The sequence below is a fragment of the Phaseolus vulgaris genome, chromosome 10 (genome assembly GCF_000499845.2).
Source record: "Phaseolus vulgaris cultivar G19833 chromosome 10, P. vulgaris v2.0, whole genome shotgun sequence".
NCBI classification, from domain to species: domain Eukaryota; kingdom Viridiplantae; phylum Streptophyta; class Magnoliopsida; order Fabales; family Fabaceae; genus Phaseolus; species Phaseolus vulgaris.
In genome coordinates this window covers 32362475-32500174 of record NC_023750.2, presented here as the reverse complement: position 1 = coordinate 32500174, position 137700 = coordinate 32362475, and the positions used below count along the sequence as shown (strand labels likewise).

At 41.9% G+C, this 137700-nt stretch overlaps 2 protein-coding genes, 1 long non-coding RNA gene and 1 pseudogene across 3 annotated transcripts; 3 read left to right on the top strand and 1 right to left on the bottom strand.

Annotated features, from left to right (window-relative positions):
• Window positions 1-7429: 7429 nt before the first annotated feature.
• Window positions 7430-8398, top strand: LOC137817928 (uncharacterized). Its single transcript, XM_068621152.1, has one exon. The coding sequence runs from the start codon at window positions 7430-7432 to the stop codon at window positions 8396-8398; it is 969 nt and encodes a 322-aa protein (XP_068477253.1).
• An 8122-nt stretch (window positions 8399-16520) lies between these two features.
• Window positions 16521-16859, top strand: LOC137817926 (uncharacterized). The gene has a single exon (XM_068621151.1). It carries the CDS (start codon window positions 16521-16523, stop codon window positions 16857-16859), a length of 339 nt encoding a protein of 112 aa, XP_068477252.1.
• Window positions 16860-41423: 24564 nt separating this feature from the next.
• Window positions 41424-76059, bottom strand: LOC137817925 (aldehyde dehydrogenase family 3 member F1-like; annotated as a pseudogene).
• Window positions 76060-131138: 55079 nt separating this feature from the next.
• LOC137818839 (uncharacterized) lies at window positions 131139-133523 on the top strand. The gene is made up of 5 exons (XR_011082150.1): window positions 131139-131264; window positions 131341-131429; window positions 131535-131614; window positions 132700-132778; window positions 132874-133523. It is a non-coding gene; the product is annotated as an uncharacterized lncRNA (long non-coding RNA).
• The last annotated feature ends 4177 nt before the right edge of the window (window positions 133524-137700 follow it).

The window sequence follows — 137700 nt, the reverse complement described above, 5'->3', positions numbered from 1 at the left end:
TCCTCGCACTCCTGCGTCCAGAGAAATCTGCTGTTGCGCTTGAGACACTGGAAGTATGGGTGACCTTTCTCCCCACCAGCAGACATAAACCGGGACAGTGCTGCCAAGCGACCGGTGAGCTGCTGCACCTCCTTCACCGTCGTTGGGCTCCTCATCGCCACGATCGCCGCACACTTCTCCGGGTTAGCTTCGATTCCTCACTCTGTCAAGAGGAAACCCAAGAACTTCCCAGCCTCTACACCGAATATGCATTTCTCAGGGTTGAGCTTCAGCCTATACTTGGCGATGGTGGCGAATAGCTCTTCCAGATCAGCTGCATGATGCTTCTTCTCTTGGGACGTAACCACCATGTCATCTACATAGGCGTGTACGTTTCTCCCCAGCATGGGCGAGAGCACCCTATCCATGAGCCGCTGGTAGGTAGCCCCCGCATTCTTCAACCCAAATGGCATGACCTTGTAGCAATAGCAAGACCGTTCCGTCATAAACGCGGTCTTGCATTCGTCCATTGGTGCATCCTGATCTGGTTGTATCCCGAGAAAGCGTCCAAGAAGCTGAGCAACTTTCCCCCCGATGCGCTATCGACTAGGGCATCTATACTGGGTAAGGGGTAAGAATCCTTGGGGCACGCCTTGTTGAGGTCAGTGAAGTCCACGCACATTCTCCACTTGCCGCTTGCCTTCTGCACCAGTACCACATTCGCTAGCCACTCGGGGTACTGGATTTCTCTGATATGCCCTGCGTCAAGGAGCTTCTGCGCTTCGTCGTGGATCACCTTCCTCTTCTCCTCGTTAAATTTCCTTCTTCTCTGCCGTACGGGTCGAACCATGGGGTCCATTGATAGACGATGGCAGAGGAAATCGGGGTCGATTCCTGGCATGTCGGATGATGACCATGCAAAGGCATTCATGTGCTTCTCAATCACACGCATGATCAGCCTTCGTTCTTCTTCAATGAGGGATCCCCCCAACTTGAATTTTCTTCCCCCGATGTCCACCTCGACCCATCCTTCAGCTGGGTGGGGCCTCCTCTTACTGGCAATGATCGCTCTCGCGATCCCTGACTCGCGAGGAGTGATCGTGCCTTCCTCTTCTTCCTCGACTTGGGCCACCTGGGAGCCCCCCACCGCAGCGTTCTCCATCCTCTGAGCGCCTTGTGTCTCCCTGACCGCCAATCGCTCTTCATGCACGCCTGGTGGTAGTTTTGTGGTGACATGGCACACACTTCTTTTTTGCTTCAAGCTGTTCTCATAACAGCGTCTTGCCTCAGCCTGATCCGACTTGATGGTTATCACGGCCCCTTCCATCGACGATAGCTTCAACTTCATATGCCTTGTCGATGGTATTGCGCCCAGTCTATTGAGCGTTGGCCTCCCCAACAGGACATTGTACGCAGAAGGGGCGTTCACCACCAGGTACTTTATCTTTTCCGTGCGGGCTGTCGTTCCGTCAGTGAACGTTGTCCTCAGCTCGATGTATCCCCGCACTTCTACCTGATCCCCTGCAAAACCGTAGAGACAACCAGCATACGGTCTCAACTGATCAGGGGACAACTGTAGCTTGTTGAATGTTGGCCAGAACATGACATCCGCCGAGCTTCCTTGATCTACGAGTACTCTATGCACTCGTCTTCCTGCTGTGACGAGAGAAATGACCACAGGGTCGTTGTCGTGTGGGACAACGTCTCGTAGGTCAGCCTTCCTAAAGACAATGTCCACCTCAGGGTAATGACTCTCATTCACTGCATCTACCGCCATCACAGATCGAGTGTATCTCCTTCTTTGTGAAGCTGTGCATCCCCCACCAGAGAAGCCTCCAGCGATCGTCTGCACTTCCCCATGCACAGGGACTTCATGCTGTTGCTCTCCAGTTTGGGATCCTGACGCGCGATCACCCTGTGGCTCACGCAGGTAATCTGCTAGAAAACCAGACTTCACCAACTCTGCCAGTTGTATGTCCAAAGGCCTGATGAAACTCACACCATTCATTCTTCTTCCTTCCGAGTACCTTGTCTGTCTTCTCTGGTACTCGTAGTCTTGCTGCTACGGCAGGAAGGGCGATGAGATCCGCCAACCCCACCATGAAGTTGTATCTTGGGGGCGCGTTATTCTCCCTTGCACGCCCCTTACTCTGGTCTTTGCCTGGTGCATAGGGACGAGGTTTTTCCCGCACCTTCTTCCCTTCTTTGGTCTCATGCACCCTCGCTTGCTGTGGTTTTCCTTGCCCTCCACGCGGTCTGGGTGGTGCAGCACTTCCCCTCTTCTCAGAAACTTCTGTTTCTGCCACTATGTGCGCCACCGCACGCCGTCGGATCTCTGCAAAAGTGCTGGGATGGCTCCTGATGAGAGACTCACTGAAAGGGCCAGGCAGCACTCCCTTCTTAAATGCGTGCACAAGCATATCTTCATCTTTGCTGGGTAGTCTAACCACTTGTGCTCCAAAACGGTTGAGGTAGTCTTTCAGCGACTCCCCCTAGTATTGGCGCACGTCGAACAGGTCGTAGGACACCACCGCAGGTGCCTTGTTGACGATGTATTGCTCGATGAAGAGCTTCGAGAACTGAGAGAACGACGTGATATGCCCTTCTGGTAAACTCACGAACCACTCCATGGCGATTCCGCTCAGGGTGCTCATGAACATCTTGCAGTATACAGCGTCTGAGCCCCCAGACAACATCATCTGGGTGTGGAATGCCGTCAGATGCGCCTCCGGGTCTTCTACCCCTTTGAACGACGCTTTTACCCCATGGTTCCCATAATCTCGGGGGAGAATGGCATGGGAAATGCCCTTGGAGGTGAAGGCTGCCTGGACACCCTTTCGTCAACGACGTGCTCCCTCTGCGCCTGCAGCGTTCTTCTCAACTCTTCGTTGACACGATTTAGTTCGTCGTTCCTGCTTTGCGACGCAGCCAACTCCATCTGCATCCTTTCTTGTTCGACTTTCGACGCTGCAGCGTTATCCTGCAGCGTGCGCACCATTTCCAGGACCTGCGCCATTGTCACAGCTCCTTCGTCAGCGGATGGCGCAGGTGATGGTTGTCTGTTTCTAGGCATCTTCTCTATCAGAGAAACTGATAAAACTCTGGTGAGCTTAAAAACTGTGGTATATGTGGGACAACGATTCACTCGGGCCCCACGGTGGGCGCCAAATGATCCTGCCGGCAACTTGAACGTGGGTGAATCGCTTCGTAACACTTTCTGCCCTGTCTTCGCGACTGCGTCTCCTGAAGAATCACCTTCTGAACTCTCTCTCTCTCAGATGTCTTCAAAGTGTGACCTGCAAAATGCACAGACGGCGCCTCTAGCGGCCGTTTGCACTCCGACGATCAAGTTAGTTCAACAGAACCACCAGAAACTGGAAACTTAGTAAAAAATGTGTGTGTGAGAAAAAACTTGCACTCTGTTTTTTCTATCTCTTTCTTCTTTTTTCCTCTCTCACTCTGATTCTGCCTTTTATCTCTCTTTCCCTGCTTCTGGGCATAACAGAATTCTGTTATGCTTTTCTGGCATGTGTCAGAACCCTGTCGTGCTTTTCAGAGAAAGCGTACCTTCAGAATCAACAATGGGGAGCGTGAGAGTCTGCGCATGTCTGCGCTTGGCTGCGCCTGTCTGTACCTTTAGCGGTACGGAGTGCTCTTTTGTCTGGACCGCACCCCTCTCAGATGGTGACACGTGGAGGCCTGCAACTCACGTCTAACCACACACGTGTCACTTACTGGAAGGGCTCTAGCGCCTCTCTTTGTCTGCCTAAGCTACACCCTTGCGGAGTAACTCAGGATGCTTCTCTTATCCGGGCAAATTGCATACTCTTAGGAGAACGTCGGGTGTGGCTGGTCTAGGCGCACTCTCCAAACGTTACTCTCTGTGTAGGCGACTTACCCTTCAGGATGACACGCACGTAATGGGTTGAGGGAATCACCAATCACCGACTGGCTTACTAGTTCCCTCAGGCCACTCTCGTGCATGATTCCTTGAGGTGTGCCCATGCGAGGTCCATGCGTAACGCTCTCGCTGGGAACCTTAGTCCCAGTCTAACTGCGTGTAACACGAGACCCCGATGACAATACACCCGATGACTGATCAGTGTTTATTCGCTACTCGCGCTCTGCCTCCAGGCGTGAGTCTGGGAACTGGTCTGCTGGTGGTCACTTGGCTACTGACCACCGATCACCATTCTGGGTGATCTGTCCCCCGACCTCTCTGTCGCCTGATCTGTCGGTGGTAACTTGGTTACTGACCACCGATCACCTCTCTTGGCGATCGTCCCCCTACCTCTCTGCCACCTGGTCCACGTGTCACCCTGCGAGTGGTCCACGTGGTTCTCTGATGCTGATGTCATCGACTACCGATGACCGATCGGATCAATACCTAAAGAAAAGCACTAGAGTAGATGAAGAAAACAAAAACAGAACTACTGGAAAATATTTTTTTTTTTATGCAAACTGTGCTTGATGTTCACTGATTTAACTGGAATGATATAAAGCGAACTGGATTATGAAATTTTAACCGCAGAAATTTCAAGATATTAGCTCAACAATGGCACTGGAATTACTCAAAAACTGTAAGCCAATTAATTGAGATAATTTTTCTAAAATCGCTGCCAGATTACCGTATTTTTTTCGGCAGAATTGCACACTTTTTGTATTTTATTTATAATTTTTTTTGTACTTTGAATTTTTGAGTACTTCTTTTTTCTACTCTTTTATAACACTTTAAAGAACACAAATCCAGAATTTCAGAAATTTCCAGTAAGTAAATCAATTGCAATAAATCAAAACAGTAAGCACGTTTTCAGAAAAACAGAGGAATTCTAACAGGAATGAAAAACAGAATTAAGAACTAGCAAAAACATAATGGAAATGAAGTATAAGAACTTGTATAGATCTAAAATACAAGTATGAACTCAATACTAAAACAGAAAATGCATAAAGGATCAAGAATTAAACTCAGAAACTGTATTACACCAAAGCAAGAAACAAAAAATACAAGAAAAGTAGTACAAGAAGTGATGACATTCTTGGAAAAACATGACTACGACAAAACTTGTATGGATTCAAAAAGGAAAAGACATAAACACATGATAGGCACAATTAAGAAAACAGCAATAAAACTCAAAATAAGCCTAAAAACAGAAAGAAAAACAACAAGAATTATAGAGCTCTTGAATTAAAGTGCAACACAACTCAAAATTAAACAAGAACAAATCTAAACTCTAGATACCACATGATATGATTCCACTAGCCAAATAGAGATGATTCTTTGACATTCTATGGAATCAACTTGAGTTGGAGATAGCTTAGGTACTTTTAATAGAATTGGATCAATGTTCTATGTTTCAAGAACTCACCAAAACTTGCACCAAACACCAAACTCACATGGAAGTTCCATCTATTGCCAATTGAACAGATTAAAATGTATATAAAAACAAAAGCACCGTTTAAAAAGCTCAAGAACAGAATTGAACCGAACAAAACAACTAGAAATGAAGAAGAAACAAATGGATACAGCTAAGGAGAAGATGAACCGAAGCAAATTCAGAAACAAACTAAAATACCGAATGAAAAATGCTAGAAAAGTAAACTAAGACATGTTTTAGCTTCAAATGAACTAGGAGATGAAAGAAAGAAGAACTTATAGAGATGAAGGATTTGGTTTGATGATCACGCCACTTGGATGGTGAAGGCTCCAAGATAAGTGAGCTAGTACTGCCACTTGAGAGAACCAAATGCACTCAAGATAAGACAAGGTGAAGGAGAAGACAAGTTCTCACAATTCTCTCTCAAATTGAGTAGAGTTTCTCTTTTACCAATTTCAATTCTGATTTTTACAAAGGCAAGCACCTTTATTTATAGCCTAAGAGGTGCTGAAATGAAAAGCTAATTAAACTCAAATTATCCCCTAAGTGACATAAAAGTGGCGCCAACTTAGAGCACGAGGAAGGTGTGACTTCCTTTCTTAGTTTGGCACCTCCCTATTACGCCTACACCCCTTTACTAAGCTCACACCCCCCAAGCTTCCTATAATTTTCCTAAACTAAAAACCTAAAGATGCTTTTACAAAAGAGGTGTCTTATGTTTCCCTCTAAGCACCTTCTAACACAAAGATATTACAAAAAGAGAAAACAACCTTCCATTATTTCCTAATGCCTTGAATTGACTTCTTGTAAGCCTTTGAGGGGGGCTACCAACTCCTTGAGCATCTAACACTTGAGCCTCTTCCTCTTCTTGTCCTTGAGTATTGGCCTCCATTTGGTCTTGATCTTGATCTCCATCAGCTTTCCTAAAAGTTCGCCAAGGTACGTGTTAATTCAGTTAAGTTTCGAACGTTTCAAGGGATATTTTTATACGCTTTCAATGCGCTTTAACGCGATTTAAATGCGGGAGGTGTATAAAAAGGGTCCTTGGGACGTTTGAAAGGGGATCCGAGTTTTGACCTAATTCTCGCAGTTTTACACACACGTAAACCCTAGTTGTTTCGCTGCGCACCTACTGTACGCACAGACAATTAGGGCAACACAATATTAGCCACTCAGTACTATTGGACCACCTTCAAGAGCACCCAGTCACGGTGTTCCGATACGGAGGTGTGTCACCTTTGATGTTTCTCGCTAGCTGACTTGATCGTCGGAGTGCAAACGGCCGCGAGGGCGCCCCTTTGTTCACTTATTTTCAGGTACCCACAGACGGAGCAAAACGAAGGTGCCCTAGCTCGCGAGGACAAGCCACACACAAAGACGACCCTGGTCAACCGGCCGGAACATTTGGCGCCCACCGTGGGGCCCGATATAAAACATCAGTCCCATCACACAGTTCTTCAGTTCCAGTTGTAGTTTCCAACCCAGTCCCAGTTCTCAAATCGCACGATAGTTGGGGAGGCCTCCAAAAACCACGAAAATGAGACCCGCACGCGCTAGGAGTGAAGAGATGACCATGCAGCAACTCATGGGTATGATGCAGGGATTGCAAGAAGCAATGGCAGCATCCAAAGCGGAGCAAGAGCGCATGCAGGCGGATCTCACAGCATCTCAGGCGATAAATGATGAGCTCCACCGCGCCAACGAACACTACGCCGCGGGTGGCGCGACGTAGACGAGCCTGAGACTGCCATCCCACCAAGAGAATTCTCAACGCCATTCTCACAGGCGATCCTAGAGACAGCGATCCCCAACACATTCACGGGGCCCAAAGTAACCTTCACAGGGATAAAGGACCCTGAGGCGCACCTCACTTTCCACACGTAGATGATGCTGGTAGGCGGCTCTGATGCCGTAAGGTGCAAGCTCTTCATGAGCACCTTGACTGGGATGGCCATGGACTGGTTCGTCAGCCTCCCAGAGGGTCATATCACGTTCTTCACACAGCTGTCACAGTTATTCAGAGAGCAGTATCTAGCCAACAAGGCTCCACCCCAGTTTCATACGACCTCTTCGACATGAAGCAGTATCAAGGCGAGACTTTGAAGGAGTACATAAGCTGCTTTGGGGCGCATGTGGTGAAGGTTGGCACCAAGGAGGAGCCCATGATTGTTTACGCGTTCAGAAAGGGCGTGAGTCCTGGGCCTTTCTGCGAGTCAATCATTCGCAACCGCCCCAAGACTTTTGCTGAGATAAGGCGTCGCGCAGTAGAGCACATTGCCTCAGAGGGGGATGTGTACGAGAAACGCACAACTGTCGCACCCGCACGCCCGAGAGCGCATATGCGCACACAACCCGCTAGGGTCCACGAAGCCGCCACAGAGAGAAAGAACCAAGACAGGAAGCGCACCTACGAGGCAAGGAGGACCCAGCCTAGGGGTCGAGCAGAAGGAAGGAGAGAGGGAAATAGACCCCTGAGGCAGAATTTCGTGGATGAGCTTAAAGACCTCATCGTTGTGCCCAACATAGCTGACAGGTTGAGGCCACCAGTGAAGTCTGACAAGGTGCTGGGACCCCACAAAGAGTCGTGGTGCGAATTTCACGAGGCATTCGGGCACCATATTAACAACTGCTTAGCACTGGGCTATCAGTTGGATGAGCTTGTGAAGAGTCGCTTACTAAAAGATTATCTCGCTGGGTCTACTACGACAATAGCCATGGCGATACCCGAGGAGGATCAAGCACATGAAATACTGACTCACGGAGAAGTACACACCATTTCTGGAGGCTTTTCCGGAGAGGGACCCACTGCCTCACAGCGTAAGAAATATGTGAGGTCAGTGAGTTCAGTTGCTGAGGATTTTCCAGATGACCCGTGGGAGTCAGATCTCGTTTTCACAAGGGCTGACCTGCGGGATGTCGTCCCACACGATAATGACCCCGTGGTCATCTTAGTAGTCACAACGGGAAGAAAAGTACACAGGGTTCTCGTCGACCAGGGCAGTTTTGCAGACGTCATGTTTTGGTCGACCTTCAACAAGCTATAGTTATCCCCTGACCTGCTGAGACCCTATACTGGATGCTTGTATGGATTTGCAGATAACCCGGTGGAGGTACGTGGCTATCTGGAGCTGAGGACGACGTTCACTGATGGAGCGGCGTCCCGTACCGAGAGCATTCGGTACTTCGGCCTACAACATCTTGTTAGGCAGACCAGCGCTGAATAGGTTAAGGGCAGTATCCTCCACGCGCCACATGAAGATGAAGCTACCAGATCTTAGTGGCAAAGTAATCGTAATCAAGTCAGATCAGGAAGAGGCTCGAAAGTGCTATGAAAATAGCCTGAAGACAAAGAGAGGCGTGGCCATGGTGCTTGAACGACCGCCCGTTTCAGATTCGCAAATGGAGCTAGAACCATTGGAAGAGGCGACGCCCGCGGAGTCCACGCCTATCGAGGCCACACCTGCAGGGCCGACGCCTATAGAAGACGCCTTGCCAATGAGGGAAGTATACGGAGAGGCCTCGCCCATGGAAGAAGGGTCAGAGGAGGCGATGCCCGATGCATCTTATAGGGCGACGCCTATAGAAGAGGACCACACGAATGAGTCTCGTGCAGAGAATGTGCAACGTAGTGGAAAGGCAGATAGGGGGTAAGATGTTCAAATTAGGACGCTTGTTGAGCTAGGGAGAACAAGAAGAAGTAGCCGCAGTGATCTCACGCCACCTAGACGCATTCGCGTGGACCGCGGCGGACATGCCAGGCATCGACCTAGATTTTTTGTGCCACCATCTCACTATGGACGCCAAGGTTCGCCCTGTGCGACAGAGAAGGAGGAAATTCAACAAAGGAGGATGCCTCGTCGTGAAGGAAGAGACGTAGAAGCTGCTAAGTCCCGGGCACATCAGGGAGATACAATACCCTAAGTGGCAGGCCAACGTAGTTCTAGTGAAGAAGGCGAATGGGAAGTGGAGGATGTGCGTCGACTTCACAGATTTGAACAAGGCATGCCCAAAGGATTCCTATCCGCTGCCCAACATCGACGCATTAGTGGATAGCGCCTCGGGCTGCAAAATGCTGAGTTTCTTAGATGCATTCTCAGATTACAATCAGATCAAGATGCATCCAAGGGATGAGAGTAAAACGGTGTTCATGACGGAGACATGCAGTTACTGTTATCAGGTGATGCCATTTGGGTTGAAGAACGCATGCACCACCTACCAAAGGCTAATGGACAAGGTTTTCGCACCTATGTTGGGAAGAAACGTCCAGGCCTACGTAGATGACATGGTGGTGACTTCACAGGAAAGAGGGCAGCACGCAGCAGATCTGGAAGAGCTGTTCGCTACCATATCAAAGTACCGCCTCAAATTAAACCCAGAAAAGTGTATTTTTGGCGTGGAGGCAGGGAAGTTCTTGGGGTTTATGCTCTCCGAAAGGGGGATAGAGGCGAACCACGATAAGTGTGCAACTATCATCGCCATGAGAAGCCCAACATCAGTTGAAGAAGTTCAGCAATTGACTGGGAGGATGGCAGCTTTGTCAAGGTTTGTGTCTGCTGGAGGGGAGAAGGGCCACCCCTACTTTCAATGTCTCAAGAGGAATAGCCGTTTTGCATGGACAAATGAGTGTGAAGCAGGGTTCCTCAAGTTGAAGGAGTACTTGGCAACGCCACCTGTGCTTTGCAAGCAACAAGTAGGCGTCCCCCTCCGATTATACTTTGCGGTAACAGAGTGGGCCATTAGCTCTGTGCTGTTCCAAGAGCAAGACCAAGTGCAGAAGCTCATTTACTTCGTAAGCAAGGCCTTGCAAGGCCCATAATTGAGGTACCAGTCACTGGAAAAGGCGGCACTAGCAGTGGTGTTCTCAGCTAGAAGGCTCCGCCACTATTTCCACAGTTTCACAGTGGTGGTGATGACGAACCTCCCCATCCAGAAAATACTTCGGAAGCTAGACGTAGCGAGGAGGATGGTTCGCTGGGCGGTGGAGCTGTCGGAGTTTGATATCCAGTATGAACCCAGGGGATCCATCAAGGGGCAAGTCTATGCAGATTTCGTGGCAGAGCTCTCACCCGGAGAAGACCCTCAAGAGGTAGAGTTGGGGTCACAGTGGATGCTCTCAGTGGATGGGTCCTCCAACCAGCAGGGGAGTGGCGCTGAAATAATCTTGGAGGGGCCAAACGGAGTATTGATCGAGCAAGCTTTACGCTTCGCCTTCAAAGCAAGCAATAACCAAGCGGAGTACGAGGCGCTGATCGATGGGATGCTTTTGGCTAAAGAAATGGGCGCTCAAAGCCTTTTGGCAAAGAGTGACTCACAATTTGTCACAGGAAAAGTAACAGGGGAGTATCAGGCAAAGGATCCACAGATGGCCGCGTACTTGAGGTACGTCGAGGTGTTGAAGGGAGCCTTCGCCGCGTTTGAGCTGGTGCATGTCCCTAGGGAGCAAAATGCCAGAGCTTACCTGCTTGCCAAGCTGGCCAGCTCAGGCAAGGGGGAAGGCAGAGGACTGTCATCCAAGAGACCCTCAAAACGCCGCGAAAGTTTGTGGCAGACAACAGGGTGGATGTCCTTCACATTAGTACAGCAAGAGGAGAGCCAAGGAGTCATCGCTCTCTGAGTCAAGATACGGCAAGGGCACCCTGCATCAGTACTTACGCGACCTCACCGGAAGAAGAGAAGGGCGTATAGGTATGCGCCTTGGAGGAAGGAGACACCTCGATGACCCCTTACAGGCGATACCTCGCGGATGGGATCCTCCCAACGGATCCAGAAGAAGGCAAGAAGGTCAAGAGGAACGCCACAAGGTACACCTTAGTGGATGGGATATTATTCAGACATGGGTTTACGCACCCTATCTTCATGTGCGTAAGTGGCGACGAGTGCACCAGGATAATGGTTGAACTCCACGAAGGTATTTGTGGGAGCCACGTGGGAGGAAGATCCTTGGAATCCAAGGTAGTACGTGCAAGTTTTTACTGGCCAATGGTAAGAGAAGACTGCGTTCGGTACGCCCAGCGCTGCAAGCAGTGTCAGATGCACGCTGATTGGCACAGGGCGCTGCCAGAGGAACTGAGATCCATATACAACCCATGACCTTTCCATACTTGGGGGATTGATATCTTAGGCCCATTCCCACTGGCAATAAGGCAGATGAAGTACTTAATCGTTGTCATCGAGTACTTCACCAAGTGGATAGAGGCAGAACCAGTGGCACAAATCACTGTGCACAAGGTACAACACTTTGTTTGGAAGAACATTGTGTGTCGTTTTGGGGTGCCGAGGCGTTTCATTTTAGATAATGACACCCAATTCGTGAGCCAACAGTTGGGGAAGCTGTGTACAGAAGTAGGAATCAAGCAGGTGTTTACATTAGTCGAACACCCCCAGACGAATGAGTAGGTCGAGTCAGCAAATAGAGTTTTGTTGAGGGTTTTGAAACACAGATTATGTTGAACCAAGTGGTGTTCAAGTTTTGAAGAATCCAAATCCTGTGAAGGATGTTGAAGCCTATGCTTTGCTTGATGTTACTGTGCTGGTTTAAGCTTTGTTCTGGGGTAGTTTATATGTTGTAATCCACCCTGTGATTAAATCTAAAGCATTAGCATTCTCAATCTTTGTGAAAGTAAAATATTTTTCAAACTAAGTTAAAACAACCGATTGTTTTGTCAAAACAACCGATTGTTTATACTTAGGTGTTTTGAGAAAAAGATTGAAAACTGTTTTGAATGGTTGAACTGTTAAAGTACCAAAACAACCGATTGATTCGAGGAAACAACCGATTGTTTCTTTTGGGACCATAACAGAAAAACTGTTTTCTCTTTGACTGAGCTTTAAATGTTTTAACTGCTTACGCTCCAGTCATTAAATGCTTTGACCAATCTTTTAATGCAATTTAAGAGTTTGTTAAGATTTGATAACAAACTACATCTTTGAATAAATTCAAAAAAACAGATTTGACAATTAAGAATCTTTTGACAAATTTTTTCCACAGAGTTTTTCAAAGTGCTGAGATTGCTAAGAGTTTGTGATTGATCAAAGTGTTGGAATAAGATTATGCTTGTATTGATTTCAGATTATCTTCTGTAACAAGTGTAATCCTTGTACTCTGTTGAACAATTCGTTTCTGTGTTTGCTGAGATTGGCTGTGTGTTCTTGAGGTGTTCAAGATCAGCAATCTTAGTGTTGGCCAAGGAGAGTGTGTTTCTTGAGGTGTTCAAGGTCATTCTCTTGGTTGTGGTGTAAGTGATCAAGTGGTGATTGCTTAGTGGATTTCCTCAGGGTTCTGAGAAGACTGGATGTAGCTCTGGATTTGGAGTGAACCAGTATAAACAACTGTGTACAATTTCTCTATCCCTATCTCTTTAAATTAAGTTTTGTCAATTAATAACTGGTATAAACAACCGATTGTTTCGGTAAAACAACCGATTGTTTTTCCAGTATTGTGCTTTTGCTTTATGTTTTGAAAAACTGAATTCTTAATCAAGGTTTTCTTGAAGTATTTTTCATTCTAAGCTTAAAAGTTTTCTAAAATATTTTCCCTTTGACTTTCATCAAAAGGTTGTGAAACTTGTCCAAGAAGTCTTCTCACACCTAACAAGTCCCCTTCAAGTGGACATTCACTCTCTTCCTCACTAGATGCATGAGAATGCAATGAATGCTTAGGAGAATCCGAATCATGCTCACTAACTACAATGCCCTCATGCATGTACATACTTCGTTTGGAAGGACAATTTGCAGCAATATGACCATAACCCATACATTTAAAGCATTTAGTATTAGATGTTCTAGTGGGAGACTTTGGTCTAGAAGTTGATGGCTTAGATTCCTTGGGTTTGAAAGAAGAATCTTTGGAAGGATGTTTAGAAAAAGAAGTTTTGTTTCTCCAAGACTTGGAGCAGTATCCATCATTGGAAGCATTTTTAAAAGAGTTTTTCTTTGCAAGTTGGGCTTCCACCTTCATTGCAAGATGAACTAAAGAGCCCAATGATGAATACTCTTGTAACTCAACAATGTCTTGAATATCCTTCCTAAGACCACTCACAAACCTAGCAACCATGGCTTCTTCACTTTCTTCTAATTCAATTTTAAGCACAAGCGTCTCAAGCTCCTTATAATATTCATCCACATTTAGTGTGCCTTGTTGAAACCGTTGGAGTCTCAACATGAGGTCTTTCCTAAAATGTGGGGGCACAAACCTAGCGCGCATGTGATCCTTTAAAGAGTTCCAAGAGTCCACGGGAGGACCCTTGTGATAGATAATGTCCTTTACAATTCCATGCCACCATTTCATGGCATAATCACTAAACTCTAGGGTGGCTAGCTCGAGCTTATGCTCATCTTGGATCTCATGGATCTCAAAAATTTGTTCACACTTAGCCTCCCAATCTAAATATACATTTGGATCACTAGAACCATTAAAACAAGGTAACTTGACCGAAGGAAGCTTGGACTTTGCATCATGATAGAAGCCATTGCCGTAGTGAATTCTTTCCCCTTGGTGATGATGTCTTTGTCCATGGACTTGGGGTGGAGGTCTCCTTCTCCTATGCTCATCTTCATGGCCAACATCATTTGAAGAAGCTCTTGAAGATGGTCTATGAGAATGATGTCCATCATGGATAGAAGGAGATGGTCTAGCTTGTTGGACCTCCATCTTTTGCATTTTCTCCTCCAACCGTCTAATTGTTCTTTGAGCTTCATGTAATTCACCAAGAATTGAAGCTTTGGAAGGAGAATTCTGCTTGTAGGATGCATCACTTGAAAATCCAGCCATTTGTAATTAAAAACAGCAAACACACAAAACAGCAAACAAGTTAAAAAATTAGCAAAAACAGTGAGCTTGGCAATGAAACTGCCTAAGTGAAATGAGGCTGAAAAAAGAGATCACTCTCAAAGAAATAATGTTCTTGCACCAATCTGATCTTGAGGCCTTGGAATCCTCAAATGAAATATGTCAAAGCAAGCACACCAATCTCAAGAGCAACCACCACAAAACCAATGAAACAATAAAGACAAACAAGAAAAGGTATAAGCAAGGAAAGGTAATTGCAAAAGAAATACTATATGTAAGACAAACTCAAAGAGTAAGAATGAAAGACAATCAAGAAAATAAGGAACTCAATGAGAAAAGTAAGCACACAAAAGAATACTTAAGGAAAAGCACTAGAGTAGATGAAGAAAACAAAAATTTAGCTACTGGAATTTTTTTTTAATGCAAACTGTGCTTGATATTCACTGATTTAACTGGAATGATGTAGAGCGAACTGGATTATGAAATTTAAAACACAGAAACTTCAAGATGTTAACTCAATAATGGCACTGGAATCAATTAAAAACAGTAAGCCAATTGAGAGAAATAAATTTTTCAAAATCGCTGCCAGATTACCGTATTTTTTTCGGCAGAAATGTACACTTTTTTTATTTTATTTATCATTTTTTGTGTACTTCGTATTTTTGAATGATTCTTTTTTCTATTCTTTTCTAACACTTTGAATATCTCAAATCCAGAATTTCAGAATTTTCCAGTAAGTAAATCAATTGCAATAAGGAAAAACAGTAAGCACTTTTTCAGAAACAGAGGAATCCTAATAGGAATAAAAAACAGGATGATGAACTAGCAAAGACATAATAGAAAATGATGTATTGGAACTTGTATAGGTCTAGAATACAAGTATGAACTCAATTCTAAAAAGAAAATGCACAAAGGATCAACATCAATTCAGAAAATTATATGACACTAAAGCAAGAAACAATCAAAAACAATAAAAGTACTACTAGAAGTAATGACAATTATGGAATAACATGACTAAGACAAAACTTGACATGATTACAAAATTAAAAGACACAACACAAATTTTAACAACAAGTGAAAGGAAGCTTAAGGTAAACTCTAGGAAGGATAATGCCATTCCAAAAGAGCAACCATACTCATAAGAAGAATGAGTGCCATAAACCTTTTCACAAGCACTTGGTGTAAAAGAAAAAAAACAGCAAGAATACTCAAGTAAAATTCTAAAACAGAAACTTAAATTGCAAGAAAATTAAAGAGCTCTTGAAACTAAAGTGCACACAACTCAACAATTAAACAAGAAGAACCTAAGACTCATGATACCACATGATGTGATTCCACTAGCCATATAGAGAAAGGTTCTTGACCTTCTTAGGAATCACCTTGAGTTGGACATTATAGAGGCACTTTTCTTAGAGTTGGATCATTGTTCTAAGACAAGAACTCACCAAAAACTAGTACCAAATCCCAAACTCATTTGGATGAACCAATTGTAGTCAAATTGAACCGAACAAATGAGCAAGAAAAGCAAAGGAACAAGATGAATGGACAGAATTATAAAACTGCCAAACCAAAAACTCATAAAAACAGCAAGAACATCTAACCAAAACTCAAGAACACAAGCTAACACAAACAATAGAAAGAGGAGAAAGGAAGGAGAGAAGAAATGCTCATGAAGATGGAAGGAGGATGGATGATCTCGCCACTAGAAGTGTGGAATGCTCCTAGATGAGAGTGATGCCGCCACTTGAGGACTCCATTGATCCATCAAGATAAGACTAGAGAAGAAGGCTCAAAGCTCTCCAAAGTTCACTCAAAATTTGAGTTGAGTTTTCTTAGATTAATTCCAATCTGAATTTTACAAAGGAAGCACCTCTATTTATAGCCTAAGGTGCTGAAAAAATAGGTGGGAAATTTCAAATAGACTCATTTGAAATTCCCACCAAAAACAAGTCACATGGGAGGTGTGACCTTTTTCTACTATGACACCTCCCAAAAACTACACCTACACCTATCTACTAATACACCCCCCTCCTAAAGCTCCTAACTAAAGCCTAAAAGATGCTAAAACAAAAGAGGTTTCTAATGTTTCCCTCTAAGCACCTTCAACTAAAGAAATTACAAAAAGAGAAAATAAATGTCCTCTAGCTCCCAAAGCTTTGAACATGCTTCTTGTAATCCTTTGAGGTGGACTTTGACCTCCATGGGCGTCCTCCATTTGTGCCTCCACCTCTTCTTGATCTTGTTGATTGGCCTCCATGTCCTCTTGAGCTTGATCTCCATCACATATATTCTAACAGATTAGAGAAGGCTAAAGGGGCGTGGGCAGAAGAAGTACCAAGGATCGATGGGCTTACCACACCACGCCTCAATCTTCCACCATGGAGACGTCTTTCAGCCTAGTGTATGGGTCGAACGCCATGATCCCAGTGGAGATCCACGAGAGCTCGCCTCGTTTCCTAGGTTTTGTGGCAGAAGAATCCAACGAAGAAAGGAAAGTGAACCTGGATCTGATAGACGAAGCTATAGAAGAGGCGAGAATTAAGGCTGAGGCTATGAAGAGAAGAGTGGAGCGCCAGTACAGCTCTAAGGTGAAGCTGCGACAATTCCAAGTTGGTGATTTGGTCATGAGGAAGGCTCACCCTTACGAGTTGGAAAACAAGTTGTCTCCCAAGTGGACTGGACCGTTCAGAGTAATCAAAGCCAAAGGGAATGGTTGATATAAGTTAGAGACTCTAGAAGGAGGCCCTATCCCACGTGGTTGGAATGCGGCGAATTTAAAGTTTTATTTCAGTTGAAATTTTGTAAAGGGGACACTCTTTTTCCCTCCCGGGTTTTTTTTAATGAGGTCACCCGAATAAAGAAAAGAGAAGTTTAAGATATTTCTGCCTTAGTTTTTCCCTCTCATGTAAGATCAAAGATTAAAGAAACAAAGACAAAGATTCAAGGCGTTGCCCAGATGAGGCATCGCCAAGATGAGGCGTCGCCAAAATAAGGCGTCGCCAAGATAAAGCGTCACCAAGATAAGGCGTCGCCGGTTCAAGGCGTCGCCGAGATGAGGCATCGCCAAGATGAGGCGTCGCCAAAATGAGGCGTCGCCAAGATGAAGCATCGCCAAGATAAGGCGTCGCCGGTACAAGGCGTCACCAGAAGTAGGCATCGCCAGATAAAGGAGCGGAGGTCAGATGCAAAGCAAGATAACAGGTATGTTCAGTATAAGTTAAAAATCCGGATGCCTAGTCCTTGAGCAGCGGTTAAGGGATTCCTTCGGGACGCCCCCTCCTTAGGTATGAATAGCTAGCCCCGATATCAAGTGTTAGATATAAGTTAAAAATCCGGGCGCCTAGTCCTTGAGCAGGGGTTAAGGGATTCGTTCGGGGCGCCCCCTCCTCAGGTATGAATACCTAGCCCCGGTATCAGACGTTAGATGAAGGCTAAAATCTGGGTGCCTAGTCCCTGAGCAGGGGTTAAGGGATTCCTTCGGGACGCCCCCTCCTCAGGTAGGAACAGCTAGCCCCAGCGTCTGATGTTTAGAACACTTCGACTTGGTGTTTTCAGACACCCTGAGGACGATACGGCGCTGCTGTAATGGGCACTCCTCAGGCGTGGGCACCAAGCGCGAAGAGATAAAGGCTAAGTCGCACTGGTGTTTAGACACCCCGTGGGCGATACGACGCTGTTGTAATAGGCCTCTCCACGGGCGTGGGCACCAAAGCGCAATTTTTGTCCCAAGTATTTAGACAACGCTGAGGATACCCAGAGCAGGTCTCTCCTCGAGCGTAGACACCCAGTACAGGTAGGATAAGCCCTCCACGCCTTCGAGCGATGTCGAGGCCACAAAAGAACAAATAAGTCCTCCTCGCCCTTGAGCGATGTCGAGGCCACAAAAGAAGAGACTCCCCTTTTCATCCTAAAGCGACGAGGAAGTCAATACTGCCTTCAGCTACGAGTGCCTCGGGCCCAAGAAAGGTGAGTAAGAAGCAGGTTGAAGATTTTACAAGTTCAGAGGGAAAAAGAAATTCGAAGATTAAGAATAAAAAGCGTAAAAGCGTGAGTCATTAGAGACAAGAGAAATACGCGAAGGTAAAATCCTCCTTTGCCTTTGGGCAATGACCAGGCGGGCGACGCCTTCATGAGGAAGATTCCTCACGGATACGAAGGCCAAACAAGGTTCTGAGCGAAAGGGCCAAGAGAAAGGTGTGCCTCACAACTTAAGAAGAAAGAATAAGAGGGGGAGACGCGTGCTACCTAAAGAGTTAAAGGCGAAGCAACCAAGAAATACATTGAAGGCAAGTACTAGTTGTGCCTTTGATATAGAAAAGAAAGCAGAAACAGATAAAGGTGCAAGAGGAGTTAGAAGCAGACAAGAATGTGAAGATAAAGTTTGAGTAGGCATTAAAGCAAATCAAAGGTTATAATTACAGATAAGGTTCATAACAATTACAAGTTAAACAAAAGGTAACTATATACACATCAAATGTTTTTTTTTGAAGCACAAGGTAAAGACTATTCCTCAGAGGCCTCCAAATGCACAAGCTTGCCATCGACCACTTCGTTCAAGGGACTACACCCAGAGACGTCGATGGCAGGGTTCGCACAGGCAGGTTGAACAAGAGTCTCTGCAAACCCATCGGCGAAACCAGTGGCAGCCTCCCCTATCAGCTTTTCCTCAGCAACCTTGAAGTTGGCGGCTTGAGTGGTCATTTCTTGGTCTTTGGAGGCCAAAGCAGCCGTCAATTCTTGGACCTTGGCTTGGAGGGTGGCGTCCTCACTGGCTAATCGGGAGCATTCATCAGTCTTGTCCGCGAGTGCGACCTCAGTTTTTCCCAGTGTTTGCTCCCGATCCACGCACTGCTCCTCGAGTTCGCCTCTGCTTCCAGATCAGCGATCTTCACTCGAAGGGGCACCACCTGATTGAGGAGCTCAGCATTGGCTTTAGACACCTCATGCAACCGTTTGTTGGTCTCCTCTTTGTTAGAAAAGATGGCTTTAAACTAGAGGGGGGTGAATTGTTTAAAGGGGTTTTCGCAAACTTTTCAAAACTTAGAATGAATTTATTTCAGAAACCAATTGATTCAGCAATTCAGTTAGCCAAAACAGCAAGCAAAAGCTGTAGTACCAGAAAAACAATTGGTTGTTTATACCAGCAAACAACAAATAAATTGAATTTAAAGAGCTAGAGATAGAGAGATTGTACACAGTTGTTTATACTGGTTCACTCCAAGCTAGAGCTACATCCAGTCTTCTCAGAAACCCTGAGGATATCCACTAAGCAACCACCACTTGATCACTTACACAACAACCAAGAGAATGACCTTGAACACCTCAAGAAACACACTCTCCTTGGCCAACACTAAGATTGCTGATCTTGAATACCTCAAGAACACACAGCCAATCTCAGTAAACACAGAAACGAATTGTTCAACAGATTACAAAGATTACACTTGTTACAGATGAATATCTGAAATCAATACAAGTAGAATCTTATTCCAACACCTTGATCAATCACAAAACTATTAAGCAATCTCAGCACTTTGAAAAACTCTTAGAAAAACTTTGTCAAAAGATTCTTAATTCTTAAAACTAATTTTCTTAATATATTCAAAGATATAGTTTGTTATCAAATCTTAACAAACTCTTAAATTGCATTAAAAGATTGGTCAAAGCATTTAATGACTGGAGCGTATACAGTTAAAGCATTTAAAGCTCAGTCAAAGAAAACAGTTTTTCTGTTATGGTCCCAAAACAAACAATCGGTTGTTTCCTCGAATCAATCGGTTGTTTTGGTACTTAACAGTTTCAACCATTCAAAAACAGTTTTCAATCTTTCTCAAAACTCCTAAGTATAAACAATCGGTTGTTTCGACAAAACAATCGGTTGTTTCAACTTAGTTTGGAAAACATTTTACTTTGATAAGAATGGAGATGCTAATTGCTTGAGATTTAATACAAGGGTGGATTACAACATATAAACTACCCAGAACAAAGCTTAAAGCAGCACAACAACATCAAGCAAAGTAGAGGCTTCAACATCCTTCAAAGGATTTGGATTCTTCAAAACATTGAACACCACTTGGTTCAACACTCTTTTGCTTTCTGCGCCACCCTCAGAGAGGTTTTGTACGCATCCTCTTGGCGCCCCCAGTGGGTGGCTAGCCTCTCCTTCTCCTCCTTCAGAGAGGCAACTTCCTTCTCCAACGCTTGGAAGGCAGAAGCTTTGACAGCCTTAGCCCTGGCCTGCGCATGCCAGGAGTGGGTGCAGGACATGAAGGCGCCCATATAGTAATAAAGACTCTCCTTTTGGGGCCCTTCAGCCTGGCCACGTGGAGAGAGCCTACCCAAGAAGCCCCTCAGTGAATCTTGCATGGGAAGAGGGAGTTCTGGGGTAGGTGGAGGAACGGTTGTGGGCTCAGCCTTGACCCCTTTCTCCAAATCCACTGGTTGAGGGGGGGAAGTTGCACTTGGGTGGTCCTCCCTCAAAGATTCGGCCCCATGCGAGGAGGAGGTGGCAGAAGTAACTTGCTGAGGGGCGTGCTGTGTTCTTTTTCGTTTGAAGACTTGCCCCTCAGCGGAGTCTTCGTCGTCAGAAACCACCTCCACTACCCTTTTTCCCTTGTCAAGGGGGGCTGAGGGGGCAGCAGATTCGGCCAGCGCGAGAGGCATGGCCGCAATAGGAGGTGGAGAGTGTTGAGGCTGATTGGGAGAAGGTTGGACTGATGGAGTTGATGGCGTCGTGGAAGGTTGAGGGCGAGAATTGGGAGAAGATGGAGAGGCGTTGGAGGTTGGAAGGGGGGACGCCGAAGCCCCGTCTTTGGACTTCAAGACTTGGGCCAGTCTCAGCCTTCTTTGTCTATCCATTTTTGAATCTGCATCAAGAAGATAAATACAGTAGAGGTTAAGCACAAGTCAAACACTATACAAAGGAAGCAGATAAGTCATACACTAAGAAAAAGCAAGAAAGTGCAGGGAAGGAAGAGTTGTGAATGTAACTACAAGAACACATGATTCTTGACATTCTTAGGAACAACTTGAGCTGGATTTAAAAGGCACTCTACTTTAGAATTGGATCAATGTTCTAAATTCAAGAACTCACCAAAACTAAGCACCAACCAAGACTCATATTGAAGTCCATGTATTGTCAAATTGAATCAAAACAAAAGGAAAGAAGAACAAGAATTAAAACTGGACAGAATTTAAATGATAGCTACTGAACCAAAACAGAATTAAGAACACAATGCTGGAAACACAAAATAAACGGTAGAAAAAGAAGTAAACTCTAGGAATCAAAACTACCGAATGGAAAATTGAAGAAAAGGGAAGAAGAACACTTATAGAATAAGATGCTTGCTGGATTTTGAGAATTGGAAGAAGCCATTCACGCCACTTGGAACCTTGAACCAAGATAAGTGATGGAGTGCCACCACTTGAAGCTCACCATAGCTCACAAGATAAGGCAAAGAAGAGGAAGACTCAAAACTCACAAATTCTCTCCAAAATTGAGTATAGTCTCTCTACTATAAAATTCCAATCTCCATTGTACAAGCTAAGCACCTTTATTTATAGCCTAGAGGTGCTGAAAATGCAAGCTAAATGGCACACAAATGCAATGAAATTCGGTTTGGCACCCCCTAGGCTCCTATCTACACTCCCCACTAGACTCCCTTACTACTTACACCTTTTTATTACATTCACACCCCTATTCTATAAAAGAAATAAGAAGAGTCATTTTATTATACTCTTGTCCCAAAGCTCTTGCCATGCTCCTAGTAATTCGTTGGGCTTGGGCCCCTTGTTGGGCTTGGACCCCTTGATGGGCTTGGGCCCCTTGATGGGCTTGGGCCCCTTGTTGGGCTTGGTCTTCATGGCCTAGAGCATCCTCTACTTGGTTTCCATCATGCTCCCCGGGTTGGAGAGAATTCGTCCACGAATTTGGGAAACCTGCAGCAAAAGGAGTGAGATCAGTAACATTGAAAGAATTACTACCAAGATAAGTAGAGGGCATATCTAACTCATAGGCATTATCATTAATCCTCTTGATGACTTGGAAAGGGCCATCACCACGAGGCATAAGTTTGGACTTCCTTAGAGAAGGAAATCTATCCTTTCTCAAATGAAGCCAAACCCAATCACCGAGCTCAAAGATTAATGCCTTTCTCCTTTGGTTGGCAGTGTCAGCATACTTACCAACTTTCTTCTCAATTTGTAACTTGATGCGGTTATGCAAATCTTTAACAAAAGATGCCTTTTCAAAACCGTCTTTGCATAGAACCTCATCAAGGACAGGAATGGGAAGAAGATCTAGAGGTGTGAGGGGATTAAACCCATAAACAACCTCAAAAGGAGAATGGTTAGTGGTGGAATTCACTACTCTATTATAGGAAAATTCAACATGAGGTAGTAAATCCTCCCAAGCCCTTGGATTCCCGGAAATAAAGCATCTTAATAATTGACCCAAAGTTCTATTAACCACTTCGGTTTGACCATCAGTTTGGGGGTGGCAGGTAGTAGAAAACAGAAGTTTGGTGCCAAGTTTCCCCCATAAGGTCCGCCAAAAGTGACTTAAGAACTTAGAATCCCTATCAGATACTATACTTCTAGGAAGTCCATGCAAACGAACAACTTCCTTGAAGAAAAGATTTGCAATATGGCATGCATCATCCACTTTGTGGCATGGAATAAAATGAGCCATTTTAGAAAAACGGTCCACTACCACAAAGATGGAATCCTTACCCTTCGATGTCTTGGGTAGTCCTAAGATAAAATCCATAGAAATATCAACCCAAGGCATTGTAGGGATAGGAAGAGGGGTATATAAACCATGGGGTTGGACCTTAGATTTAGCCTTCCTACATGCTATACATCTATCACAGAAGGTATGTACGGATTTGCGCATGTGAGGCCAAAAGAAATGTTCATGCAATGTTTCTAAGGTCTTAGCTACCCCAAAATGTCCCATAAGCCCACCCTCATGAGCCTCTCTAACAAGAGATTGTCTAATAGATCCTTGGGGAACACAAAGTCTTTTTCCTTTGAAAAGAAAACCATTATGTAAGAAAAAGTCTTCATGACCTCCCTTGGAACACTCTTGATAGATTAGAGAGAAATCTAAGTCATCATGATAAAGTTCCTTTATGTGATCAAAACCTAAATATTGAACATTTAAAACATTTAACAAGGTATATCTTCGTGAAAGAGCATCGGCCACTACATTAATTTTACCTTGTTTATGTTTGATCACATAAGGAAATTGCTCAATAAACTCCACCCACTTAGCATGTCTCTTATTAAGCTTGCTTTGGCTTTTCAAATATTTAAGGGACTCATGATCACTATGAATCACAAATTCCTTTGGAAAAAGATAATGTTGCCAATTTTGCAAAGCTCTAACAAGAGCATAAAGTTCTTTATCATAAGTGGAGTAATTGAGATGACTCCCTTTGAGTTTCTCACTAAAATAAGCGATGGGGTGTCCTTCTTGAAGGAGGACGGCCCCAATGCCTATATTAGAGGCATCACACTCTATTTCAAATGTCTTAGCAAAGTTAGGAAGGGCTAGAATGGGGGCTTTAGTTAATTTATCCTTCAAAGTTTGAAAAGCGTTTTCTTGCTCTTGTCCCCACTTAAAAACCACATCCTTCTTTACTATGGCATTTAAAGGTGCGGCAATTGTACTAAAGTCTTTCACAAACCGCCTATAAAAACTAGCAAGGCCATGAAAGCTTCGTACTTCGTTGACATTGGTGGGTGTAGGCCAATGTTGAATTGCTGCAACTTTTGTTTGATCTACATGCACCCCTTTATGACTAACCACAAACCCTAGGAAGTCTATATGATCTAATGCAAAGAAACATTTAGCATGGTTAGCATACAACTTCTCCTTCCTAAGGGTTTCTAGAACTTGTCTAACATGTGACTCATGATCTTCTAAGGACAAGCTATATATAAGAATATCATCAAAGTAAACCACAACAAACTTGCCAATGAATGCTCTTAAAACATGATGCATGAGTCGCATGAAGGTACTAGGAGCATTAGTCAAGCCAAAAGGCATGACCAACCACTCATATAAACCAAATTTGGTCTTAAAAGCGGTTTTCCATTCATCACCATGTTTAATTCGAATTTGATTGTAACCACTCTTAAGATCAATTTTGGAAAATATTTTAGACCCATGTAATTCATCCAACAAGTCATCTAACCTAGGAATGGGATGCCTATATTTGATGGTGATGTTATTTATAGCGCGACAATCCGTACACATCCTCCATGTCCCATCCTTTTTAGGGACAAGTATGACAGGCATAGCACATGGGCTCATGCTATCTTGTACCCACCCCTTAGCTAATAAATCCTCAACTTGTCTTTGAATTTCTTTGGTCTCTTGGGGATTGGTCCTATATGCAGGGCGATTTGGTAAAGAAACCCCGGGCATGAAGTCTATTTGGTGTTCAATCCCTCTTAGAGGTGGTAAGCCTTTAGGAGGATCTTGAAACACATCTTCATATTCCTTTACCAAATGGTCCAAACATGTGGGACTATCCTTAGCCGACTCATATTCAATAGGTCTAGGAATAGCTAAACAAATAGGCTTGTGAGTAACTATTACCTTTTGAACTTGTTGGGAAGATATGAGAAGGCTTCTCTTGGAATTTTTAATTTCTTTTTCTTTCTCTCTCTTTTCTCTCATTTTGACTTGGTCCTCATGTACCTCCTTTGGAGAGAGAGACTTGAGAATGACTTTGTGTCCATGGAAGTTAAAAGAAATTTTGTTGGTAAAGCCATCATGAAAATTTTTTCTATCAAATTGCCATGGCCTACCTAAAAGGATATGAGTAGCTTCCATTGGAACAACATCACACAAGACCTCATCTTTATATTTGCCAATGGAAAATGTAATGAGGACTTGTTTGTTCACCACTATCTCACCCACCTCACTCAACCATTGTAACTTGTAGGGCTTGGCATGAGAGATGGTAGGCAATCCAAGTTTGTCTACCACTCTTGTGCTTGCCACATTTGCACAACTCCCCCCATCCACAATCAAAGAGCAAACGCTATCATTAATAAGACACCTTGAATGAAAAATATTTTCTCTTTGAGTTTCATCAAAAGGTTTTAACACTTGTCCAAGCATGCGCCTTATTACTAATAGGTCACCCTCATGTGGGCTTTCACTTTCACTCTCACTTGGGGATCTAGAAGGTGAGGAATGTCTAGAAGATTCGGACCCATGCTCACTACTATCTACCCCATCATGCATATACATAGTTCGTTTAGTAGGGCAATTAGAAGCAATATGTCCATAGCTTAAACATTTAAAACACTTCTTACTAGACGATTTTTGTGGTGATTTAGGCCTAGCATTGGAAGTGGAAGGCTTAGACTCTCTAGGTTTGAAAGTAGAGTCCTTAGAAGGGATGTTTGAAAAAGAGTTTTTATTTTTCCAAGAAGAGTGGTAGTAGTTATCTTTAGAAGAATTTTTGAAAGCATTTTTCCTTGCAAGTTGATTTTCAATTTTGCTAGCAAGGTGCACCACATTTTCCAAAGAAGAATATTCTTGTAACTCTACCACGTCTTGAATATCCCTTCGAAGTCCACTCACAAACCTAGCTATCTTAGCCTCCTCACTCTCATCCATATTAACTCGAATTAAAAGCGTGTCTAGTTGTTTAAAGTAATCATCCACACTTAGCGCGCCTTGATGAAACCGTTGGAGTTTCAACATAAGGTCTTTCCTAAAGTGTGGGGGTACGAATCTAGCGCGTAAACATGCTTTCAAATCGTTCCAAGAGACCACGGGCGGCCTCTTGTGTAGGTCAATGTCCATGAGGTATTGATGCCACCATTGCATGGCATAGTCCAAAAATTCTAAAGAAGCTAACTTAACCCTATGCTCATCCCTAACCCCATTTACATCAAAAATTTGGTCCACCTTAGCCTCCCATCCTAAGTATACATTGGGATCACTATCACCACTAAAACTAGGAAGTTTTACATTTGGAGAACAAGGGCCAGCCACATGTTGGCGCCTCTCTTCATGGTGATGATGTCTTGGCCTTGGATTGTCTTCATAATAACCATGGGAGTGCCTTGAAGAATGCCGACTAGGAGGAGGAGTTCTTTTCTCACGGTTTTGATGCATTTCCTCTCGGTTTAACTCCAAACTTTGGAGCCGTGCTTCCATCTTCCTTATCACCTCAAGATAGTGAGCATTGGATTGCTTGGCATTCTTTAAGTCCTCATAAAGGGCTGCCTTTTGTGGTGAGCACGGTTTGGAGGACTCTCCACTAGAGAAATGAGCCATGAGCAGAAAATACACAAAAACAGAAAACAAAACAGTGAAAGAAACTTGTTAAACAATTAAAAACAGTGAGATATAGGTTGCTGGAAAAATGCCCAAGAAAGCACTCAAACCACTCCAAGAAAAAATTTTGTCCTCAACCAAGCCTTGCTTGTGAAATGGAGTAGCTTCAAGTGAAATATGTTACAGCAAACCAACTTACTTAAGAACAAGTCTCCACACAACTTTTAAGAAGAACAAAAAGACAAGCAAGAAAAAGGTGTAAACAATAAAAGCTAAACCAAAAACAGAGAGTAATGTATGACAAACTAGAAAGAATATGAATGAAAGACAATCAAGAAAAATAAGGAACTCAATGAATAAAGAAGGCACACAAAAAGAGTCCTAAAGAAAAGTGCTAGAGTAGATTAAAGAAAACAGAAAACAGCTACTGGAAATGTATTGTTTTTTTTTTTTAAAGCAAACTGTGCTATGTTTACAGATTTAACTGTACCGATTGAAAGCGAACTGGACTGTGAAAAATTAACCACAGAAACTTCAATGTCTTAACTCAAAAATGGCACTGGAATGAGGTAAAAACAGTAAGCCAATTGAGAGAAATAATTTTTTCAAAATTGCTGCCCAATTACCGTATTCTTTTCGGCAGTATTGTACACTTTTCGTATTTTATTTATCATTTTTTGTGTACTTGGAATTTTTGAGTGATTCTTTTTTCTATGCTTTTGTAACACTTTGAAGTATGTAAATCCAAATTTTCACAAATTTTCAGTGAGCCAATTAATTGCAGTAAATTGAAAACAGTAGCACGTTTGTAAGAAAACAGAGTATCCTATTCAGGAAAGAAAAACAGTAAGATGAACTAGCAAAGACATAATGGAATTTGTGTAAAAGAACTTGTATAGAATGAAGATACAAGCATGAACTCAAATCTAAAAATGAAAATGCACAAAGGATCAAGCAATAAACTAAAAAACAGAAAGTAATACCAAAGCAAGAAACAATCAAAGCAATAAAAGTACTACAAGAAGTAATGACAATTATGGAATAACATGACTAAGACAAAACTTGACATGATTACAAAATTAAAAGACATATAACAAGGTATAACCACAAGTGAAAGGAAGCTTAAGGTCAGCTCTAGGAAGGAGAATGCCATTCCAAAAGAGCAGCCATACTCATATGAACAATGAGTGCTAGAGTCCTTTTCACAAACACATGGTGTAACAAAAGAAAACAGCAAGAAAACTCAAAATAAATCCTAAAACAGAATGGTAAACAACTTGAATTAAAGAGCTCTTGAAAGTAAAGTGCAATACAACTCAAGAATTAAGCAAAAACAAGCCTAGACTCTGATACCACATGATGTGAATGTAACTACAAGAACACATGATTCTTGACATTCTTAGGAACAACTTGAGCTGGATTTAAAAGGCACTCTACTTTAGAATTGGATCAATGTTCTAAATTCAAGAACTCACCAAAACTAAGCACCAACCAAGACTCATATTGAAGTCCATGTATTGTCAAATTGAATCAAAACAAAAGGAAAGAAGAACAAGAATTAAAACTGGACAGAATTTAAATGATAGCTACTGAACCAAAACAGAATTAAGAACACAATGCTGGAAACACAAAATAAACGGTAGAAAAAGAAGTAAACTCTAGGAATCAAAACTACCGAATGGAAAATTGAAGAAAAGGGAAGAAGAACACTTATAGAATAAGATGCTTGCTGGATTTTGAGAATTGGAAGAAGCCATTCACGCCACTTGGAACCTTGAACCAAGATAAGTGATGGAGTGCCACCACTTGAAGCTCACCATAGCTCACAAGATAAGGCAAAGAAGAGGAAGACTCAAAACTCACAAATTCTCTCCAAAATTGAGTATAGTCTCTCTACTATAAAATTCCAATCTCCATTGTACAAGCTAAGCACCTTTATTTATAGCCTAGAGGTGCTGAAAATGCAAGCTAAATGGCACACAAATGCAATGAAATTCGGTTTGGCACCCCCTAGGCTCCTATCTACACTCCCCACTAGACTCCCTTACTACTTACACCTTTTTATTACATTCACACCCCTATTCTATAAAAGAAATAAGAAGAGCCATTTTATTATACTCTTGTCCCAAAGCTCTTGCCATGCTCCTAGTAATTCGTTGGGCTTGGGCCCCTTGTTGGGCTTGGACCCCTTGATGGGCTTGGGCCCCTTGTTGGGCTTGGTCTTCATGGCCTAGAGCATCCTCTACTTGGTTTCCATCAGTGTTGTACTATAGGCTTATCAAGGTGGCGGTGTCGAAGCCCCCCGCGCTAGTCAGAATTTGACAAGCCTCTTGATGGTTCGAGGGCAACTCGTCTAGGGATTTGGGCTTCACGGTCTTCACCTCCTTCACCCAGTACAGGGGGAAGCCGTCAAGGGCGGAGGGGTCAAAGTCGGAACAACAAACCTTGAAGAATTTGCCCTTCCACCCCTTGAAAGATTGTTGGAATAGAGTCAGGAGGACCCTTCCAGGGATGTTGCTGAGGTTCACCTAGAGGCTCTTCCCCTGCTTCTTCACCTCGAAGAAATGAAGGAAGATGTCGACGGAGGGAGCGCGCCCGAAGAACCCGCACAATATGTCAATGGCCTTGACAAAGGCCCAGCCGTTGGGGTGCAGCTGGGCTGGGGCAATATTGATCTTTGTCAACAGTTCCCTCTCAATCCTGGAGAAGGGCAAGCGCATCCCTATACGCTTGAAAACCACCTGGTAGAAATAGAAGAAGGGGACCCCGTTGTTGGCCCGCTCGTCCCCACATACAGGCTCCCCTAAGGTACAAGGGAGCACTGCAATGTCGTCATCATGCCTTTTCGCGAAGGCACGATGGTCGTAGGCGCTTGACTCTCCTACGTGATCCCTCCAAGCTTTTGTGGAGACCAAGCTGGAGTACTCGTCGAGCAGTTCGTCTGGAGCCCATGGGTAAAGGGCCCTATGGTTGACTTTGGGGGGTGGAGGGTTGGCCATTGTTTTAGTACGTGCCATTGATGAAGAAACTGAAGAATGAAGAAGAGAAAAGGTTTAGCAAATAAGGTCAGGAAGAAAAGGGGGAAGAAACCCTACGAAAACCCCTACCCACGCGAGAAGTTCAGAAGGGAGAAACAGAGGAATGAGGAAGAGAATACAAAAATACAAGAGAGATAAACAGTCCCAGGCAGTTATATCAGGCACGATAAAGCAGAAAGAGGGTCATCGAAGGCGAAAGTTCATACCTTTAAGTGTTATGGGTTGGTGAAGATCGAAAATGCGAAGAGAGAACAGAGAGCGCAGAAGGAGCTTTGAGAAGATGAGTAGTGAGGAATGTGAAGAGAGCAAATGGAACAGTGCCTTGAGCGCGCGATTTTGAAAGGTTATAACTTTAACTTGGAAGCGCCAACGACACTCATCCTCAGCCGTTGGATCGCGCCACGTGTCGAAAGATTAAAGCGCAACTTAAGCCGTCACATCTCTGGCGCAGAGAATGTCGCGTCAGACACTCAGAGAGTGTCACGTCAACTGATCAAAGGAATGTCACGTCAGCAGGAATGCCACGTGGATACTAGGGTGAGGCCTTAGTCTTTTTCCTGAAACAAGTGTCAGCTCAAGACTGGGGGGCTTGTGTACCGTCCCGTCCCCAGGCGTTGACCAAAGTCAAAATCAAAGTCAAAGGTCAACGTATGGGGGGGGCCCTCGAGGGACCCAAGGAAGAAAGTCAACGAATCGACTGCTTGAGGCGTCGCCAGGGTGGGGCATCGGCAAGGTAAGGGGTCGCCAAGATGATGCATCGCCTAGTGTAGGCGTCGCATGGGGCAGGCGTCGCCAAGGTTAAGGCATCGACGGTGCCGCCTCCCGATGCCCATGGGTAGGAAAAGACCATGGAAGGGGCGACACCGCGAAAGGCCTCAGCACTTCAGAGCAGTGATAAAGAGAAGAGGAAGGTGGCTTCAAAGCCATAGTTCTAATACAAGAAGGAGGTAACCTGACTCGTGAATTACCCATGCCACCGCTGGGAGACCCTGGGGCCGATACGACCCATGAGAGGGCCACGCCCAGGGGAGAACCACGTGCATGATACGAGAGAAGGGTAGATACACTCCCAGGGCGAATGACTAGAGGCTGGGGCGCATGAGTTGGCACCCTGAAAGTCATCCCACGCGCTAGATGCACTTCAAGGAAAGAAGACTCGCACAAGGGAATAACCCTAAGTTGGGTTACGGCGCTGTGAGGCCCTCTGCGTAGAGCAGCGATCAAGTCAGAAGAACACGTGGGAATAAGCACTGAAAACATCAAGGCTTTCCTAAAAGTTCGCTAAGGTATGCATTAATTCAGTTAAGTTTCGAACGTTTCAAGGGATATTTTTATACGCTTTCAATGCGCTTTCACGCGCTTTAAATGCGGGAGGTGATGTGATTCCACTAGCACAATTAGAATGATTCTTGACATTCTTAGGAATCATCTTGAGTTGGTTAAGAGCTAGGCACTTTATCATAGAAATGGATCAAGGTTCTATGAACAAGAACTCACCAAAACTAGTGCCAAAACACAAACTCATATAGAAGATCCAATTATTGTCAAATTGAACCGAACAAAAAGGCACAAAAGCTAAGCAAACTGAATTTGAAAGCTGGAAATTAAATTGAACCGAACAAAAGCTGGAAAAAGAAGAGAATAAGATGAAGAACAGCAAGGAACATAAAAGAACCGAAACTACACAAATTAAATCTGAAAATGCCGAACCAAAAACAACAAGGAACAAGCTAAGACATGGAATTAACAAAGAAGAAAGGAAGGAGAAGAGAATTGCTCATGAAGATGGATGTATGATGAATGATCACGCCACTAGAAGTGTGGTTGCTCCTAGATGAGTGTGCTGCCGCCACTTGAGGACACCATGGATCCTTCAAGATAAGACTAGAGAAGAAGGCTCAAAAGCTCTCCAATGCTCACTCCAATTTTGAGTATAGTTTCTTTAGATAAATTCCAATCTGAATTTTACAAAGGGAGAACCTCTATTTATAGCCTAAGGTGCTGAAAAAAAAAGCTAAGAGAATTCAAAATTCCCTCCTAAACCTATTTAGAACCGGCGCCTAAAACCATGCATGAGGAAGGTGTGACCTCTTCCTTCACTTTGGCACCTCCTTTTCTACTTCTACACCTATCTACTAACACACCCTCCCTCCTAAAGCTCCTAACTAAAACCTAAAAGATGCTATAACAAAAGAGGTTTCTAATGTTTCCCTCTAAGCACCTTCAACTAAAGAAATTACAAAAAGAGAAAATAAATGTCCCCTAGCTCCTAAAGCTTTGAACATGCTTCTTGTAAGCCTTTGAGGTGGGCTTTGACCTCCATGGGCATCCTCCATTTGTGCCTCTACCTCTTCTTGATCTTGTTGATTGGCCTCCATGTCCTCTTGAGCTTGATCTCCATCATACTCCCCGAGTTGGAGAGAATTTGACCACGAATTATGGAGACCTACAGAAAAAGGAGTTAGATCGCTGACATTAAAAGTATGACTACCTAAGAATGTATCAGGCATATCTAACTCATAAGCATTGTTATTAATCCTCTTGAGGATTTGGAAAGCTCCATCCCCTCGAGGCATTAGTTTGGACTTCCTTTGAGTAGGAAAGCGATCCTTCCTCAAGTGAAGCCAAACCCAATCGCCCTCATCAAACAACAATGCTTTTCTCCTCTTATTGGCAAGTTCAGCATACTTGCCAACCTTCTTCTCAATTCTCTTCTTGATGTCTTTATGCAAAGTTTTCAAAAGAAGCCTTTTCATCCCCATCTTTGCACAAGACATCTCCAAGAAGGGGAATAGGAAGAAGATCAAGAGGTGTTAGGGGATTAAACCCATAGACCACCTCAAAAGAAGAATGTGAGGTGGTAGAATTTACTACACGATTATATGCAAACTCAACATGGGGTAGTAAATTCTCCCACACTCTAGGATTCCCCGAAATAAAGCATCTCAATAGTTGTCCCAAAGTTCTATTTACCACCTCGGTTTGACCATCAGTTTGTGGGTGGCAAGTGGTAGAAAATAAAAGCTTAGTCCCAAGCTTGCCCCACAAGGTCTTCCAAAAGTGACTCAAGAATTTAAGATCTCTATCGGACACTATAGACCTAGGAATCCCATGTAAGCGAACCACTTCTTGGAAGAAAAGGTTTGCAATGTGGCATGCATCATCCACTTTGTGGCAAGGAATAAAGTGAGCCATTTTTGAAAAACGATCCACTACCACAAAAATGGAGTCCTTTCCCTTTGATGTCTTGGGTAAGCCTAAGATGAAATCCATAGATATATCTACCCAAGGCATTGAAGGGATAGGAAGAGGAGTATATAGACCATGGGGATACATTTTAGACTTAGCTTTGCGGCAAGCTATGCATTTATCACACAAGCTAATGAGGCCAAAAGAAATGTTCATGCAACACATCCAAAGTTTTAGCAACCCCAAAATGTCCCATTAAACCCCCCTCATGAGCTTCTCTAACAAGAGATAATCTAATAGAGCATTGAGGAACACAAAGACGTTTTCCTTTAAAAAGAAAGCCATCTTGAATAAAAAAGTCTTTGTGTCCTCCCTTAAGACACTCTTGATAGATGAGAGAAAAATCAAGGTCATCGTGATAAAGTTCCTTAATGTGATCAAAACCAAGATATTGAGAGGTTAAAAGATTTAGCAAAGTGTATCTTCTAGAAAGAGCATCTGCCACAATATTTACTTTTCCTTGCTTGTGTTTGATCACATAAGGAAATTGCTCAATGAATTCCACCCACTTAGCATGCTTCTTGTTAAGTTTGTTTTGGCTTTTCAAATATTTAAGAGATTCATGATCACTATGTATCACAAACTCTTTGGGAAAAAGATAGTGTTGCCAAGTAAACAAAGCCCTAACAAGTGCATATAATTCCTTATCATAGGTGGAATAATTGAGATGACTTCCCTTCAATTTCTCACTAAAATAGGCTATGGGGTGGCCCTCTTGAAGGAGAACAACCCCAATACCTATGCTTGAAGCATCACACTCAATCTCAAATGTCTTAGTGAAATTAGGAAGGGCCAAGATGGGAGCATTAGTCAATTTTTCTTTCAAAGTGTCAAAAGCATTTTGTTGTGCTTCTCCCCAATGAAAGACCACATCTTTTTTCACTATGTCATTGAGTGGTGCGGCAATGGTACCAAAGTTTGGGACAAATCTTCTATAGAAAGAAGCAAGTCCATGAAAACTTCGGACCTCATTTAAAGATTTCGGTGTAGGCCAATTTTGAATGGCCACCACCTTTGTTTTGTCCACATGGACCCCTTTACAACTCACAACAAACCCTAGGAATTCTATATGATCAAGAGCAAACATACATTTAGCAAGGTTAGCATACAAATGTTCCTTCCTAAGGGTTTCTAAAACTTGCCTAACATGCAATCTATGGTCATTCAAAGATAAGCTATAAATGAGAATGTCATCAAAGTAAACAACAACAAACTTACCAATGAAAGGTCTAAGAACATGATGCATGAGGCGCATGAAAGTACTTGGTGCATTAGTTAGACCAAAAGGCATGACTAACCACTTATATAAACCAAAGTTGGTCTTAAAAGCCGTCTTCCATTCATCACCCGGTTTGATACGGATTTGATTGTAGCCGCTTTTAAGATCAATCTTTGAAAAGATTTTTGAACCATGTAATTCATCCAACAAATCATCTAGTCTAGGTATGGGATGCCTATACTTAATTGTTATGTTATTGATGGCCTTACAATCCGAACACATTCACCATGTAACATCCTTTTTTGGCACTAAGATGATAGGCATAGCACAAGGACTCATGCTATCTTGCACCCACCCTTTCTCAATCAAAGCCTCAACTTGTTGGCGAATTTCCTTGGTTTCACTTGGATTGGTCCTATATGCTGGACAGTTTGGTAAAGAAGAGCCCGGTATCAAATCAATTTGGTGCTCAATCCCTCTCAAAGGTGGAAGTCCATTTGGAGGATCTTGAAACACATCTTGGAACTCTTCTACCAAATTTTCCAAACAATGAGGACTATCAACAAGTGATTCTACTCTAAGAGTTCTAGGGATGGTTAAGAAAAGAGGATGATGAGCCACTATTTCCCTTTCAATGTCACGCCTAGACACAAAGAGTGTAGGCTTAGAACTCTTATCTTTTTTATCTTTTTTATCTTTTTCACTCTCCCTCTTTTTCTTCATGTGATTCCACTAGCACAATTAGAATGATTCTTGACATTCTTAGGAATCATCTTGAATTGGTTAAGAGTTAGGCACTTTATCATAGAAATGGATCAAGGTTCTATGAACAAGAACTCACCAAAACTAGTGCCAAAACACAAACTCATATAGAAGATCCAATTATTGTCAAATTGAACCGAACAAAAAGGCACAAAAGCTAAGAAAACTGAATTTGAAAGCTGGAAATTAAATTGAACCGAACAAAAGCTGGAAAAAGAAGAGAATAAGATGAAGAACAGCAAGGAACATAAAAGAACCGAAACTACACAAATTAAATCTGAAAATGCCGAACCAAAAACAACAAGGAACAAGCTAAGACATGGAATTAACAAAGAAGAAAGGAAGGAGAAGAGAATTGCTCATGAAAATGGATGTATGATGAATGATCACGCCACTAGAAGTGTGGTTGCTCCTAGATGAGTGTGCTGCCGCCACTTGAGGACACCATGGATCCTTCAAGATAAGACTAGAGAAGAAGGCTCAAAAGCTCTCCAATGCTCACTCCAATTTTGAGTATAGTTTCTTTAGATAAATTCCAATCTGAATTTTACAAAGGGAGAACCTCTATTTATAGCCTAAGGTGCTGAAAAACAAAGCTAAGAGAATTCAAAATTCCCTCCTAAACCTATTTAGAACCGGCGCCTAAAACCATGCATGAGGAAGGTGTGACCTCTTCCTTCACTTTGGCACCTCCTTTTCTACTTCTACACCTATCTACTAACACACACCCCCTCCTAAAGCTCCTAACTAAAACCTAAAAGATGCTATAACAAAAGAGGTTTCTAATGTTTCCCTCTAAGCACCTTCAACTAAAGAAATTACAAAAAGAGAAAATAAATTTCCCCTAGCTCCTAAAGCTTTGAACATGCTTCTTGTAAGCCTTTGAGGTGGGATTTGACCTCCATGGGCGTCCTCCATTTGTGCCTCTACCTCTTCTTGATCTTGTTGATTGGCCTCCATGTCCTCTTGAGCTTGATCTCCATCAGGAGGTGTATAAAAAGGGGCCTTGCGACGTTTGAAAGGGGATCCGAGTTTTGACCTAATTCTCGCAGTTTTACACACACGTAAACCCTAGTTGTTTCACTGTGCACCCACTGTATGCACAAACAATTAGGGCAACACAGTATTAGCCACTCTGTACTATCGGACCACCTTCAAGAGCACCCAATCACGGTGTTCCGATACGGAGGTGTGCCACCTTTGATGTTTCTCGTTAGCTAACTTGATCGTCGAAGTGCAAACGGCCGCGAGGGCGCCCCTTTGTTCACTTCTTTTCAGGTACCCACAGACGGAGCAAAACAAAGGTGTACTAGCTCGCGAGGACAAGCCACGCACAAAAATGACCCTGGTCAACCGGCCGGAACAACAACTAGTTCAAAAAAAAAATCAAAATCTCCTCATTAATGCTCTTCTCTGTTATTAAAATTTATGACCTTTTTTTCAAGAAAAAAATATGCTCATAAAAATTTATATTTTTGGATACAAATATTTCTCTAGTTCTGATATTTAAAACAATATATCCTTCTGTACTTGTTTTGTAACCAAGAAAAACACACTTTCTTTCCCTGAAATCCAATTTACTTATATTTTTCTCTAAACCAAAATAAAAAAAAAAGAAAAAAAACTCTCAAATCATGCGGGTCAAGTAAATGTTTATAAACCGTTTCATATGGTGTCTTTCTTCCTATAACATGTGAAGGTATTCTATTTATTAAGTGAGTGACATGTATCAGACCATAAGACCAGTAGGTTTTAAGAATATTGGACTGAAAAATCAAGATGCTTTCTACATTAAGTATGTGTTGGTGCTTTCTCTCTACAATAAAATTTTGTTGAGAGTATCCACACAACTAGTCTGATGAATAATATCAAGCCTATCATATAATTATTTATGAAAAAACTCATTTCCAGGATAAGATCTTATAACTTTTATTATGATTTCAAACTGATCATGCACGAGGTTAACAAAACTGGATAAAACTTCTCTAGTTTTAGACTTATTTTTCATAAGTTAAATCCAAGTGTAATGGCGATAGTCCTCTACAAAAATCAAATACCTATGTCCATGTTGTTGGAGATCCCACATCGACTAGAGATCAAAGCCTTTCATTGTATATAAGTGGGTGCAAACCTCAACCCTATGAGCCGGTTTTATGGGGTTGAGTTAGGCTTAAAGTCCACTTCGTAATATGGTATCAGAGCCATTTCGAGCCTATCCTAGCGAGTGTTTGTTGGGCTTATTAGGCCACCTGCTATTGGGCCGCTATCGGACCACCCATAATATATAGTCCCACGCTCGAGCTTCTATCTATCACTCTCGGCGTGAGGGGCGTGTGATGGAGATCCCACATCGATTAGAGATTAAAGCCTTTCATTGTATATAAGTGGGTGCAAACCTCAACCCTATGAGCCGGTTTTATGGGGTTGAGTTAGGCTTAAAGTCCACTTCGTAATACATGTATAGATGGAATTCCAAAGGGACCCAAACATTAATATGAATTAAATTAAAGGAGTTTATGTTGCTTAGCATAATGACAAATATCACAAACAAGATTTTTGCTAAAACAAACAAGGAAATTCAGTATTTATGTAATTCAAGATTTTATAAGAGGATGTCCAAGCCTACAATGCCAAATTTTCTCATTTCGATTCTCTATCTATGATGCTTAAGCATTTGTGTTAGTGAAATTTATAGAAGCCTCTCATTTCGATTCTCTATCTATGATGCTTAAGCATTTGTGTTAGTGAAATTTATAGAAGCCTCTTATTCTGTAACATTCAAGATGTATCAGCCATCATGTAAACTAGCCATTCTAATCGTCATTAATGTAGCATCATCTTGAATTATTTAATTAAAAAATTCTAGGAGGAAAAGAATTAGTTTGCATTCAAGAGATTCCATGACACACTAAACAAAATATCAAATTAAAAGCAAATTTAGGTATGTATAATATTGTATATGGTCAAAGAATTTGTCAGCTTTCTTGATCCAGCTTATTCAACTATTACTTGAGAGTTATTTGGAAGTTTAACATAGACATGCTCTATTTTATAAAAGCTAGTAAAATGATGCATTAAATGTGTAATATAATAAGTGGCACCTGCGTCAAGAATCCAATGATTTTTAGTTTTCATACTTTTTTCTTTGTTTCTTGATGAGGATTCATTAGTAAAACTATTCACTTTAGGTATAAAATATCTTACAATCTTGAATCATTTTCAATATTTGTTGCACTCGGTCTTTTGTAAATTGATTTCTTTTTTGATTAAATTTATGACTTTTTTTTATCAATTTCACTTAACTTGATGCTAATAGTATTGCTTCTAGTATCACCTATAGCAACATTAGAAACATGTTCCCTTTTCTGCTTTTACCATGGTGGAAAGCTATGTTTTGAAAAGCATTCATCTACGGTGTGATTCATCTCATGCTAGTGGGAATATTGTTTCCCATAGTTTGGATTTCTACTTCTTCCTCTGCCTTGAGGTTTTCAGTGTGTCTTTTATTGTTTTCAGTTAGTTTGATTGCCAAAAATATTGATAAACGACTTGCTATAAAAAATAGCATTCCCATTCAATTGTCTTTCTTGTTCCAATAGAATAGAAGAGAAAAAAAATTTATTGATGGGAGGAAATAGTTCTATCAACAAGATTTTTATTTTGATAGTTGCATGAGCATCATTAAGACATTTTCAAAAACTAATCACATATTATGAATCTTATATTTAATAATGTCTTTCAATAAATCATAGGTGCATTTTATTTCACAAACATATTTGGGAATCAATCTCAATGATTAAAGTTCTTCCCATAGATTTTTAGATTAATAAAATAATCAGAAACAATTCTTTCTCCTTGCTTTAAAGAATGGACTTCTTGAAGGATATCAGAGATTCTAAAAAGATCTCATTTGGAGAATCTTTCTCTTAGGTCTTTCCATACATCAATGGCATTGTCAGTATACAATGTACTATGCACAGTTTGAGAAATGACAACACGTGTAATCCATGAGATTATCATCACGTTACATCTCTCCTATGCTTCATAAAGAGACTCACTTTGTTTAGGAATCTTTATGCTACCATAAAAAAACTTGAATTTATTTTTTTGAAAGTAAGACACGTTTCGTTGCTCTAGTCCATGAATGATAATTCAAACCATTAAGATGTGGACTAACTAAAACCATTCCAAATTTTTCACCTGGATGAAGATAATAGTTTGATATAAACATTCAAGTAATGTTGTTCATTATAATAGAAAGAATGAAAAGGGTAACAAGAAAGAAAATATTGTAACAAGAAAGAGAGGAAGAATAAGAGAAGAAAAAAGAAACAGCAGAAGCAAATGGGGATTTAACTCGCTCTAATACCATATTGACATTTTTCTGTCACGATTGATTTTTGTTTAGTTTCAGTGAGAGGAAAACATACCGTTGCAATAGAAAATAAAAACCTCTACAAAATTTCTTCTTTTATGTAATAGTAATGACAATCAAGTCAACTAAGAAAGACACACCAGAGAAAAGGGAGAAAAAGACAAGCACCAAAAATTAACATTTTATTTACTCAAAGACAAAGAAGAAAAAACCTAAATATAGAAACAGACAGGAAAACACAAAAACGAAATACAAAACAAACAACGTAAAAAAAGAAAAACGACTACAATAACTCTGATTTTATAAACCAAAATGTTGAGTTATCTCAATATTTTTCTTTTAAAAAAAAATATTCTTCACTTCCTATATCTTGTAGCATTTTCGTTACAAAGAGGATAACTCATCATACTAACTAACTTCCTTTAGATCTCCTCAATCTGCCTCCTTAAGTAGAAATTTCAAAATCGTTAATTTGAGTGAGCCCTAGCTAATCCAACAATTGATCTATTTTTGGTTTAGGTTCATATTTTTTATCCTGGGCCCAAAGAGTTATTTGTCCATCAGTGCCCATCATTGAAAATACGACCTCTGCCTCAAGCATGGAGGCAAAAAAAAATGACCTTTTATCCATTCTCCCAGATAGCATCTTCCATAGGCTTATGGTTGGATTACTTTTCTGAAATGTGAAAAGTATATTTAAAATATTAATATGTAGTGGTATGACAGAATGGTGGAGTGCAAATAGTAAGATGCCTACTATTTTGGCCCACAACTCATTGTGCGAGACTTGGGTTAGATATACTTTAATTTTTTTTTTGTATTAACAGTTAAAAGTCATACACGTGAAGTAACCAGTAAAATAACAATATATAATTATCTATGTAAAAAAATAAAGAAAAACTTATTGAAATTATTGGAGCTTGTTTTTAATTTGAATTCCCAAAATTCCTCGTTGTTTTGCTTGAAAGTAGAAAATTTTAAAAATTGTGAAACCACTTGCTATAACATAAAAGGAATTATAGGAATAGAAATATGATAGAATATCGGTTTATCCTTTCAATGTTTTGTTACTTTGTGCATTCTCGTAACAAAATTATAACTTTCAATGTAATCTTCTCTTAATGATGATATTGATGGTGTTGAACATGAGAGCTTAGGTGTTTAGAATGTTCGTTAAGATCAGTCCTTAAGCCTATGCAAAGCTTGATCAAAACTGTTTTAAGAAACTAAGTGTTTTTCCAAGCAAAGGGAAAACAACCAGTTGATTTGTCGAAATAATCGGTTGTTTGTCACTTAGCTGGTTGGATATTTTGAAACTGCTTTTTGAATTAGTTGTGCAACTGCTTGATTCATTCAATCGGTTAAATCGTGGTTTCAACCAGTTAAATGTGTGTTTTCATAACAGATTTTTGAAAACTTGTTTTAATTGATTTGGCTGTTCAAAACTACCTACAACGATTGCTTTTCAAAGGCTATAAATAAAGCTTTCGTTGAAATCAATTTACATACAACAAATACAACAAGTATTGATTCAGATTTGAGAAAGAGATTTGGTTTTTGAAAGAGTTTTCAAAAAGAGCAAGATTGCTTTTCAAGCTTTACTGTGGTGACAAGAGCTGATCATATGATCTCTAGTTTTGTAATTCCAGGTGTTTTCTATCCTTGCTTAGTGTCTTGTAATTGTACTTTGCTTACATACTGTTTGTTGTTGAAATCCTGTAAAGACAGAGGTTGTTCTGTCTTGAGGTGTTAAGTGTTGCAAAGAGGGTGAGTAGGCTTTGTGGGATTCAAAGTCACCTCTTTGTGGTGTGTTGTAGTAATCTGAATTTGATTGCTAGTGGAACACTCAAAGGTTTTTCTGAGGACTTAATGTAGCTTAGGGTTGAGTGAACCAGTATAATCTGATTGTGTGAATATCTCTATCTCTCTCTCTCTATTATAATCTGTTTGATATTTGATTTGCTGTCATAATCGACCGGTTATTTCGTATTTTCAATCAGTTGATATTCCTGCTTAATAAACTGCTTATACTTGCTTTTATCTCTGTGATATAAACAACCGGGGATATCGTAATACCAATCAATTGTTTTACTGATAATAGTTTTAATAGCTTATTTCTTTTGACTTCTTTGATTCTCCTTTCTGTAAATCATTAAAGAACTTCATTCTTTGTTATCATTTGTGAAAAACTTTCATAAACAATTCACCCCCCTCTTGTTTAGCCTTATAATTCTTACAGATGGTGTTACAGCGTCTAATATAATCCTAATAATGATGTGACTAACTAAAAGTTCGAAATTCACACTTGTAGAAATAACCATCTTTAGAGGACCTTTTTTACTTCTTTAAGCCAAGCAGAATTAGAAGTAATCCACAATAATCTAAATTGTAAGACACCTCAAGTAGTTGGAGCTTGTTAATGTTGATCAAGGATGATCTTGAAGCTTTGATGTCTCCAAATCCACGGTGTTTGGTGGAAGGTTGAAGTTGCTGCTTGTGTGGGTGGGATTTGGGTAGATATCCACTCTTAGTTTGAATCTAAAACTGTTTGGAATCAAATCCTTTTTTGAAAAAGATTTCTTTATAAAGAAGTGGAAAAACAACATGTTGTTTTATCGATTCAATCGGTTGTTTGACACATAGTGGTTTTGAAAAGGGTTTGAAGATGTTTGACTTGGTTGACTTTGCTGTCAAACCAATTCAATCGGTTGTTTCGATAATTCAACCGATTGTTTTTCGGAAACCCATAACAAAATTTCTATTAAGTTTGCAAATCAACTTTAAATGTTTTCTAACTGAATAGACTCATGCTTTAAATGTTTCTAACAAACTTTTGGAGTATTTAAAAAGGTTGTTATGCGTTCCTCAAAAGAAATAATAGTGTTTAGACATTTGTGAAAGTGTAAAAACAAATTTGAGTTTTCAAGATTTACATTCAAGCTTTTGGGTTTTCTCAAAGAAATGGAATATGATTGTTGTAATATTTTGAATCGGTTGAATCGCAAAAAACAATTGGTTGAATCGCAAAAACAACTGGTTGATTTTCTGATAATCAACTTAAGCAATTTGTTTGATTGCTTTCTGGATTTCTGTATCTTTGATTCTGCATTGAACTTCATTATACCTTCAAAATTTGCAAAATTTTTCATAAACAATTCACCCCCTCTTATTTAAGGCCATATATTCTAACAATTGGCATCAAGAACTTGGTTCTTGAAAAATATTCAAGTTTGATCCTAAAAATCTTTTTCTTATGGCTGAAAAATTACCCTTTGTGGAGGGTGCTTCAATAAACAGACCACCTTTGTTTTGTGGTTTGAGTTACCAATTTTGGAAGGTACGTATGAAGATCTTTGTTGAATCTCTTGATAGAGGAATATGGGATGCAATTGAAAATGACCCTTTTATTCCTAAGCTTGAAAAATATGGTGTTTTTAATTGAAAAACCTTAGTCCCAATGGACTGATGCAGAAAACAAAAGAGCAAAGTTTGATTGCATTGCAAAAAATATTATCACCTCTGCCTTAAATTCTGATGAGTTTTTTCAGGGTCTCTCAATATGGATCTGCTAAGGAGATGTGAGATACTCTAGAAGTAACTCATGAAGGAACTAACGATGTAAAGAGGGCAAGGAAACATACTCTAATCCAAGAGTATGAGATGTTCAAAATGCTTAAAGGAGAATCGATTGTGGATGTGCAAAAGCGGTTCACTGATATTGTCAATCACCTCATGAGTCTGGGAAAGGTCTTTGATAAAGAAGAGTTGAATATCAAGATTCTCAAATGTCTTGATAGATGTTGGCAACTTAAAGTCACAGCTATCTCAAAATCAAAGGACTTGACATCTTTGACTACAACCTCCTTGTTTGGAAAGCTTAGGGAGCATGAGTTGGAGATGAATAAACTTAACATTCAAGAGAGTGAAGATAAGCATGTGAGAAACATTGCTTTAAAAGCTGCCAAGCACAAGAATAATCAAGTTTCAAGTGATGAGAGTGAGGGAGAAACTCTTAGTTTGTTGTCCAAAAAGTTCAGCAAATTCTTGAAAAGGAACCGCAACAAAGACTCCAACCAAGAGAGGTATGGCAACAAAAAATCTAGTGAGTTTAATGCTAACAAATATACTTGTTATGGATGTGGAGAACAGGGGCACATAAACGCAAAATGGCCAAATAAAGAGAACAAAGAGAAGAAGTCAAGCAAGAAGGAAAATAAGGCAAAATAAAAAATAGCCTACATTGCTTGGGAGGAAAATGATGTCTCTTCATCAAGCTCCTCATCAAGTGAAGATGAAAAAGCTAATATGGGTTTAATGGCCAAGGAAGAGGATGATGCAAGTAGTGTAAGTTCTTGTACTTCTTTAAATGTTGAAAATTATAGTCAACTTCTTCAAGCTTTTAAAAAAACACATGAGGAAGCTAATCGTTTGGCTCTCTTGAACAACCGATTGAAAGGATTGAATAACTGGCTTGAAAATAGAGTCAAGGCACTGGAAGAAGAGTTGGATTCAAAAATTGATTTTAAAAATCTAGAAATGCTTTACAAGAACTCTTCTTGCAAGTGTGACTTGGTTATGAAATTTGTGAATCTCTTGAAAAGAAGGTTCACTACCTTGTGAAAACTGTGGATAGGCTTTCAAAGGGTAAATCCAACTTTGAGACTGTATTGACATCTCAAAATTGTGTTTTTGGAAAAGCAGGTTTAGGTTTTAATACACATAGCAAGAAAAATGAGTTTTCAATGCCTTTTTCAAAACTTCCAGTAAAACAACCGATTGAAAAATTGAAACAATCGGTTGTTACATGTTTTTATTGCATGAAGAGAGGCCACTCAGTTAGATTCTGCAATGTTAGGAAGTTTCTTGTTCCTAAAGGAGTAATGAGATGGATTCCCAAGAATTCTGAGGTTCCTCATGATAAAGTTAATGCCAAACGACCCACATTTGTAAGGGGACCAAATCTTGTTGCTTGATTTCATGGTTTTGCAGGATTACTAAGAGATCAAGGAGTCTTGAGTCACAAGATCAAGCTTATGAAGAAACTTTTTGGACTTCCAATTACTGTTTTGTATAAGCTTATTCTTCTTGAAGGCCAAGAGAAGTTACTTGATTATGGACAATGACTCATTGAAAGAACTACATTGTCAAAAGGATAAGACTTTCCTTGTTTTAACTTTCTTATCTTGAATAGTCTTTAATTCAGGTGTATGAAAAATTAATTGATATCAGTACTTTTCATCTATGTGAAGGAGCATGTAAAACTTTCTTTCTGATTCATCTCCGATTGTCTATTTTGAATCTGTGAAATGCTTTAATCTCTGTCACAGAAAAACAATTATTTTTACGAAACAACCGATTGTTTCCCTCTAACAGCATTGCATTAAATTGAGTTAATTTCTCTATGCTTTGTTTTTGTTACAAATTCTCTTCTCAAGCAGTTACAAGTAAAATTTGCTTTTACTATTGGTCAGATTTTGTGCAGAAGGAGTGTTATTTTGGTCATAAATGGAATATATTCCATATCTTGGAAATTCAAGAGCTTTTATGACTAGTCAAATCCACATGTGCTGACCATGTGCTTTCTGGTTTTTGTTGACGTTTTTTTGGGCAATCTTGGACCAGATTTTTCTTTTTGAAAACTGAAACCCACTTAATGCCAAGAATTGAAGCTGCTACCCGTGCATTTATAAAACCCTATGCAGTTGTTTTTCTTCACAAAATCAACCCATTGCCACATCCTTTGTTGCTTCTCAAATCTGCCATATTTCTCTTTCGGGGTTATGGTTTTTCTCTCTGCCTCCATGGATTCTACACCTCCCTTATAAAAAAAATCAAAATCAGAGCTGTAAGAAGATGAGGACGTCTTGAAGGCTGGTTTTCAGGAGAGGATGAGTTAGTTGAGAAATATTGTCTTAAGACAAGTAGAAAACTCATAAACAATCCAAAGGTTATCTCCTTCAACTGGTTGAAAGAACAAAAGCTGGATGAAGTAAGAAATCTTCTCAAGGAACAATTGCTAAAGCGATTTTTGGAAATGTCAGGAAACATTTATCCTAATCTTATTAGAGTTTTCTACACAAACCTCAAGTTTGTTGATAACACTCTTGTCTCTAATGTTAAAGGAGTGGATATGGTGATAAATCATGAAGTTTGGGCTGCTATTACTGGTTTGAAGTATGTTGGATTGCGAATTAACAAAGGAAATATTGGTGTGGTGGAAGATTTTAACAAAATTCAGTTTTATAGGAGCTGCTTGAGGAATCCTCAAGCAAAAGTAAGGAACTTTTCAGTGGGTGGATTGAAGCTGAATGAAAGGCTAATGGCTCTCATTGTGACTTGGATTCTCACATCTAGAAGAAGCAATCACTTTGCGGTACTGAAGAAGACCTAGTCTACATATACTGGATCATGAACAAGGTCAAGGTCAACTGGATCCACATCATCAAGGAATACATGCAAAAATCAATGAGGTTAAGTGGCTACCACTATCCATATGCTAACTTGATTTCAAAATTCTTGAATTATTTTGAAGCGGACCTTGAAGAAGAACAATCTGAAGTGATAAAGTCATCTCACGAAGTGAACAATGGTTCACTAAGTAAGATGGGTTTCACCAAGATTGGTGGAAGGTGGGTAAGCAAAGATGGAGACCAAGGTGGTTCTTCAAGTGGTGTGCAAGTTGAACATGAAGAGGAAGAACAAGTCGTTGAAGGTGCTGAAGTTTGTGCTCAAGAGGATGAAGTTGCTGCTGATATAGGTGCTCGAACAAGTACTAGAAATCAAGGAGATAAGATTCTCTCAATGTCTCATTTTGAGAGGTTTATGGTAAATAGGATGGACATCTTTGCTGAGAACCAAAGGAATCTTCATGAATTCTGTGCTACAAATTTTCAGAACTTTGGTGACAGATTCCAGAGCATGGATGCACGTTTCCAGAATTTGGATGAACAGATTGAAGCTATTCAAAACCAACTATTTGAGCTACAGTATGGAAAGGAAGATTGAAGCCAAGTTTAGTTGTTGTTTATGCTTCTTCTGCTTTATTTTTTTGGACAATCTCTTTGTTAATTCTGTTTTTATCCCTTTCTTCATTCTATTTGTGAAGACAAATAGGGGGAGAAGGTGTTGGTTTTTGTGTTGCGTATATTGCTACTTCAAACTCTGATTTAATGTTTAAATTCTTCTTAAAACTATTTTTGCTATTGCACTCACTAGTTTGGCATTGTTTCTGGATGGTTTTTCTGCTCTTTTGGTAATGCAGGAAAACTGGTTTGTGTGCCTTGGTAACCTGTTGTTATATATGCTATGTGTTTGCATAGTGTTTGTTTTGCAGGTACTGGTTCAGATTCAAACAGATAAACACAAGCAATCAAAGATTTGTCTTCATCAAATAGGCGGAGATTGTTGATCAAGGATGATCTTGAAGCTTTGATGTCTCCAAATCCATGGTGTTTCATGGAAGGCTGAAGTTGTTGCTTGTGTGGGTGGGATCTGGGTAGATTAATGTGTAATCCACTCTTTGTTTGAATCTAAAACTGTTTGGAATTAAATCCTTTTTTGAAAGAGATTGCTTTATAAAGAAGTGGAAAAACAACTTGTTGTTTTATCGATTCAATCGGTTGTTTGACACTTAGTAGTTTTGAAAAGGGTTTGAAGTTGTTTGACTTGGTTGACTTTGCTGTCAAACCAATTCAATCGGTTGTTTCGACAATTGAACCAATTGTTTTTGGAAAACCCATAACAAAATTTCTGTTAAATTTGCAAATCAGCTTTAAATGTTTTCTAACTGAATAGGCTCATGCTTTAAATGTTTTAAAAAAACTTTTGGAGTATTTAAAAAGGTTTTTATACACTCCTCAAAATAAATAACAGTTTTTATACATTTATGAAAGTGTGATAACAGATTTGAGTTTTCAAGATTTGCATTCAAGTTATTGGGTTTTCTCAAAGAAGTGGAATACGATTGCTGTAATCTTTTGATTTGGTGTAATCCTTTTTGTATCTCTTGTATTTCTGAATAATGTAGTGTAAGTGCATAATCAAAGGGTGTTCTTATTTCTGTGGTGATTGTGTGCCAAAGAAAGTGTGACTTGAGGTGTTCAAGGTCACTTCTTTGATGGTGTGTTTGTAATTTGGATTTTGATTGCGTAGTAGATACTAAGTGGTTTTTGGGGACTGGATGTAGGTCTTGGGATATGAGTGAACCAGTATAAATTGCTTGTGTGCTTTTCTCTTGCCCTGAACTCATTTAAATTTTGCTTTTAAGTTGTTTCTAGCCCTGCTGATAAAAACAACCGGTTGAATCACAAAAACAACCGGTTGATTTTCTGATAATCAACTTAAACAGTTTTGTTTGATTGCTTTCTGGATTTTTGTATCTGTGATTCTGCATTGAACTTCATTATACCTTCAAAGTTTGCGAAAATCTTTCATAAACAATTCACTCCCCTCTTGTTTAAGGCCATATATTGTAACAATTAAGAGTCCATGGAGAAAACTTGTACCAAAAATCACTCAAGTAACTTCTTCTGGCTACAACCTTGTAGTGACTGAATGTGTCAAAGGAGAACTTCCCATAGTACTTGCAAAATTCACATTCACCAATTCCTCCAAATGGCAGGGTATCCACTATGTTCTGCACAAAAATACATTTTTCAATTACAATCAGCCAATACACAGGTTTATGATTATCAAGCTTGGAATATAGGATAATGTAACTGATGACTTTTTACGGCAAGTGCACCGCGTTTATTAAAAGTAATAATTGTCCCTAAAAAAGGATATTGATCCCACAAGAAACAGTGAATTATCGAGTACAATATTCGCTAAATATAACAACATAACAATAAAAAGAGTTTTGAATTGGTTATGTTGACACTAATTAATAAGAAAACAAACAAAGAATTAGTTGCTTGAATTGGAAAAATAGGGATTAGGTTTCATATTTCTCACTCTCATGTATTTTGATTAGCATGTTAATATTAAGTTCTTTGATTGAATTTGATACCCGTAGAAAATTCATTTATATCGATCTCTCACATATAAAATTCTTAAGAATGTTTCCTAAATATCGATCTCTTGCATACTTGTAAAAACAACTTAGAATCACACTCAGACGTTAATGGCAATTAACATTTCAAGTCTATCTCTAGCACTCAGATATGCTAAGTATTGTTGTTTAGGTCTGAACCCTAAAATTACCTCTCAGACAGATTTAAGGTTCTCAATTTGTCACAGAAATTTAAAAGTGAAACAACAATACCAATAATTAATCAAGAACTTAATATTAATATATAAGATATCACCTCAGTAAATAAGAGTTTGAGCATATTACTCTCAATCCCAAAGGGTAGAAAAACGCAATCTTTCTTTGCATTTTTTTCCATTCTGGGACCTTTCAGCTTACTCTTTTTGGCTCAAATTATTTTCCTTTACTCCAAATCTTCAATCCTCCCTAAAAATCTGCAATTAACACCAAATTTGGGAATAAAATGCTCTTATTCAAATAAAGCTCATAAAAAATATAAAAAGGTATAAATTCATAAATTAAAGATTATTTTATATGTAAATTAACAATAAATCCTCATAAATGTCTATATTTTAATATGAAATATTACTCAAAAAACACTTATCAGTAACCTGACATGATTTATCTTATAAAAAAAACAAGTTTAATTCATTCTAGTTCCTAACAAGCATGTGTCTATTTAGTACAACAAAGAATACCTATAATAAACTTTCATATTTTTATAGAATTTGGCCTAACCAAAAAGCAACTCCACTTTGATTATACATTTTATTTTGACTTATTATATTTTTAGCCATAATATTGGTATATGTATTTTTTATTGTTAAAAATAGTATCTAGTACCATCTGTGATGGAAGAGGGCCAAGCACAACCTTTCATGAAAGGCAAGAACCAAGTCAAGAACGTCTAAGACCAAGCTAGGAGCGTCTAGGCCAAGAAGACCAAGCTAGGAAGCGTCTAGGACAAGAAGACCAAGCTAGGAGCGTCTAGGACAAGAAGACTTGGATCAAGCTTTGAATGGGAGAGTGGCTTTCTAGCACAAATTCCGTGAAGGCCCAACAAGTGTAGTTTAGCTTTAATTGGGGTGTAAATAGCATAGCCATGTGGACAAATGTTTATTTTTCTGCACATTAGAATTAAGGAGGAGTTAACCTTGATTAGCAAAGGTTTCTAGAAGCCTTCACTAATCAAGGGACGGTTTTGGTAGCCATGTGAACCCATGTGCACCCATGTGCTCCATGTGCCCATGTGCCTCACATTTACATTTCATTTTGCTCACATTTCATGTGGAATTAGCTTAGGATTTACGGCCTCCTTAGCCTATAAAAGAAGATGCCTAGCTCTTGTATTTTCAAGATTAATGAGAGTAAAGTTATGCTGCCAACATTGTGCCATACTTTGCTTCTACCTATTTTCTAGGATCTAATCTTCACCTTCATCACCTACCATAGGGCTGGCCGAACCTCCCTACTTCCATACACATCATGCACCTTCAAGATCACCATAGCTCCTAGGAGGATCTTGCACATTTACATCCATGGCTTCCACACCATTTTACACATGATTCCGAGAAGAGCTCCATGAATTTGCCATCATTTGGTATCATGAGCATAGGTTCTTCAAAGATGAGTAGTTCTTGGTCTTTTCATTTTGAGTTCTTCTTTATTTCATGTTGTTCATCTTGTTTCCATAATTGTCTTGCTGTTTTTTAATTTTTACTTTGATTTGGTGTGCTATTTGGAAGATCCAACCGGTGCACTTTGTTCAATTGATCTTGAACAATCCTTGTGCAATTTGTGATAGGATTCCTTACACCTTGAGTTGCTGTTTTTTTTTTATTTTAGGTATTTGAGTCTTTATTGCACTTTTATTTGGTTCATTTTGTGCTCTTTGAGTCTTTTAATTTCTGAATCCATATATGTTTTGTCAAGTCATGTTCATCCACAATGTCATCAACTCATAGTAGTCCTTTGTTTGGCTTGATTGTTTCTTGATTTTGGGTAATTTTTGCTTGATTTCAAACTGCTGTGATATTGATCTTTTGGTGCCTTTTATTTTTAGTTTGAGTTCATATTTGTGTTTAGATCTACACAAATTCCTTTACATTAATTCCATTGTGTTTATCTTTTGGTCTCTTGCTGTTTTTTTTTCCAGGTTTTACAGAATCCCCTGTTTTACATTCTCTGTGCTGGCTGTTTTGTTTCAGAAAATTATTTTCCCTCATAGGAAATTTTTGATTCTCTGGATTATGCAAGATTGAGGTGTTACAGAAAAGACAAAAAAAGAATCAGCTCAAAAGAGTCAATAGAAAAAAAATGATAAATATTTTAAAAACAGTGTGCAAATATGGACGCTACAGTTGGCGTAACTAAACACTGAATTTGAAAAATTTATTAAAACAAAATGGTTCATGCGTTTGGAGTGATTCCAACGCCAGATTTTAGTTAAGATCTTGAATATTTTGCATATAAAATTTCAGAATCAAATATTAAAGGTGCAGCTCAGCATAAATTGGGGAAAATCACGTTCTCTGGCCCACAACAATTTTCCAGTGGTGCTGTTTTTTATTTTGAAATCTAATTCTAGTGCTATTCTTAGGATTCATTTTGTGTGCCTACCTTTACTTGAGTACCTTTATTTGCTTGTCTAATATTTCTTGAACTCTTTATAGTTGTCACAATCTAACTCCATTTGTGTGGTACTATTTTTTCCAATTAAATTGTTTCTTGCTTTTATTCTTTGACCTCTTGTACCGATCAGGTAGTCGGAAGTGATGACGTGGCAGCAAGCCATAATGTAGACGTGTTGAGCGGAACACCTGGCTGACGGAAGGGAAGCACATCGGGAAGTTTGTGTAGTCGCCAATTGTGAGCTTGGCGCTCTCCGATCTCCGGTATGTATAACCGGCAGTCACCAGGCTCGCGTCATAGTCGCCGTATGTGAGTTTTAGGCGACCAAGTGGTTAGAGACCGCTGAAAGGGGCACATCGTCGAAAGATCAAGAAGGCTTGCTTAAAGCTTTCATGAAGTACGAGCACGAAGGATGAGGTTATCAGATGATTATTCCCTAGCCAGAGGTCGAGGCAAGGGAACAGTTTCCCAGAACATGCATGATGCGCAAGTGAAGCAGATCGTGATAGCGGCAGGCGAGACCACAGAGAAGGTGTGTATGGTGACACCCCGTACTCGCCACTTAGAAGAGATCGCGCTCCAAGGAAGCTATGCACCGAGTAACTCCTGCATGGGTAACTTAGTCGAATAGCTTGAAGAGTAGAGGTGACGTTCAAGTAGAAGGTGGCTCCAGATGGTGACACGTGTACAGCTGGATGCGAGCCACGTGTCCAGAGGTGTAACCGTTAGGAGAGAGAAAGTGCTCAGGTATATAAGGAACTCTAACGAACTTCTGAGGTACGCGCGTTCAGAACACTTCTTTACGCTTTTGAGAACACTTGAGTACGCGGAGAGAACATTTGCACGGTTCCTTGAGTTTTAGTTTTTCTCTCTTAGTATTTGGTGATTCCGTCACTGACTTGAGCGTCGGAGCGCGATCGGCCGCAGCGGCGCCACTCTGTTTCTTTCAGGTTCTTGCAGGAATTGAGGCTTGAAGGACAAAAGCTAACGTGGTGCGAAGCTGATCGAGAGAAGATACCTTTGACGTGGCAAGACTCTTGCACTCGAGTCAACCGGCAGGATCATCAGGCGCCCACCGTGGGGCCGTGTAAAACGTGTTTCCCATCCACAGAGGGAGTTCTTGAAGTTTCCACGGTTCTTGTATGGTTGTGTGCTGGTGCAACCATTTTCGGCGTTTTCCACCGTTCGTTTGAGTTTTCATTCGGTGTATCGGCGTTTTTCACCGTTCGTTCGAAGTTTTGATCAGTAGTTTGAAGTTTTCTCCGTTTGTTTGAGTTCTTGTTCGGTGAATTGAAGTTTTTTGGCGTCTGTGCGAGTTTCAATCGGTGAATCGAAGTCTTTACCGTCCGTTCGTGTTTCTGACCGGTGAATCGGGAGTTCTGGTGGAGGAGTGTTAGTTTCGTGTCAAGGTTGCAAGTTTCTGTGGAGGTTTTTGCTGTTGTGATTGCGTTCTTGGAAGTTCTTTTGAGTTTACGAAGTTTTGACCAATTGATTGCTGGATCGATCGTTTCGCTGGTGAAGGTTTTGTTCACTGAAGTTTGATTTGCTGATTTTTCATGAGAAAGATGAGAAGTACGCGTTCCAGTCCCGTTGTGCCAGCTGCTGCAGAAGGCGCCATGACCATGGCGCAAATGATGGAGATGATGCGCGTGTTGCAAGAAAATGTGGAGGCATCGCGCATAGAGCAGGCGAAGATGCATGAAGACCTGGTCGCCTCTCAGGCCAGGAATGAGGAGCTCAGCAAGGTCACAGAGGAATTGCGTCAAACTCTTCAGGAGTAGATAGGACGCACAGTTGTTGAAGAAGTTGCGCCGTCATCGCCACCGCGCGTTTTCCCAATGCCGTTTGCTCAGGCGATCACGGACACGCCGATCCCTATGAGCGTAGTACCTGTGAAAGCTTCTTTCACTGGCGTGGAGGATCCTGAAGCACATCTCACCACGTTCCACACGCAGATGATGCTGTCAGGAGGCTCAGATGCTGTCTATTGCAAGATGTTTGTGAGCACGCTCCAGGGAACAACACTGCAATGGTTTGTTAGCCTGCCTACAGGTCACATAACCAATTTCCAGCAGTTTTCGAAGCTTTTCGTCGATCAGTACATTGTGAACAAGGCGCCACCAAGGGTGTCTTACGACTTGTTTGACGTGAGGCAGTATCAGGGAGAGTCCCTCAAGGACTATCTGAACCGTTTTGGAGCACAGATGGTTTGCTCGCCTGCCAAAGACGAGGAGATGCTGGTATACGCCTTCAAAAAGGGCGTGCTGCCCGGGCCTTTCTGCGAGGCGCTAATTAGGGCCCACCCCGCCACGTTTGCTGAAGTTAGGCGACTTGCTGTGGCCCACATCGCCGACGAGAGTGAGGTCGCCGAGAAGAGAGGGAGCGTGGCCCCTGCTAGGCCATGAACCCAGACTAGAATCCAGCCACAGAGGGTGCTGGAGACGATGGCGGCCAAGAAGGATCAGAGGACTCGCCATCCTTATGATCCAAAGAAAAACAAGGGAAGGGGCCTAGGGCGCCCCAGGGAGTTCAATCGCCCACCAAGGTACAAGTTTGTCATGGGATTGGCAGACCTGATCGCCATTCCCAACATAGCAGCCAGGCTTAAAGCGCCTGAGAAAGTTAGCAACAAGGTGTTAGGACCAAAGCCAAACGCCTGGTGTGAGTTCCACCAGAGTTTTGGTCACACCCTTGATTCGTGTTTGGCCTTGGGTTACCAGCTCGACGACCTGGTCAAGAGCGGCTTCTTGAATGATTACCTGCTGGACAAGAGGACGGGGGGTGCGTCGAGCTCCCAGCCGGCGAGCGGTGAAAGCCAGCAGCATGAAGTGCCCACCCATGGCGAGATCCACACCATTGCCGAAGGCTTCTCGGGTGGTGGATGCACTGCATCACAGCGAAAGAAGTATGCAAGGTCTGTGATGGCAGTGGATGTTTTCGAAGATCACTCGCCATATGTGGACATTACGTTCACAAAGGAGGATCTCAGGGACGTTGTACCTCATGACAACGATCCCATAGTCGTCTCGCTGATCACGGCGGGAAGGAAGGTCCATCGGGTGCTGGTGGACCAAGGAAGCTTAGCAGATGTGATGTTCTGGCCGACTTTCACCAAGTTGCAACTACCCCTTGACCAGCTAAGACCCTATGAGGGATGCTTATATGGGTTCGCTGGCGATCAGGTGGAGGTCAGGGGGTACATTGAGCTGAGAACAACGTTCACGGATGAGGTGGCCTCGTGGACGGAGAAGATCAAGTACCTCGTTGTGAACGCCCCCTCAGCGTATAACATTCTGTTGGGAAGGCCAACCCTCAACAGAATAGGAGTTGTGCCCTCAACCAGGCACATGAAGGTTAAGTTACCATCGATGGAGGGGGTGGTGATCACCATCAGATCTGACCAGAAGGAGGCGAAGAAGTGCTATGAAAATAGCCTCAAGAATAAAAGGTCAGTAAGTTACATCACCACGACGCCGTCTCCCGGTGTGAAGCCCAAGCCAACAGAATGGCGAGTTGTTGATGCAGCGATGGAAGTGGCCGCCGAAGGCGATGTCACCATGATAGACGTCGAGGTTGAGGGAGAGAGCGCCCGACGGGGAGAAGAAGCGAGAAACCGCCCAGAGGAAGCGAGGGAGTCAGGAATCGCCAGGGCGGTGATCGCCAGGGAAACCAAACCCAAACCCGTTGAGGAGTGGCTCGAGAGGGAGATCGGGGGCAAGGTCTTCAAGTTGGGAAGATCTTTGGAAGGTGAGCTCCAAGACCAGATCGCCAAGGTGATAGAACGACATCTGGATGCTTTTGCATGGTCTGCTTCAGACATGCCGGGAATTGACCCCGACTTCTTGTGTCACCATTTGGCAATGGACACACAGGTCAGACCAGTGCGACAGAGAAGAAGGAAGTTTAATGAGGAGAGGAGACAGGCGATTAGGGATGAAACGCAGAAGCTCCTCGCCGCAGGCCATATCAGGGAGGTCCAGTACCCTGAATGGTTAGCTAATGTCGTACTGGTGAAGAAGAGCAACGGGAAGTGACGGATGTGCGTCGACTTCACAGACCTGAACAAAGCTTGTCCAAAGGATTCATACCCTTTGCCAAGCATAGATGCCCTGGTCGACAGCGCAGCAGGGTGCAAGTTGCTGAGTTTTCTGGATGCCTTCTCGGGGTACAACCAGATAAAGATGCATCCCATGGATGAAGAGAAAACTGCCTTCATGACTGAGAGATCGTGCTACTGTTACAAGGTGATGCCATTCGGGCTGAAGAACGCGGGGGCCACGTACCAAAGGCTGATGGATAAGGTACTTGCACCGATGCTGGGAAGGAATGTGCAAGCGTACGTAGATGATATGGTCGTGACCTCGTTAGAGAAAAGCAAGCACGTCTCAGATCTGGAGGAGCTGTTTACCACGATTGCCAAGTTCAGATTAAAGCTAAACCCCGAGAAGTGCATTTTTGGCGTGGATGCGGGGAAGTTCTTGGGTTTCCTTTTAACTGAAAGAGGAATAGAGGCAAATCCTGATAAGTGTGCTGCCATCTTGGCGATGAGGAGCCCGACTACTGTGAAGGAGGTGCAACAGCTTACAGGTCGGATGGCCGCCCTGTCTCGTTTCGTGTAAGCTAGTGGAGAGAAGGGCCATCCGTACTTCCAATGCTTAAGGCGAAACAACAAGTTTATCTGGTCGAAGGAGTGTGAAGAAGCCTTCGTGAAGCTTAAAGAATACCTGGCGAGCCCGCCGGTTTTGTGCAAACCTTTGGTGGGAACCCCTCTCAGTTTGTACTTTGTTGTAACTGAGAGGGCGGTGAGTGCGGTGCTCGCCCAAGATCAAGATCAAATATGAGTTGTAGGAGTTCGACATCAAATATGAGCCCCGAGGACAGATCAAGGGGCAGATTTTCGCTGATTTCATGGTCGAGCTCTCGTCGGAAGCAGCACGAGTTGAGGGGGACGATTTTCGTTGGGTGCTTTCGGTGGACGGATCGTCTAACCAGCAGGGTAGCGGTGCTGGAGTCATTCTCGAAGGGCCCAACGGCGTACTGATAGAACAGTCCTTGAGGTTTGCCTTCAAAGCTAGCAACAATCAAGCAGAATATGAGGCGTTGATCGCCAGAATTTTGTTGGCTAAGGAGATGGGGGCTAGGGTGTTGATGACCAAGAGTGACTCATTGTTAGTCACGGGACAAGTAACGGGCGAGTTCCAGGCCAAGGATCCACAAATGGCGGCTTACTTGGAGTATGTGCAGGAGTTGAAGAGTTCCTTTGTCTCATTTGAAGTAGTGCATGTGCCCAGAGAGCAAAATGCCCGAGATGACTTGCTAGCCAAGCTCGCCAGTTCGGGCAAGGGGGGTAGGCAGAGGACAGTTATCCAAGAAACTCTGAAGACGCCTAGAGCGTTTGTGGCAGGCCACCTGGTTCTTCAGATAAGCAAGTCGACGGAGAAAGCGGCGAGGAGTCACAGGTCCTTGACCCAGGAGACCTTGAGGTCGCCGAGAATAAGAGCATGTCGGGGGGAGAGGGTGAACATGACGCAGGTCTGCGCTACGCATAAGCCAGACAAATGGATAACGCAATACCAGCGCTGCCTGGCCGATGGCCTTATCCCGCTGGATCCGACGGAGGCTAGGAAGATAAAGAAGAACTCCAGCAAGTTCACCATGATCGATGGCGAGCTGTACAGGTTTGGGTTCACACACCCACTCCTAGAATGCGTGCACGGAGAAAATGCACTAGAATTGTACCGTCCCGTATCCGGGCGTTGACAAAGTCAAGGTCAAAGTCAACATCTGGACTCAAAGTCAACATAAGGCGTCGCCTAGGTGAAGAAACGCCAAGTGCCAGCGTCGCCACGAGGAAGCGTCGCCAAGGCAGGGCGTCGCCTAGGTGAAGGCGTCGCCCAACCAGGGCATCGCCACGATTAAATATCATTAAGACAAGGCGATCACAGTGTGGTTCCCCGATACCCATGGGTAGGAAAGACCATGGAGGGAGCGACGCCGTGAGAAGGCCTCAAGTCCCGATAAATCCGGAGTAGTGATAAAGAGAAGATAAAGGTGGCTTCAAGGCCATAGTGGTAGCACCAGTGTAGGGCAGCCTGACTCGTGAAGTACCCCTGTCGCCCCAGAGACGCCTTTGGGACAGATACGACTCAAGAGGAGGGTCACGCCCAGGGTAGCCAGGCGCAGGGTACGAGAGGAAGGCAGATACGCTCTCGAAGTGAGTGACTAGATGATTGGGGGCATGAGTTGGCACCAAGAAAGTCACCCCTTGCGCAGTAGCACTCCCAAGCAGGAGGACTCACACGAAGAAACGTCCCCAGATGGGGTCATGGCGTTGTGAGGCCCTCCACGTGTACGGCAGCCAGGTCAGAATAGAAATACCATTTAGTTAGGTACCAGGTAATTAAAGTCATTTAATACAGTTTCCGTTTCGAGCGTTTAAGGTACTATAAAGGCTCCCAAGCGTTTCAACGTCTTAAATGCGCTACATTTTCTAATTAAACGCGCTAATTAAATGCGCTACGTTTTATGATTAAAAGCGCTTTAAGGCGCTTTAAATGCTAAGGTAGCTTAAATAGCGCTGGGAATGTTGGAAACGGGGTTCGAACTTTTGGCAAATTTTCCAGAAACTCTCTAGTTGCTTGTTCGAGCCTTGAGGTTACGTATAAGGGACTGGGGAAAGATCTTTGCCAGGAGGAGAAAATATACACTAGACACAGTTTCCTTTTTACCACCTTTAGAGTGCTATACGCGGTGCTTCGATACGGAGGTGCATAGTTTTTGGTGTTTCTTGCTGGCTGACTTGAGCGTCGGAGTGCAAACGGCAGCTAGGGCGCCCTTTTTCCCTTCTTTGCAGGAATCCACAGGTAACCAGTGGGAAGGAGTCCCTAGCTGACGGTTGAGGTCGCGCACGAAGGCGTCCCAGGTCAACCGGACGAAACAAGACTTATGGCCGAGCTCCATGAAGGTATATGTGGGAGTCACGTCGGGGGACGAGCTCTGGCTGCAAGAACTCTCCGTGCAGGTTATTACTGGCCAACGATGAGGGAAGACTGCAAGAAGTATGCACAGTGTTGCAAGCAATATCAGCAGCACGCCGATTGGCACAAGGCACCTCCAGAAGAGTTAAAGTCAATTTACAGCCCATGGCCGTTTCATACTTGGGGAATTGACATTCTGGGACCTTTCTCATTGGCGGTCAGACAAATGAAGTACTTGGTGGTGGCGATTGAATACTTCACCAAGTGGATCGAAGCGGAGCCAGTAGCCCAGATCACTGCACACAAGATCGAAATATTTGTATGGAAGAACATCGTGTGCCGGTTTGGTGTGCCTAAGCGCCTGGTGTCGGACAATGGGACTCAGTTTGCAAGTCACCTATTGAAGAAGTTGTGCGAAGAGGTGGGAATACAGCAGGTGTTTGCATCCGTCGAGCACCCACAAACAAATGGCCAAGTGGAGTCTGCCAATCGGGTGTTGCTGAGAGGTTTAAAGAGAAGGCTAGAGAAAGTTAAGGGATCGTGGGCTGAAGAGGTACCCCGCATAGTTTGGGCGTACCATACCACTGAACAGTCAAGAACTCACGAGACCCCGTTTAGTTTGGTTTATGGATGTGATGCAATGATTCCAGTTGAAATTCAGGAGAGCTCGCCAAGATTCCAGAACTTTGTGGCAAGACTCTTGCACTCGAGTCAACCGGCAGGATCACCTCTAAATTTGGTGCTGGAATTTATTCTCATTTGGTGCTTATTTGAGTGGAAATTTGACTTGTGTAAGGTCTAGTCTTCTTGATAGGTGCTGGAATTGGAGAATTAAGTCCTTAATTCTAAGGGGAACAGAGGCAAAGGCAGAATCAAACACTTCTCAAAACACCACAAACACTTGGAGGGCCCAACAAGGAAAGACAACCAAGGAAGTGCCAATAGCAAAAACAAAAAAAGATCAACAAAGGGAGTTTTCTTAATTTTCTTTGCAACTTAACTTGTGTTAATTACTTCCTTAATTACGTGATTAGACGGTGAGTGTGTCTTCAAGGGCTCCAAGTGTCCAAGAAGCCTCACCTAGGGCCGACTAGTGTAGAGTTTTCTAATTAGCAATTGTTAATTGTTTTTAATTGCTTTTCCTTGCCTAATTAGCTACGCTTTGCATGTGTGATTGCCTTGTTTAAGCTTTGTTAATTCGTTTTGCTTGGTTAATTAATTAGCTTACATTGTTTTCTTGCATTAAAATCTGATTTCTCAACTTAATTGTGTTCTTAGTGGGTTACTAAGAAAAAGCTTTGTGATGTGATTCCAATAGCCACATAGAACAAGATTCTTGACACTTTGAGGAATCACCTTGAGCTGGAAAATGTAGAGGCACTTTCTTAGAAGTTGGATCATGGTTCTAAGATCAAGAACTCACCAATAACAAGTACCAAATCCCAAACTCATTTGGATGAACCAAATATTGTCAAATTGAATCAACAAAAGAGAATGAAAAGAAGAGACCGAACAAAATTGAAATAAAAACAAAAGTACCGAACAGAATTAAGAAGCAAATAGAATATAGGTGCTGGAAAATTAAAGGAACCGAAACAAAAACAACTCAAAACTCAAAGCTACATGAACACATTGAAGAAGAAGAAAGGAAGGAGAAGAGAATGCTCATGAAGATGGAGGAATGGTTGGATGATCACGCCACTAGAAGAATGGATGCTCCTAGATGAGTGTGGAAGCCGCCACTTGAGGAAACCATGGTCCTTCAAGATAAGACTAGAGAAGAAGCTCAAAGCTCTCCAAATGCTCACTCCAATTTTGAGTATAGTTTCTTTAGATAAAATTCAAATCTGAAATTTACAAGGAAGGCACCTCTATTTATAGCCTAAGGTGCTGAAAAATGAAAGCTAAACAATTCAAAATTCCCTCCAAAAGCCATCTAGAACCGGCGCTAATTGCCAAGCAAGGAAGGTGTGATCCCTTCCTTCACTTTGGCACCCCCTATTCTACTCCTACACCTATCTACTAATACACCCCCCTAAAGCTCCTATTTAAAAACCTAAAAGATGCTATAACAAAAAGAGGTTTCTAAGGTTTCCCTCTAAGCACCTTCAACTAAAGACACTATAAAAAGAGAAAATAAATGTCCTCTAGCTCCCAAGGCTTTGAACATGCTTCTTGTAATCCTTTGAGGTGGACTTTGACCTCCATGGGCGTCCTCCATTTGTGCCTCCACCTCTTCTTGAGCTTGATGAGTGGCCTCCATGTTCTCTTGGGCTTGATCTCCATCACTTTGTGTGAAGACATTGAGGGATAGTTTTTGGCTAAGGCAAAGGCTTGGTACTTAAGTAGTCCTCTGTGACTCACCTCCCTTACCTGGAAAACTACCTTCTTTGACTTTCCTAAATTTTCTCAAGGTAAAATACTTGTATACACAAAGCTCTAGTCATGTCTTCTTCTTCTCATTCTGCAAAGTCTATTGAAAGTGAAGTAAAATCTATAAAAACTCTTTTGAAAGAAGTTTCACAAGCTGTGCAATTGATTTCATTTAGACAAATGGAGAATGAGAATAAAATTAATGAATTGACTAAAGCACGAGAAGAGAAATCACAAAAATCAAAAAAATCTCAAAAATCTCATACTCATGCATCTAGAAGTAATGAGTCTCTAGGGGAGGGGAGCCTTAGAATCCATGATTACTACCAACCACCCCTTAGAAGAAATAGGCAAAGAGAGGAAGAGAGCCCAAGGGAAGTAAGGGTAGACCTACCCCATTTCTATGGTAAGGAAGATGTAGAGGTTTACCTAGATTGGGAGATGAAAGTAGAGGAACTCTTTGCTTGCCATAGGGTGAGTGAAGAAAGGAAGGTACCCTTAGCAACCCTTAGTTTCCAAAGCAATGCCATGTATTGGTGGACCTCTCTAGAGAGAGACCGACGTCTTCATAGGGAACCTCCCATAGAATATTGGAATGACCTTAGGGGAGCCCTAAGACGTCGCCACATACCTTCCTATTACCGTAGGGAGTTAATGGACAAGCTCCAAAGACTCCAACAAAAGAACATGAGTGTGGAAGAGTATAGGCAGAAAATGGAGCTCTACATGATGAGAGCATCCATTAGAGAGGAAGAAACCACCACCATATCTAGGTTTCTAAGTGGGCTCAACCTTGAGATAAGGGATAGAGTAGAATTTCTACCCTACCAAGACTTGAATGACTTGGTTCAACTTTGCATTAAAGTTGAACAACAAAATTTGCGCAAAACTTCAAGTCAAAGGGTGGGTTCTTACTCCAACTTTTATCCCAAGAGAGACTTTAAAAGGGAGGGTAGCACATCTAGATACGAAATCAAAGAAACTACCAAACCTTTAGTGAAAGATGCCTCCACCCCATCCATCCGTGCTAGGGACACCAAGTGTTTTAAATGTTTTGGAAGAGGGCATGTGCAAGCGCAATGTCCAAACCAAAGGGTTTTGTTCTTAAAAGGAAAAGATGAGTACACGAGTGGTGAGGATGAACCTAGTACACAATAAAAGGGGGAAGGAGAGAGGATAAATCCTTTGGAGAGGGACTTACTGATGATTCAAAGAATCCTCCACAATCAACCTAGTGCATCCATCGAGACACAACGAGAGAACATTTTTCATACTAGATGCAATATTTTAGAAAACATGCTCTCTTATTGTGGATGGTGGATCATGCTGCAACTGCTGTAGCACTAGATTGATTGAGAAACTAAATCTACAAGTAGTTCCTCATCCAAAACCTTACAATTTACAATGGATCAATGAGGATGGAGAACTACGTGTAGACAAACAAGTGGAAATCAAGTTTTCTATAGGTAACTACCAGGACAAAGTTTTATGTGACGTAGTACCTATGGAAGCTTGCCACATCTTATTAGGTAGACCATGACAATTTGATAAGAAAATCTTACATGATGGTCTAACTAACGAGATTTCTTTCATCCACAAGCACAGAAAGTTTGTACTTAGCCCTATACCACATTCCCAAGAGATGAAGAGAAAATAGAAAAAGAGATGAAGAGAAAATAGAAAAAGAGAAAACTTTTGGGAAACAAAAGGCGTGGGAGAAGAATGTTCCTTCCCACAAGGTCATTCAACAAGTCAAGCACATTGAAAATACCCTTGAAAACATGCTTCTTGTTGAACAACCTAGCCTTACCTTTTGTAAAGGAACACTTGCAAGCATGAGCACAAAAGAAGAGTCTTTAAAAGAAGCTTGCATAGATAAAGACTATTTCTCAAATCTGTTAGGATATCCCCAAGAGAATGTCAAGTTATCTATAAGCATCTACAAAAACCAATTTTTGTGTGAAGTAGTGCCTAGAACAACTTGTCATGTCTTATTGAGACAACCATTGCAAAGTGTACAAATTTTCATAAAAAATGGTTGTACCAACGAGACTCTCTTTACACATGAGAGAAAAAGTCTACATGAAGGAGAACTCATGGGTCAAATTAGAGTTGATAAAACTCTAGAGCTTTTAAAAGGAAAACTTTTGTCACCCATGAGAAAAGAGGTTCAAAGACATTACTTTAGGTACAATTCTTGTTTTCAAACTATACCTAAAGCAATGTCTCAAGAACTCTATACTCCTTCACCTTTTGTAAATGATCCTTGGGAAGACACACATTTCATATTAGAACTTCCTAGGACAACAAAAGGTTTTGATTCAATTTTCATGGATAAACTCTTCTCTAAAGAAGTGCTACATCTTCATGGTTTATCCTCAAGCATAGTGTGGGATAGAGCTCCAAATTTCGCAAACCATGATTTGAGGATTCTCTTTGGAAAACTTGCAACTAAGTTGTACACTTTAAATCCTCAAAGCCATGGTCAAAATACATTTAAAAATCTAGCTCTTCCTACCATGCCGAGAATAATCATAAAAGAAAAACACAACTCTAGAGATGAGCATACATACCATAAAGTAGTTCACAAAGCTACTTATATTTCTACTTTTGAGGTCATATGTGGACTAAATCATCTTTCTCCTTTTAAGTTGTTACCATCCTCTATAGGATTTATGCCTAAAGAGAAAGTAACCACAAATGAACATTTTCAAATAAATGAGATGATTATAGAACACATACAACCATCAAGAGAGAAATATTGTGAAAAGTTGCCAAAAACAAAGGAAAAACAAAAATGGCAACTTAGTGAAATAAATTTTCAAACTAACACCTCTGCTTTATTTGATGATTTCCGTAGGTACACGTTTGACCCGGGAGGGCAATCCTAGTTCTCAAAGCAAGAGGCTGCTATCCGAGATCCAGTCTGAAGATCCGAGGATAGATCTTCTCAAGAAGGAGAAGATGATGGACACCATCCTGCCATAACCATCCCCCTAAGAAGGAAAAGCATTGGATTTGAGGACAAATCCTTTTCAAGAGGGAGGGGATGATGGAAGAGGGCCAAGCACAACCTTTCATGAAAGGCAAGAACCAAGTCAAGAACGTCCAAGACCAAGCTAGGGGCGTCTAGGCCAAGAAGACCAAGCTAGGAAGTGTCTAGGACAAGAAGACCAAGCTAGGAGCGTCTAGGACAAGAAGACTTGGATCAAGCTTTGAATGGGAGAGTGGCTTTCTAGCACAAATTCCGTGAAGGCCCAACAAGTGTAGTTTAGCTTTAATTGGGGTGTAAATAGCATAGCCATGTGGACAAATGTTTATTTTTCTGCACATTAGAATTAAGGAGGAGTTAACCTTGATTAGCAAAGGTTTCTAGAAGCCTTCACTAATCAAGGGACGGTTTTGGTAGCCATGTGAACCCATGTGCACCCATGTGCTCCATGTGCCCATGTGCCTCACATTTACATTTCATTTTGCTCACATTTCATGTGGAATTAGCTTAGGATTTACGGCTTCCTTAGCCTATAAAAGGAGATGCCTAGCTCTTGTATTTTCAAGATTAATGAGAGTAAAAGTTATGCTGCCAACATTGTGCCATACTTTGCTTCTACCTAGTTTCTAGGATCTAATCTTCACCTTCATCACCTACCATAGGGCTGGCCGAACCTCCCTACTTCCATACACATCATGCACCTTCAAGATCACCATAGCTCCTAGGAGGATCTTCCACATTTACATCCATGGCTTATGCACCATTTTACACATGATTCCGAGAAGAGCTCCATGAATTTGCCATCAATCTGGGACCTTGATCAAGGTAATTAGATATTTTATATCCTTGCATCTATTAAGGTTGACTTAGATTTTTTAAAAAAATACTTAACTCTATTGAATAAAGAAAAAGAAAGAGACAATAAGCAAATCAATACATGTAGAATTGCATCGTTGAAAACAAGACTTCCACATGATGTTTCAGATACCAATTTTCACAACAGAGTTTGGTTTTTCGTGACGGCATAAATTGCTAATGGTTTCGTCCTCGAGCTTATGAACTCGACAGTGCATTCAATCTTCTCCAGCTGCTAAAAGCCCAGAAAATACTAATAAAATTTACTTGCCGAATTTCAGGACTATTAATCTGGAAGTAGGAAAAATATATGCACCATACAGTGATGATTGGAAGTACTAGACCAAATATTTCACCAACCATGATTGTTGAATCAAGTGGGGGATCCTACAATATTGTGGGTTCAATAAATGTGCACAAAATTGGTTAGGTGAAAATGATGCGAAAGAAAAGTGGTCTATCCTATTGTGCAAAATTGAAAATGAAGTTCACAGTATCACATGCTACATATGGAAAAACATAGAAGCAGCAACAACTAAGAAAGGAGAGTACTACTTCCGAGTCATTGTTGTTCATTGAACCACCATAAACCACTTGCTCTGTGACCCTTGGATCAGTGAGAAAATTCTTTGTTTCCGCCGGTTGACCGGATGCGTCTTTGTGCGTGGCTTGTCCTCGCGAGCTGGGGCACCTTCGTTCTGCTCCGTCTGTGAGTACCTGAAAAGAAGTGGACAAAGGGGCGCCCTCGCGGCCATTTGCACTCCGACGATCAAGTCAGCAAGCGAGAAACATCAAAGGTGACACACCTCCGTATCGGAACACCGTGAATGGATGCTCTGAAGGTGGTCAAATAACTGGATAACTGAATAACTAGTTCTTTCTTCCCTAATTGACTGTGCGTACAGTGGGTGCGCGAGCAAAACAACTAGGGTTTGTGTGTAAAACTTGCGAGAATTAGGTCCCAAACTTCGATCCCCATCTCAAATGTCTAAAACTCCTTTTAAACACCTCAAACATTTAAAGCGTCTTAAAGCACATTTGAAGCGTATAAAAACGTTCATCGCATTTAAAATGTTTAAAGCATTTAAAGCATTTAAAGTGCTTTAAAGCGTTCGAAACGTAAACTTAATTAATGCGTACCTTAGCAAACTTTCAGGGAAACTGATATCCCTTGATGTTTCAATGATTTATGCTGTGTTCTTCTGACTTGATCACTACTCTTCGCGGAGGGCCTTATAGCATCGTAGCCCAACTTAGGGATAATTCATCGTGTAAATCCTCCTTCTTGGAGTGCATCTGCGCAAGGGGTGACTTTCTGGGTGCCAACTCATGCGCCCCAACCTCTAGTCACTCGCCCTGGGAGTGTATCTACCTTTCTCTCGCACCATGCACCTGGTTCTCCCCTGGGCGTGGCCCTCTCATGGGTCGTATCTGTCCCAGGGTCTCCCAGCGGTGGCATGGGTACTTCACGAGTCAGGTTACCCCCTACTGGTACTAGAACTATGGACTTGAAGCCACCTTCCTCTTCTCTTTATTACTGTTATGAGGTACTGAGGCCTCTCACGATGTCGCCCCCTCCACGGTCTCTCCTTTCCATGGGTATCGGGGGGTGGCACCGTCGATGCCTTAACCTTGGCGATGCCTACACCAGGCGACACCTTATCTTGGCGAAGTCTCATCTTGGCGATGCCTTCAGCGGTGAACCCGTTGACTTTTTTCCCTTGGGCCCCCTTGAGGGGTCCTAACATATGTTGACTTTGACTTTGACTTTGGTCAACGTCCGGGGACGGGACGGTACACAAGCCCCCAGTCTTGAGCTGACACTTTTTTCAGCAAAAAGACTAAGGCCTCGCCCTCGCATCCACGTGGCATTCCTGCACGTGACATTCCCTTGATCAGTTGACGTGATGTTCTCTAAGCGTCTGACGCGACATTCTCTGTGCTGAGGATGTGACGTTTTAAGTTATGCTTTAATCTCTTGACATGTGGCTCAATCGCACGGCCATCACTTAGCGCCTCTCGCGCTTCTCAAGTTAACGTTACATCTTTCAAAAATGCGCGCTCCAAACCATTGTTTCATTCACTCTTCGCATTCTCTCTACTGTTCATCTTCCCCAACTTTCTCTGCAACCTTCGCTCTCTTTCGCGCTTTCGATCTTCGAATACCCAGATACTAAAAAAGGTATGATTTTTCTCCTTCAATGGCTCTCCCTTTAACTTTCGTATTGATATAACTGCCTGGGCCTGTTTATTTTTCCTGCATTTCTTGTATCCTTCTCCTTTCCTCCACATCTCCTCATTCTTTCCTCTTTTTTGGATTTCTCATGTGGTTAGGGTTTCTCTTCCCCTTTCTGCCTTAACCTCATTCGCTAAACCCTTCCTCTTCTTCATTCTTCAGCTCTTCTCATCAAACTATGGCACGTACAAAAATGACGTCCAACCCTCCACCCCCAAAAATCAACTATAAGGCCCTTTACCCTTGGGCTCCCGACGAGCTGCTCGATGAGTACTCGAAGTCTCCACAAAGGCCTGGAGGGATCACGTAGGAGAGTCGAGCACCTACGACCATCGCGCCTTCGCGAAAAGGCACGACGAAGACATAGCAGTGCTCCCTTGTACCCTAGGGGAGCCTGTATGTGGGGACGAACGGGCCAACAACGGAGTCCCCTTCTTTTACTTCTACCAGGTGGTCTTCAAACGCATAGGGATGCGCCTACCTTTCCCTAGATTCGAAAGAGAACTTCTGACCGAAATCAATGTCGCCACAGCCTAGCTACACCCTAACGGCTGGGCCTTCGTCAAAGCATTCGACATTTTGTGCGGGTTCTTCAGCCATGCCCCCTCCGCCGACATCTTTCTCCATTTCTTCGATGTGAAGAAACAGGGGAAGAGCCTCTGGGTAAGCCTTAGCGACATATCTGGAAGGGTCCTCCTGACCTTATTCCAACATTCCTTCAAGGGGTGGAAGGGCAAATTCTTCAAAGTTTGCTGTTCTGACTTCGATCCCTCCGCCCTCGACGGCTTCCCCTTGTACTGGGTGAAGGAGGTGAAGCACACGAAGCCTAAGTCCCTTGATCAGCTGCCCTCGACTGATCGAGAGGCTTGCCAAATTTTGGCCAGCGTGGGGGCGTTCAACACCTCCACCTTGATAAGCCTTGAATACAACGTCGAGGCCCTGGCGAAATATAGAAGTATGAGAGCCTCCCTCACAGCCTTCTATTCACTGCCCTTGCTTGTTCTTGTTTTGTGTATGACTTATCTGCTTTCCTTGTATGGTGCTTAACGTGTGCTTAACCCCTACTGCATTTATCTTCTTGGTGCAGGTTAAAAGATGGACAAGCAACGAAGGTTGAGGCTTGCTCAAATTCTGAAATCTAAGGGCGGGGCTTCCTCACATGGGGTTGGAGATTCCACACCTCCAACCTCTGCGACCGCCCCTACTTCTCCCAATTCTTGCCCTCAACACCTTCCAACGCCATCGACCCCACCAACACAACCTCCAAACTCACCCCCTCCCATCGCGGCCATGCCCCTTGTGCTGGTCGAAACTGCTACTTCGTCAGCCCCCCTTGACAAAGGGAAAAGGGTAGTGGTGGTGCCCTCCGACGACGATGAAGACTCCGCTGAGGGGCAAGTCTTCAAGCGACAAAGGACAAACCAGCATGCCCCTTAGACTACTACCTCTGCCACTTCCTCTTCACATGGGGCCGAATCTCTTAGGGAGAACCCTCCAAGTGCCCACTCACCCCCTCAAGCAATGGCCTTGGAGGGTGGGACGGAGCCCGAGCCCACTTTTGTTCCACCACCTGCCCCAAAACTCCCCCTCCCAATGCAAGATTCGCTGAAGGGTTTCCTGGGTAGGATGTCCCCGCGCGGCCAAGCTTAAGGGCCCCAGAAGGAAAACATTTACTATTACATGGGCACCTTCATGTCTTGTGCCCACTCTTGGCATGCGCAGGGCAGGGCTAAAGCTGTTGAAGCCTCTACTTTCCAAACGCTGGAGAAAGAGCTCGCCTCTCTAAAGGAGGAGAAGGAGAGGTTGCCCACTCACTGGCGGCGTCAAGAGGATGCCTACAAGACTTCTCTGAGGGTGTCGCAGAAGGCGAAGGAGGAGGCCAATAAGCGGCTACATGAGGTGTCACAAGCCCATGCTGAACTCCTTAATCAGGTGGTGCCCCTCAGAGTAAAGGTCGCTGATCTGGAAGCAGAGGCGGAGACCTCAAAGGCGCAGCAAAAGAAACTCGAGGACCGGTGTGTGGATCGGGAGCAGACACTAGGGAAAGCTGAGGTCGCACTCGAGGACAAAACTAGTGAATGCTCCCTGCTAGCCGCCGAGAACGCCACCCTCCGAGCCAAAGTCCAAGAGTTGATGGCTGCTTTGGCCTCCAAAGAACAAGAGATGACCACTCAGGCTGCAAACTTCAAGGCTGCTGAGGAAAAGCTGGTCGAAGAGGCTGCCACTGCGTTCGCCGATAGGTTCGCAGAGGCTCTTGTCCAAGCGGCCTGTGCAAACCCTGGTATCGACGTTTCTGGGTGCAGCCCTCTGAACGAAGTGGTTGACGGCAAAGTAGTGCCCCTGGAGGCCCCTGAAGAATAGCCTTTACTTTGCTCTTCGACAAAACATTTGACGTGTATATAATTGCCTTTTGCTTAATTTGTAACTGTCATGAACTTTATCTGTAATTACAACTCTTGATTTTTGTTTAAATGCCTATTCAAACTTTGTCTTTGCCTTCTCGTGAGTCTTTTAGCTTCTCTTACTCTCCTATCTTTGGTAACTCGTGCTTCCATCCTTCTTCCTCTCCTTGCTCGTCGGTTTTTACTTGCTTTCTGAACTCGTAAAAGTTTTCAACTTGCTTTGTACTTACTTGTTTTGAGCCCTCTAACACTCACTGCCAAAGGCATTGCTAGCTTTTCCATCACTTCAAGATGGAAAAAAGGGGGTCTCATCTCTTCTCTGGCCTCGACATCACTCAAAGGCGAAGGAGGACTTGATCTCTTCTATGGCCTCGACATCGTTCGAGGGCGTGGAGGTCTTATCTTACCTGTACTGTGTGTCCACGCTCGAGGAGAGACCTGCTTTGGGTGTCCCCAGCGTGTTAAAACACCTGGGACAGAAGTCGCGCTTTAGCGCCCACGCCTATGAAGAGGCCTATACAACAACGCCGTGTCATCCATGGGATGTCTAAAACACCAAGGCAACTTAGCCCTTATCTCTTCGCGCTTGGTGCCCACGCCTGAGGAGAGGCCTGCTACAGCGGCGCCGTATCGTCCTTAGGATGTCTGAAAACACCAAGGCGACTTGGTTCTCCACTGCTCCAAAACTTTCGGTTGTCTAATGCCCACGCTCGAAGGAAACGCCCCCCGCCACTTCCTTGCGAGGTATCTAAACATCAGACACCGGGGCTAGCTATTCATACCTGAGGAGGGGGCGTCCCGAAGGAACCCCTTAACCCCTGCTCAGGGACTAGGCACCCGGATTTCAACTCATATCTAACATCTGACACCAGGGCTAGCTATTCATACCTGAGGAGGGGGCGTTCCGAAGGAATCCCTTAACCCCTGCTCAAGGACTAGGCGCCCAGATTTCAACTCATATCTAACATCTGACACCGGGGCTAGCTATTCATACCTGAGGAGGGGGTGTCCCGAAGGAATCCCTTAACCCCTGCTCAAGGACTAGGCCCCCGGATTTCAATCTCATATCTAACATCTGACACCGGGGCTAGCTATTCATACCTGAGGAGGGGGCGTCCCGAAGGAATCCCTTAACCCCTGCTCAAGGACTAGGCGCCCGGATTTCAATCTTATATCTAACATCTGACACCGGGGCTAGCTATTCATACCTGAGGAGGGGGCGTCCCGAAGGAATCCCTTAACCCCTGCTCAAGGACTAGGCCCCGGATTTCAACTTATACTGAGCGTACTTGTCGTCTTGTTCTATGGGTACGAGCATACGCACCAGGTACTTGCTCTGAATTTGACGTTCGCCCCCTTATCTGGTGATGCCCCATCTTGGCGATGCCTCATCCTGGCGACGCCTCATCTTGGCGACGCCTCAACCTGGCGACGCCTCATCCTGGCGACGCCTCCTCTTGGCGACGCCTGCGCCTGGCGATGCCTTAATTTTTTTACTTGAGTTTCTTTAATCTTTGCTCTTACATCGTGTTGGAGTAAAAAATTGAACAAAGCTTTACTTGAACTTTCTTTTTTACTTGAACCTCATTAAAAAACCCCCGAGAGGGAAAAAGAGCGTCCCCTTTACAACTATGTATTTCATACTGACTTGTAACTAAAGAGAGCTCTACACTACGTGCGCTTCCTTAGGCATCGCCGTTTGTACTAGAGGGGCGTTCCCATACCCTAAACACCCCCTTCTTCGTCTTTAAGCTATTCTCATAGCATCTTCAGGCTTCTTCTTGATCAGACTTGATCACAATCACCTTGCCGCTCAGATCTGGCAACTTCATCTTCATATGGCGAGGGGAGGACACTGCCCTTAGCCTATTCAGTGCTGGTCTGCCCAACAAGATGTTGTAGGCTAAATTGGCGTTTACGACTAAATACCGAATGCTCTCGGTACGTGACGCCGCACCATCGGTAAACGTTGTCCTCAGTTCTAGATAGCCACGTACCTCAATTGGGTTGTCTGCGAATCCATACAGGCATCCGGTGTAGGGTCTCAATAAATCAGGGGATAACTGTAGCTTGTTGTAGGTCGACCAAAACATGACATCGACGGAACTGCCCTGGTCGACGAGAACCCTATGTACTTTCCTTCCAGCTGTGACGACCGAAATGACCACGGGGTCATTGTCATGTGGGACGACATCCCGTAGGTCAACCCTTGTGTAAACGAGGTCTGACTCCCATGGGTCATTCGAAAATTCCTCGACGCCCAAACTCACTGACCTCACATATCTCTTATGCTGGGAGGCAGTGGGCCCTCCTCTAGAAAAGCCACCATAAATGGTGTGCACTTCTCCATGGATCGGTATCTCGTGTGCTTGATTCTCCGCAGGCACTGTTAGGGCTGTGGTCTCAGTAGACCCAGCAAGGTAGTCTTTTAGGAACCCGTTCTTCACGAGCTCATCCAACTGATAGCCCAGCGCCAAGCAGTTGTTGATATGGTGCCCAAACGCCTCATGGAACTCCCACCACGACTCTTTGTGAGGTCCCAACACCTTATCATACTTCGCTGGTGGCTTCAGCCTGTCAGCTATGTTAGGCACAACAATGAGGTCTTTTAGCTCCACCACAAAATTGTGCCTCAGCGGTCTATTCCCTTCCCTTGCTGGCTTGTTCCCTTCCACTCGACCCCTAGGCTGGGGCCTCCTTACCTCGTAGGGGCGCTTCCTTTCCTGATCTCTCCTCCCCGTCGTGGCCTCGTTGACCCTAACGGGTTGCGCACGTGTATGTGCTCTCGGGCGTGTGGGCGCGACAGTTGTGCGCTTCTCGTATACCTCACCCTCAGAGGCAATGTGTTCTACCGCACAACGCCTTATTTCAGCAAAAGTCTTGGGGCGGTTGCAGATGATCGACTCGCAGAAAGGCCCTAGGCACACCCCCTTTCTGAACGCATACACGATCATTGGCTCTTCTGTGGTGCCAACCTTCACCACCTGCGCCCCAAAACGGTTTATGTACTCCTTCAACGTCTCACCTTGATATTGCTTCACGTCAAACAGGTCGTACGAAATAGGCGGTGGAGCCCTGTTGGCTAGATACTGCTCTTTGAACAACTGCGAAAGCTGTGCGAAAGACGTGATATGGCCTTCTGGGAGGCTGATGAACCAGTCCATGGCCATCCCTGTCAAGGTGCTCATGAAGAGCTTGCACCTTACGGCATCGGAGCCGCCAACCAGTATCATCTGCGTTTGGAACGCAGTGAGATGCGCCTCAGGGTCCTCCATCCCTGTGAACGTCACCTTGGGCCCTGTGAATGTGTTGGGGATCACCGTCTCTAGAATCGTCTGTGAGAACGGCGTCGAGAATTCTCCCTGTGGAGTGACAAGCTCAGGCTCGTCTATGTCGCGCCATCCGCGGCGCAGCTCCTCATTTGTGCGGTGGAGCTCTTCATTTCTCGTCTGAGATGCCGCGAGCTCCGCTTGCATGCGCTCTTGCTCCACTTTTGACGCTGCCATTGCTTCTTGCAATCCCTGCATCATACCCATGAGCTGCTGCATGGTCATCTCTTCACTTCTAGTGCGTGCGGGTCTCATTTTCGCGGTTTATGGAAATCTTCCCGACTGTCGTGCAACTTGAGAATTGGAACTGGTGAACTGTACTTGTTGTGGGACTAATGTTTTAAATCGGCCCCACGGTGGGCGCCAAATGTTCTTGCCGGTTGACCGGATGAGTTTTTGTGCGTGGCTTGTCCTCGCGAGCTCGGGCACCTTCGTTCTGCTCTGTCTGTGAGTACCTGAAAAGAAGTGGACAAAGGGGCGCCCTCGCGGCCGTTTGCACTCCGACGATCAAGTCAGCAAGCGAGAAACATCAAAGGTGATCGGAACACCGTGAATGGATTCTCTGAAGGTGGTCAAATAACTGGATAATTGAATAACTAGTGCTTTCTTCCCTAATTGCCTGTGTGTACAGTGGGTGCGCAAGCAAAACAACTAGGGTTTGTGTGTGTAAAACTTGAGAGAATTAGGTCCCAAATTTCGATCCCCGTCTCAAATGTCTAAAACTCCTTTTAAACACCTCCAACATTTAAAGCGTCTTAAAGAACATTTGAAGCGTATAAAACGTTCATCGTGTTTAAAACGTTTAAAGCATTTAAAGCATTTAAAGTGCTTTAAAGCGTTCGAAACGTAAACTTAATTAATGCGTACCTTAGCAAAATTTCAGGGAAACTTATATACCTTGATGTTTCAATGCTTTCTACTATGTGTTCTTCTTACTTGATCGCTACTCTTCACGGAGGGTCTTACAGCATCGTAGCCCAACTTAGGGATAATCCATCGTGTAAGTCCTCCTTCTTGGAGTGCATCTGCGCAAGGGGTGACTTTCTGGGTGCCAACTCATGCGCCCCAACCTCTAGTCACTCGCCTTGGGAGTGTATCTACCTTTCTCTCGCACCATGCATGTGGTTCTCCCATGGGCGTGGCCCTCTCATGGGTCGTATCTGTCCCAGGGTCTCCCAGCGGTGGCATGGGTACTTCACGAGTCAGGTTACCCCCTACTGGTACTAGAACTACGGCCTTGAAGCCACCTTCCTCTTCTCTTTATTACTGTTCTGAGGTACTGAGGCCTCTCACGGTGTCGCCCCCTCCACAGTCTTTCCTTCCCATGGGTATCGGGGGGTGGCACCGTCGATGCCTTAACCTTGGCGACGCCTACACTAGGCGACACCTCATCTTGGCGACGCTTCACCTAGGCGACGCCTACACCTAGCGACGCCTCACCTTGGCGACACCTCACCTTGGCGACACCTCACCTTGGCGACGCCTTCAGCGGTCAACCTGTTGACTTTCTTCCCTTGGGCCCCCTTGAGGAGTCCTAACATATGTTGACTTTAACTTTGGTCAACGCCTGGGGACGGGACGGTACATTCTTAAATCTCATGAAATGTTTGTCATTAACTAGCCTTGCAGCAGTGGTGGACTCTTTTGGATTTTCTCCAAACATTTTTATAATTCAAGCCTTCATTAATCTCACCTAAAGATAGTAAGTAGACATGCTTCAAAATCAGAACAAGAGGTCGACAATTCTTTCGGACTTCTAACCAATGTAGAACTGAAACTTATATATATAATCTTTACATCCTACAATTCTTAATGTAAGCAATAAAAATTATGAATATTCAAAAGTCGTGTAATTACGTAAAAGAATCAAGTGATTTTTAAAAGAACTCACATGATCAATTTTAATTTTGATGATAAAATATATTACTTATATATATTTATTCAAAATTTCAATTATATTATGCATTAATGATTTTATGCTTTTAGAGGAATCAAAAACGTAGAAAAGCTCCTCAAAACTAATGAAATCTCATGAATAAAGACGGAGGCCTAAAAGAAAGAGAGAATGGAAGTGAGAAATCCATGAGATGATAATAAATAAACGCCCTGTCTTAATAACATAACATAGGAGTCTTTAAAATTATATTCCTTCAAGCAATTATAAGTTTTTATTGACAATTTGATTAAATACAAGGTTCATAACCTTCAAAATCCAAGTCATATTTATCATTTTCACTACACTACAGTTTCAACAAACAAGCTCTAACATCTCTATTGAGAGGCCTTTTCGGAATAAACACACAACACCGTTCACTACAAGAAAACAAACAATTAGCTTCCAAATACTTGCATGGGCCAACTACGGACACTAATATCGTCGGACAAAAATGGCACAAAACCCACCCAAAATGGCATTCAACGCAAAACGGACGCACTTATGCATTTAATTTTTTTTTTTTAAAATCCAGTTTGCGTCGGCCACGGTCCATGCATGTTTATATTTTAGAATTTTAAAATTATTTGTTTAAATTTATTTAATGTATAACATTATAAGAAATATTTTAATATTTAATTTTTTATTGTGTTTATTTTAAAATTATTTTTTTAATATTATAATAAATTATTTAATTTATAAATTTGTAATATAAATTATTTAAATTAAATTAAGTAAGTGTTTGATTTAAAATTAATTGAGTAAAATAAAAGATGTATTTAAATTATTTAGATGTTATATAAAATATTTTATTATTTTAAAGTTAATTTATTTGATTTATATATTGTCATATATAAATTAAACAATATCGATTATTATTATTTATATATTTTAAAATAACTTTTTGTTGTATAAATGAAATGAATTATTTTTGTTGTATAAATTGAATTTAATTGTTTTGTATAAATTAAAGAATTTCTTTTTATAAATTATATACAGTTGTTTATACATTAAATTTATTTATTTGTTGTATAAATTTAAAATAAAATGAATTAATTTTTGAAAGTTTTAATATAATTTTTATTAAATTATATTTAAGTTACTTATTTAAGAAAATTTTCATGTGCCCCACATTAATAATATTAATAATAAGTATAATAAAAATTATAATATGACAAAAGAACTTGTGTGTTGTAGTGGTTAAAGCTTCTTTGGTCACTCGATGACTTGGGTTTGAGTCTTGCCCACTGCAGTTTGTGTCTAACATTAATAATAGATATTATATATAATTGTAGATAATAATAAGAAATAAATAAAAAAGATGAAAATAATAATTAAAAAATTAAAAATAAAATTTGTTGCATTACATACGAAAATTTATTTTTTCACCCGTTTATGCGTCGACCTTGGCCCACGCATAAGCCGACGCATATGCGTCCATTTTTGACCCACGCTAAATCCTTGTTTTCTTGTAGTGGTTGTTTTAGTGCTATCAACCTTTGGTTTGGTGCAACAACCCACACGATTATGCATTGCCATTTAAAATTGTTTATGATCAATCTTAAGAATCAATGTGAAGATTGTGAACAGAAAATATTACTTTTATTTTATTGTTACTTTTCAAATGATAATACAATCTCTCTAAATAGTCTTAAAATAGACTTATCAAATTCTACGTTCTCTTTCATAAAAGTTATACTATATATTAGATATTTTTAGATATTATTTGATATTATAGATATTGTTAGATATCTCATATTTATGTAATGGGCTTAGCCCATATGTTTCTTTTCCTATATAAACATAACCCTATGTGTTCAATATACACAAGGGATTTACCCTATTCTTTCTTTTCCTTTAATATGGTATCTAGAGCATAAGGTTAGGGTTCAGGGTTTAGGGTTCAGTTTTTATTGGTGAACCCACACTATTCACTGGAATTTTCTAGCCACCGCCCCACTGTCTCGCTGGAGCTACCATTACCTCGTCGGAGCAGCCGTCGGACCCTCGCCGGAATCTCGTCGGAGTCGTCGCCGGAATCTCGTCGGAGCCCTCGCTGGAGATGCTGTCAGAATCGCTGCCGGAGCCTTCATCTTTTTTGCTGCCGCCAATTAACCGGTGACTGGATTGGTCCTTATCTTCTATGGCTTCTTCCGCTTTCGCTGCCACTATGGCTTCTTCCGTTGCCGCTACCATTGTGGCTTCTTCCGCAGTCATTATGCTGAATTCATCTATTTATACTAATTACGTCAATGTTCATCTTTCCATTGACAAATTGGATGGAACTAATTATGACACTTGGGCATCAGATATTAAATTATGGCTTAAGAGTCAAGGTTATGTTGATCATCTTACTCATCCTACTCTTGCTCAAAATGAGGTTTTCCGTTGGTTGAAAATTTATGCTCAATTATGCATTGTTATCAAATCGACCATTCACTCATCTTTAAAACAAATTTTTCGTACCTATGAGTCATGTTTAGAAGTTTGGGAACAAGCAAAATTATTATACACCAATGATACTCAACGTCTTTAGGCGTGTGTCAAAATCTTCTCACAATTGTTGCTCCCAAACGTCTTGATGGTACAATGACAGAATATCTAGGTAAACTTCATGCTCTTCTTCATGATTTTAATGAGTTATTACCTCCTACCTCTACTCCTTCTCAAGAACTAGAACAAAGATCCAAGTTCTTCATGTTATTGGGTTTACATGGCCTTCCTAATGATTATTCTCACGTTCAAGATCAAATTTTGGGATCTCCTATTGTGCCCAATTTTACTTCCACTTGTTCTACCCTTTTGCGTGTGCCAGGTAAACACACCACTGATATAACGTCTCATGTTGATGACTCTTCTGCTTTAGTCTCTCAGCATAATGATCGTACTCGCCCTCACAAGTCGGGCAAAGGGCGTCACAAGTGTGACCATTGTGGCAAACTTGGCCACAAAATTGACAGATGTTATGCCTTACACGGTCGTCCTCCTAGATCTGTTGCGGTTGCTCAAATTGCCCATGTGCAACCTTCAACCGTAGACCATACTTCAATTGATACCCCAGGCCAGCCTGCTATTTTCAATGAATTTCTTAAATGGTATGAGGATCGTCAGAACCCTAGTTCCACGGCTTCTGTTGCACATTCAGGTACATCTTTTGTTGGCCTCACTCACTCCATTTCCCATGGCCCTTGGGTTCTAGATTCAGGTGGCACTGATCACATTACTGGTAATAAATCTTCTTTATCTATTGATAATGTTCTTTATGTCCCTGGGTCTTCATTTAACTTATTATCCATTAGTCGTCTCACCCGTTTCCTTGATTGTGTTATTTCTTTTACCAAAGATTCTGTTACTTTACAGGACCGGAGTTCGGGACGGATGATTGGCACCGGATGTGAGTCTCATGGACTTTATCAACTACAGATCTCTGCACATGTTGGCGCAATTATGGATTCTCCATCTCTCATTCAAGCTCGATTGGGTCATCCTAGTCTTGCCAAGATGCAGCAGTTTGTTCCAAGTTTGTCTAATGTGTCTACTTTATCGTGTGAGTTGTGTTCGTAGTTCTTTTTTTCCTAGTAGTGTCTCACAACGTGCTTCATCTCCTTTTGCCTTAGTTCACTCTGACATTTGGGGACCAAGTCATATTAAGTCTAATTTAGGATTTCAGTATTTTGTTACTTTTATTTATGATTATTCAAGATGTACTTGTGTATTTTTAATGAAAAACCGTTCTGAGTTGTTTTCTGTATTTCAAATATTTTACAATGAAATTAAAAATCAATTTGGAATTTTCATCTGAATTTTGCGCAGTGATAATGGACGTGAGTATCTTTCTCATTCTTTTAAAAATTTTATGGCTTCTCATGGTATTCTTCATCAAACTTCATGTGCTTATACACCACAACGAAATGGGGTAGCTGAGCGCAAGAATAGACTGTAAATCAAAATACGATTAAACATGATTATGAACGCATACAATAATGTTCTCATACAGATCTTATCATATTATGATTCTCACATATATCCATACAATTCAAGAAGGAATAGGCACTTACCTTGATACATGAGTGATCCTACTTGAGCAATTACTTTATCTCCTTTCCCAATTTATCTCTTAGCAATTCCGTTCTTGTCACACACTTTCATGATGGTTAACCGTGAGACAACTATTATTTGCAGAGACAAAACCCTATAGCGTTTAGTTCCCAATCTCCATCAGATGTAGGTTTTCATTAGGTATATCATCAGATATATATTTCTCATGTTAACCAATGGGCCTTTAATTCTATTATTATTATTAAAAAATCATATTTGGGCCCAAACCCCAAACTCTAAGTCATGTGAGTCACTTTATAAAAATTAATTTACATAATTTCTTACATTCTCCCACTTGACTCATATGAGTTATAATACTTTCATGATTTAATAATTACATAAATGCGCATTTAAAAGGCCTTACATAAATTGGTTCTATCATTAATCAAAATCAAGGATACAGAAATAATAAGAGTCATGGCGGTTACAAGTCATTTCAATCGACACATTTCCTTCCATGTACTACTATATCATCCTTTCTTCTTAATATGACTTTATAATGAGAAATCCATAGTAGGTTCAAACATAATGTCATTTTCATCAATAACAACATAATTTGTTTTCCACAACATAATTTACATGCATATACATAAAGTAGAAAACATAAATTTCAGAAACTTTATTTATTCAATGAGCTCAAAGTGTCAAATAAGCATTAATAACAACATTCATCATTCACTAGTAGACATAATGCCCATATTTACAACATGACCAGTAAATGTTTTGGGCGGTAACCCTTTTGTTAAAGGGTCAGCAATCATAAGATCAGTGCTAATATGTTCTATTGACACTCTATGTTTCTGAACTTCTTCTTTAACGGCAAAGTATTTCAATTCCATATGTTCATCACCTTTGGAATACTTGTCGTTTTTAGAAAAGAAGACAACTACGGAGTTATCACAATAAATTCTCAGCGGCTTGGCAATACTGTCAACAATTCCAAGTCCTGAAACAAAATTCTGCAACCAATTAGCCTGAACTGTGGCCTCAAAGCATGCCACAAATTCAACCTCCATGGTGGATGCAACAATGACTGTCTGCTTCGCACTTTTCCATGAAATCGCTTCTCCAGATAAAAGATACACATAACCAAATGTAAATTTTCGTGTATCCACACAGCTAGCAAAATCTGAATCTATATATCCAATCATCTCAAGATGATCATATATTTTATAAGTAAGCATATGATCCTTTGTTCCTTGCAAGTATCTCAAAACTTTCTTTGCAGCTTTCGAATGATCCAATTCTGGATTACTCTGCTATCTACCAAGCATACCAACTGCAAAACTAATATCTGGTCGTGTACAAGTTTGAGCATACATTAAACTCCCAAAATAGATGCATAAGGTATATTCTCCATTTTGTTTTCGTTCCAAGTCATTCTTTGGACATTGCATGAGACTAAATTTGTCTCATTTCTGTATTGGAACAGGAGATGTCGAACATTTATCCATTCAGAATCTCTCTAAAACTTTATTAATATATGTTTTCTGAGACAAACCTAACAGACCTTGTGATCTGTCACGAAATATTTCAGTTCCTATCACATAGTATGCCTCACCCATATTTTTCATCTCAAAGTTATTAGAGAGAAACTTCTTAGTCTCACTTAATAGACCAAGATCATTAGTTGCAAGCAAGATATCATCAACATACAAAATCAGGAATATAAACTTGCTCCCACTGACCTTCAGGTATATACACCGATCAACGATGTTTTCCTTAAACCCAAAGGACACAATAGTATCATTAAACTTAAGATACCATTTCCTATAAGCCTGTTTAAGCCCGTATATTGATTTCTTAAGTTTACACACCATGTGTTCCTTTCCTTCTTCAATGAACCCCACTGGTTGGTCCATATAAACATCCTCTTCTAAGTCCCCATTCAAAAACGCAGTTTTGACATCCATCTGATGCAACTCAAAATCATAATGAGCTACTAATGCCATGATAATTCTAAAGGAATCTTTCTTAGAAACGGGTGAAAATGTTTCTTTATAATCAATGCCATCCTTTTGAGTAAAACCTTTGGCAACAAGTCGGGCCTTGTAATGTTCGATATTGCTATAAGAGTCACGTTTAGTCTTAAAGACCCATTTACACCCGACTCTCTTGCATCCTTCTCGCAATTCTATAAGGTCCCATACATCATTTTGTGCCATTGATTTAAGCTCATCTTTCATGGCATCTAACCACTTATCAGAATTATCATCATTGATGGCGTCTGAAAATGAAATTGGATCATTATCAATACCTAAGTCATTTTCTGACTCTTGTAGATAAACCACATAATCATTCAAAATAGCAGACTTTCTTTCTCTTTGAGATCTTCTTAATACTATTTCTTGTGGTTGTTCTACTACAGGTTCATTGTTAACTTCATGATCATTAATTTGTTGTTCTTCTTCATCGTTGAGTGACTCAACTACATTAGGAACAACAATACTTACAATGAAACAGGTACAATTGACTTACTTAACATGCTCCTAACCATATACATTAAGGTTCGATTACGCCTTTCTAAAACACCATTTTGTTGTGGTGTACCTGACATTGTGTATTGAGCACAAATACCACGCCTCTCAAGGAACTTAGCAAACGGACCAGGGTGTTGTCCACTTTCATCATACTTTCCATAATATTCACCACCTCTATCTGACCTGACAATTTTCACCTTTCTGTCTAATTGCCTTTCCACTTCATTTATATAAACTTCTAAGGCATTCACTGCTTGCGATTTTTCATGTAGTATTTAGACATAACCATAACGTGAAAAAATCATCAATAAAGGTGATAAAATACATTTCTTTATTGAAAGAACTTGCATCAAAAGGTCCACATATATCAGTGTGTATAATTTCAAGAAGTTGAGTACTTCTTGTGGCTCCTTTCTTTGTGTGTTTTGTTTGTTTTCCTTTAATACAATCCACACATACATTCAAATCAGTTAAATCCAAACTTTGAAGTATTTCATTCTTTACTAATCTTTCCATCCTTTCTTTGGAAATATGCCCCAAATGTTTGTGCCGCAAGAAAGTAGAACATTCATTCACTAAACTACGTTTAGTGCCAACATTATGATGCGAGGTCATAAGAGTTTCAACATATAGATTATCAAGGTTCAATCTATATAATCCCTCATAAAGAGTACCAAATCCAATCAAATAGGTACGCTGATATAAACTGAAACATCCATTCCCAAATTTAAAAGAGTATCCGGAAACATCAAGTTTAGACAATGAAACTAAATTCCTAGATATACTAGGTACATAAAAAGTATCCATAAAGTCTAAATAAAATCCAGTGTCGAGGATTAAACGATAAGTCTCGACTGCTTCAACTAGAACCTTCTCTCTATTCCCCATGAAGACAAACTTTTCATTTGGCTTTATGGTTCGGGTTGAAAGGAATCCTTGCATCATGTTAGAAACATGAGTTATGCATCCAGAATCAATCCACCAAGAATTATGTGGAACTTCAGTTAGGTTTGATTGAAAACATACATAATAAGCATTATGCTTACCATTCTTTTCGAACCAAGCCTTGCGTTTTAGACAATCCTTTTGGAAATGTCCAGATTTCTTGCAGAAATGAAATTTGCCATTCTTCTTCTAGAGCTTAGTAGAGGACTCATTTATCTTCAGTGGTCCTTTACCCTTTCCATGTTTCTTGAAGACCTTCTTTCCAGCTCCCTGATTGTTCACATAGTGTATAGAGTGGTTTCCTCGATTCTTCAATCTAGTCTCTTCCTGAACTAACATGTTATAGTTCTCATCCACTGCCATTCCAATAGACTTAAGTCTTGCCGCAATATTAGTCATTTCAATGACATGTTCGTGCATAGTACGAGAACCATCAAATTCCATGGTGGTTAATGTAGTCATTAATGATGTGATTCCAATAGCCACATAGAACAAGATTCTTGACACTTTGAGGAATCACCTTGAGCTGGAAAATGTAGAGGCACTTTCTTAGAAGTTGGATCATGGTTCTAAGATCAAGAACTCACCAATAACAAGTACCAAATCCCAAACTCATTTGGTTGAACCAAATATTGTCAAATTGAATCAACATAGGCAAAAGAAAAGAAGAGACCGAACAGAAATTGAAACAAAAACAAGAGAGCCGAACAGATTTAAGAACAAATAGAAAATAGATGCTGGAAAAAGGAATAGCCGAACCAAAACATGCTCAAGAACACAAGACAACAAGAGTAATTGAAAGAGAAGAAAGGAAGGAGAAGAGAATGCTCATGAAGATGGAAGATAGGTTGGATGATCACGCCACTAGAAGTATGGATGCTCCTAGATGAGTGTGGAAGCCGCCACTTGAGGAAACCATGGTCCTTCAAGATAAGACTATAGTAGAAGCTCAAAAGCTCTCCAAATGCTCACTCCAATTTTGAGTATAGTTTCTTTAGATAAAATTCAAATCTGAATTTTACAAGGAAGGCACCTCTATTTATAGCCTAAGGTGCTGAAAAATGAAAGCTAAACAATTCAAAATTCCCTCCAAAAGCCATCTAGAACCGGCGCTAATTGCCAAGCAAGGAAGGTGTGATCCCTTCCTTCACTTTGGCACCCCCTATTCTACTCCTACACCTATCTACTAATACACCCCCCTAAAGCTCCTATTTAAAAACCTAAAAGATGCTATAACAAAAAGAGGTTTCTAAGGTTTCCCTCTAAGCACCTTCAACTAAAGACACTACAAAAAGAGAAAATAAATGTCCTCTAGCTCCCAAGGCTTTGAACATGCTTCTTGTAATCCTTTGAGGTGGACTTTGACCTCCATAGGCGTCCTCCATTTGTGCCTCCACCTCTTCTTGAGCTTGATGAGTGGCCTCCATGTTCTCTTGGGCTTGATCTCCATCATACTCCCCGAGTTGGAGAGAATTCGACCACGAATTCTGGAGACCTACAGAAAAAGGAGTTAGATCGCTGACATTAAAAGTATGACTACCTAAGAATGTATCAGGCATATCTAACTCATAAGCATTGTCATTAATCCTCTTGAGGACTTGGAAAGGTCCATCCCCTCGAGGCATTAGTTTGGACTTCCTTTGAGTAGGAAAACGATCCTTCCTCAAGTGAAGCCAAACCCAATCGCCCTCATCAAACAACAATGCTTTTCTCCTTTTATTGGCAAGTTCAGCATACTTGCCAACCTTCTTCTCAATTCTCTTCTTGATGTCTTTATGCAAAGTTTTCACAAAAGAAGCCTTTTCATCCCCATCTTTGCACAAGACATCGTCAAGAAGGGGAATAGGAAGAAGATCAAGAGGTGTTAGGGGATTAAACCCATAGACCAACTCAAAAGGAGAATGGGAGGTGGTAGAATTTACTACTCGGTTATATGCAAACTCAACATGGGGTAGTAAATTCTCCCACACTCTAGGATTCCCCGAAATAAAGCATCTCAATAGTTGTCCCAAAGTTCTATTCACCACCTCGGTTTGACCATCAGTTTGTGGGTGGCAAGTGGTAGAAAATAAAAGCTTAGTTCCAAGCTTGCCCCACAAGGTCTTCCAAAAGTGACTCAAGAACTTAGGATCTCTATCGGACACTATAGACCTAGGAATCCCATGCAAGCGAACCACTTCTTGGAAGAAGAGGTTTGCAATGTGGCATGCATCATCCACTTTGTGGCAAGGAATAAAGTGAGCCATCTTTGAAAAACGATCCACTACCACAAAAATGGAGTCCTTTCCCTTTGATGTCTTAGGTAAGCCTAAGATGAAATCCATAGATATATCTACCCAAGGCATTGAAGGGATAGGAAGAGGATTATAAAGACCATGGGGATGCATTTTAGATTTAGCTTTGCGGCAAGCTATGCATTTATCACACAAACTATGAACATGTTTATGCATATGAGGCCAAAAGAAATGTTCATGCAACACATCCAAAGTTTTAGCAACCCCAAAATGTCCCATTAAGCCCCCCTCATGAGCTTCTCTAACAAGAGATAATCTAATAGAGCATTGGGGAACACAAAGACGTTTTCCCTTAAAAAGAAAGCCATCTTGAATAAAAAAGTCTTTGTGTCCTCCCTTAAGACACTCTTGATAGAGGAGAGAAAAATCAAGGTCATCATGATAAAGTTCCTTAATGTGATCAAAACCAAGATATTGAGAGGTTAAAAGATTTAGCAAGGTGTATCTTCTAGAAAGAGCATCCGCCACAATATTTATTTTGCCTTGCTTGTGTTTGATCACATAAGGAAATTGCTCAATGAATTCCACCCACTTAGCATGCCTCTTGTTAAGTTTGTTTTGGCTTTTCAAATATTTAAGAGATTCATGATCACTATGTATCACAAACTCTTTGGGAAAAAGATAGTGTTGCCAAGTAAACAAAGCCCTAACAAGTGCATATAATTCCTTATCATAGGTGGAATAGTTGAGATGACTTCCCTTCAATTTCTCACTAAAATAGGCTATGGGGTGGCCCTCTTGAAGGAGAACAGCCCCAATACCTATGCTTGAAGCATCACACTCAATCTCAAATGTCTTAGTGAAATTAGGAAGGGCCAAGATGGGAGCATTAGTCAATTTTTCTTTCAAAGTATCAAAAGCATTTTGTTGTGCTTCTCCCCAATGAAAGACCACATCCTTTTTCACTATGTCATTGAGTGGTGCGGCAATGGTACCAAAGTTTGGGACAAATCTTCTATAGAAAGAAGCAAGCCCATGAAAACTTCGGACCTCATTCAAAGATTTCGGTGTAGGCCAATTTTGAATGGCCACCACCTTGGTTTTGTCCACATGGACCCCTTTACAACTCACAACAAACCCTAGGAATTCTATATGATCAAGAGCAAACATACATTTAGCAAGGTTAGCATACAAATGTTCCTTCCTAAGGGTTTCCAAAACTTGCCTAACATGCAATCTATGGTCATTCAAAGATAAGCTATAAATGAGAATGTCATCAAAGTAAACCACAACAAACTTACCAATGAAAGGTCTAAGAACATGATGCATGAGGCGCATGAAGGTACTTGGTGCATTAGTTAAACCAAAAGGCATAACTAACCACTCATATAAACCAAAGTTGGTCTTAAAAGCCGTCTTCCATTCATCACTCGGTTTGATACGGATTTGATTGTAGCCGCTTTTAAGATCAATCTTTGAAAAGATTTTTGAACCATGTAATTCATCCAACAAATCATCTAGTCTAGGTATGGGATGCCTATACTTAATGGTTATGTTATTGATGGCCCTACAATCCGAACACATTCGCCATGTGCCATCCTTTTTTGGCACTAAGATGATAGGCATAGCACAAGGACTCATGCTATCTTGCACCCACCCTTTTTCAATCAAAGCCTCAACTTGTTGGCGAATTTCCTTGGTTTCACTTGGATTGGTCCTATATGCGGGACGATTTGGTAAAGAAGAGCCCGGTATCAAATCAATTTGGTGCTCAATCCCTCTCAAAGGTGGAAGTCCATTTGGAGGATCTTGAAACACATCTTTGAACTCTTCTACCAAATTTTCCAAGCAATGAGGACTATCAACAAGTGATTCTATGCTAAGAGTTCTAGGGATGGCTAAAAAAAGAGGATGATGAGCCACTATTTCCCTTTCAATGTCACGCCTAGACACAAGGAGTGTAGGCTTAGAACTCTTATCTTTTTTATCTTTTTTATCTTTTTCACTCTCCCTCTTTTTCTTCATGATAACTTGGTCCTCATGGACTTCTCTTGGAGAGAGAGATTTTAAAGTAACCTTGTGACCATGGAATTCAAAAGATAATTTGTTGGTAAAGCCATCATGTAAAACTTTTCTATCAAATTGCCAAGGCCTTCCCAAAAGAACATGAGTGGCTTCCATGGGCACAACATCACATAATACCTCATCTTTGTATTTTCCAATGGAGAAATGGATGAGGACTTGTTTATTAACAATTATTTCTCCTACTTCACTAAGCCATTGTAACTTATAGGGCTTTGTATGAGAGATAGTAGGCAATCCAAGCTTATCTACTACTCTTGTACTAGCCACATTTGCACAACTACCCCCATCCACTATCAAGGAACAAATGTTGTTTTGAATAAGACATCTTGTATGGAAAATATTTTCCCTTTGACTTTCATCAAAAGGTTGTGAAACTTGTCCAAGAAGTCTTCTCACAACTAACAAGTCCCCTTCTAGTGGACATTCGCTCTCTTCCTCACTAGATGCATGAGAATGCAATGAATGCTTTGAAGAATCCGAATCATGCTCACTAACTACAATGCCCTCATGCATGTACATACTTCGTTTGGAAGGACAATTTGCAGCAATATGACCATAACCCATACATTTAAAGCATTTAGTGTTAGATGTTCTAGTGGGAGACTTAGGTCTAGATGTTGATGGCTTAGATTCCTTGGGTTTGAAAGAAGAATCTTTGGAAGGATGTTTAGAAAAAGAAGTTTTGTTTCTCCAAGACTTGGAGTAGTATCCATTATTGGAAGCATTTTTAAAAGAGTTTTTCTTAGCAAGTTGGGCTTCCACCTTCATTGCAAGATGAACTAAAGAGCCCAATGATGAATACTCTTGTAACTCAACAATGTCTTGGATATCCTTCCTAAGACCACTCACAAACCTAGCAACCATGGCTTCTTCACTTTCTTCTAATTCAATTTTAAGCACAAGCGTCTCAAGCTCCTTATAATATTCATCCACATTTAGCGTGCCTTGTTGAAACCGTTGGAGTCTCAACATGAGGTCTTTCCTAAAATGTGGGGGCACAAACCTAGCGCGCATATGATCCTTTAAAGAGTTCCAAGAGTCCACGGGAGGACCCTTGTGATAGATAATGTCCTTTACAATCCCATGCCACCATTTCATGGCATAATCACTAAACTCTAGGGTGGCTAGCTTGAGCTTATGCTCATCTTGGATCTCATGGATCTCAAAAATTTGTTCACACTTAGCCTCCCAATCTAAATACACATTTGGATCACTAGAACCATTAAAACAAGGTAGTTTGACCGAAGGAAGCTTGGACTTTGCATCATGGTAGAAGCCATTGCCGTAGTGAATTCTTTCCCCTTGGTGATGATGTCTTTGTCCATGGACTTGGGGTGGAGGTCTCCTTCTCCTATGCTCATCTTCACGGCCAACATCATTTGAAGAAGCTCTTGAAGATGGTCTATGAGAATGATGTCCATCATGGATAGAAGGAGATGGCCTAGATTGTTGGACCTCCATCTTTTGCATTTTTTCCTCCAACCTTCTAATTGTTCTTTGAGCTTCATGTAATTCACCAAGAATGGAAGCTTTGGAAGGAGAATGCTGCTTGTAGGATGCATCACTTGAAGATCCAGCCATTTGTAATTAAAAAAAACAGCAAACACACAAAACAGCAAACAAGTTAAAAATTAGCAAAAACAGTGAGCTTTGCAATTGAAACTGCCGAAGTGAATTTAAGGCTGAAAAAGATATCACTCTCAAAGAAATAATGTTCTTGCTCCAATCTGATCTTGAGGCCTTGGAATCCTCAAATGAAATATGTCAAAGCAAGCACACCAATCTTAAGAGCAAACCACCACAAAACCAAAGAAACAATAAAGACAAACAAGAAAAGGTATAAGCAAGGAAAGGTAATTGCAAAAGGAATACTATATGTAAGACAAACTCAAAGAGTAAGAATGAAAGACAATCAAGAAAATAAAGAACTCAATGAGAAAAGTAGGCACACAAAAGAATACCTAAGGAAAAGCACTAGAGTAGATGAAGAAAACAAAAAATTTAGCTACTGGAATTTTTTTTTTTTTATGCAAACTGTGTTTGATATTCACTGATTTAACTGGAACGTTGTAGAGCGAACTGGATAATGAAATTTATACCACAGAAACTTCAAGATGTTAACTCAAAAATGGCACTGGAATCAATTAAAAACAGTAAGCCAATTGAGAGAAATAAATTTTTTAAAATCACTGCCAGATTACCGTATTTTTTTCGGCAGGAATGTACACTTTTTTTATTTTATTTATCATTTTTTGTGTACTTCATATTTTTGAATGATTCTTTTTTCTATGCTTTTCTAACACTTTGAATATCTCAAATCCAGAATTTCAGAATTTTACAGTACGTAAATCAGTTGCAATAAGGAAAAACAGTAAGCACTCTTTTCAGAAACAGAGGAATCCTAATAGGAATAAAAAAACAGAATGATGAACTAGCAAAGACATAATAGAAAATGATGTATTGGAACTTGTATAGGTCTAGAATACAAGTATGAACTCAATTCTAAAAAGAAAATGCACAAAGGATCAACATCAATTCAGAAAATTATATGACACCAAAGCAAAAAACAATCAAAACAATAAAAGTACTACTAGAAGTAATGACATATATGGAAAAACATGACTAAGACAAAACTTGACATGATTCAAAAATTAAAAGACACAACACAAATTGTAACAAGTGAAAGGAAGCTTAAGGTATACTCTAGGAAGGATAATGCCATTCCAAAAGAGCAACCATACTCATAAGAATTATGAGTGCCATAAACCTTTCCACAAACACTTGGAGCAAAAGAAAAACAGCAAGAATACTCAAATAAATTTCTAAAACAGAAACTTAAATTGCAAGAAATTAAAAAGAGCTCTTGAAATAAAGTGCACACAACTCAACAATTAAACAAGAATGAACCTAAGACTCATGATACCACATGATGTGATTCCAATAGCCACATAGAACAAGATTCTTGACACTTTGAGGAATCACCTTGAGCTGGAAAATGTAGAGGCACTTTCTTAGAAGTTGGATCATGGTTCTAAGATCAAGAACTCACCAATAACAAGTACCAAATCCCAAACTCATTTGGTTGAACCAAATATTGTCAAATTGAATCAACATAGGCAAAAGAAAAGAAGAGACCGAACAGAAATTGAAACAAAAACAAGAGAGCCGAACAGATTTAAGAACAAATAGAAAATAGATGCTGGAAAAAGGAATAGCCGAACCAAAACATGCTCAAGAACACAAGACAACAAGAGTAATTGAAAGAGAAGAAAGGAAGGAGAAGAGAATGCTCATGAAGATGGAAGATAGGTTGGATGATCACGCCACTAGAAGTATGGATGCTCCTAGATGAGTGTGGAAGCCGCCACTTGAGGAAACCATGGTCCTTCAAGATAAGACTAGAGTAGAAGCTCAAAAGCTCTCCAAATGCTCACTCCAATTTTGAGTATAGTTTCTTTAGATAAAATTCAAATCTGAATTTTACAAGGAAGGCACCTCTATTTATAGCCTAAGGTGCTGAAAAATGAAAGCTAAACAATTCAAAATTCCCTCCAAAAGCCATCTAGAACCGGCGCTAATTGCCAAGCAAGGAAGGTGTGATCCCTTCCTTCACTTTGGCACCCCCTATTCTACTCCTACACCTATCTACTAATACACCCCCCTAAAGCTCCTATTTAAAAACCTAAAAGATGCTATAACAAAAAGAGGTTTCTAAGGTTTCCCTCTAAGCACCTTCAACTAAAGACACTACAAAAAGAGAAAATAAATGTCCTCTAGCTCCCAAGGCTTTGAACATGCTTCTTGTAATCCTTTGAGGTGGACTTTGACCTCCATGGGCGTCCTCCATTTGTGCCTCCACCTCTTCTTGAGCTTGATGAGTGGCCTCCATGTTCTCTTGGGCTTGATCTCCATCAATTAATGTCCCAACAAGAGACTTATCAGTAGTTTGGGAGCGCTCTTCCACAAATTTCATAAATTCTTTTGTACTATCAGTTTTGGGAAGAGCAGACTTAATATTACTTGCTATGCTCACACATGCTTGATCACACATGCTTAACATTAATACTTTGAGTCATAAACTAAACATACAATACAGATTCATAAATTATATCATTAATTGAAATAAAATTCATCCATAATTTAGAATCACTTTGGTGATTACAAATCTATCATACAAATAATTCCAAAAATTATATCATTAATTGAAATAAAATTCATTCATAATTTAGAATTAAATAAAACATAAAGATTTGATCACTTTGGTAATTACAAATCTATCATACAAATAATTCCAAAATCATATCATTAATTGAAATAAAATTCATCCATAATTTGGAATTAAATAAAACATAAAGATTTGATCACTTTGGTGATTACAAGTCTATCATACAAATAATTCAAAAATCATATCATTAATTGAAATAAAATTCATCCATAATTTGGAATTAAATAAAACATAAAGATTTGATCACTTTGGTGATTACAAATCTATCATACAATAGTTTCAAAATCATAATTTAAAAAATAATACATAAAGCGGAAAAATTAATTTTCCATTCCTCACTTTCAATCAATTAATTAAACTTTAATTTAATGCAAATTAAATTACATTATAACATAATAAAATTTCATTAAAACTTTAATTTAATGCAAATTAAATTACATTAAAATTAATACATAAAGTGGAAAAATAATTTTCCATTCCTCACTTTAATTAAAATTTTAATTGAAATCATTAATAAAATAAATGAGGTAAGGAAATTAATTCATAAGTTTCAGTAATTGAATTAGAAATAAAGTAACGTAAGATGAATGAATGACATAAGGTGCAGGAATGAATTCATTGCTATGCATAAATTGAATTCAACATTATATTATAATTTAATCTAAAATGCAGGAAGAAACAATTCATGCTTTTCATTAATTTATATTATAATATATATTATATTATAATTCCATCATCAGGAATTAAATCCACATCATCATCTTCCTCACGCCTTTCTCTCTGAAAGGCTCCGACCACCGTCACAACGCTACCATCGTGCAAACAAGGTTCACGGAAGCGACAAAGGCTTGAGGTCCCACTAATAGGTTCATAGGGTTTTTAACACCGTTAATGGTGTTGGGTGCAGGAAGATTAGGGTTATGTTAATGGAAACCTTAACCATAAACCCTAATTTTAAAATTAAGGTTCTTTAATTCAAATTATTTTAAAATTAGGGCTCTTTGATTTTTGATGGTTTAGGACAATTAGGGATCTATTATAAAGGAATGGAAACCTTAATCTATAAATCCTAATTTTAAAATTAGAGTTCTTAAATTGGAAATATTTTAAAATTAGGGTTCTTTGATTTTGGAAAAGCATTAATGGAGAATCACAAAATGAGCAATGAGGCTCTGATACCACATGTAAATCAAAATACGATTAAACATGATTATGAACGCATACAATAATGTTCTCATACAGATCTTATCATATTATGATTCTCACATATATCCATACAATTCAAGAAGGAATAGGCACTTACCTTGATACATGAGTGATCCTACTTGAGCAATAACTTTATCTCCTTTGTCCCAATTTATCTCTTAGCAATTCCGTTCTTGTCACACACTTTCATGATGGTTAACCGTGAGATAACTATTATTTGCAGAGACAGAACCCTATAGCCTTTAGTTCCCAATCTCCATCAGATGTAGGTTTTCATTAGGTATATCATCATATATATATTTCTCATGTTAACCAATGGGCCTTTAATTCTATTATTATTATTAAATCATATTTGGGCCCAAAACCCAAACTCTAAGTCATGTGAGTCACTTTATAGAAATTAATTTACATAATTTCTTACATAGACATCTTGTTGAAACAACTCGTACTATTTTAATCCATGGTGATGTTCCTCAGCGTTTTTGGGGTGATGTTGTTCTTAGTGCATGTTATCTCATTAATCGCATGCCATCTTCAGTTTTAGATAACAAAATTCGTCATTCTATTTTATTTCCACATGACCCTCTCCACTCTTTACCTCCCAAAGTTTTTGGGTCCACATGTTTTGTTCATAATTTTAGTCCTGGTCTTGATAAATTATCTCCTATGTCACACAAATGTATCTTTTTAGGGTTCACTAGATCACGAGAAGGATATTAATGTTTCTCACCGTCTTTAAACCGTTATTTTATTTCAGTAGATGTCACCTTTAGTGAATCTTCCCTTTACTTTAAGTCTTGTCCTTCTCCTTCAATTTATTCATCTAATCAAGTTAATATTCCTCTTGTTGTGCCTGGTGCACCTAATGATTCACCACCGTCACCAACTCTTTAGGTGTATAGTCAATGTCAAACGTCTCATTGTCCATCATCAGACTCTTTTCTGGTGCCAACACCTCATCCCCCTCCGGCTCCTACTGTTCAACCTGATCTTCCTATTGTTATCCGTAAAGGTATACGTTCTACTCGTAATCCCTCTCCACATTATACTGTTTTGAGTTAACATAGACTATCTCAACCCTTTTATACTTGCCTTTTGTCTATTTCTTCTGTATCCATTCCAAAATTTGTAGGTGATGCCTTAGCTCATCCTGGTTGGCATCAGGCCATGCCTGATGAAATGAATGCACTTCAGAATAATGGAACTTGGGAACTTGTTCCTTTACCATCTAGGAAATTTGTTGTTGGTTGCAGGTGGATTTTTGCTATCAAAGTTGGTCATGATGGTACTATTGATCGTCTCAAAGCTCGTCTTGTGGCTAAGGGCTATACCCAAATTTTTGGTTTAGACTATGGTGATACTTTTTCTCCAGTAGCAAAGATGGCCTCTATTCGCTTATTCATAGCTATGGCTGCTCTTCAACAATGGCCTCTTTATCATTTGGATGTTAAAAATGATTTTCTTAATGGAGATTTGCGGGAAGAAATTTATATGGAGCAACCTCCCGGTTTTGTTGCTCAGGGGGAGTCTTCTGGATTGGTATGTCGTCTTCGCAAATCCTTATATGGCCTTAAGCAGTCTCCAAGGGTTTGGTTTGGAAAATTTAGCAATGTTGTTCAACAATTTGGTATGACTCGCAGTGAAGGAAATTGATCCTGCCTTTTGACCGGAACGCTGGAGAATGCCTCGTCAAAGGATCGACGTGCGCACCGCTTCTCACCTTCGTTCCTCTCCGGGATCTACTTCAAGAACCTGCAAAGAAACCATACGGCGCCGCTGCGGCCGATCGCACTCCGACGCTCAAGTCAGTGACGGTATCACCAAATACTAAGAACGAGAACCGTGCAAATCCTCTCTCACAATCAGCTCTATCACTCGCAAGCGTAAAGTGTATGAACTGAACGTGCGTACCTCAGAAAGTCTGTTAAGAACTCTTATATACCTGGTGGCTTTCTCTCTCCTGGCAGTTACAGACTTGGACACGTGGCTTGCATCCAACTGTACACGTGCCATCATCTGGAGGCTCCCTGACTTGGCGCTGCTTCTGCTCTCATTTTGGCTAAGTTACTTATGCATGGTACTGCCCAGTGCATAGCTAACTTAGGAGTGCGATCTCTACTGGAACTGGCGAGTTAGGGGCCTTCATACACCTTCCCTGTGGTCTCGCCGGCCGCCTTCATAATCTGCTTCTCCTTCATCTTCGGCGATGTGCTTGTTCTGGCGATCTCCGACTGCTTGGTCGCCTGGGTCTACATCTGGCGACTTCATCTTCAACCTGGCGATCGCCTATTCTGGTAAGCTGGAAGTCGGAACACGCCAACTTAACAACTGGCGACTACACATGCCTTCCCACTTCCTTCCTATCTGCCAACCCGGCGCCTTGTCAACACGCCTACACTTTAGCAGGATGCCACGTCATCATACCCGACCACCAGGGCGGTACACAAGCCCCCCAGTCTTAAGCGAAGACTTGTCTAGCGAAAAGACTGAAAGAGCCTTCGTTAACACCGACCTATGTGGTACTGACGCAGAATTCCAAGCGATTGTACTTTCTGCTGCTCTGACGCTCCACCAAACCCTTCACTCATCGTTCGACACGTGGCTTCATCAACGGCTCTCTTCATCTGCCGTTAGCGCTTCCTAAAATCATTTCGAAAACCCTTAAACCCATTACGCTCCACTGTTCCATCACTTTCTTCGTGCTTGCAAACGCTCTCACTTCCTTCTGCGAAAGCTCTCGACGTTCTTCAACGCTCTAGATCACCATCTCCCTTCACCGTCTTCCTGATCATCGAAAGGTAATTACTTTCCTTCATCTGCTGGGTTTCCTTGCATTTTCACCGATTTGCATCATCCTGTAACTGCCTGGTGCATACGCTGTGGGTTGTTTTTCCATTTCTTCTTCTGCGTAACTTAGGGCTTTGTCGATCGTCGCAACGAACCCACATTCGTTCGTCTTTCACCTTCCTTCTATGATCGAGTCAGCCTTTGTAACCCCCCTGATCATTTTTCCTTTCTTCTTCCTTTGCAGCTGCCATCATGACTCGCACCAAGATTACCCCGAACCCCCCTCCATCAGCGCGAAACCTTCCTTCACAAGCACACGACTCAACACAAGTTCGTGGTGCTTCCTCTTCGCAGGCTGAGAGGCCTGCATTTTCCCAAACTGCCCTGGCTCAGGCGACTCCATCTAACGCTGGAGGAGCCCCCGTCCCTCTGCCAGACTTCAAAACTCTATACCCCTGGGCTAACTCAACCCTTCTGAAGGAGACCTCGTCGGTGAACACTGCGGGAGCCGTTTTGCGGTTGACTAAGGGGGACGAAATCTACCAGTCGTTTCACAAGGAGCACGACGAAAGGATGATGGTGCTGCCTTGCCCCGCCGACCTGCCCGTGTGTGCTGATGACAAAGTAAGCGCCGACGGGCCCTTCTGCTTTGTCTATACAACTTTCTTCAAGAAGGTCAAGCTTAGGTTCCCTCTTACCCGATTCGAGAGGGAACTTTTGACCGAGCTCAACATTGCTGCCGCCCAGCTTCACCCCAACAGCTGGGCGTTTGTTCGAGCCTTTCAAATAACGTGCGACCACCTGGGGTTGCCCGCGTCGGTGGACGTGTTTTTGTTCCTTTTCGAGGCCAAGCACCCAGGAGACCGCCTATGGGTCAGCTTGAATGCAATTGCTGGGAGATCCATTTTTACCATCTTCCAGCAATCGTACAAAGACTGGAAGGGGAAGTTCATCCAAGTACGTGCAAACGACAAGGACACCTCCCTTCTTGATGGCTTCCCCTTGTACTGGGTGGACAAGGGGAAAAAGGAGTCCAAGAGCTGCTTCAGGAGGCCCAGAAGTCCTGATAGCATGGGAGCATTGGACAGAGACCTTTGTCTCTTCTGGAAGAAGGTGGCGGACGCCAACATAACTTTCCTCACCACTTCCCTGATCAGCTTTGAATTCTTCGAAGATCAGCTAGAATTTCAAATAGGTTAGGTCATTTGAACCATTGCTTTAATACTGCTTCTGTTTAGCTGTCTCTGGGCGTCTTGTGCGTTATGCGCAAGACTTTGGCTTTACTTTTCCTGCACATATTATCTGCTTTGCTGTTTATTACACTATGCACTTATCTGTTTCCCTTGAGTTAACCCACGCATCTCTGTCCCCTGCAGACAACATGTTGCCCAGGAACATGCTCGCTGAACTCAAATCGCTCGCCCGAAACCACGGGTTGGCAACCGGTTCCCAAACGGTGCCCAACTCGGCGGTCGAGAAGGCCATCGTTCATGGGCGATCACCGCCCAAGGAACCCACCCAGCGCAAGAAACTGGTCCTTAAGAGACCTAAGCGAAAAGCCCCTCAAGTCGTCCATGAGGAGGAAGAAGAGGATGACGAGGTCACAGAGGATGGCCTCGTTACAAAAAGGAAGAGGGTGGCACCATCTTCTCCACCTGCTCCACCCCCTCTTCCAACCTCAACACCACCATCAACGCCTGCTCCTCCTCCCTCATCGCCAACACCACAAGCTCCTTCATCACCATTCCAAGCGGTTCCGCTGGCCACTGCGCCACCTGCAGCTGAGGCCCAAGAGCCAAATTTCCTGGAGGACCCCCCAAGTGCCTCTACGCCACACATCTCAGCTGGAGGGGGCCCCCCTTCAAACACCTCAGCTGCAGGAGATGTTCCAATCGGGGATGAGGTTGCTCATACCTCTCCGATTCTAATCACCGAATCCCCGACCCCGTCGCCACGCCAGGAAGCAAACACTAAAGATCCTACTAAGGAAGGTGGCGGCGAGAACCCTCAACAAGCCCCCCTGGCGCCTCTCCAAGCAGCAAACCTTTCCCTTGAAGTCACAAGGATGTGGGAACCTCTGACTGCCAAACTGAAGACCATAGCAGAGGATATCCCAGCGATCATAACGAGGGCTGTGGAGAGCTCCACCAGGAGGCTTCAAGACGATCTCTTCAACCTCAAGACTGAAAATAGCACTATGAAGGTCGAGGTGGAGAAAATGTCATTCAGCCTGACGCTCGCAGAAATAGAACACTCCCGAGTGGAGGATGCCTTGAATACCGAGCTCAGGCTGGCGCGCAAGGAAGCTGCTGACCTTCGCCGCAAAGTTCACGATCTTGCCCAAGAGAAGGTCGAGTTGGAAAGCAAAATCGTGCCTCTTCGCACCAAGGCGAGCGACCTGGAGGCTCACATTCAAGCTGACGCCGCCAAGCTGCAAAAACTGGAGCAGAGGTCGATCGACCGCGAGAAGCTACTTGGGCAAGTAGAAAAAGCGAGGGACGACGCCATGGCTGATCTTGCCGAGGCAAACAAGGAGAAAGGAAAGATGGCTGCCGAGTTGGCCCAAGCTCAAACAGAATCCAAGAAGGTTACTGACGACCTTCTCCATGCTCAAGAGACCAACGAACAACTCCGAAAACAGGTTGAAGAGCTGGAGCAGCAGAACAAAGAGCTCAAGAAACAGGTTGAAGAACTTCAAGGGCAAATTGAAGAACTTAAGCTAAATTCTGCTCAGATTCTGGCTGCTGGATTCGAAGCCGCTCGGGAACAATTCGCATGCCTATTCCCCGATCTCGACCTCAGCGTGGTGTCGTTGAACAACGAAGTAGTAGATGGAAAGGTCGTTCCTGCTGAAGACTAATCCACTCCACCTCATCTGCTACTTTATAATTTCCCTTGTATATACCTTGTAATAAAAACTCGTGCATATGTGTTTTGAACAGATACTTATTTCAATCACAAAGCTTGGATATTCTCTCCCCTGACTCCTTTTAAGCGCTTTAGCCTTCTTTGCATGTTTAACTTTGTCGGGTTTAACTTAGTGATTTTGCAAACGCGACTTTTGACGTAACTGCCTCGAGCCAATTCAAACTTAAGCAATAATCACTTTAAACAACTTGAATTCTTAAGGCAACTAACCTTATTGCAAGAATACCCTTCAAGCAACGAACTGTAACTCAATCATTGGCTCAAACAACGTCCCACTCGACCTGCTTTATCAAACAAGTCTTTCAACCTTCTCGCCGTCGTTTAAACTCTTCCCGATCGCCAAGACCCCTTGGTAACATCAGCTTTTCCTAGCCTCATGCTTTGGCAATCGTTTCTTTATCTGGGGTAGAAGCGCCCTTTGAGATCTTCCTTTGCAACCCTGAACTTCAGAGCAAAAGACCGGTTGACTAGGCGTTCTCTTCGAACCTACCTTAGCCACCTTTCAAGCTTCTTCCACCCTCTGCGCCATACCTGAACTCGTTCGAGACGAGAAGGATTTTATCTTGCCTATGCTCGCACGTAAGCGAGAAGGTCTTTAACTCGCCTGAACTCGCTCAACGGCGAGAAGGACTTTATCTGGTGCCTCAACTTGCCCAGGGTGTACATCTCCTCCCCCCTGGATGCACTGAGGACCTTTTCTTTCTCTCGCCTGCACTCGCTCGTCGGCGAGGAGGTCTTTAACTGGCCTTAGCTCGCACAACGGCGAGAAGGACTTTATCTGGTGCCTCAACTTGCCCAGGGTGTACATCTCCTCCCCCCTGGATGCACTGAGGACCTTTTCTTTCTCTCGCCTGCACTCGCTCGTCGGCGAGGAGGTCTTTAACTGGCCTTAGCTCGCACAACGGCGAGAAGGACTTTATCTGGTGCCTCAACTTGCCCAGGGTGTACATCTCCTCCCCCCTGGATGCACTGAGGACCTTTTCTTTCTCTCGCCTGCACTCGCTCGTCGGCGAGGAGGTCTTTAACTTGCCTCTACATTGCCCCAGGAGTTACATCTTCTCGCCCCCAGAAACACGGAGGACTTTTACTGGTGCCTCTACATTGCCCCAGGGGTTACATCTTCTCGCCCCCAGAAACAAGGAGGACTTTTACTCTTTCTCGCCTGCACTCGCTCGACGGCGAGGAGGACTTTATCTTGCCTCAAAACGCGCGAGGGCGTTGAGGTCTTTCATCTGGTGCCTCCGATCGCCGAAAGACGATGAGGACTTAGAAAACTTAACTGATGCCTCCAATCGCCGAAAAACGATGAGGACTTAAAAACTTTAACTGGTGCCTCCGATCGCCGAAAAACGATGAGGACTTAAAAACTTTTTAGAAAGCACGCGACATGCTTTTCTTGCCTTAAATCATGTACAAATGACAAGGTCTTTCTTCAAAACTTTTGAAAATAGCACACATGCAATCTGAAAACACCTTATACTTCGAAAACTCTTCTTTTATTGGGTGGCCTCATTAAAAACCCTCCTTAGGGAAAAAAGAGTGCCCCCTTCAAACTGTTTTAACAGAGACATTGTAATATAACATTGTGTTTGTCTTTACTTACAAAGCTCTTAACTATAGTACAACTTCAGGTGTGTGGCGTTCCAGGTGCGAGGGATCGCCCCTCCTTCCAGCGTTTCTAAGCGGTAGGCTCCGTTCCCGAGCGCCTCGGTTATTCTGAATGGTCCAGTCCACTTGGGTGATAGTTTATTCTCCATCTCGTACTGGTGGGCCTTCCTCATCACCAGATCGCCCTCTCTAAACTGCCTTGGCATCACCTTAGAGTTGTATCTTCGTTCGACCCTTCTCTTCACAGCTTCAGCTTTCAACCTCGCCTCTTCCCTGACCTCATCCAGCAGATCCAGGTTCAGCCTTCTCTCTTCATTCGAATCTTCCTCTATGAAGTTCTGGAATCTCGGCGAGCTCTCCTGGATCTCCACCGGAATCATGGCGTCACACCCATAGACCAAGCTAAACGGGGTCTCATGGGTTCCTGACTGCTCGGTGGTGTGGTACGCCCAGACTATACGGGGCACCTCCTCAGCCCAACTTCCCTTGGCTTTCTCAAGCCTTCTCTTCAAACCTCTCAACAACACCCGATTAGCTGATTCCACCTGGCCATTTGTTTGAGGGTGCTCAACGGATGCAAACACTTGTTGAATTCCCACCCCTTCGCAAAGCTTCTTCAACAGGTGGCTTGCAAACTGCGTCCCATTATCTGACACCAGGCGCTTAGGCACTCCAAACCGGCACACAATGTTCTTCCATACAAAACCTTCGATCTTGTGTGCGGTGATCTGGGCCACTGGTTCTGCTTCAATCCACTTGGTGAAATACTTAATCGCCACCACCAAGTACTTCATTTGCCTGACCGCCAGCGGGAAAGGTCCCAGGATGTCGATTCCCCAAGTATGAAACGGACAAGGGCTATAGATCGACTTCAACTCCTCGGGAGGTGCCTTGTGCCAATCGGCGTGCTGCTGGCATTGTTTACAACATTGGGCATATTTCTTGCAATCTTCTCTCATGGATGGCCAGTAGTAGCCTGCACGGAGAGTCCTCGCGGCCAGAGCTCGACCCCCGACGTGGCTTCCACATATACCTTCGTGGAGCTCTGCCATAATTCTCGTGCACTTCTCGCCGTGTATGCATTCCAGGAGCGGGTGAGTGAACCCAAACCTGTACAGATCACCATCAATCAACGTATACTTGCTGGAATTTTTCTTTACCTTCCTAGCTTCTGTTGGATCCAGCGGGAGGAGGCCATCTGCCAAGCACCGCTTGTACTGTGTTATCCAAGTGTCTGGCTCATGGGCGGCGCAGATCTGCATCACGTCCACCTTCTCTCCTCGACATGCTCTAATTCTCGGCGATCTCAGAGTTTCTTGCGTCAAAGACTTATGGCTTCTCGCTGCTCTCTCCGTCGACTTGCTTATCTGAAGGACCAGGTGATCTGCTACAAATGCCCTCGGCGTCTTCAGAGTTTCTTGAATCACCGTCCTCTGCCTACCCCCCTTGCCTGAGCTGGCGAGCTTAGCAAGCAAGTCAGCTCGGGCATTCTGCTCCCTGGGCACATGTACTACTTCAAAGGAGGCAAAGGAACTCTTCAATTGCTGCACATACGCCAAGTAAGCCGCCATTTGTGGATCTTTAGCCTGGAACTCGCCTGTTACTTGCCCTGTGACTAGCAGCGAGTCACTCTTAGCCATCAGCACCCTAGCTCCCATCTCCTTGGCCAGCAAAATCCCGGCGATCAGCGCCTCATACTCTGCTTGATTGTTGCTGGCTTTAAAGGCAAACCTCAAAGATTGCTCAATCAGCACGCCGTTGGGCCCTTCCAATATGACTCCAGCACCGCTACCCTGCTGGTTCGACGATCCATCCACCGGGAGTACCCAACGGAAATCGTCTCCTTCAACCCGCGTCGCCTCTGATGAGAGCTCGACCACAAAATCTGCAATGATTTGCCCCTTGATCGGGCCTCGGGGCTCATATTTAATGTCAAACTCTGACAACTCCACTGCCCACTTCACCATTCTTCCCGCAACATCAGGTTTCTTCAAGACCTTCTGGATGGGCAGGTCAGTCATCACCAGTATTGTGAAGCTATGGAAGTAGTGGCGCAACCTCCTCGCCGAAAACACCACAGCCAGCGCAGCCTTCTCCAGGGCCTGATATCTCGTTTCTGGGCCCTGCAACACCTTGCTCACAAAATAAATAGGCTTCTGGGCTTGATCTTGATCCTGGGCGAGCACCGCACTCACCGCCCTCTCAGTCACAGCGAAATACAACCTGAGAGGGATTCCCGCCAGCGGTTTGCACAGAACCGGCGGGCTCGCCAGATACTCTTTTAGTTTGACGAAAGCCTCCTCGCACTCTTTCGTCGAAACGAACTTGTTATTGCGCCGCAGACACTGAAAATAGGGATGCCCCTTTTCTCCGCTAGCTGACACGAAGCGAGATAGGGCTGCCATCCGACCTGTTAGCTGCTGGACCTCCTTCACCGTAGCCGGGCTTCTCATCGCCAAGATGGCGGCACACTTGTCTGGGTTAGCTCTTCTCCTGCGAGGTCACGACCATGTCATCGACGTAGGCTTGCACGTTCCTTCCCAGCATCGGTGCAAGTACTCGATCCATCAACCTCTGGTACGTGGCCCCCGCGTTCTTCAGCCCAAACGGCATTACCTTATAGCAGTAGCACGACCTCTCCGTCATGAAGGCTGCTTTTTCTTCGTCCATGGGATGCATCTTGATCTGATTATAGCCCGAGAAGGCATCCAGGAAACTCAGCAGCTTGCACCCTGCAGCACTATCAACCAGGGCATCAATGCTTGGTAAAGGATACGAATCCTTTGGGCAAGCTTTGTTCAGATCGGTGAAATCGACGCACATGCGCCATTTCCCGTTACTCTTCTTCACCAGTACGACATTTGCCAACCATTCAGGGTACTGGACTTCCCTGATGTGGCCTGCAGCGAGGAGTTTCTATGTTTCGTCCCTGATCGCCTGCCTCCTCTCCTCATTGAATTTTCTTCTCCTTTGTCGCACCGGTCTCACCATGTTGTCCATCGCCAGATGATGGCACAAGAAGTCGGGATCGATCCCGGGCATGTCCGAAGCGGACCAAGCAAACGCGTCCAGATGCCGCTCAATCACCTTGGCGATCTGGTCCTGGAGATCGACCTCTAGAGATCTTCCGAGCTTGAAAACTTTCCCTCCGATCTCCTTCTCGAGCCACTGCTCGACAGGTTTGGGCCTGGATTCTCTGGCGATCACCGCCCTGGTGATTCCCTGTTCCCTTGCTTCCTCGGGGCGATTCCGCGCCTCTTCCTCTTCCAGGCCAGCATTCCTCTCCCCTAGCTCAGCGTCTATCATCTCTACATCCCTTCCGGCGGCCTCCTCTGTTACCGGCGGTCTGGGCTTTACACCGGGAGGTGGGGTGGTTGTTACATAACTCACTGATCTTTTGTTTTTTAGGGGCAATTCCAGCTGCGTGAAAGTCGGCCAGAACATCACGTCTGCCGAGCTTCCTTGGTCCACCAGAACTCTGTGGACCTTCCTTCCCGCCGTAACCAACGAAATAACTATGGGATCGTTGTCATGAGGCACAACGTCCCGAAGATCCTGCTTTGTGAACGTGATGTCCACTTCCGGCGAGTGATCTTCAAACATGTCCACTGCCATCACCGATCGCGCATACTTTTTCCTCTGCGATGCGGTGCATCCACCACCTGAGAAACCCCCTGCAATGGTGTGGATCTCCCCATGGATAGGCATCTCGTGTTGCTGGGCTTCTCCACCTGCTGGCTGGGAACTCGACGCTCCCCCCGTCCTTCTATCCAGCAGATAGTCATTTAGGAACCCGCTCTTAACCAGATCGTCGAGCTGATACCCCAAAGACAAACACGAGTCCAAGGTGTGGCCAAAACATTGGTGGAACTCGCACCAGGCGTCCGGCTTTGACCCCAACACCTTGTCGCCCACCTTCTCGGGCGCCTTCAACCTAGCAGATATGTTAGGGATAGCGATCAGGTCCGCTAGTCCCATGACGAATTTGTGCTTAGGCGGGCGATTGTACTCCCGGCGTGCTGGTTACTGGCGTGCTGGTTGTTGGCGCACTTGGCTCCTTCCCTTGTTTCTCCTGTCGTAAGGATGGCGAGTCCTCTGGTCTTTTCTGGCCGCCGCCGCCGTTTCCAGCACCCTCTGCGGCTGGATCCTGGTCTGGGCGCGTGGCCTGGCGTGAGCCACGCTGCCTCTCTTCTCGGCGACTTCACTCTCGTCGGCGATGTGGGCCACCGCAAGTCGCCTGACTTCAGCAAACGTCGCTGGATGAGCCCTGATCAAGGCCTCGCAGAATGGCCCTGGCTGCACGCCCTTCTTGAAGGCATAGACCAGCATTTCTTCATCCTTGGCCGGCGATCTGACCATCTGCGCTCCGAAGCGATTGAGGTAGTCTCTGAGGGACTCCCCATGGTACTGCCTTATATCAAACAGATCATAGGACACCCTGGGCGGTGCCTTATTCACAATGTACTGCTCGACAAAGATTTTCGAGAACTGTTGAAAATTGGTTATGTGGCCGTTAGGCAGGCTCACAAACCACTCCATCGCCGTTCCCTGGAGCGTACTCACGAACATCTTGCAGTAGACGGCGTCTGACCCTCCCGACAGCATCATCTGCGTGTGGAACGTGGTCAGATGAGCCTCTGGATCCTCCACGCCGGTAAAAACAGCTTTAACCGGAACCACGCTCGTGGGAATTGGCGTGTTGGTAATCGCCTGAACAAAAGGCATTGGGAAAACACGAGGTGGCGTTGACGGCGCCACCTCTTCAGCAGAAGAACGTCCTTGCTGCTCCTGAAGAGCTCGACGCAGCTCCTCAGTTACCTTGCTGAGCTCCTCGTTCCTGGCGCGAGAGGCGACCAGGTCCTCATGTATCCTCGCCTGCTCTACGCGCGAGGCTTCCACAGTTGCCTGCAACTAGCGCATCATCTCTGCCATCTGCGCCATGGTCATGGCGGCGTCGCCTTCAGCAGCGACAGGCGCCACGGGACTGGAACGATTGCTTCTCATTTTTCTCATTAACTTCAGCGAACCACAGGAATACAGCAAACAACACTTCAACCACGATCGAATCAGCGATCAATCGGAGAAAACTCAAGAAACTGCGCAAGAACTCACGAACACCGCAAACCTTCGAAGAAAACCGCAACTTCACCAAAAACCACCGTTTCCCCGCAGACAACCGAACAAGCGAAAGAACTCAAACTTCCACCAAACAGATTGCGCACAAGCAACAAAAGACCTCACTCCACCGATCGAAAACCAAACAAACGGTACAAACGCAAACTCACCGAACGAAATTCAGACAAACCGTGAACGATGGTTGCACCAGCACACAACCACGCAGAAAACTTCGCAACCTCCAAGAACCCACGCTGATGTGATTCCAATAGCCACATAGAACAAGATTCTTGACACTTTGAGGAATCACCTTGAGCTGGAAAATGTAGAGGCACTTTCTTAGAAGTTGGATCATGGTTCTAAGATCAAGAACTCACCAATAACAAGTACCAAATCCCAAACTCATTTGGATGAACCAAATATTGTCAAATTGAATCAACAAAGGAATAGAAACTAGATTAACCGAACAGAATTAAGCTACTAAACAAAAGAACCGAACAGAATTAAAAACAAAACAGAATATAGGTGCTGAAAATAGAAAAACCGAAAGCTAGACAACTCAAAACACAAGGCAACATGAACAATTGAAGAAGAAGAAAGGAAGGAGAAGAGAATGCTCATGAAGATGGAAGATAGGTTGGATGATCACGCCACTAGAAGTATGGATGCTCCTAGATGAGTGTGGAAGCCGCCACTTGAGGAAACCATGGTCCTTCAAGATAAGACTAGAGTAGAAGCTCAAAGCTCTCCAAATGCTCACTCCAATTTTGAGTATAGTTTCTTTAGATAAATTCAAATCTGAATTTTACAAGGAAGGCACCTCTATTTATAGCCTAAGGTGCTGAAAAATGAAAGCTAAACAATTCAAAATTCCCTCCAAAAGCCATCTAGAACCGGCGCTAATTGCCTAAGCAAGGAAGGTGTGATCCCTTCCTTCACTTTGGCACCCCTTATTCTACTCCTACACCTATCTACTAATACACCCCCCTAAAGGTCCTATTTAAAACCTAAAAGATGCTATAACAAAAGAGGTTTCTAAGGTTTCCCTCTAAGCACCTTCAACTAAAGACACTACAAAAAGAGAAAATAAATGTCCTCTAGCTCCCAAGGCTTTGAACATGCTTCTTGTAATCCTTTGAGGTGGACTTTGACCTCCATGGGCGTCCTCCATTTGTGCCTCCACCTCTTCTTGAGCTTGATGAGTGGCCTCCATGTTCTCTTGGGCTTGATCTCCATCACACGCTGTGGATGGGAGCAAGCTTTACACGGTCCCACGGTGGGCGCCTGATGATCCTGCCTTTTGACCGGAACGCTGGAGAATGCCTCGTCAAAGGATCGACGTGCGCACCGCTTCTCACCTTCGTTCCTCTCCGGGATCTACTTCAAGAACCTGCAAAGAAACCATACGGCGCCGCTGCGGCCGATCGCACTCCGACGCTCAAGTCAGTGACGGTATCACCAAATACTAAGAACGAGAACCGTGCAAATCCTCTCTCACAATCAGCTCTATCACTCGCAAGCGTAAAGTGTATGAACTGAACGTGCGTACCTCAGAAAGTCTGTTAAGAACTCTTATATACCTGGTGGCTATCTCTCTCCTGGCAGTTACAGACTTGGACACGTGGCTTGCATCCAACTGTACACGTGCCATCATCTGGAGGCTCCCTGACTTGGCGCTGCTTCTGCTCTCATTTTGGCTAAGTTACTTATGCATGGTACTGCCCAGTGCATAGCTAACTTAGGAGTGCGATCTCTACTGGAACTGGCGAGTTAGGGGCCTTCATACACCTTCCCTGTGGTCTCGCCGGCCGCCTTCATAATCTGCTTCTCCTTCATCTTCGGCGATGTGCTTGTTCTGGCGATCTCCGACTGCTTGGTCGCCTGGGTCTACATCTGGCGACTTCATCTTCAACCTGGCGATCGCCTATTCTGGTAAGCTGGAAGTCGGAACACGCCAACTTAACAACTGGCGACTACACGTGCCTTCCCACTTCCTTCCTATCTGCCAACCCGGCGCCTTGTCAACACGCCTACACTTTAGCAGGATGCCACGTCATCATACCCGACCACCAGGGCGGTACAGAAATCATTCAGTTTTTTATCATCACTCGAGTGTTAGGTGTATCTATCTTGTAGTATATGTTGATGGCATTGTTCTTACAGGCAGTGATCACCATGGCATCTCACAAGTAAAACAACACCTTTGTCAACACTTTCAGACCAAAGATCTTGGCAAACTCAGATATTTCTTGGGGATTGAGGTAGCATAATCCAATACTGGTATTGTTATTTCTCAAAGAAAATACACATTAGATATTTTGGAGGAAATTGGGTTGAAGAATTCGAAATCTGTTGATACTCCCATGGATCCCAATTTCAAGCTTCTACCCAATCAGGGGGAGCCTCTTTCAGATCTTGAGAAGTACAGGAGATTAGTTGGAAAATTGAACTATCTCACTGTTACTCGTCCTGATATTTCCTTTGCAGTCAGTGTGGTGAGTCAATTTCTTAATTCTCCATGTGAAGATCATTGGAATGCAGTCATTCATATAGTGAAGTACATTAAAGGCTCTCCTGGAAAAGGTTTGTTATATGGTCATAATAACCATAGTAAAGTCGTTTGTTATTCAGATGCTGATTGGGTAGGATCTTCATCTGATAGAAGATCAACTTCTGGTTATTGTATCTCCTTTGGTGATAACTTGATCTCTTGGAAGAGCAAGAAACAAAGTGTTGGGGCAAGATCTAGTGCAGAAGCAGAATATAGAGCTATGGCCTCGACTACTTGTGAGCTTATTTGGCTTAAACAGTTACTTAAAGAATTGCAATTTGGAGAGGTTACTCAAATGACACTTATATGTGATAATCACGTTGCTCTTCATATTAGCTCAAATCCAGTTTTTCATGAAAGAACAAAACATATTGAGATTGATTGTCATTTCATTCGAGAAACGTTTATATCGGGAGATATCAAGATTGAGTTTGTTAATTCAAATAATCAATTAGCTGATATTTTTGCTAAACCCTTACGAGGGCCTAGGATTGATTACATTTGTAACAAGCTGGGTACATATGATCTATATGCACCAGCTTGACGGGGAGTGTTAGATATTATTAGATATAATTAAATATTATTTGATATTATGAGATATTATAGATATTGTTAGATATCTCATTTATGTAATGGGCTTAGCCCATATGTTTCTTTTCCTATATAAACATAACCCTATGTGTCCAATATACACAAGGGATTTACCCTATTCTTTCTTTTCCTTTAATACTATAAATTACATTTAAAATTGTAGTATAAATTGTAGAGCATGGGAGCTTTGATGTTTCAAATCCAAGATGAAGCTTGAAGTTGTGTTGCTTTTGGTTTGGGTTTAGATTAGAATGTTTAGAATCCATGTAAAGATCAGTTCTTGTGATGGATTTGTGTCTCCTTTCTTGTGGTTTTTGTTGATGAATGCGGAAGCTCCATGGTTTGATGGTGGAACAAGGCTCTTCTAGGAGTTGTGATAGCCTTGGAGGTGCATGAGAAGTATGAAGAGTAGGAGTGGTTCGGCCAACTCCCTTTGTCGGTGAAGGTTTGAAGATTAAAAGCCTATTCCTAAGAGAGTTTAGGCAAAGAGTGAGAATGAAACAAAATTGGCAACATTTCACTAATGAATTAATCTTGTGAAAACATGAGGTAGGCTCCTCCTTTTATAGCCTAAGGAGGATCGAAAATGAATAGCCAAATGGGAAGGAAATTCACATCAAATGAAATGAAGTTGGCGCCTAATGCAAGCACACATGACAAGCATGACATGGTGTGTCTCATGTGATGCTATTAGGCCTAAAGTGACCGGCCTTAGTTAGATTAGGAGTTTCTAGAAACCCTAATCTAATTTAGGTTGGTTTTTAGGAGCCAAAATTCATCTTAATTACAAAGTAAACAATTTTACAAAAGAAAATTCCTATGCTACTTCGACAAGAACTTAAAGACTATCCTACGCTTGATTTTGGACCTCTTGGAACATGTAGAGGTAAGTTTCTCTGCCATCAATAGCAGTATTCCAATCCTCATCAAGCCTCTTAGCCATGGCCCTTGTAGTTGGCCCAATTTGTCTTGATGTTTGGCTCTCTTTTGGGTTGGTGCTTGACCCTCTTCCATCATCCCCTCCCCCTTGGAAAGGATTTGTCTTCAAATCCAAGATGTCATCTTCTTCATTAGTACCTACAAAAGGAGACAAGTCAATGACATTAAAGGTATCATGTACTCCATATTCGGTAGGTAAATCTAATTTGTATGCATTATTATTTGTTAGAAAAGATGGCTTTAAACTAGAGGGGGTGAATTGTTTAAAGGGGTTTTCGCAAACTTTTCAAAATTAGAATGAACTTATTTCAGAAACCAATTGATTCAGCAATTTAGTTAGCCAAAACAGCAAGCAAAACAGTGATATCAGGAAAAACAATCGGTTGTTTCTTCGAAACAATCGGTTGTTTATACCAGCAAACAACAAACAAACTGAAATTAAAGAGTTAGGGATAGAAAGATTGTACACAGATGTTTATACTGGTTCACTCCAACTAGAGCTACATCCAGTCTTCTCAGAAACCCTGAGGATATCCACTAAGCAATCACCACTTTATCACTTACACCACAACCAAGAGAATGACCTTGAACACCTCAAGAAACACACTCTCCTTGGCCAACACTAAGATTGTTGATCTTGAACACCTCAAGAACACACAGCCAATCTCAGCAACACACACAAACAAATTGTTCAGCAGTTTACAAAGATTACACTTGTTACAGATGGAAGTCTGAAATCAATACAAGTAGAATCCCTATTCAGCACCTTGATCAATCTCTCAACTCTTTAGCAATCTCAGAATACTTTGAAAAACTCTTCTTTTTAAAACTTTGTTTCAAGATTCTTAATATATCAAAACTGTTTTTCATAATATATCTAAGAATATAGTTTGTTATCAAATCTTAACAAACTCTTAATTGCATTTAAAATAGATTGGTCAAAGCATTTAATGACTGGAGCGTATTCAGTTAAAGCATTTAAAGCTCAGTCAAAGAAAACAGTTTTTCTGTTATGGTTTTAAAACAAACAATCGATTGTTTCATCGAATCAATCGGTTGTTTTGTTACTTAACAAAATACACCATTCAAAAATAGTTGTCAAACTTTCTCAAAACACCTAAGTGTAAACAATCGGTTGTTTCGACAAAACAATCGGTTGTTTCAACTTAGTTTGAAAATCATTTTGCTTTGTTAAAATTGAGATGCTAATTGCTTTGAGATTTAATCTAAGTGTTGATTACAACATTGAACTACCCCAGAACAAGACTGAAACCAGCACAGCAGCATCAAGCAAAGCAGAGGCTTCATCATCCTTCAAAGGATTTGGATTCTTCAAAACATTGAACTCCACTTGTTTCAACATTATTGACTTTCTTGAGGATTTGGAAGGGTCCATCACCACGGGGACTAAGTTTAGACTTCCTCTTAGTTGGAAACCTATCCTTCCTAAGATGAAGCCAAACTAAGTCTCCTTCCTCAAAAATGATTTCTCTCTTCCCCCTATTGTTGTATTTGGCATACTTCTCAGTTTGTTGTTGTATTTGCATTTTAACCTTCTCATGCATTTTCTTAACAAATTCAGCTTTGTTAGCTCCTTCCTTATGCACAAATTCTTGTGGATTAGGAAGGGGTAACAAATCCAAAGGAGTAAGAGGGTTAAAACCATATACAACTTCAAAAGGAGAAGCATTAGTAGTCTTGTGAACTACTCTATTGTAAGCAAATTCAATATGGGGAAGGTACTCTTCCCAAGATTTGTGGTTACCCTTCATGATTGCCCTATGATGGAAGAGGCCCAAGCACAAGCCCACATGCAAGCCCACCAAATGGTAGATTTGGGCCAACCCTAGAGTTATGGCCAAGAGGATCCAAGAAGACGTTCTTTTACATGTTCAAATGCCATAAACTCTAGTGTAGAGTAGACTTTAATTTCTTGTTTAAATAGTATAGAATTTACTTTTGTAAAATTGTTTCAATTGCAATTAGGATTAAACTAGGTTTACCTAAGTTAGCTTACGATTTCTAGAACCTACTAAACTAACTTAGGCCGACCATGTGAAGAATAGGCACACCATGTGCTCACATTTCCCATGTGCTCCCATGTGCTCACATTTGCATGTAATTTGGCTAGCATTTCCTCTTCATTTACATTTGAATTTCCGATCCTCCAAGGCTATTTAAGGAGGAGCCTACCTCATGTTTTGATAAGATTAATTTGAGTAATGAAATGCTGCCAAAATGTGTCATTCTTACTCCCTTGCCTAAAATCTCTTTAGATTTAGGTCTCTAATCTTCAAACCTTTCACCTACAAAGAGAGTTGGCCGAACCTCTCTCACTCTCCTACTCTTCATGCACCTCCAAGGCTACCACAACTCTTAGGAAAGCCTTGTTCCACCTACAATCCATTGAAGCTTCCGCAAACCACCACAAAAAACCGCAAGGAGAAGAGCTCAATGCCATCACCCTAAGCATAGTACCAAGAGATCTATTGACTACCTCGGTTTGTCCATCCGTTTGAGGATGACATGATGTTGAGAATTGTAGTCTAGTGCCAAGTTTTTCCCAAAGGGTTTTCCAAAAATGGTTTATAAACTTTGGATCTCTATCGGATACTATACTCCTTGGTAAACCATGAAGTCTTACCACTTCTCTAAAGAAGAGTTTAGAAATATTTTGAGCATCATCCACTTTGTGGCAAGGAATAAAATGTGCCATTTTACTAAAACGATCCACTACCACAAAGATGGAGTCATGACCTCTTGCAGTCCTAGGAAGTCCTAAGATGAAATCCATGCTAATATCTTCCCAAGGAGCATTTGCAATCGGTAGAGGGGTATAGAGTCCATGAGGCATTGTTTTAGATTTTGCTTTTAAACATGAAATACATCTAAAACAATGTCTTTGGACATCTCTTCTCATGTATGGCCAATAAAATTTTCCTTTTAAAAGATCAAGAGTTTTGTCAACTCCAAAATGGCCCATGAGACCCCCTTCATGTGATTCCTTTACAAGAAGTTTTCTATGTGTACCTTGGGGAATACAAAGTTTTCCTTCTTTAAAAAGATACCCCTCGGACACATAGTAACCTTCTTGTGTTCTATGTTAACATTTAGCAAAGATGGATGCAAAATCTTTGTCTTCTTGATAAAGTTCTTTTATGTTGTCAAATCCAAGAATTTGAGCACCAAGTTTTGAAAAGAGCACATGTCTCCTTGAGAGAGCATCTACCACTATATTTGTGTTTCCCTTCTTGTATTTGATGACATAAGGGAATTGTTCAAGAAATTCCATCCATTTTGCATGTCTTTTATTGAGCTTGTGTTGGTCTTTCAAATATTTTAAAGACTCATGGTCACTATTGTACCGCCCTGGTGGTCGGGTATGATGACGTGGCATCCTGCTAAAGTGTAGGCGTGTTGACAAGGCGCCAGGTTGGCAGATAGGAAGGAAGTCGGGAGGCACGTGTAGTCGCCAGTTGTTAAGTTGGCGTGTTCCGACTTCCAGCTTACCAGAATAGGCGATCGCCAGGTTGAAGATGAAGTCGCCAGATGCAGACCCAGGCGACCAAGCAGTCGGAGATCGCCAGAACAAGCACATCGCCGAAGATGAAGGAGAAACAGATTATGAAGGCGGCCGGCGAGACCACAGGGAAGGTGTATGAAGGCCCTAACTCGCCAGTTCCAGTAGAGATCGCACTCCTAAGTTAGCTATGCACTGGGCAGCACCATGCATAAGTAACTTAGCCAAAATGAGAGCAGAAGTAGCGCCAAGTCAGGGAGCCTCCAGATGATGGCACGCGTACAGTTGGATGCGAGCCACGTGTCCAAGTCTGTAACTGCCAGGAGAGAGAAAGCCACCAGGTATATAAGAGTTCTTAACAGACTTTCTGAGGTACGCACGTTCAGTTCATACACTTTACGCTTGCGAGTGATAGAGCTGATTGTGAGAGAGGATTTGCACGGTTCTCGTTCTTAGTATTTGGTGATACCGTCACTGACTTGAGCGTCGGAGTGTGATCGGCCGCAGCGGCGCCGTATCGTTTCTTTGCAGGTTCTTGAGATAGATCCCGGAGAGGAACGAAGGTGAGAAGCGGCGCGCACGTCGATCCGTTGACGAGGCATTCTCCAGCGTTCCAGTCAACAGGCAGGATCATCAGGCGCCCACCGTGGGGCCGTGTAAAACTTGCTCCCATCCACAGCGTGAGTTCGTGGAAGTTTTCGAGGTTTTCTGCGTGGTTGTGTGCTGGTGCAACCGTCGTTCGCAGTTTCTTTGAGTTTCGTTCGGTGAATCTGCGTTTTGAACCATTCGTTTGGCTTTTCGATCGGTGGAGTGAGGTCTTTTGTTGCTTGCGCGCAATCTGTTTGGTGGAAGTTCGAGGTCTTTCGTTTGTTTGGTTGTTCGCGGGGAAACGGTGGTTTTTGGTGAAGTTGTGGTTTTCTTCGAAGGTTTGCGGTGTTCTTGAGTTCCTGCGCCGTTCTTGAATTTTTTCCGATTGATCGCTGATTCGATCGTGGTTGAAGTGTTGTTCGCTGCATTCCTGTGGTTCGCTGAAGTTAATGAGAAAAATGAGAAGCAATCGTTCCAGTTCCGTGGCGCCTGTCGCTGCTGAAGGCGACGCCGCCATGACCATGGCGCAGATGGCAGAGATGATGCGCTCGTTGCAGGCAACCGTGGAAGCCTCGCGCGTAGAGCAGGCGAGGATACATGAGGACCTGGTCGCCTCTCGCGCCAGGAACGAGGAGCTCAGCAAGGTAACTGAGGAGCTGCGTCGAGCTCTTCAGGAGCAGCAAGGACGTTCTTCTGTTGAAGAGGTGGCACCGTCGACGCCACCTCGTGTTTTCCCAATGCCTTTCGTTCAGGCGATTACCGACACGCCTATTCCCACGAGCGTGGTTCCGGTTAAGGCTGTCTTTACCGGTGTGGAGGATCCAGAGGCTCATCTGACCACGTTCCACACGCAGATGATGCTGTCGGGAGGGTCAGACGCCGTCTACTGCAAGATGTTCGTGAGCACGCTCCAAGGAACGGCGATGGAGTGGTTTGTGAGCCTGCCTAACGACCACATAACCAATTTTCAACAGTTCTCGAAAATCTTTGTCGAGCAGTACATTGTGAATAAGGCACCGCCCAGGGTGTCCTATGATCTGTTTGATATAAGGCAGTACCATGGGGAGTCCCTCAGAGACTACCTAAATCGCTTCGGAGCGCAGATGGTCAGATCGCCGGCCAAGGATGAAGAAATGCTGGTCTATGCCTTCAAGAAGGGCATGCAGCCAGGGCCATTCTGCGAGGCCTTGATCAGGGCTCACCCAGCGACGTTTGCTGAAGTCAGGCGACTTGCGGTGGCCCACATCGCCGACGAGAGTGAAGTCGCCGAGAAGAGAGGCAGCGTGGCTCCCGCCAGGCCACGCGCCCAGACCAGGATCCAGCCACAGAGGGTGCTGGAAACGGCGGCGGCGGCCAGAAAAGACCAAAGGACTCACTATCCTTATGATAGGAGAAATAAGGGAAGAAGCCAAGCGCGCCAACAACCAGCGCGCCAACAACCAGCACGCCGAGAATACAATCGCCCGCCTAAGCACAAATTTGTCATGGGACTAGCGGACCTGATCGCTATCCCTAACATATCTGCTAGGTTGAAGGCGTTTGAGAAGGTGGGCGACAAGGTGCTGGGGTCAAAGCCGGACGCCTGGTGCGAGTTCCACCAATGTTTTGGACACACCTTGGACTCGTGTTTGTCTTTGGGGTATCAGCTCGACGATCTGGTTAAGAGCGGTTTCCTAAATGACTATCTGCTGGATAGAAGGACGGGGGGAGCGTCGAGTTCCCAGCCAGCAGGTGGAGAAGCCCAGCAACACGAGATGCCTATCCATGGGGAGATCCACACCATTGCAGGGGGTTTCTCAGGTGGTGGATGCACCGCATCGCAGAGGAAAAAGTATGCGCGATCGGTGATGGCAGTGGACATGTTTGAAGATCACTCGCCGGAAGTGGACATCACGTTCACAAAGCAGGATCTTCGGGACGTTGTGCCTCATGACAACGATCCCATAGTTATTTCGTTGGTTACGGCGGGAAGGAAGGTCCACAGAGTTCTGGTGGACCAAGGAAGCTCGGCAGACGTGATGTTCGAGCCCGCCGGTTCTGTGCAAACCGCTGGCGGGAACCCCTCTCAGGTTGTATTTCGCTGTGACTGAGAGGGCGGTGAGTGCGGTGCTCGCCCATGATCAAGATCAGGCTCAGAAGCCTATTTATTTTGTGAGCAAGGTGTTGCAGGGCCCAGAAACGAGATATCAGGCCCTGGAGAAGGCTGCGCTGGCTGTGGTGTTTTCGGCGAGGAGGTTGCGCCACTACTTCCACAGTTTCACAATACTGGTGATGACTGACCTGCCCATCCAGAAGGTCTTGAAGAAACCTGACGTTGCGGGAAGAATGGTGAAGTGGGCAGTGGAGTTGTCAGAGTTTGACATTAAATATGAGCCCCGAGGCCCGATCAAGGGGCAAATCTTTGCAGATTTTGTGGTTGAGCTCTCATCGGAGGCGACGCGGGTTGAGGGAGACGATTTCCGTTGGGTGCTTTCGATGGATGGATCGTCGAACCAGCAGGGCAGCGGTGCTGGAGTCATTTTGGAAGGACCCAACGGCGTGCTGATTGAACAGTCTTTGAGGTTTGCCTTTAAAGCCAGCAACAATCAAGCAGAGTATGAGGCGCTGATCGCCGGGATTTTGCTGGCCAAGGAGATGGGAGCTAGGGTGCTGATGGCTAAGAGTGACTCGCTGCTAGTCACAGGGCAAGTAACAGGCGAGTTCCAGGCTAAAGATCCACAAATGGCGGCTTACTTGGCGTATGTGCAGGAATTGAAGAGTTCCTTTGCCTCTTTTGAAGTAGTACATGTGCCCAGAGAGCAGAATGCCCGAGCTGACTTACTTGCTAAGCTCGCCAGCTCAGGCAAGGGGGGTAGGCAGAGGACGGTGATTCAAGAAACTCTGAAGACGCCGAGGGCATTTGTAGCAGATCACCTGGTCCTTCAGATAAGCAAGTCGACGGAGAGAGCAGCGAGAAGCCATAAGTCTTTGACGCAAGAAACTCTGCGATCGCCGAGAATTAGAGCATGTCGAGGAGAGAAGGTGGACGTGATGCAGGTCTGCGCCGCCCATGAGCCAGACACTTGGATAACACAGTACAAGCGGTGCTTGGCAGATGGCCTCCTCCCGCTGGATCCAACAGAAGCTAGGAAGGTAAAGAAAAATTCCAGCAAGTATACATTGATTGATGGCGATCTGTACAGGTTTGGGTTCACTCACCCGCTCCTGGAATGTATACACGGCGAGAAGTGCACGAGAATTATGGCAGAGCTCCACGAAGGTATATGTGGAAGCCACGTCGGGGGTCAAGCTCTGGCCGCGAGGACTCTCCGTGCAGGCTACTATTGGCCATCCATGAGAGAAGATTTGAAGAAGTATGCCCAGTGCTGCAAACAATGCCAGCAGCACGCCGATTGGCACAAGGCACCTCCCGAGGAGTTGAAGTCGATCTATAGCCCTTGGCCGTTTCATACTTGGGGAATCGACATCCTGGGACCTTTCCCGCTGGCGATCAGGCAGATGAAGTACTTGGTGGTGGCGATTGAGTATTTCACCAAGTGGATTGAAGCAGAACCATTGGCCCAGATCAAAGGTTTTGTATGGAAGAACATCGTGTGCCGGTTTGGAGTGCCTAAACGCCTGGTGTCAAATAATGGGACGCAGTTTGCAAGCCACCTGTTGAAGAAACTTTGTGAAGGGGTTGGAATTCAACAAGTGTTTGCATCCGTCGAGCACCCTCAGACGAATGGCCAGGTGGAATAAGCTAATCGGGTGTTGTTGAGAGGTTTGAAGAGAAGGCTTGAGAAAGCCAAGGGAAGTTGGGCTGAGGAGGTGCCCCGTATAGTCTGGGTGTACCACACCACCGAGCAGTCAGGAACCCATGAGACCCCGTTTAGCTTGGTCTATGGGTGTGACGCCATGATTCCAGTGGAGATCCAGGAGAGCTCGCCGAGATTCCAGAACTTCGTAGAGGAAGACTCGAATGAAGAGAGAAGGCTTAACCTGGATCTGCTGGATGAGGTCAGGGAAGAGGCGAGGCTGAAGGATGAGGCGGTGAAGAGGAGGATCGAGCGAAGATACAACTCAAAGGTGATGCCAAGACAGTTTAGAGAAGGCGACTTGGTGATGAGGAAGGCCCACCAGTACGAGATGGAGAATAAACTATCACCCAAGTGGACTGGACCGTTCAGAATAACCGAGGCGCTCGGGAACGGAGCCTACCGCTTAGAAACGCTGGAAGGAGGGGCGATTCCTCGCACCTGGAACGCCACACACCTGAAGCTGTACTATAGTTAAGAGCTTTGTAAGTAAAGACAAACACAATGTTATATTACAATGTCTCTGTTAAAACAGTTTGAAGGGGGCACTCTTTTTTCCCTAAGGAGGGTTTTTAATGAGGCCACCCAATAAAAGAAGAAGTTTTCGAAGTATAAGGTGTTTTCAGATTGCATGTGTGCTATTTTCAAAAGTTTTGAAGAAAGACCTTGTCATTTGTACATGATTTAAGGCAAGAAAAGATATATCGCATGCTTTCTAAAAAGTTTTAAGTCCTCATCGTTTTTCGGCGATCGGAGGCACCAGTTAAGTTTTAAGTCCTCATCGTTTTTCGGCGATTGGAGGCACTAGTTAAGTTTTAAGTCCTCATCGTTTTTCGGCGATTGGAGGCACCAGTTAAGTTTTAAAGTCCTCATCGTCTTTCGGCGATCGGAGGCACCAGATGAAAGACCTCAACGCCCTCGCGCGTCTTGAGGCAAGTTAAAGACCTCCTCGCCGTCGAGCGAGTGCAGGCGAGAAAGAGGAAAAGTCCTCCGTGTTTCTGGGAGCGAGAAGATGTAACTCCTGGGGCAATGTAGAGGCAAGTTAAAGACCTCCTCGCCGTTGAGCGAGTGCAGGCGAGAAAGAGAAAGGTCCTCAGTGCATCCAGGGGGGAGGAGATGTACACCCTGGGCAAGTTGAGGCACCAGATAAAGTCCTTATCGCCGTCGTGCGAGCTAAGGCCAGTTAAAGACCTCCTCGCCGCCGAGCGAGTGCAGGCGAGAGAAAGAAAAGGTCCTCAGTGCATCCAGGGGGGAGGAGATGTACACCCTGGGCAAGTTGAGGCACCAGATAAAGTCCTTCTCGCCGTTGAGCGAGTTCAGGCGAGTTAAAAGACCTTCTCGCTTACGTGCGAGCATAGGCAAGATAAAATCCTTCTCGTCTCGAACGAGTTCAGGTATGGCGAAGAGGGTGGAAGAAGCTTGAAAGGTGGCTAAGGTAGGTTCGAAGAGAACGCCTAGTCAGCCGGTCTTTGTTCTGAAGTTCAGGGGGGACAAGGGAAGATCCCAAAGGGCGTTTCTACCCCAGATAAAGAAACGATTGCCAAAGCATGAAGCTAGGAAAGGCTGATGGTACCAAGAGTTCTTAGCGATCGGGGAAAGTTCAAACAGCGGCGAGAAGGTTGAAAGACTTGTTTGATAAAGCAGGTCGAGGGGGACGTTGTTTGAGCCAATGATTGAGTTACAGTTCGTTGCTTGAAGGGTATTCTTGCAATAAGGATAGTTGCCTTAAAGAGTACAAGTTGTTTAAGGTGATTATTGCTTAAGTTTGAAGTGGTTCGAGGCAGTTACGTCAAAAGTCGCGTTTGCAAAATCACTAAGTTAAATCCGACAAAGTTAAACATGCAAAGAAGGCTAAAGCGCTTAAAAGGAGTCAGGGGAGAGAATATCCAAGCTTTGTGATTGAAATAAGTATCTGTTCAAAACACATATGCACGAGTTTTTATTACAAGGTATATACAAGGGAATTATAAAGTAGCAGATGAGGTGCAGTGGATTAGTCTTCAGCAGGAACGACCTTTCCATCTACTACTTCGTTGTTCAACGACACCATGCTGAGGTCGAGATCGGGGAATAGGCATGCGAATTGTTCCCGAGTGGCTTCGAATCCAGCAGCCAGAATCTGAGCAGAATTTAGCTTAAGTTCTTCAATTTGCCCTTGAAGTTCTTCAACCTGTTTCTTGAGCTCTTTGTTCTGCTGCTCCAGCTCTTCAACCTGTTTTCGGAGTTGTTCGTTGGTCTCTTGAGCATGGAGAAGGTCGTCAGTAACCTTCTTGGATTCCGTTTGAGCCTGGGCCAACTCGGCAGCCATCTTTCCTTTCTCCTTTTTTGCCTCGGTGAGATCAGCCATGGCGTCGTCCCTCGCCTTTTCTACTTGCCCAAGTAGCTTCTCTCGGTCGATCGACCTTTGCTCCAGTTTTTGCACCTTGGCGGCGTCAGCTTGAATGCGAGCCTCCAGGTCGACCGCCTTGGCACGAAGGGGCACAATTTTGCTTTCTAGCTCAACCTTCTCTTGGGCAAGATCGTGAACTTTGCGGCGAAGGTCAGCAGCTTCTTTGCGCGCCAACCTGAGCTCGGTACTCATTGCATCCTCCACCCGGGAGTGTTCGATTTCTGCGAGCGTCAGGTTAAAGGATAACTTCTCCACCTCGACCTTCATAGTGCTATTTTCGGTCTTGAGGTTGAAGAGATCGTCTTGAAGCCTCCTGGTGGAGCTCTCCACAGCCCTGGTTATGATTGATGGGATATCCTCTGCTATGGTTTTCAGTTTGGCAGTCAGAGGTTCCCACATCCTTGTGACTTCGAGGGAAAGGTTTGCTGCTTGGAGAGGCGCCAGGGGGGCTTGTTGAGGGTTCTCGCCGCCACCTTCCTTAGCAATATCTTCAGTGGTTGCTTCATGGCGTGACGACGCAATCGGGGACTCGGTAATCAGGATCGGAGAGGTATGAGCAACCTCATCCCCGATTGGAACATTTTCTGCAGCTGAAGCGTTTGAAGGGGGGCCCCCTCCTGCTGACACGTATGGCGTAGAGGCGCTTGGGGGGTCCTCCAAGAAATTTGGCTCTTGGGCCTCAGCTGCAGGTGGCGCAGTGGCCAGTGGAACCGCTTGGACTGGTGATGAAGGAGCTTGTGGTGTTGGCGATGAGGGAGGAGGAGCAGGCGTTGATGGTGGTGTTGAAGCTGGAAGAGGGGGTGGGGCAGGTGGTGAAGATGGTGCCACCCTTTTCCTCTTTGTAACGAGGCCATCCTCAGTGACCTCGTCGTCCTCTTCCTCCTCCTCTTGGATGACTTGGGGGGCTTTCCTTTTGGGTCTTTTAAGTACCAACTTTTTGCGTTGGGCGGGTTCCTTCGGTGGTGATCGCCCATGGACAATGGCGGCCTCCACCACTGAGTTTGGTACTGTTTGAGAACCGCTCGCCAACCCGTGGCTTCGGGCGAGCGTCTTCAACTCGGAAAGCATGTTCCTGGGCAACATGTCGTCTGCATGGAATGAAAATGCTCGAGTTAACTCAAGGGAAATGAATAAGTGCATAAGTGTAATAAAGCAGCAGAGCAGGTAGTATATGCAGGAAAAATAAAACCAAAGTCTTGCGCACAACGCACAAGACGCCCAGAAACAGCTAAAAACAGAAGCAATGTCAAGACAAGAGTGTAATGTCCTAACCTATTCGGATATCTAGCTGATCTTCGTAGAATTCGAAGCATATCAAGGTGGCAGTGAGGAATGATACGTTGGCGTCCGCCACCTTCTTCCAGAAGAGACAAAGGTCTCTGTCCAAAGCTCCCATGCTATCAGGACTTCTGGGCCTCCTGAAGCAGCTCTTGGACTCCTTTTTCCCCTTGTCCACCCAGTACAAGGGGAAACCATCAAGAAGGGAGGTGTCCTTGTCGTTTGCACGTACTTGGACAAATTTCCCCTTCCAATCTTTGTACGATTGCTGGAAGATGGTAAAGATGGACCTCCCAGCAATCGCGTTCAAGCTGACCCATAGGCGGTCTCCTGGGTGCTTGGCTTCGAACAGGAACAAAAACACGTCCACCGACGCGGGCAACCCCAGGTGGGCGCATGTCACTTGGAAGGCTCGAACAAACACCCAGCTGTTGGGATGAAGCTGGGCGGCAGCAATGTTGAGCTCAGTCAGAAGTTCCCTCTCGAATCAAGTGAAAGGGAACCTGAGCCTGACCTTCTTGAACAGAGTCGTGTAGACAAAGCAGAAGGGCCCGTCGACGCTTACTTTGTCATCAGCACACACGGGCAGGTCGGCGGGGCAAGGTAGCACCATCATTTTTTCGTCGTGCTCCTTGTGAAACGATTGGTAGATCTCGTCCCCCTTAGTCAGCTGCAAAACGGCTCCCGCAGTGTTCACCGACGAAGTCTCCTTCAGAAGGGTTGAGTTAGCCCAGGGGTATAGAGTTTTGAAGTCTGGCAGAGGGACGGGGGCTCCTCCAGCGTTAGATGGAGTCGCCTGAGCCAGGGCAGTTTGGGAAGATGCATGCCTCTCAGCCTGCGAAGAGGAAGCACCACGAACTTGTGTTGAGTCGTGTGCTTGTGAAGGAAGGTTTCGCGCTGATGGAGGGGGGTTCGGGGTAATCTTGGTGCGAGTCATGATGGCAGCTGCAAAGGAAGAAGAAAGGAAAAATGATCAGGGGGGTTACGAAGGCTGACTCGATCATAGAAGGAAGGTGAAAGACGAACGAATGTGAGTTCGTTGCGACGATCGACAAAGCCCTAAGTTACGCAGAAAGAGAAATGGAAAAACAACCCACAGCGTATGCACCAGGCAGTTACAGGATGATGCAAATCGGTGAAAATGCAAGGAAACCCAGCAGATGAAGGAAAGTAATTACCTTTCGATGATCAGGAAGACGATGGAGGAAGATGGTGATCTGGAGCGTTGAGAGTTTTCGCAGAGGGAAGTTAGAGCGTTTGCAAGCACGAAGAAAGTGATGGAACAGTGGAGCGTAATGGGTTTAAGGGTTTTCGAAATGATTTTAGGAAGCGCTAACGGCAGATGAAGAGAGCCGTTGATGAAGCCACGTGTCGAACGATGAGTGAAGGGTTTGGTGGAGCGTCAGAACAGCAGAAAGTACAATCGCTTGGAATTCTGCGTCAGTGCCACGTAGGTCGGTGTTAACGAAGGCTCTTTCAGTCTTTTCGCTAGACAAGTCTTCGCTTAAGACTGGGGGGCTTGTGTACCGCCCTGGTGGTCGGGTATGATGACGTGGCATCCTGCTAAAGTGTAGGCGTGTTGACAAGGCGCCAGGTTGGCAGATAGGAAGGAAGTCGGGAGGCACGTGTAGTCGCCAGTTGTTAAGTTGGCGTGTTCCGACTTCCAGCTTACCAGAATAGGCGATCGCCAGGTTGAAGATGAAGTCGCCAGATGCAGACCCAGGCGACCAAGCAGTCGGAGATCGCCAGAACAAGCACATCGCCGAAGATGAAGGACAAGCAGATTATGAAGGCGGCCGGCGAGACCACAGGGAAGGTGTATGAAGGCCCTAACTCGCCAGTTCCAGTAGAGATCGCACTCCTAAGTTAGCTATGCACTGGGCAGCACCATGCATAAGTAACTTAGCCAAAATGAGAGCAGAAGCAGCGCCAAGTCAGGGAGCCTCCAGATGATGGCACGTGTACAGTTGCATGCGAGCCACGTGTCCAAGTCTGTAACTGCCAGGAGAAAGAAAGCCACCAGGTATATAAGAGTTCTTAACAGACTTTCTGAGGTACGCACGTTCAGTTCATACACTTTACGCTTGCGAGTGATAGAGCTGATTGTGAGAGAGGATTTGCACGGTTCTCGTTCTTAGTATTTGGTGATACCGTCACTGACTTGAGCGTCGGAGTGCGATCGGCCGCAGCGGCACCGTATCGTTTCTTTGCAGGTTCTTGAGATAGATCCCGGAGAGGAACGAAGGTGAGAAGCGGCGCGCACGTCGATCCGTTGACGAGGCATTCTCCAGCGTTCCGGTCAACAGGCAGGATCAACTATGTATAACAAATTCTTTTGAAACAAGATAGTGCTCCCAAGTCTTTAAGGCCCTCACAAGTGCATAGAGCTCTTTGTCATAGGTGGGGTAGTTAAGGGTGGCTCCATGAAGTTTTTCACTAAAATAAGCAATTGGATGCCCCCCTTGTAACAAAACCGCACCTATGCCAACCCCTGATGCATCACACTCTAGCTCAAAAGTTTTAGCAAAATTTGGTAGAGCTAGAATGGATGCATTAATAAGTTGAGCCTTTAACCTTTGAAAGGCTTGTTCATGCTTTTCACCCCAACAAAATGTAGTGTCTTTCTTCACTAACTCATTGAGTGGTGAAGCTAGACTAGAGAAGTTAGGCACAAAGCGCCTATAGAAGCTAGCCAAACCATGAAAGCTCCTAACATCTCCTACATTTTGTGGAGTTGGCCATTCTTGGATGGCTTTGATTTTTTCGGGGTCAACATGTACCCCCTTTTTGTTTACTACAAAATCAAGAAAAACTATGCTATCAACACAAAAAGTACACTTATCACTATTTGCAAACAAACTATTATTTCTAAGCACTAGAAAAACTTCCCTAAGGTGGCTTAGGTGGTCTTCTAGGTTTTTACTATAAACTAAGATATCATCAAAATAAACTACTACATATTTACCTATACAATCTCTCAATACATGATTCATTAGCCTCGTCAATGTACTAGGTGCGTTAGTGAGACCAAAAGGCATCACCAACCATTCATATAGTCCAAATTTGGTTTTAAAAGTGGTTTTCCACTCATCACCCTCCTTGATTCTAATTTGGTGATATCCACTTTTAAGATCAATTTTGGAAAATATGATTGACCCATGTAGTTCATCAAGCATATCATCAAGTCTTGGGATTGGATGCCTATACTTGATGGTGATGTTGTTGATTGCTCTACAATCACAACACATTCTCCATTTCCCATCCTTTTTAGGCACCAACAAGACAGGTACAACACAAGGGCTTAAGCTCTTTTGCACCCAACCCTTCTCTAACAAATCTTGGACTTGAGACTCTATCTCCTTTGTTTCCTCGGGGTTAGTTCGATATGCTGGCCTATTTGGTAGGCTTGCCCCAAGAATAAAATCAATTTGATGTTCTATACCTCTAAAAGGAGGAAGTCCTATGGGTCCCTCTTTAATGAATATATCATCAAATTCATTTAAAAGATTTTCAACTTGGGGAGGTAGAATCATAGTCTCAATATTTGTGGCAGTGCATGTAAGTGTTCCTTTACAAAAGATATGGCTAGGTTGTTCAACAAGAAGCATATTTTCAAAGGTGTTTTCAAATGTTTTGTCTTGTTGAATGACCTTGTGGGAAGGAACACTCTTCTCCCACACCTTTTGATCCCTAAGGATTTTCTCTTTTTCTATTTTTGTTTTTTTTTTCTCCTCATCCCTCTTATGTTTCATTTGTATTTGATCTCTTACCACTTGGGAGTGTGGTAAAGGATTAAGTACAAACTTTTTTTCTTGTGGGTGAAGGTAATCTCATTAGTTAGACCATTATGCATGGTTTTCTTATCAAATTGCCATGGTCTACCTAATAAGATGTGGCAAGCTTCCATAGGTACTACATCACATAAAACATTGTCTTTGTAGTTACCTATAGAGAACTTGACTTTCACTTGTTTATCCATAGCTAGTTCCCCATCTTCATTTATCCATTGAATCTTGTATGGTTTAGGGTGAGGAACTACTTGTAGATTTAATTTTTCAACCATCCTAGTGCTACAACAATTGCAGCATGAGCCACTATCCACAATGAGAGAACATATGTTTTCTAAAAATTTGCATCTTGTGTGAAAGATGTTCTCTCTTTGTGTTTCCATGATTGCACTAGGTTGGTTGTTGAGGGTTCTTCTAATCATCAATAATTCCCCCTCTAAAGGATACACTCTCCCATCATCTCCCCCTTCTTCTTTCTCACTAGGTTTGTCTTCACAACTAGTATATTCATCTATTCCTTTTAAAAACAAGGTTTTTTGGTTTGGACATTGTGCTTGCACATGTCCTCTTCCAAAGCATTTAAAACATTTGACATACCTAGTGCGAATGGGTGGAGTGAGGGTATCTTTGCCTAAAGGTTTGGTAGTCTCTTTTGGTTTTTCTTTGGATGTACTACCCTCCCTTTTGAAATCTCTCTGGGGATAGGAGTTAGGATATAAACCTACCCTTTGACTTGAAGTTTTCCTTAAATTTTGTTGTTCAACTTTGATACAAAGTTGAACCAAGTCATTCAAGTCTTGATAAGGTAGAAGTTCAACCCTATCTCTTATCTCAAGATTTAGCCCACTTAAGAATCTAGCTATGGTGGTGGACTCATTCTCCCTAATGGAGGCTTTCATCATATAAAGCTCCATCTTTTGCCTACACTCCTCTACACTCATTGTTCTTTGTTGGAGTCTTTGGAGCTTGTCCATCAATTCCCTATTATAATAGGAGGGTATATGGCGGCGTCTTAGGGCTCCCCTAAGGTCATTCCAATACTCTATGGGAGGCTCCCTATGAAGACGCCTATCTCTTTCTAAAGATGTCCACCAATACATAGCGTTCCCTTGGAAACTAAGAGTGGCTAGGGGTACTTTTCTTTCTTCACTCACTCTATGGCAAGCAAATAATTGTTCTACCTTCATTTCCCAATCTAAATAGACTTCTACGTTTTCTTTGTTGTGTCCTTCAAAGTGTAAGAACAATCAAGTGCACTTACTTGTGCACAAATTTTACCAACTGTAGAAATAGTTTCAACAAGGTATAACCCACGTAAAGTCTCAGCACCTAGAAGCATTGCATCACTCCATGTATATATATTAATAACAGTTCAACAAATATCCAATAGATGATTCTGACAAAAACATGCATAACAAACACAAAAAAACTCAATGTGAAAGGTCAAAATGGGGAAAAACAAATCAAGGGATAGAGATTTATTGAAGTTGGGTAACACAAACAAATATCAAAATCATACCAAGATGCCCAACTATATACAGTCACTATTGAAAGAATGACTAAATTTTTAAGCATGCCTAAATCTGAAAACGAAGATAGCAATATATCAAGTCTTCGATAGTCATTTACAGAAGGTTTCAAGTTACCATACAAATCAATGTTGATGACTCCGTAGACAACTTCAAGAATCAAGCACATAGATAGGAATTAATGGGAGATAAATGACATCAGTGAAATGTGGTAAAAAAGAATCCAATATCATTTTGTGTACAATAATAAAATAGTGCCATAACTTCCTCTCTCCATATGAACACTTTCCTCTCCTGGTAGCCCATCAGGGTTATCAATGGTGGATGATGAAACAGAAAAATTCTCCTATATATGTCTGCAGTAACATCTATATTCAACAGTTGACAATGGAATTTTGTTTTTATGGTATGGCTACATGGACCCAGAGTATTAAATGACTAAGTAGTTGACTAAGAAAAGTGAAGTTTAAAGCTTTGGAGTGCTAATGTTAGAGCTGATAAGTGCAACAAGGCTAATACTAGTGTTAATGTACTAGGGAAAAGTCCAAATGAGCTCAAGTAGCAATACTTGACCAAAAAAAATTAGCATTACTTCTAACCACATCCTCCAAACAAAACCAAATTGAGAATAATGTGAAAGCCTTCCAGCATCTTTATTTATTGATTGCAAAACTCACATTTAGTATTCAATGTTCTGAAAGAAAAAGAGAAAGAATACTACCTTAAATTGAAAAGAAGACTTCAATAACATACGATCAAGAGCAAACTCAGGATATTCATTATTTAATATTGACTCTGCTGAGATGTGTCGAGAGATTACTTACAAGGGCACGTCCTTTGTAATTAATCTAAATATACAATTTAGAGATGGAGGTTGAAAGGCTCGATAAAAAGAATAAATTAGCTGAGGGTAGCCTGATTGATCAAGGAAAACAGAGACTAAGAAAAAGAATAAGCAACATACATTAGTAAGAAGAATTCAAAGGTATAGATATTATTTAAGATAAAACATTATGACATAGATTCGATTCATATAACGAGCCATTTATAATGGGAAAAGGCGTTATTGTTGTTGAAAATGAACTATTCATAAACAAGATAATAAATATCATCATAACTACAAAAGACCAAACAACAATAAGCAATAAACTTATGCAACTACAAAAAAACTTCTTCCACATAGCAGATAAAAATTAGACAAGGTCTAGATCATCTTCACTATGAAACCCCACAGCATTTTCCCAACCCGTCTGGACTGAATAGTCCTCAACAGTTACCACTAAGAAATATGCGATATGCTTAAGTATTTGCTAGTTATTTCTTTGCTTCAACACTTCCCTTTTACTCCAAAGAACTTTTATCAAATAGTTTATGAGCAAAATTTGAATGGCATAAAACATGAATGATTAATATCACAAATCCAACTTGAGTTCAGAAATACGCAAAAAAATGGAATCAAAACAATTAATTGACACTCATCAAACATGCCATCATTTTTTGAAAACAAAAAAATCAGACAAAGGAAGAAACAAATAAATAAAAATAAAATAGTATTCAATTAGAAACATCAGAAATAAGGTGTACTTTCCAAGAATCTCTGAAACAAAACTCGTGTCTAAAGCATAATGCATATTTCATACAATCAACAACTTCAACCACAAGATTAATGGTTTTCAATTTTTAGAACCATAAATTTGTTTTGTAGCGTGCATCAAGTGTAAAGATATCTAGTCTTGCCTTCCAATTTTGTGAACTGATAAAAGAAATCAATTAATCAATTAAATTGAGAATAAAATTAGAAAAATTATTTCCTTAGGCAATAATCAGTATAATAGCTTTGTTTATAGGTAATATATTTGAACTTAACATGTAATTATCAAAATTTTCACTTCCACATCTCTCAAAATTAAGCAAACATCTGTAGTGCCATAATACATTTGCATCACCAAGAACTAAGCTCCAATAGTGGACAATTAGACATTATTAACTCACGAATTTAAACATAAATACACAACATAAATTAAGGTAAATATTAATGACCCGGTCAGACAGAATCGAAACCTATTATCTCAAAAAACCGCAAACCAGATTTAGTTTTACAACTCAAATTTGAGTTTCAACAACCATTTATAATAAAAATTACATTATCTTCCCAAATCCATTATTAAAAAAAAATCCAATCCCCTGAGACAACCCATTACCACTGGTTCTTCAACAATAGAGAATCCGAACCTTCAAACACATAATCACTATTCTAATGAACTCAAAAAAAAATAACAATCTTTTTTTCATCCAGGAAAACAAACACGAATCAATTTTCCTCAAATAAAACCCTCACGAACATGAATAAACACGCAAGTTATAGAAAACTGATTAAATTGAGAATTTTAGAAAATTTATTCCTGTGGAACATACTGACAATTCCATGGGGGAGAGAATTTTGTGTTTAAAGATTAGAACAATGAAATGATATAGAGATGGGTTGGAAAAGAAAATGTGTTGAATCTATAATCAAATGTAGTTGAGATTGTGGTACATGAAAATTAAACAGGATGATTAGTTATAACAGAGAATGACAAACCATATGGAATTAAACTAAGCAAGTCAAGTAACTTTGTGTGAAATTGACAGTTGTGGTTGCTTGATTTTTTTATTTTATGTTACATCAAATAAGAGCATGAAAATGATTAAGAAATTTGTATTAATTAAAAATTCAGGGCCAAATAGTATGTTAATATATTTAATTTTCTATTTTAAATTATTGGGCTTTGTTTGTTTGACCCAACTTTCCTTTTCTGTTTCAGCTAGGTCTTAATCTTTTTCTTATATATACACCATGTATTTTACTCTCTAATATACAAGTGAATAAAAGTTTCTTTTATATTTATTTTTCTCTACAATTAGGGTTCATCAAAACCTCTCTTTCTTCATTACGATTACGTGCGATTACGTACGCTACATTTAAGCATCACATCAGACAAGGAATATTCATCTTCATTTACTGTAATATGGTATCAGAGCTCCTCGAATGAAGAGTTCTGCTGCGCTTCTCTCTGATTTTTATTTCCCTCTTTGCTGTTCTTGGTTATTTTTTTATTTTTATTTTTCTGTTCTCTTTCAAAATCTTGATTCGTTTTAAAAATCTTTTAGGCAATGTTTAATGAAAACCCTAGTCTTCATAGTCTTAATAGTAGTCACACTATTACATGCAATTTTTGTGGTAAATATGGTCATACTGAGGCTGTTTGTTTTCGCAAAGTGGGTTTTCCTTCTGGTAATGTTAAAACCTCAAAGTTTTCTTTTACTAGAAAAGTCTGCACTTTTTCTAATCGTCTTGGTCACACTGTTGACACCTGTTATAAAAAGCATGGGTTCCCTCCTAGCTACAAATTCACCAATTGGACATCCCAAGCCAATAATATGATTACTACTGACACTTTTTCTGAGCTTTTTCCTAAAAAACAGGATGTAATGGGGATTCAACTTACATCACAACAGTGCCAATTCCTTACCAACATTTTGCGTCAGCAAAACCTTGAGGATCCTGCCCCTCACACTCAAATTAATCAAGTCGGCACCATCTCTACGGATGAAATCCCCAATACTGAGCATTCTTCAACAGGTAAGTTTCTCTCTTCACTATCTTCTATAAAAGAATCTTGGATTATTGATTCTGGTGCCACTGATCATGTTTGTCACAATTTGAACGTTTTTACTACTTATACTAAAATTAAACCTGTCTTAATTAGTCTTCCAAATGGCCAAACTGTTTATGCCACATTTTCTGGTTTAGTACGTTTTTCTGATCAGTTTTATTTGTCTGATGTGTTATACGTGCCTCATTTTCAATTAAACTTAATATCTGTTTCTAAACTCACACACCAACTTAAATGCACTTTAACTTTCACTTCAACCCACTGCATTATACAAGACAATCTCACTCAAGAGAGGATTGGTACAGTTAAAGCCACCGCTGGCTTGTACCTTGTCACTACCTTGCCTGCTTCTAGTCATTCTAAACCGCATTGTTTTGCTCCTTTTATTAATTGTAATATCACAGACAAAACACTATGGCATTATAGACTAGGACACCCTTCACATGAAAGATTACATGTCTTAAGCAAACAATACTCTTTTATTACTGTTGATACTCATCATGTATGTGACACTTGTAGTCGTGCAAAACAGAGAAAACTTCCTTTCACTTTAAGTAATACTGTTACCTCTGCTATTTTTGATCTTGTACACTTTGATATTTGGGGACCATGTTCCATAATTTCAATGCAAGGTTTTCGTTATTTCTTGACTATTGTTGATGATTACTCGCGTTATACTTGGGTTATTCTGCTGCATAACAAATCTGAAGTGCGTCAACACATCATTAACTTCACTGTTTTCGTTCAAAATCATTTCAAAACTAATATCAAAACGATTCGTACTGACAATGGTGTTGAGTTTTCTATGTCAAATTTTTATGCTCCAAAGGGAATTATACATCAAAAATCTTGTGTTGAAACACCACAACAAAATGGCATTGTAGAACGTAAACATCAACACATACTAAATGTAACCCGGGCTTTACTTTTTCAAGCAAATCTTCCTCCTATTTTTTGGGAATTTGCTGTAAATCATGTTGTTTTCTTAATAAATGATATTCCTACTCCATTACTTGATAACATCACTCCTCATGAAAAGTTGTTTGGAAAACCATGACATTTCCTTTTCTAAAAGTGTTTGGTTGTCTCTGTTATGCTAGTACCATTACTGCACATAGGAAAAAATTAGATGATAGATCTATCAAAGGTATTTTTCTTGGCTTCCCGCAAAATACAAAAGGTTATATTATCTTAAATTTAAAGTTTCATAGCATAGAGATATCAAGACATGTAATCTTTCATGAAAACCACTTTCCATATAAATTGGACAGTGGCTTGCCTAAGGACCCTAACACTTTATCTCTCCCTATTTCTAATGCATATAATTCTGCTTTTGATTTTTTTTCCTGATACTGCACCTCCTGTCGAGCCATGTGCCTCTACTCCTTCACCCAATACTGTTCCTCCACCAGCCTCATTATCCTATGATCTTCCAACAAATAGTGCCTCTGCTCCTGCATCCAACATTGTACCTCCATCAGAATTATCACCGCCTGCATCTCCAGGAAGCATCTCACCCCAATTTCAATATTACGAAGTGGACTTTAAGCCTAACTCAACCCCATAAAACCGGCTCATAGGGTTGAGGTTTGCACCCACTTATATACAATGAATGGCTCTAATCTCTAGTCGATGTGGGATCTCCAACACCCCCCCTCACGCCGAGAGTGATAGATAGAAGCTCGTGCGTGGGACTATATATTATGGGTGGTCCGATAGCGGCCCAATAGCGGGTGGCACGATAGGCCCAACACAAACACTTGCTAGGATAGGCTCGAAATGGATCTGATACCATATTACGAAGTGGACTTTAAGCCTAACTCAACCCCATAAAATCGGCTCATAGGGTTGAGGTTTGCACCCACTTATATACAATGAACGGCTCTAATCTCTAGTCGATGTGGGATCTCCAACACCCCCCCCCCCTCACGCCGAGAGTGATAGATAGAAGCTCGTGCGTGGGACTATATATTATGGGTGGTTCGATAGCGGCCTAATAGCGGGTGGCACGATAGGCCCAACACAAACACTCGCTAGGATAGGCTCGAAATGGCTCTGATACCATATTACGAAGTGGACTTTAAGCCTAACTCAACCCCATAAAATCGGCTCATAGGGTTGAGGTTTGCACCCACTTATATACAATGAACGGCTCTAATCTCTAGTTGATGTAGGATCTCCAACATAGTCAACTTTATTTAATTTGATTATATATATGTGATGACCATTTTTGAGCCAAAAATGTTTATTATTATTATTATTATTATTGCACCCTAAACCTCAACCGATATATATTGGCATGTTTAAGGAAAGAGACCATAAATGCAATTTACACTACAAGAAAATAACAATCTAGTCACCTCATTAAGCGACCGAAAATGAGTGATTGCAAATTGGGACCAAAAAAAGCCACTGAATACCCCTAGTCTCAAATCTGCAACCGAAATAGCGACTGAACATGAGAGTGAAAAAAACCATTGGTCGCTAAAGTGGTGGATGTTTTGAATAAATTGGGAAAATATATTTACGATCGAATTAGCAACCGAAAATGTTTATTTTTAGCCACTGATTTTCTTTTTGTCGCTATATGTAATTGCTTATTTCTACAGCCGCATCCATCACCGTATCACCCACCAAATATGTTTGTTTTTTAGCCACCAATTTTCTTTTGGTCGCTAAATGTAATTGTTTATTTCTGCCACCGAATCAACCACCGAATATGTTTATTTTTTTGCTACCGATTTTCTTTCGGTCATTAAGCCTAAATATGTTTATTTTTTAGTCACCCATCTTCTTTCGGTCGCTAATTGTAATTTTTCATTTGACTAATATACTACTACTAATACTACTACTACTATTATTATTATTATTATTATTAATAATAATAATAATAATAATAATAATTCATAGAAAAAGACCAAGACTTGGTATTTTTAAAGTGAATTTCACTTGTTAGCATGAAGGTGTGGTTTGGTTGCGCAACTCTTCACAACTCTGCTTTCATTCTTATCTCTTGCAGTATTGGACTGAGTCTGAGGATTCTCTTCTCTCATTCAACAAATGGATTCCTCTCATCTCTCTGGAGGTATCAGTATTTATTTCAATTTCTAATCCATTGCTTTTCAATTGAAGCTCTAGATCATGTGTTTGTGTTTCTGCAGTAACTTAACGTTTCACCGTCTGTTGTACTGGAACAACTCTGATTTCATTTGTAACTCTTATGCAATGGAGTGCATTCATCTTTCTAGAGGTATGAATCAGAGTGTGAAGTTAACTTCTGCTTTGATTTCAAAAGCTAATTGATTCCTTTTCAATTGAAGCTGTAGATCATGTGTTTGTGTTTATGTTTGTGCAGAAACTTAACGTTTCAGCTTCTCTAGTACTGAAGTCATGGATCACCACTTGTTTCTTTCTCTGAGATATTAGTTGAAGGAGGTAACATAAGCTTATCTATCTTTCCTCTTTTTCCACTCCCAAATTAGTTACATATCAACCATAATATATCTGTTCCTTCTTATGGATGAAAATATCAGATACTCTGTGTTTATTATGATTTATAATATTATTATGAAAACTATTGTTCTTAACTAACTCTTTTTTATGTGTAAATAGTTTTCTTTACATTTAAATAATCTATATGTGATATCTCAACTAAAATAATTTTATTTATAAATAATTTGTATATGTGAGATCTTAAAAAAATTCTATTAGAAATACTATTCTGTGAAATAATGCAGTGATTTTTTATAATTTATAATATTTTCACGGAAAGTAATGTTCATAATATCCCTTTAATTTATAAAATAATTCTTCTTAGATTTAAACCATTTATATGGATAGAATTCACATTAGAATATGCTTGACTTGAAGTTGGTTTCCCTTAGATTTTTTATTTCCTGCATACGAGATTAGATTTCTCGGAAACTAACTGCAATGTGAATGATTAACTTTCTGGCTACTTAATCTAACTTGTTATTGTAAAATTTGATCAGCGAAAGCTTGCGCAAATATCATAATAATGGCTGCATCAAGGGAATGTTCCGCAGCATGAATAAACTGTTAATGTAGTCCTTAAAGTATTGAAAATCTATTAGTTTAATCCCTATATTGAAATATTTTACTAACATTGATATACTAATTTGAAGGATTTTGCAATACTTGAAAGACTACGTAGCATGACATATAATTCTAGGGACGACTCATTATTTCAGTACTTCAAGAACTGCTTAGATGAGAGTCATAGGACTAAATTGATGATTTATTTCAATATGGAGGATTGTTGTGAGACTGCGACTGCCAATGCAATTTAAAACCTTAATTCTCATGGCTTTTGAATTTGATAGGGTCCTTTGTTTGGTACATTAGCAGTAAAAATTTAACTTTTGTGGAGGATTGATGTAGTTTGTTATAAAGCTAGTAGTTATAGCTTCTATGTTTCTTTAGTGACTGTGATGTGATTTTTTTTACTCCAAATTATATAGACATTGCATGAATTGTTGATCTTGTTTGATAAACTGCAGCTGCTACTAGAAAGAGGAGCAAACATCGAGGCTAAGGATGAAGATGGTGCAATTCCTTTGCATGATGCTTGTGCTGTAGGTAGTTAGATTCTCAAATCTGTTATATAAATTGAACTTATATCTTTTATTGGGAGCAAGAATTTCAATATCATTTTCTTTAAATGGTCTTAACAGGATTTACTGAGATAGTCCAACAGGTACTAAACAGAGAAAATGACGCAAAACATATAAAAAGAATGCTGGAAACTGAGATAGTCCAACAGGTACTAAACAGAGAAAATGACGCAAAACATATAAAGAGAATGCTGGAATCAGTTGATTCTGAGGGTGATACTTTGAGGTTTTTTAATCCTTCAAAAAATTTGAGTTTCTACTTGGCTACTTAATGGATGCCAATTTCAATATCCATTCTTATCCGCAACTGTCTTTCTTTCATGTTTGGTGAATGTCTTCTGATTTGCTCCCATCATTGCCTTGTGATTATTTTCTCAGCCTCTCCATCATGCAGTAAGAGGTGAGCATGTTGATGTGATGTAATTAGGTTGTTGTGGTCTAATGGGCCATCTTCAACAAAGGAAAACTTATACAGAAAGATAACTCAAATGAATAATTCCATATCAAGCTCTTCATATCCTACTATCCGTGAACATAAAGGAGACCACATTAGAGATGATGACAGTTTAGAAGAAGATTAATTGTATGTTAAATTATATAATAAATTTGACTCTTTTAACTTGTTTTCAATAGTTTTCGTTGTGTAATATGATTTACTTTTAATTTGTGTATAACTCTTTCTTAAACAATGTATTTGAAGTTCATTCCTATTTAGCTTGATTGAATTTTGAGTATCCATAAGCAGGTTTGATTTTTTTTTTATAAACAGGTCAAAATAACATTTTAAATAGGTATTAATAATACATATAAAAATAGATATCGAAGTTGATTTGTAGGTTTTATCTGCAAAGTTGTTGTTTAGCGACCGAAACAGAATCAATCGTTGTAATTAAAAAAATTATTTAGCCATTGAAATCAATTTTGTTGCTATAGAGGTCTCCATTTAGTCATCGAATTAGCCACCACGAGTTTTTTTTAATTAATTACTTTAATCCATTAGTTATCGAAAAATGGTGGTCGCTGTCACCTTTTATTTCAACCATTGATTTTTTATAAAAATTTGGCCGCTAATTTGGTTTCTGAATTCTGGTGACCAAATTTTCTACGATCGATTTAGCCCCCGATTTTTTATAAAAATTTGGTTGCTAATTTTGTTCTTGAATTATGTTGATGAGCTTTTCTGTGACAGATTTAGCCACTGAAATTTCGGTTGCAAATTTGTGACCAATTTATAATTTAGTTTAAATGTTTTGCGACTAGGATTTTCGCTTCCATATTTATTTGGTGACCGTTTCGGTCGCAAATATATTTAGTAACTGATTATAGTGCTTTTAGGGACCAAATTTGGTGATCGCTAAAAGTGATTTTTTTTTCTAGTGTTATATATAGAAAAAGGGATGATTGGCTTTAGTTGTTTTAAAGTTTAAATAATTTATATGGTTGGAAATAGGAATAATCTATTTCTATTATCATTTATAGAAAAAAAAAAAAGAGAAAAAAATAGAGAAAAAGTTGATGGTGAAATCATGAATAAGTAAAGAAAATGGAGAAAAGTATTAAAATAAAAGAAATTGGTGATTAGATAGCACAAATGTACTGTATTTGGATTGTAGGTATGTTCTTCTTCTTTTAAGTGTACATTTTGTTATCTGAAAAATCAATATTTTTTTGGAAGCTCAGCCTCATTATAACCCTGCAAAAGACCTTAATATTCATGTTTCTAATGTGATTATGATATGAAGATGAAATGAAAACCAACTGTGACTTGTTATGATTTAGTGGAAATTGATATAAACACTTACCTATGAGAATAAGAGAAGAAATTCCTTAATAAATTGTCATTTCATTGTTTCCGTTATTATCCTAGAAATTGATTGTATCTATATCTTGTTATATTTGAAGTTGGAAGCACTATATGTTTTTTATTTAATCTATTGTCCAGTAAATAAAGATGTTTTGATATTTGAACTCAAATATAATTTATTCATATTCATTTACTTTGCTTGAGGACAAACAAGGTTCTAGGTTGAGAGAGTTGATAAGTGTCATAATTCAGTAATATTTCATAAAAAAAAACATGCACTTATGGACTTTAATTGGTAAAATATATAATTCAACCCGTAATTTAGGAATTTGAACATTTTTAAATATTTTTGGATTATAAGGTGAATTTAAACGATTTATTCCCAAATTTGTGTTAATTTCATGATTCTAGGACGAAATGGAGATAAAAGGGCTAAAGGAGAATGGACAAATTAAAGACAAGAAGAAAAGACAAAGTTGAAACATTGAAAACTCAACCAAACTCACCCAAACAAGATCATTCCAGAGGAACTTGCCCAAGACTAGCCCCCAAGGCTCGCCTAAGCGAGTTCACTCTAGTGAAGTTAGACTTTTCTCGTAAAACTCGCTTAAGAAGGTAATATCTCGATTAAGAGATATGTCACTTAGCCCAAGCCCGATTAGGTTAAATAGAAGGCGTGAGGCATAACCCTATATCATTGAGAGAATATGGAGAGATAGAAAACCCTAGAGGAGGTAGTCATTAAGGAAAAAAACCCTGAATCTTCTTTTCTTGCTTTCTATGGTTGTAATTGTCAATCTGAGTGGATAATTCTTTCCTTTGGGGTTGGAAGTAATTTGTTCAAAATCTTATATATTGAGGTGATATTTATTTATAATATTCAGTTCTTGATTGATGATTGGTATTGTCATTTTATTCTCAAAGCTTGAAACCATTCATGATTTTTATCCTTAAATTTGACTGGAAAGTACCTTTGAGTATCAAACCTAAATGATAATGCTTAACATATTTGAATGCTAGGAATAAATTTGAAATGTTAATTTTTTTATAACATCTATTTGTAATGATAAGGAGTTTTTATAAATATGTAAGGAATTTATATTTAGGAGACTCTCTTAATAATTTTGTATGCGAAGAATCCATATGAATGATTTTTATATGTGCATCGATGTCAATCAAGATGGAATTTTATAAGTTTTTATTCATTGAAATTACAAACGAGTAAGAAGGATTAACCTCATTCCCCATTTTCCTAATTGACTCATTCATATCATTTACTTTGCTTTTATTTAATTTTCATGCAAACTTATGTCAATATCTTTCAAATCAAATTATTGGACATATTTTTATACTTAGTGAATGCTACTATTAGGATTTTAAATAATTTTTCTTTATGAGTTCAATATCCATCCTTAAGGACAAATTATTACTTTTGACTCGGTACACTTGTCATAAAATAGTCATGAGTGTGTCATCAAATGAATGACTGGACACAATATGCTTATATGTGTCCTATGATGAGTCTCTAACAACAATAAGCTTTCTGTAATCACCCTGAAGAAATAGAAATGAAATTCAATAGTAAATGAGATATAACTATCCATATGAAATAATGAGTTAAAGCCTAAAAGTATGAAATAATGAGTTAAAGCCTAAAAGTCTATAACTATTATCTAACTTACAATAATTATAAGGGCTTAAGAGAACTCTCATGCATAAATTTTAGTAAAGCCATAAACATTGTTATTTATGAATTTTCTTTCCACATATCCACTAGTGTTCCTGGGCCATTTTCTTGCCCTACACAAGTAAAGTATGTTGCTCATTTTGGTTAGCTAACAAGTGATGCAAGACAATACTAGTTGCAATAAAGTAATGATACATTAAGTGTTATTAAGTATAGGCCTTCAGATGAGGTATGTGTTTGAAGTGAATCACAATCATGAATCTTCCTTATCTTTTTATTAAGTTCTACGTGGGACTTTTGCTAATGTTATCAAATAATACACCTCTTTTAATTTCGTTTCTTCGTTATTCTATGGTGATTACTCATAGGTAGGGCAACGTTAGTAAAAACCTTAAACTTTAAAAACATAATTTCAAGAAATGGATGGTGGGGAATAGGTGAGGTTTATAGACCTTATGCACTAGAACTTTCATTGGATAACTAAATTTTGATGTTTGTCATGAGCTAAATTGCTCTTCTATTTTAGCCATTGTCCTCCCAACTTACTTGGACAACAATGCCATTAAGGTCATTGAAGGTGAACTAGAAGTGGGGGATCAAATCTTAGAGCAATAATGGGACAAGATTTTCTTCACAAGTTAATTAACCTTTCCCAAATTAATGGAAGTTATGATAGTTTATAACTATGAAACAATTTCTCTTGTGACATGTGTTTGTTTGTAGAACTATTTCATTCAAGGTTATTAATTATTTGTTGTTTTACAAAATGAATTATGTTCTCGTATAAAGGTTACGACCTAGAGAACTATTGAGAGGATTCTTTTATCTCCTTCTATCAGCCGGTCGCACAGTCCTTAAGCTCCCTTCCTTGCAAACTCCTCGCTCTTCCTTCCTTGTATGGGCTCTCGATCTTTTCGTAATCCAAACTCGGAGGGTACCTGTAGAAGGCACTCCAACACTCAAGTCATCAAAGACGTTCAATACTCGGTTCTTAGAGAACTATATATGATGACTTACCTTATTCTTAGAATATGTGCTTTTTATATTACCTTTGGTGGGCTTTTCTTATTGGGTCAGGTTAAGGATTTGGACCACGTTTAGGGCTGCATTACCTAGCTCTTAATTGTGGATTAGCTTTGCCGACCTTGATTGAGCGTAATTGGACTTGTACTGTCGGTCGGCCTCACGGACGTGGGCCTTTACCTAGGTCAGCCCAGTGATGGGGATCAAGATGTGACATCAGTTGTACGGTCCTCACCGGTACATTTGTGCCAGTCGGGCTTCTAAGTTAGGTGTGACGATTGGGGTTCTTGATGCCTAATATGATGTCAGGCGGCTCCTAATGCATGACGTGACCTGCATTGATGACGGGTTTTTTGGGCGCCAAGCGACAATG

What these genes read in the sequence shown, in the direction of transcription:
- LOC137817928 (XM_068621152.1), top strand. Translation starts at nt 7,430, where the DNA reads ATGAAGCAGTATCAAGGCGAGACTTTGAAGGAGTACATAAGCTGCTTT.
- LOC137817926 (XM_068621151.1), top strand. Translation starts at nt 16,521, where the DNA reads ATGGAGACGTCTTTCAGCCTAGTGTATGGGTCGAACGCCATGATCCCA.